Source organism: Moschus berezovskii, chromosome 27 (genome assembly GCF_049115385.1).
Source record: "Moschus berezovskii isolate FMDL1 chromosome 27, NW_MosBer_1.0, whole genome shotgun sequence".
NCBI lineage: Eukaryota > Metazoa > Chordata > Mammalia > Artiodactyla > Moschidae > Moschus > Moschus berezovskii.
In genome coordinates this window covers 3,843,708-3,965,603 of record NC_142486.1, presented here as the reverse complement: position 1 = coordinate 3,965,603, position 121,896 = coordinate 3,843,708, and the positions used below count along the sequence as shown (strand labels likewise).

The 121,896-nt window shown below is 54.8% G+C and overlaps 5 protein-coding genes across 18 annotated transcripts; 4 read left to right on the top strand and 1 right to left on the bottom strand.

Moving 5' to 3' along the window:
- Positions 1-2,461: 2,461 nt before the first annotated feature.
- GRID2IP (Grid2 interacting protein) lies at positions 2,462-39,089 on the bottom strand. 5 transcript variants are annotated; one of them, XM_055410331.2, is made up of 23 exons: positions 38,861-39,088; positions 37,464-37,896; positions 30,144-30,298; positions 22,317-22,565; positions 22,021-22,106; positions 21,101-21,170; positions 20,508-20,602; positions 20,073-20,256; positions 17,283-17,437; positions 15,761-15,904; positions 15,399-15,496; positions 15,109-15,226; positions 14,013-14,371; positions 13,182-13,601; positions 10,966-11,053; positions 10,138-10,215; positions 9,177-9,373; positions 8,724-8,879; positions 8,512-8,598; positions 7,548-7,677; positions 7,335-7,453; positions 6,480-6,644; positions 2,462-6,284 (listed from the first exon to the last, which is right to left on the bottom strand). In XM_055410331.2, exons 1-23 carry the CDS (start codon positions 38,962-38,964, stop codon positions 6,213-6,215), a joined length of 3,762 nt encoding a protein of 1,253 aa, XP_055266306.2. In that variant the 5' UTR covers positions 38,965-39,088; the 3' UTR covers positions 2,462-6,212. The 5 variants fall into 5 exon arrangements, with proteins under 5 accessions (XP_055266306.2, XP_055266307.2, XP_055266304.2 ...); XM_055410332.2 differs by having other exon boundaries at positions 15,761-15,901; XM_055410329.2 differs by having other exon boundaries at positions 13,182-14,371; positions 38,861-39,089.
- Positions 39,090-55,734: 16,645 nt separating this feature from the next.
- ZDHHC4 (zDHHC palmitoyltransferase 4) lies at positions 55,735-64,486 on the top strand. Of its 4 annotated transcripts, none has more exons than XM_055410357.2 (8): positions 55,735-55,821; positions 56,276-56,443; positions 57,041-57,164; positions 58,096-58,169; positions 59,209-59,387; positions 61,183-61,308; positions 62,447-62,691; positions 64,138-64,486. In XM_055410357.2, the coding sequence occupies exons 2-8, from the start codon at positions 56,385-56,387 to the stop codon at positions 64,426-64,428; spliced, it is 1,098 nt and encodes a 365-aa protein (XP_055266332.1). In that variant the 5' UTR covers positions 55,735-55,821; positions 56,276-56,384; the 3' UTR covers positions 64,429-64,486. The 4 variants fall into 4 exon arrangements, with proteins under 4 accessions (XP_055266332.1, XP_055266331.1, XP_055266334.1 ...); XM_055410356.2 differs by having other exon boundaries at positions 55,768-55,821; positions 56,215-56,443; XM_055410359.2 differs by having other exon boundaries at positions 55,771-55,821; positions 56,215-56,469.
- A 1,467-nt stretch (positions 64,487-65,953) lies between these two features.
- Positions 65,954-78,069, top strand: INTS15 (integrator complex subunit 15). The gene is made up of 6 exons (XM_055410355.2): positions 65,954-66,443; positions 66,855-67,076; positions 69,935-70,100; positions 72,781-73,305; positions 74,136-74,175; positions 77,271-78,069. The coding sequence occupies exons 1-6, from the start codon at positions 66,252-66,254 to the stop codon at positions 77,470-77,472; spliced, it is 1,347 nt and encodes a 448-aa protein (XP_055266330.2). The 5' UTR covers positions 65,954-66,251; the 3' UTR covers positions 77,473-78,069.
- Positions 78,070-87,778: 9,709 nt separating this feature from the next.
- ZNF853 (zinc finger protein 853) lies at positions 87,779-93,993 on the top strand. Of its 6 annotated transcripts, none has more exons than XM_088833006.1 (4): positions 87,896-88,028; positions 88,183-88,393; positions 89,149-89,271; positions 91,958-93,993. In XM_088833006.1, the coding sequence occupies exons 2-4, from the start codon at positions 88,381-88,383 to the stop codon at positions 93,853-93,855; spliced, it is 2,034 nt and encodes a 677-aa protein (XP_088689132.1). In that variant the 5' UTR covers positions 87,896-88,028; positions 88,183-88,380; the 3' UTR covers positions 93,856-93,993. The 6 variants fall into 6 exon arrangements, with proteins under 6 accessions (XP_055266323.2, XP_088689132.1, XP_055266321.2 ...); XM_055410346.2 differs by lacking the exon at positions 88,183-88,393 and adding an exon at positions 91,207-91,294 and having other exon boundaries at positions 87,903-88,028; XM_055410344.2 differs by lacking the exon at positions 87,896-88,028 and adding an exon at positions 91,207-91,294 and having other exon boundaries at positions 88,035-88,393; positions 89,154-89,271.
- Positions 93,994-107,521: 13,528 nt separating this feature from the next.
- ZNF316 (zinc finger protein 316) lies at positions 107,522-120,740 on the top strand. Of its 2 annotated transcripts, XM_055410339.2 has the most exons (6): positions 107,522-107,680; positions 111,674-111,992; positions 112,198-112,310; positions 113,316-113,442; positions 113,909-114,022; positions 116,604-120,740. In XM_055410339.2, exons 2-6 carry the CDS (start codon positions 111,701-111,703, stop codon positions 118,928-118,930), a joined length of 2,973 nt encoding a protein of 990 aa, XP_055266314.2. In that variant the 5' UTR covers positions 107,522-107,680; positions 111,674-111,700; the 3' UTR covers positions 118,931-120,740. The 2 variants fall into 2 exon arrangements, with proteins under 2 accessions (XP_055266314.2, XP_055266315.2); XM_055410340.2 differs by lacking the exon at positions 107,522-107,680 and having other exon boundaries at positions 107,846-111,992.
- Positions 120,741-121,896: the final 1,156 nt, after the last annotated feature.

Here is a 121,896-nt window from a genome sequence, read left to right as displayed (position 1 = left end):
TCATGGTGACATCCCAGTCCCCACACCGCTGCCAGCAAACACTGCATGGGTCCTGCCTTTGCTTGTGTGCGTGCTCAGTCGTGTCCAGCTCTGTGACCATTATAGACTGTAGCCCACCAGGCTCCTCCATCCATGGGCTTTTCCAGGCAAGAGTACTGGAGTGGGTTGCCATTTCCTTCTCTGGGGGATCTTCCTGACCCAAGTGTCCTGTGACCAAATGGCCCATAATCTGGGTGACTTTCCTAAAACAAAGGGCATCTTCAAAATGATCAGCACTTTTCCATCCAAAAGCCAGAACTGCCAATTGGCCTCAAACACCTCCCTTGCTAACCTTTACTAATGAATCAAGTCCCTTTTTAGGGAGTACTCCCCTCCACTCCAGGGTAGTCTGAGTCAAGTGACCAAGATGCTTAATTTCAAGGGCTGCGAACTCACAGCTGGGCTCCACCTGGCTCACAGAAATGGTTTCTTCAGCTCATAGCTGATCATCTCCCTTAAAGTTTTGAATTGGTTGCCATCATTTCATTAGGACATTTGAAATAACAATCTGAATTTCATTCTTCCTTTGAGAAAGTCTGAAGACCAGGTAATGCAAGTCCTGCCTTCCCAAACGGAAGTCCACTGGCTGGAGGGGGCGGGCCCCCCCCACCCAATGTGGGCAAACAGCGCACCTGTTCTCTAGCCCTCCCTGCAGTCCCTGCCTGGTCCTCCACGTCAGTCACCTGTCATCTTTGGCCATGCGCTGTTTCCTGGCTCCTTCGCAGGCTGTATTCCTCGTCCAGCCTCTGTGGACCTTCCGTCCGCAAACCTTGGCCTTAGGGCTTTGCATCCATGTGGCCAAAACGTTTCACGGAAAGGAGCCACTAGGTTTTCCTGAACAGCTTGGTCGCCCCCACCTTGATGTTATTTTGATTTAATTTAATGGGCGATTATTGAACCCTTGCTGGAGGCAAAGGCCAGAAGCAGCTGGGCTGATGGGAAGTCAGGTTGACGAATGGGTTATCGGTGAATAGAAATCTGCCCTCTGAAACCTGGGTGTGTGAGAATTTGCCAAGGGAGGGCAAACAGTGCCCGGTGCTGCTTAAATAAAGGTCAGTGAAGATAGGGACAATGGCACTTCCTGTGGTTTCCTGGTCAGGGCAACGGCAGCTGCAGTGGAGGATGTCAGAGAAAGCCAGGCTGCCCGGTGCTGAGTGGTGAGCGGACGGCGAGGATGCAGAGGTGTCGAGTGTAGACAAGATGCTTCAACAGCTCTGCAAGATTTGGTCTAAAGGAGGGAGTGAGGGGACCCGAGCCACTGGGCTCTAGACTCTTCTTTGAGGGCTGCAGGTAGAGGGGTGTTTATTGGCGAGGGGGAAAGAGCCAGTGGAAAGTGCTTTGTGGTCACAGGTGCATTGGAACCCCTGGGCGCCTGGGGAGGCGGGGATATGGCACAAAGAATTAGCGACAGATTGGAGTTGAGAGCAAGGCCTGGACGGTATGGGATGAAGGTGAGGGCAGGGACACAGAAGTGTGCAGACGGGAGAGGAGGGGAGAAAGCCTGCTCGCCCGAATCCTTTCTCTCTGGAGCATCTGCTGAACTCGGATCTCCGTGGCTTCCTTGGAACCAGCACTGTTAGATCCGTGGCACCTGATAAGGAGGTGACACGGGCTGAGCTGTGTCTCCCTCCCCAAATGCCTGTGTGGAAGTCCTAGCCCCCCACGCCTCAGAAGGTGACTGCATTTGGACATAAGTTCTTTAAGGAGGTATTGGGTTGGTCAATAAGTTCATTGGTGTTTTTCCATAATAGTGTACAGAAAAACTTGTATAAACTTTTTGGCCAACCTAATATTTAGGCTTAAAGGAATCATAAGGATGGGACTCCAATTCAGTGGGACTGGTGTCACTATAAGAAGAGACACCGCCAGTGCACAGAGCAAAGGCCACGTGAGGACACTGAGAAGAGGCCACCTACAAGCCAAGGAGAGCGGGCTCGGGAGAAACCCAACCTCCTGAGACACTGATCTTGGACTTCAGCCTCCAGGGCTGGGAGGGAAAAAATGTCTGCAGGAGACACGGGTTCAATCCCTGGATTGGGAAAGTCCCCTGGAGAAGCAAATGACAACCCACTTCAGTATTCTTGGCTGGGAAATCCCATGGATAGAGGAGCCTGGTGGGCTACAGTTCATGGGGTCGCAAAGAGTTGGATGTGACTGAGCATGCACGCATGTATTCATTCAAGCCACTCAGCCTGTGGTATTTTCCTGTGGCAGCCTGAGCAGAGAGGAACAAAATGGGCTGGGAAAAGAGAGAGGGCTGTCTTTCTGTTGAAGTTACCAGCATCAGTGGCCCTTGGAACACTCATAGACGTTTTGAAAAACCCCATTAAGCACAACAAAGAAATTATTTCCATTCAGAGGATGGGCTTGGGATTCAGACAGATTTGGCTTTCCATCCAGCAAGTCATATAACCTTCCCGAGTTTCAGATGTTTTATTTGTAAAAAGAAGATAACAAAACCCACCTCAGAGGGTCACTGGGAGCGTACAGTGGCATATGTAGACTCATGGAGCACACTACCTACTAACCATGAACGGATGTTATGAGAGAAGGTGGTGTGTGATTGGGCCACGCTCTTTTGTAGTATTATTGAGAGGGAAATCCGCTCCTGCCTTTCACACCTCGTCATCCGGTGAGGAAGCGGGGCAGGGAGTGGGGTATGGCACACCAGTTGGCTCACACACAGGGCTTCGTACTGACTCAGGTGAAGAATCACCGTGAAATATGACCCTGGGAAACCAGACTCAGAGAGGCCAACATCTGCACACAGCATTGCACCTGGCACTTGGGAGGCAGTCAGACCGTATTGGCAAATGCATTTGTGAATGAAGAGAATGCACTGAGAAGGTTAAAACCCTGAACATCTGTAACCATCTGTTGATTGGTTCACCCTTTTTGTGTTGCAAGTGACAGAAACCCATTCAAACCAGCCTAAGCCAAAAACCTAAAACACATTTTAAAAAATTTACCAACGGTGGGAGGGGGGCAATTTGTCAGCTTGGAAACTGGAAAGCCAGGATGTCTGCTTCAGGCACAGTTGGATTCAGGGGCAAGGAGATGGCCAGAGTGGTCTTCTTTCCTTCTGCTTTTTACTGGTTTACACCCAGGCAGGTGCCTTCCACGTGGTGGTCCTGGCAGCTCCTTCCAGGATCCCACCCTCTATACACCCAGTGATACATCCAGAAGAAAGGGGCTTCCTTTCCAAACACTTCTAACTTGAGTCTTGAATTGACTCTGAGCTGCCTGGCCAGAGTCCCAAGAATCAGTCTTATCCAGTCAGCAACATTCCAAGGCCTGGGGGCAGAGGAGGGATAATTTCCCAAAGGAGAAATAGGGAGCTTCCCCCAGCAGAAGGGACACTGGCTGCTTGGCAGGCACAGATCACTGATGCCCCCAGACTGAGAGCATCTGGAGAGGGGTCAGGTGACTCAAGGGTGACTAGGTGAGACAGAAGGAAAAGCATGGTGCTTGGAGGACACATGAGGAGGGAGAGCAGAGCTCTGCTGGGTCCAGGGAGGACAGGGACCTCTGAGGATTGCAAGGAGGCTGGGAGTTTCCCCAGGATGCCTGGCCGTGGATGTATACATGGTGACAATGGCTCTGACTCTACCTGACCCTGAGCCCACACCCTCTGCCTTGTGGTTTTACAGCATCTCTCATCAAGAGGGGCTTCCCTTGTGGCTCAGTTGGTAAAGAATCCTCCTGCAATGCGGGAGACCTGGGTTCGATCCCTGGGTTGGGGAGATCCCCTGGAGAAGGGAAAGGCTACCCACTCCAGTATTCTGGCCTGTAGAATTCCATGGATTATATAGTCCATGGGGTCGCAAAGAGTAGGACACAACTGAGCGACTTTCACCCACCCACCCCGTCTCATCAAGAGGGGAGTCTATTTCCCCTCCCCTAGAATCTGGGCTGGGCTCGTCACTTGCTTTGACAATAGAATGTGGCAGAAGGGATGGTGTGACAGTTCTGAGGTTAGGCTTCCAGGGCTTTTCTCTGCTTTTGCTTGTTCTCCTGGGCCCTTGCCTTTACTGTGTGAACTGTCCTGGCTATTTGGCTGGAGGATAAGGGACCACATGAAGCCATCTCAATGGTCCCAGCCAAGGCCCCGGACATGGAAAGAGCCCTGCGTGACTAGCAAAGCTGACCACTGACCCACAGACGACTGCAGACACATGAGTGAGTCCACTGAGCCCAGCTCAGATTAGAACTGCCCGGGTGACCCATGGACTCAAGAGTGGTAGTGGCTGCTGTTTTAAGTCACTGAGTTTTGGAACAGTTTGTTACACAGCATTGTGTGGGAAATCAGTAACAGCTACAAGGCATTATAGGCTTCCCTGGTGGCTCAGACAGTAAAGAACCCACCTGCAATGCAGGAGACCTAGGTTTGATCCCTGGGTCGGGAAGATGCCCTGGAGAAGGGAGTGGCTAACCCACTCCCATATTTTTGCCTGGAAAATTCCATGGACAGAGGAGCCTGGTGGGCTGCAGTTCATGGGCAAAGAGTCAGACATAACTGAGCCACTGAGCATGCACACACAAGGCATTATGGGGAGAAAACCCAGCTAGTGATTGGCTTGTCACGCTGGGTCCCCTGGCATGGGGCTGGATATACCTGGAGAGGTTTCTAGTTTGCAGGAAAAATGCCATACAGGGGGTGGAAGGTAATGCTTGTTCATAGCCGGTGCAGTCTCTAGTCTCTACAGACCTCACACAGGGATTTTAATGGACCTTGCGACGTTTCTCATAGACAAAGGCTTTGGGAACTTGCGAAACTTATCCAGCTTGAGCTGCTGGGGAGAAATGCCCTCCATGAGCCACATCTGGGTACATATCCCCCACCTGAATCACACAGTTTGGTTTAGACATTTCTATATGGTGGCGGTGAGTGGGAAACAAAGAGAGAACACACATGGTCTCAAAGACAGGGCTGGTGGGAGACTGGGAAGAACTGAATGGGTCCCCAACGCTTCCAGGGGCAACACCAGCTACTCAGTCAGGGTGGGAGAAAGAAGAGCCAAAGGATGGGCTCTAAAGCCCGTCCCAGGAAGAACGCCAGGAAGAAAGTCAGGGCAAGAGGTAGCTGGAAGCTGTCGACTCAGGGCTTGTCAACTGGAGAATGGAAAGGATGGAACCGAGAAAGGAAAGCGATGCCCCCAGCACCCGCCCTGCTCCCAGCATCCAGGTAACTCCCCCCTGCGTCCCGAGATACACATGTAAAACAGACTCTGGGACCCCAAATCTGTCCCAGATGGGGTTGCTGACTGAACGTGGCCTGTTCTAGGGAACATCACCACCACCCACCCAGGAGAGAAGCCTGGCAACTGGCCACCAAGTCCTGTTCGTCCATCACCTAAACACCTTTCTGTTCTCTCAGCCCCTACTTAACGTCCCCCTCCTGCTTTCAGACTCCCCACTTCCAACTGACCACTTCTAAACTGGATTTCAGTTTCTCGGTGGGATAAAAACTTCAGTTCTGCAGTCTGCCATAGAGGATCTTCTGAATCCTTGCCTGTATCTCTGCCCAACTGCTCTCCAGCATGCCTGCTTCGGTTCTGGGCTGCAGTGGACTCCAGCTTTCTTTCGGCTTCAAGGCGGAGCCTAGGTGCGCACTCCCCTCCCCCACTCCCGTCCCCAGGTCCCTGCACTTGGGGTTCCCTTTCCAGCCGGCCAGCCTTCTTTCAAGCAGCCCCAGGTGTGGCTTGTTCAAGGGCATCTGCCTCCGCCTCCAAAGTCAGAGGTCTGCGGGCTCTGTGCTCCGTGAGAAAGTCTCCTGGCGCATTCGGAGCAGGCTCAGATGTCCTTGCTCGGGGCCGGGCACGGTCAGCCCAAGTGGCTGCCCTAGTGCGCGGACACCGCCCTCGGTGTCCCCGCCTCCCCGGACCCTGATGTCCTGAGGGCCGAGAGCGGGGCGGGGGCGGGCGGGACGGTGGGGAGGGGAACAAGGAAGCGCGGGAAGTCGGCCCCGCGCCCTCAACTCTTGGCGCCCCGGCTCGGCCCTGAGAAGGGTCTCCACCTTCGCGGGCGGCTGGAGCTGGACGGCTGAGGTAGCTGGAGAAGCGCGGGTGGGCCCCACCCCGCACCCGGACCGCTCGGGGCCAGGCGGGGCGGCGTCCGCGCGACCCTCTCGGGCGCAGCCTCGGGCGTCCGTCTCCGCGCGCGGGCCGCCGCCGTCACCAGGCCAGGGGCGAAACCATCCCCGAGCTGCGCGGGCCGTCGGCTGCCTGCAGGTCGCCGAGCGCTCGCTGGGGACGGAGGAGCACGTGGGCAGGGGCTCGGTCAGCAGTCCCCCGACCCCGCCCACGGCCCGGGCGGCACCTATGGCCCCGCCCAGTGGGGGCGTGTCCTGCACCAGGGCCCCTCTCCCACCCACGGCTTCACACAGGATCCCCCTTCCTTTGACCTCCGGCCCTTTCCCAGGGTCTCCCACCAGGGCTCACCTCGAACTTGCTCATGAACTCCGCGAAGATGCCGAAGAAAGCCTCGGAGGTGGTGGCTTTGGAATCTTCCCCGAAGAAGGCCAGCGCCTTGCCCAGCTCCTCCATGGCCTCTCGCTGCAGCCCGTCCAGCGCCCGCAGCAATGGCTGGGCCGTCTCCAGGAAAGACTGACGGCCTCTGTTAAGGAAACAGCTCCGGGCCCCTGCGGCAGGTACTCCGGCAGTGACCCAAGCCAGCGGCCTTACTGCCCCGGGGCCCTTTGCTCTCCTGGGCACCATGCCCCCATCAGAGGATACTGGCTTGTCCTGACACCCGCCACACCCAGCCCAGCCTCAGGCCGTTCACTTGCTCCCTTCTCTGTGGGGCAGCTCTCTCTGCTCTCCTGGCTCTGCCCAGAGGCTGCTACCACCCTCTCCTCCCCAACCACCCACAGAGACTGGCCCATCACTCTCTAGGCTGTTCCCCCTCTCTGTCCTTTTGTAAAAAAACTCTATAGCATTTGTTACTACATTTCCTCTCCTGACTGCCTTTGACTAGTCAGACATGACAAACCTCTCCTAGTATCTTGTGACCTCAGTCTGGGCTCTGTTCCCCCCGCCCCCCAAGAATAGATGGGGCAAGGGAGTGGCTTTAGGCCAATCATAAGAGCTCCTTCTCAGTTACAAACAGCCTCAGTATAAGCGCTTAGATTCTAAATGACCTAAGATGGACCCTCTTCTAGAACCCCTGCACCCACGGCAGCCTCTGCCCAGACTCTCCACCCGGACATGAGGTCTGCAGTGGTCGCTGGAGGGGTGGCCAGCTCTCCCTGACCCCCACCCCGCCCCTGAGTCCACTGTGACCCTGGGACAGGATACCGCCATGACCACGGGAAACTTGTCCTCGCTGGAGGGGGACATGCTCTGGCACGCGGCCTGGATCTCACTGATGGTGCCATGGAGGTCAGCCAAGTCGCTGGTCAGGGCCCGTTGGTTCACTGTAGGCAAGGCGATAGATCCTCATGGGGGCTGCCCAGGAGGCCAGTCCAGGACAGTGGGGGCTCTGCCTCTCCACCCGCCCACTTGGCTTACCTTTGGCAGCCAGGGGCACGGTGGGCAGGTCCTGAGCAAAGCCCAGGAGTTCCGGGAAGTGCTGGCTCAGCGATTTGGCGAGGATGTGCAAGAAGGTGGACTTCCCGTCCACTGTCTTGGTGGAGTTCAGCTGCAAGTGACCCCAACACTTGTCCTCCTCCAGGACCACGTCTGACTCCTGATCACAGGGGCTCAGCCCTGCTTCGTGGCCTGTGGCATCAGTTCCCCACCCCCAACACTCACCAACTCTGAAGCTTATAAACTGATGGCTAGTAGTCCCTACTCTGAAGCTCTTATCTGCTGGGACGTCATGAGCTTGTCCCCTGGCCCAGATCTTTGAGACCCCCCTGCCAGGAACCAGTCCTTCCCATCCCCAGCTAGGGGAGACACCTAGGTTCTTTTTGGTCCTTGTGAGTTTGTTGTCAGCACATGGAGCCCAACATTTTCTAACCCCAGCGAAAGTGGGGAGCATCACTCACGGTTTTTTCCTTTTGTGGTTTTCTGGAAACATCTGTGGCCCAGCTGAGCCTCAGACACCCTAAACCGTTCATCTCTATAAACGGAGTTGTCCTTCCTTTTTTAAAAAAGCAATCAAAGGTGTTGTGGTGGAAAGTCCCAGACACACAGGGGGAAGGCTGGATATTTGAGTTGTCCTTTTTCTGGTTCTAGATCTTTCTGGGGTAGGATTGGCCTGACGGTGGTTCTGGTGTTGAGGGCACAGAATCCACCAGGTGGGACTCTCCCCTTCCTCCTGGAGCCTTCTCCCCTGTCCCCTCCTCCCCCGTCCCCTCCTCCCCCACCACTCCGTCTCTCCAAGGCCTGGAGAAGCCACCTTGCCTCCCCACCCTTTCAAGCCACAACCTTTGCTTCTGTTACATGCTGGCTTCAGGTGGCCAGCTCTTCCTGCCGGGAAGCCTCAGTGATAAAGCAAACAGATGGACGACTGCCTGACCAGCCCCCTCACCTCCGTCAGGAAGTTGATCTTGAAGCCCGTGGTCTTGTTGGTTTGAGGCTGTCCATCGTTGAGATAGTTGCCCATGGCCAACACAAACTGGGGAGAGAACAAGAGCGCAGGTCCTCCCCCACTCCCTGGCCCCTTTGGGGACGGGCCTCCAGGCTGGAAGCCCCAGGGGCCAGAGAGGCAGGTAGACCCATCTGAGAGGGGGTGGCCCTGACCTCCAGGATCTTGGCCAGCTTCCGGCTGTTCTTGAGCTCGAGGGAGGCCTGGCGCAAGCACTCCAGGCTGCCCCGTATCTCCTCTGTCTTCTCCTGGAGGGTGGCCTGGAAGTGGAGGCTGCGCAGGCGGGTCTTGTATTCAGGAACCGACAGCATCTACCAGAAAGGCACGGCCAGCATTCATCCATGCCACCAGGAGACCCTGCCCCGGGGCAGCCTGGCGGGGGGCGGGGGTCCCCTTAGGAAAATAAGCACGACCTCTAGGGAGGTCATCCCACATCCCCTGGACCCCGAGTGAGACCTGGCCGTTAAAGGTGTAAGACTCAGAGAGGTGTGAGCGTGGGGCCGGGCGGGGAGCGGGACGCACGCACAAAAAGAGAGAGGCGCGATAGAGGAGGCCGAGGCCGCAGGGCGGCCGCCCTTGGTCCCGGGCGGGTGGCCCGGCCGCAGCACCTGCAGGACGAACTGGTCGGGCTCGCTGAGGCGGCCGGGCGCCTCGCGGTAGGCCTGGTAGCGCTGCTCCTCGTCGGCGTCGGGCGCGAAGAGCAGCAGCTGCGCGAGGTGCGCGGGCTCCAAGCGCCGGGGCTCCATGCTCATGAGCACCTGCCTCAGCTCCGCCGGGCTCAGCTTCAGGTGCGCCAGCAGGATGGCTGTGGGCGGGGCCGCGGGTGAGCGGGGCGGGGCCGGGGCTGATGGGCGTGGGCGGGGCGGGACAGGAGCTGGCCCAGAGGACCAGAAGATCTGTCCTGCGACCCTTAAAGGGAAGGGTTCTCCAGAGGACAGACCTAGATTGAGTAGGGCCTGTGGAGCTGCAAGGAGATCCAACCAGTCCAAACTAAAGGAAATCAATCCTGAATATTCACTGGAAGGACTGATGCTGAAGCTGAAACTCCAATACTTTGGCCACCTGATGCGAAGAACTGACTCATTAGAAAAGACCCTGATGCTGAGCAGGATTCAAGGCGGGAGGAGAAGGGGACGACTGAGGATGAGATGGTTGGATGGCATCACCTACTCGATGGACATGAGTTTGAGCAAGCTCTGGGAGGTGGTGATGGACAGGGAGGCCTGGCTTGCTGCAGTCCACAGGGTCACAAAGAGTTGGACACGACTGAGCAACTGAACTGTACTGAACTGTGAATCTGGGGCCAGGGAACTAGAGAGGGTCTTAAAGGGGCGAGCAGAGGATGCAGCTGGAGGCAGGGCCAGAACTGGGAGCAGACCACAGGATGGGGGCGAAGCCAAGGCGGGCACTCGTACCTGGGAGGGAGCGTTCACAGAGCCCGGTGGCAGGTGCTGGGGGCCCCCATGGCCTGTTCTCTACTATACACTGTGGTGAATCCGAGACTCTGTGGCCCCAAGGGGTCGTGGCCTGCCCCCCACCCCCACCCCCTGGGCCTTCGCAGCCCCTCACAGGTGTTGTAGGCCTTCTTGTGGGACAGGATCTCCACCACCTCCTTCTTCCTGAAGGGCTCAGGCCCTGGCACAGGCTCTGGAAGGGAAATTGATGGTTATGGGGGGGAAGGCTAGGCTGAGGCTACTGGGAGAGGGCCCGGGAGGGGTGTGGCCACACCCCACAGTCCTGAGGTCCCCGACCATGGACTTGACTGAATCAGCTCCAGGTGTCCACACTCTCCTCACTCATGGACTCTACAGTCCAGCCTTGCACACCGATGTGTGTGGTGTGTGTATGTCCCTCCCCCGTCCTCTTTCCCCTGGGCCCTTGGGCCTGAGCTGGCCCCATAAGGAGAATCTGCCACCTGGTGACTGTAGATACTGCCTGGAAGGATAACAGTCTCTCTCTTCCATCCCAGGACCACTCTCCACACACACAGTATCCCAACGACAGGGAGACATGCAGAGGCGGGTTAGGGGAGAGAGAGAGGCTGGACAAGGTATCTGTCTACCTGACTTTGAACAAATTACCTGGCCTCTCCGTGCTTCCTCATCAGGAATTTGGGGTGATCACAGCCCCCACCTTACATGATTGTCACAGGATTAATGTAGAAACAAGGGTGTGTGGCATTTGGTAAGCATGCGATACATGCCAGTTATTACCAGCTCCAGTATTGAAGTGGGGAAACTGAGGCTCTGAGACGGTAAATAATTCAGGGACCCAGGAAGTAAAGGGCAGTGTGTTCAGACCTCGGGGACTCTCAGCCCTGGGACCCCCATGGAAAGCAGTGGGTGGGCTGCCGCAGAACCCAGCGTCAGGGCTCCCCTTGCCCCGGGGGCCACTCACTGGCAGCTTTCTGGGTGCCAAAGTGGAGCTCCAGGTCGAGGTATTTAACCATGTCGCTCAGCTTATCGTAGTCGGAGTCCTCCCCGAGCTGTGAGGGAGAGGGAGGTTCAGAGTGAGCGACAGCCCTGGCAGCTGGACTGCGGTCCCCCACCACCCCTCACCCTCTGAGGGCGGCCCTGGGCGCTCCTGGAGGGACAGCCTCCACCAAGCCCTGGCATGAACCCGGGGACGGGACGGGAGGAGACTGCAGGGGACGCCACTGATACATCATCTGAGTTATCATCGGGCGGTGAGCCGGCCCCTCTCGCGGTCAACAACACTCAGACCTGAACACTCTCTGTGCAGAAGCCAGCAAGTTGCATTGGAGCAGGGGGTACAGGGGTTGTAATGGGGCTGGAGCCACCCAAGGAGGCTTAAGAAGGTGGTCAAGGGGTCTGAGTCTGCTCTGAAGTGTCCTTTGCTGGCAGTGAGTTCACCAGAGCTGCCCTGGGTCCCCAAAGCTGCAGGGAAGTGCCAGAGGCTAGGAGCTGGCTGGGTGGCTGTGATGATGATCCGGATGAGAGGTGACAATCTAGAAGGCCCATGGCTTCAGGGGCTTGACCAGATGCCTGACCCGTGTCCCTGTGTCCACTGCAGTAAACCAGTGGAAGCATCACTCTGCAGAGCAAGGCTGCAAGGCCCATCTGAGGCTGGTAGGAGTCTCCGGGGGACCCAGGAGGTCCCTGCTCGTGACTTTGTCCTGCTGACCACTCTTATTAGTAACATGAGAAGGTTCCCTGGAGATGTGGGCTGATGCCAACTTGGCTGGGAAGGCAGGAGATGGAATTGGGACCCAGGAGGTGGCAATGGGAAAGAAGCATGCTCCAAAGGAGAGTGGCTGCAGTAAGGACACGTTACTAGGCGTCCTAGGAAGAGGAGGGGGCTGCACGGAGGATGACGGTGGGAAGGAGTACTGAGACGGGGCGGCCCCCGGAACTGGAGGGCTCCTTGGCCAAATGAGGAGCGTGATGTCCAGGTCAGAGGAGACGGGGGCCGGGTTTTCTCCTCTGAACTGTTGAAGCCCCTCTGGGAGTTCCCTTTGGGGCCTGCCCTTTTACAGTGGGGCTAGGAACCACGTTCTAGGGCAGTGACCCAAAAAACAGGGATGGGGTGAACCTTGCTCATCCGATGGGCTGGTTGGCCTGTGGATAAGGAAATATACCTGCTCTGCCTGATTTCAAAGGGTGGGACAGAGAGCAGGGCATGGGAATCCTGGTGAGACAAAAACTCCAGAGCAAGGCAAGGATGGTTGGTGAAAACTGTCCAGTGAGGAAAGGGATGTCTCATCAGGTAGTGAGCTCCCCATTGGTGAAGGTGATCAAGTAAATATTGGCAGTGCTGTTTGGGAGGAAACTCGAGTATCAGAGTGAAGGGGTGGGGGCTTCCCTGGTGGCTCAGGAGTAAAGAATCCACCTGCCAATGCAGGAGACATGGTTTGATTCCTGATTGGGGAAGACCGCACGTGCTGTACAGCAACGAAGCCCATTCGCCACAACTACTGAGCCTGTGCTCTGGAACCTGGAAGCCACAACTGCTGAGCCCATCTACTGCAACAACCAAAGCCAGGACACCCTGGAGCTTGTGCTCCGCCCCAAGAGAAGCCCCTGAGATGAGAAGCCCATGGACTGCACCTGGAGAGTAGCCCCCGTTCTCTGAAACTAGAGAAAAGCCTGCGCAGCAGTGAAGACCCAGCACAGCCAAAAAGAAATAAACTGCAAAAAGCGAAAGGGGAGAGGCTGCTGCGCGGGGCTTTGGACCTGCTGCCCCTTTCAGAATCCTCTGGTCTCTGCTCCCGTGAACACACTGCGCACGGCAGGTTGTCAAGACAGCTCAAACGTCTTTGACTCTCTAACCCACTGCCCTTCTCTCAGCTCCGAGAGTCTAGGGGACCATTCAAATCTGCAGTGATAGGTTTCAAGGGTGAGAGTGGTGCCTCTTCTGGGTGTCCCCAGCATGTCACTGGCTCAGGAACACTGACTGGCTTCAGCGCCTGTGTTGACCACTGAGGTTGAGCGCGTCCCTGGGCTGAGCTCTCATTTGTCATCTGCCTCAGATGGCGAGGGCCCGGGGATGGTCAGCTGATGTTGGAAGCGCCCCAGAGGTGGACCTTGTCTTCACCGCCGCTGCCCGAACTGCCTCCCCTGGTGCAGCGCGCTCCGGGTCCCCAGGTCACCTACCTGTCCCCAGATGGTGCCTTCTGAGTTCTCCACCTGCTCCCACCGCAGGCGCTTGACGCTCATGTGGCTGGTCTCGCTGCGGCGGTGGCCCAGGCCCCGGGGCAGCATCGGGGGTGCGCAGGGGACGGGCGGGGGCAGGGGCGGCGGGGGCGGCGGGGGGACCGGGTGGCCGAGCTGGGCGAGGGGCTTGGGCAGCGCCGGGGCGGCGCCCCGGGGCCCGTCCGGGGTGCGGGAGCTGCTGGGCTTGGGGTCGTGGAAGGGCAGGGGCGGCGGGGGCGGCGGGCTGAGGGGGGGCGGGGGGATGTGGTCGGAGAGGGAGGAGTAGGTCAGGGAGCTGCCTTCCTCGCTGCTGCTGACGCACTCGCTGGCGCTGCTCCTCTCGTTGGTGATGAAGCTGCCCTGGTCGTCGTGGAAGCTCATCTGGGGAGACAGCCAGGCGAGGGGAGGGCCAGGCGGGGCCCCAGGGGAGACTGGGGCAGCGGCCAAGGGGCCGGAGAACCGGGGAACCGGAAGGCTGGGGGCAGCGGAGGCACAGCCCAGGGGCTGGATGGGGTCATCCGGGGGGTCAGCCTGAGGATGTGGGTGGGACAGCCTGAGCTGGCTAGGGAACCTGAGACCCGGTACATGGGGTGGCCTTGGGTAGGGGGGTGTCAAAGCTTGAGCTAAGGGTGGGATAGCTCCAGCTGGGGAGCAGGGTGTCCTGGGAGACAGGGAGGGGGAGCCTGGGGCACAGCCCTCAGGGTAGCAGGCCTCTGGCAGGACCCCCGGGACCACAGTCCCCTTACAGGCCCCCCACCCGCCTCCCCCCCACACATGTGCCTGTGTGCTCACCTCCTCATAGTCATTCTCGGGGCTCAGGAAATCCTCCACGATGGTGACCCGGGGGCCCAGCTGCTCACTCAGCGCATCCAGGAAGCGGTCGGTGTCCCGGCTTCGCACAGGGCGGGAGAAGGCAAAGAGCTTCCGTCGGCTGGAGGGGCGGCGGCTGGGGTCCGGGCTGGGGGGGCTCTCGGCGCGGATGGGCCCGGGGCCCGGCTGAGGGGAAGGTGCTCGGCTGCTGTCCAGGCTGGCGTAGGGGTGGGACTCGGAGCTGCTGGGGGAGGCCAGGCCCTCTGAGCACAGCGGGTAGTAGCAGGGGGAGGGCAGGAGCTGCTCGCTGGGCCACGAGATGCTGGACCGGGTCCTGGGCCCTGCAGTGGGGGGCGGGCCGTGAGGACCCCTCCTGGGTCAGTGCCTGGGTTCCAGCGCAGGCTAGGGGGAGGGTGCTAGGGCAGGTGGGCTCTGTGCCCCTGGGCACCTTTCTTTCCCTCTCTGGACACAGCACAGGAAGACTCTGGTAATTCTGCCTCTCCAGGTCTTCCCTGAGGGTGATCGGATGCCAGAGTGGACGGAAGGCGTGCTGCTGGGCCCAGGACAGGCAGAACCCTGCTCATCCTGGAGAGGATCCCAGGGTCCCACCCAGAACCCACTGAACACAAGGCGAGGGCAAGGGGTTCTCCAGACCAAAGTCACGGGGTACCTCCCATACCCAACAAGTCTTTGGCTCACAGAAGTATCACCCAGGGGTCCTGCCTTCGGAACTGCAGAGAAACCGTTGTGCGAGCAGCCATCTTTGCAGCTGAGCCATTCACAGAGCAACGCACGCTATCTAGTCTATGCAACAGCCACACGCTCACTGAGGACCCCACCCCTTGGGAGCAGCCCTCCGCTTTTCCAGATCCACAGTAGGGGTGAGGATCAGAGAGGGGACACGGGAGTGGGGCCAGGACAAGGCACATCTTGATGGCCCCTAGCCACGGAGGCTGCCTGGGTTCCCCAGCATTCAGTCCCACGGCCACGGGGGAAAAAGGTGCTCCACGGGGTTACGCCTGGGGGTAGGGGCAACACCCAGTCAGCTGGCCAGGAACCAGGGCTGGAGAGCCCCTACCTGCTGGGCCTGCCATGCTGGATAGCGGCGGGGAGGAACGGGCTCGGGAGCTGGTCCCCATCTTCCCCTTGAAGCTGCTGCTCAGGCGGGACTCGAGCTCTGCATAGACGGCTGACATCTTCCGGGAGAGGCGAGGTGCAGGTGAGTCCAGTCAGCTCTCGCCTCCCCCCACACATGGCCTCAGAGGCAGGCCTGGGTGGTCTGGGAGGCCAGGGTCTGCCCCACCTCCATGGGCCACCCATTCCCAGCTCCCCTTTGACACCAGGAGCAGGGCGGAGAGAAGGTCTCACCATCTTGGGGTTGGGCGTCTCGGGGAGGGATGTGCCGTCGCCCGCCTGGCGCTCGCCTGGGATGGGAGGAAGAGGCATCTCCGGACAGTCGCTGGGACCTGCCGGGGTGGGGGTGGGGTAATCAGGAGGGCCGAGTCCACCACGGGGCGGGGATTCTAGTGACTGCCTCTGAGCTCTAAGGGTTAGACCCCAGCCCAGGCCCTTGAGAAAGAACCATCAGGCCCTATAGACCTGGGGGGAGGAGGCACCCACTCAGCCCATTCGGGGATGTCTTATCTCTCCAAGCCCATTTTTCAGGTGGGAAAACCGAGCCCTGGCCTCACCCTCCCACCCCCTTGCGGCCTGTTGGTCCCGGGCCTCACCACAGCCAAGGCTGGCCTCCAGGCCCTGGGAGCGGAGGCTGCGGCGGCAAATGGACGAGGCCCTCAGGGAGCTCCGTGTCTGGGGCTCGGGTGCCGGCTCAGGCTCCAGCTCCAGCTCCGGCTCCGGCTCGGGCTCAGGCTCTGCTGTGGGATCAACGGGGAGACCGGCTCCTTGTCCTCTCAGCCGGACAAGGAGCCTCTGAACACAGGGAGGGTGAGGGCACCACCTTCCGAGCCCGGCCTGCTTTCATGGGAAGCCCTTCGACGGGAAGCGGGGTGCCCGGCACAGGAGGTGCCCCAGGTAGTGCCAGCCTGAAGATGGAGGCCATGCGGAGGGGGTCACAGCCCCCTACCCAGCAGGTCCTTTCTCACGATGAGAGCCTAGGACCCTGTGACTCCAAGGTCTCCACACCTGACGCCAATGCCCACAGGGGTGACATGGAAGATTCCAGGTCAGGGCAGAAGTGTGGGAGGGACGTCTGCTGCCTAGTCTGCATCACCCACCCCCACTCGTGGGTCCCCAGGACGAGGGTTAATGGGTGCCCAAGGGGAGCTCGTAGGGGATGTGCAGGCGGTCCAGAGCAGGTGCCCAAAGTTTGGCCCTCTTTGGATGCCCGCGGCCTAGGTGCTGAGGTGTGTGGGCAGGTGGACACACAGCAGTGGAATGGCATGGGGGGCCAGAGGCTGCACAGGGACCCACAGGCTCTCGTGTGAGTCTGCGGGCTTCAGAGCCCACCAGGCAGGGTGAGCTGGCCGTGTGCTCAAAATCCAGGTCTGTAAACAGTGTCCACATGGACTCCTTCATCTGTGCCACCCTCCCTGGCGGGCAAAGCACAGCCACTGTGGTCACCCTCACGTGCGGGTGAGAAACCGAGATCCCCGGCCTTAGATGAGGTGTTTGAAATCTAAGGTGGGACTCCCCTGGTGGTCGAGTGGCTAAGACTCTGTGCTCCCAAAGCAGGGGCCCCGGGTTCAATCCCTGGTCAGGGAACGAGATTCCACGTGCTGCAACTAAGAGTCCACGTGCTGCAACCAAAGATCCCACGTGCGGCAGGGAAGACCCGGCACAGCCAAATAAATAAATATTAAAAAAAAAAAAAAGAGTCTAAGGTTACCCTGCTTTAGGGATCTAGCTGGGAAAGTGCATCTGTGGAACCAAGCAAGGGACCAGCCTGGGAGTGTTGGGCATGTATCTACAGTCGAGTCTGACTCTCTGCAACCCTATGGACTATAGCCCATCAGGCTCCTCTGTCCATGGGATTCTCCAGGCAAGGATGCTGGAGTGGGTTGCCATTTCCTACTCCAGGGCATCTTCCCGACTCAGAAATCGAACCTGTGTCTCTTTGTGTTTCCTGCATTGGCAGGTAGATTCTTCACCACTGGGCCACCTGGAAGATGCCAGCTACAGGGCACAGGGGTGCCTCTGCGAGTGGGAGGGGCCAGGCCGGCCGTAAATCCTCCCAGGGGGGAACAAGCATCTGGCTCTTCGCCGGGTGGGCGGGCCAGGGGCGGGGCCGCTCACCGGTCATGGCCGTGTAGCCCAGGAAGCAGGCGATCTTCTCCTGGCAGAGTTCCTGCTCCTCGTAGGTTAGCAGCTGGTAGATGAACTGCCAGAGGACCTGCTTGGCCGGAGTGTCGAGCACCGGGTAGACGTCGACGATGAGGGTGTCGATGTTCCTGGTGGGAGAGCGGGGTGCAGAGCGAGGAGTTCGTGACTCAGGGGCTCACCAGAGCGGCCAGGGTGGGGGGCACTTCCGGTCCTCACGCCCGTCCCCTCCGTCCCCAGAGACGTGGGCTGGAAGGCTGGCTCTGCAGACAGCCTGAGGGACTCAAATCCCAGCTCTGCCACCTGCCAGCCAAGTGATCTCCAATTACTCGTTTATTGGTGTCTCAGTTTCCTCCTCTGTAAAATGGGACACAAAAATAGTAGCCACCGGGAGTGCCCTGGCGGCTCAGGGGTTAGGACTCTAGACTTTTGACTGTTGTGGCCCAGGTTTAATCCCTAGTCCGGGAACTAAGATCCTGTAAGCTGGGTTGCTTGGCTGGGGGGTGGGGGTTGTGGGGCTCGGGGGTCGGGGTGGGGGTTGCGCGGGTGGGGTGGGGAGTGGGGGGAAAGCATCCACCGCACAGAGCTGTTGTAAAGATTGAAATGGATACAATGAGGACTTCCCTGGCAGTCCAGTGATTAAGACTCTACACTGCCAGTGCAGGGGGCACAGGTTCCTCTGGTCAGGGAACTAAACTCCCCCATGCTGCAGAGCCAAAACTTAAAAAAAAAAAAAGTATAGAACATATTTGGAAAACTGACTCAAGGGACTGGCAAATGATGGCCCAAGGCTCCGAATTTGGCCCTCCACCTGTTTTTGTAAAGCAAGATTTACGGGAACATGGCCACCCGACTTGGTGCATTTTGTCTATGACCATTTTCAAGTGACAACAGCAGAGCTGAAGGGTTTCAGCTTTCAGTGGAGACGGCATGGCCTGCAAACCCTAAAATATTTGCTATCGGGCCCTTTCCAGAAACAGTTTGCTGATCCCTGCATTGCATGGAAAAAAATAAAACTGATCCTCACGTAACACCACACAAAAAGATGAACTGTGGGTAGATAAAAGACCAAACTGTGCAAGGCATGATTATAGAACTAACAGAAGATAATGCAGGAGATTTCTTTTGACCAAGGAGCGGGGAAGGACTTCTTGAATAAAAATTCAAAAGCCAAAGCCATAAGGCCCCATATGCGTTGACTGTGATGATACAAAATCAAGAAAACCTGGAGCTGATAATGCTAGATCTAACGGAAGTAACGAGAATAACAAATAGAAGAAGATACTTACAAAGTATCTTCTAAATCAACAAGGAATCGGTATCTGAAACATACAGGGAATTCTGGCCAATTTTAAGTTTTGCCTTTTGGAACTTCCTGTAATTTTTTCCACATATATTTGTTCCATGGTTGGTGAAACCTGGAGATGCAGAACCCACAGATATTGAGGGTCAACTGTGGATGTTATAACTTGGATGAATGCTATTGTTGTTTAGTCGCTAAGTCATGTCTGACTCTTTCGACCCCATGTATCGTAGCCAGGCTCCTCTGTCCATAGGATTTCCTAGGTGAGAATACTGGAGTGGGTTGCCATTTCCTTCTCCAGGGGATCTTCCCAATCCAGGGATCAGAAGTCTGTTAGGTCTCCTGCATTGTAGGCAGATTCTTTACCACTGAGCCACCAGGGAAGCCCACGTGAATGTTGAAAACATGCTAAATGAAAGAAGCCAAACATAAACGTCCACATACTGGGACTTCCCTGGTGGTCCAGTGGTTGAGAATCCGCCTGCTAATGGAGGGGACATGGATTCGATCCCTGGTCCAGGATGAATCCCACATGCTTCGGAGCCCACGAGTCACAGCGACTGAGCCCATGCTCCGCAACCAGAGAAGCCACGGCAACAAGAAGCCCGTGCACCGCAGCTAGAGTAGCCCCCTCTCTCTGCAATCAGAGGAAGACCATGCGCAGCAAACCAGGACCCAGCATGGTCACAAATAAATGAATCAGAATTTTTAAAAGTGGGAAAGTAATTATAAAGAAGTCCACATGTCATATGGTTCCAGCATTTGAAATCTCCACAACAGGGAAACCTACAGAGAAGGAAAGTAGATTGCTGGTGGTTTAGGGTGAAGGGGGCATGGGGGAGGGGGAGGGGGTGGGAACAACTGTGAAAGGGTTGGGACTTCCTTGTGAGGTGATGAAAACATCCTAAAACTGAAATGTGGTGATGCTTACAACACATTTGTGAACATACTAAGAAGCAGTGCGTTGTACACTCAAATACGTGATTGTATGGTGTGTGAATTATATTTCAACAAACATACATTTTTGTTTAAGCCGAAAGAGGGGATGAAGAAGTCATTGGCTTTGCAAGGACCAAGACAATGACCCTCTGGGCTGAGGCGTGTGATGGACGCTCCTGCTGCTGCTGAGCTGCGAAAAGAAAGATGCTACTCCGACCTGAGTAGGGTTGGGCTGGTCGTGAGTGCCCATGGGTGGGTGTTTCGAGGGTCCTGCCAACCACACTGCAGTGGCTCACTGTATGCTTCAATTTACAGAGAGGGCTGGGACCTGGCCAGGTCACGTGTCTAGGAGGTGTCAGAGCTGGGGTTTATTTAGGGCAGCCCAATGCCCCCCCCACTAGGGGGCCCCTTTGAGACGCTCTCAGGAGAAGCTCAGGCAGGTGAGTGGTGGTGAGTCCCAGCAGGATTTGGGGTCCACCCACAGCAGATCCCCCCGCCCACCCCCGCCACCCTGGGGTGACCACCTGTGCTGGAAGAAGCTCTCAAGGGCCCGGCAGACCCCGTAGCGCTCGGGGGGCGTGAGCAGGTGCTCCAGCTGCTGGCTGAAGGTCCTCCCCTGCACTCGGATACTGGACGGGAGGATCTCTGCCACCCACTGCAGGGAGGTGAGCGCCGACGACGGGTTCGGGGAATCCATCGAGTCAGAATCTTCCGGGGGGGTCACAGGAAGGAGAAGCACAAGTGAGCCGGTGTCCCCAGACCAGGCAAGGTTTGCCCTTCAGCTGGGACCAGGGGACCTCCCGAGCTGGGCTGAGTGCTGAGGATGGGGCTGGAGCGGGAGCCCTGAGGAGGGAAGCTGCAGGGGAGAGCAGAGGCCTCGGTAGACTGGGAATCCCACCCCTAGTGACCCAAGTAGGGGCTCCAGCGGCCAAGGTGGCCCAGGGCCATGGGCGTCTCACCGCTGGCGAACGGGACAAGTCCCTCCTCCACCACCAGCGTGGGCATGGCGCCGCTGCCCTGGAGCATGGACACCACCTTGTCGTGGGAGCAGTTCCTGCCAAGCAGAGGTGGGCTCAGAGGGCCAGCCCAGCGTGACCCGAGCACACAGCCAGCCGCCAGACCCCCTCCCCCCCCGCCCCCGTCCTGCTGGTGGAGGCTGCACGGTGAGGCCACAGGTCGGCCGGAAGCCAGGGCCCTGCCTTGCCCATGCATTAACCTCCTCTGCAGGAGAAGCTCCAAGCCCAGGGCCAGCTGGACACTTGTGGGTACAGGAGGCATCATGCCCCCATCCTCCCTGGGTAGGTTCCCCCCACCCAAAGGAATGACACACACGATCTATTTAACTCTTCTCCCCAAGCATGGAGCCTGGGCGTCTCCCGGTTAGAAGGACGATTTGACATCCTGGAGGGTAGGAGGGTAGATTCAAGACTTCCCATAGAAGGGGGCACAACAGGGGACCAACTGGTCAGAAGCCTGTGGCCAGGATGTCCCAAGAGTCAGGAGTCCTGGGGGCTGTTTGCCACTAAGCTTCGTGTCCCCAACAGCCTCTGACCTCATGTCCAGTCCATTGAGGAAAAGGATCCGGTCGCCTGACTTGAGGGAGGCATTGTCAGCTGGGCTCCCTGGAAGCAAGGTGAGAGGGAGGGTCAGCTGAGCAGGGACCGCCCCCTGCCCCGGGTAGCCCCATGTCCTGTTTTACAGGCGAGAGGGCGGGTGGGTGGCAGAGATCAGAGGAGCCTTTCTCACAGATCCATGCACCAGAGATGTGAGATGCAGAAGGGCAGAAGGAACTCAGCATCAGCAGGTGTGCCCATGGGGATGGGTCACTGGAAGCGTCGCGCTCAGGGAGGGACTGAGGGGGTAGGACAGACCCAGTGACCCAGCCCTGAGGGTGGTGACAGGGTGGGAGAGCTTAGAGCAGCGCCCCGAGCCGTTTTCCCCCGAAGAGAGCATCCACAATGGAATGCACTTCCTCCCCAAGAAATCAGTCTTCCCTCCCTCTGCGGACCCCTCACTGGAGGGGTGGCAAGGAGGAATTCCTCCAGATGTCACCATTCCACGAGCAAGAAGGGGCAGGCCAGGGGTGGAAGAGCGGAGTCCCTGGAGTCTGGATACTGGGAAGAGGCCATGGAGCCCTGCGGCCTGCCCAGCAAGGGCCCAGTTCTCAGGGGTCAGTGGGCACAGGGAGGGTTGCCTGTGGCCTGACCTGGGCAGGCGCCAGCTTTGTGCTGGCTGCCACAGGGTCTCAGGCAGGGCCCAAGAAAGGTCTGAATGGAGAACTTGGCTCTAAGGTGACCCTGCACTTGGAGGCGGTTAGCCCAGACTGGGGAAGATGGGTGATCTGGCTCGGCTGCTCTGGGACACTTAGAGGACACAGGCTCCTCAAGGTTGGAACCTGAAGGGGGAGCGGTTGCTGACCATCGCCCTCACAGGCTCCTTTGCCCCATTCTGAACAACCCACCCACCCCTTACCAGGCAGGACAGACTCGATCCAGACAGGTCCATGGCCACGCAGCGTGAAGCCGAAGCTCTTGTTGCCCTTGTAGACTCGGACAGTCCTGGGGAGAAAAAAGGGGTGGGGTGGGGGTCGCTCAGCGTGCCTTTCTCTGGGGAGAGGAGCCCGCGGGGAGCAGGGGATGGCAGGGTCCCGGGTCCCACTCCCCTTAACCTCTCCTGGACCCCAACCCCCAAGTGCCCCGGCGCCCTCGGCCCGGGTCTCCATTCCTGAGCCCACCGACCGAAAGGCGTCCGCAGCCCGTCCCGGGTACCTGCGCGCGCCGCCGGGGCCCGCGCGGCCGCCCAGCAGAGAGGCGGCCTTGCGCGGGGGCGGCTCGTCGGGGCGGCGCGGGGCGGCGCTGGCGCGCGTGGACACCAGGAGGCGCTCGGGCCGCTCCTCGCTGCGGCTCCGGCGCAGCCGCTGCGCGCCCTGCGTCCGCCGCGCGCGGCACAGCTTGCCCAGCAGACCCTGAGACACCACCTCGTCGAAGCGCGCCCGGTGCTTCTTGGGGATGAAGATCCTGCGGGCGAGAACCACAGAATCGGCAAACTTCATGGGCGCCGCGCTGGGCGCGCTCCTCCGCCCAGGAGTGGCCCGGGGCATCAGTGTCCCCCCTCGGGGCCTGGATTTGTGCCCTAGTGGGCCCGGGTCACGCGAGGGCCCGGCGCCCAGCTCGCTCCACTTCGGGAAAGCCTCCTTCCTCAGGTCCCCATTACTCTGGCCTCAGTGCCCTCCAAGCCCTTCCGTGGACCTGTTCCTCCTCTCGCCTTTGTCTACCCATCTCTGGCTTCCCCGGACTCCCTCGTCTCATGCCCTCACACCAGCCAGGCCAAGCCGCAGCCAGGGGTACCCCCCACACCTTCTCCCTGTCTGACTCCAGGAGAAAACTCTGCTGGAGAAAACCGAAGCCACCATCGGCGCTTGGGTCAGACTTCGCCTAGATCCTCACCAGACTCCCAGTCCCACCGCGGGTCTCCTGCCAGTCCCCTCAGCGTGGGTGGGGACCACGGCATCCAGTCCTGCTCCTACCCTTTGACCCAGCCTGTGGCCCCCGCCCCAGCACACTCTGCTCTCCGAGCTGACCTGGAAGTGACGAGAGGCCTCGGGGAGGCTCACACAGTCCCCTGTTGGAGTCCACACCCTGGGACGTTTCCGTGGTGCCCCTGGGTCTCCTCTACAAGGTTGGAAGCTCTCAGAGGACTGGGTCTGTAGCTCGGATGTGAGCCACGGTGACCAGCCAGGGCTGAGCATAGAGTTAGGACTCAGTGATGCAGTAAACAGGGGGGGTCCAGCAGTGGCCCCCCGACACCTCTGAGTAATGGCAGCGGTCAACATCCTGGGGACTCCCTGGCCCCTGGCAGAGGATTCTCAGGCTCAGAGGGGGTCCGTCTCGTTCCAGGGTTACGTGGCTGCCCATGGCTATGGTGGAACCCGGGCTCTGGGCCTCCGTGTTGTCACCAGGCTCCATTGAGGGCCCTTGAAAGTCTGGTTGCCAGTGAGGCCTCCCTGGCTGCGTCCCAAGGCTCCTTTCTCTGTTCTCTGGACCAGGAGCCAGCACCAAGGGCATAGGGGGAGGGGCAGGGAGCAGTGGCCTTGCAGCCAGCAGACATACAATCCCTCTGAGGTCGCCCGGTGGCCCTCACTCAGTTCCCTTGATCTCTGTGGGTAGGTTTAATTAGGCCAGGTGGCTGCCTGGTGGGAGGGAAGGGGTGTGTGTCCTCCGGGAGGAGGGTGCACCCCCCGCCCTGCCCCATGAGCTCTGGTCCAGATCGGGACATTCCAGGCAAGCGGGAGGCAAGAATGATGGCCTGCTTGGCTCTGCCAGTGATTCCCGAAAATCCAGCGCTTCAGCTTCGTTCCCTGGATGGTCCTTCAAGGTCTGCAGAGCCAGACGTCTGCTGGCCTGCATGGTCCCCGCCCACCTCCTGCCCAAGCAAAGCAGAGATGACAGGTGCAAAAGTGTCTGCTTTACCCTTTGGGCTCCAGCCTCAGGCTCTAGGATGTATCAGCCCAACAGCCGCAGCCCCTAGGTCAACCCTCTAGCAGCAGTTAGAAAGGGCCTCCCCCACCCCCACAGTGGGAACCAGGGTGAGTCACCAACTGCCCAGGTGGGAGAAGGCTGGGTGCCCTCTGCCCTCCTTGGTATCCGTGGGGCTGAGATGGGAGCCTAGCCTGCCTGGTGTGCCAGACGCCCTTCCTGGCTGGTGTGGGCCCTCCGTGCGCCTCAGTCTGGCCCATGCACTCCTGTCCTGGGCCTGCTCCGAACTGACGGCCCAGGCAGACCCAGGTGCAGTGAGGCCTCATGGACCGCTGTGGCTGATGGACGGACGGCCCTTTGAACCGACGGCCTGACTACAGCTGTCCCCAGACTCCCAGGCCCCTGCTGTGCCAGCAGGCTTCTCTGTGGCCACGGGGCTCTCTGGGAGGCCATCCAGTGGCCTTGCACTCAGAGTTGCTCTGTTCTCTTAGGGGCCGGGTCCAAACTCAACTCCAGACCCCCACCGGGGGCTCCCACAAGGCTCCCTCTCCATCACTGTCTCTGCCTCACTGTCTGCCTAGCTCCCCGGATCTGTCCAGTCACACGAAGGAAAGAGGACTGTTCAACTCCATCCTCGGTCCCCACCCCGCATCCCGACCCCTAGGGCGGCGGGCCAGTGCCCACCGCGGGGAACCCCCTCTTTAGTACCCTTCGAGTTTATGTCCACCTTCCCAAGCCCCTGCCCCCAGCCAGGCTGGCTCGCTGGGTACGCACCCAGAGCAGGGAAGCCCCTCGGTGCCCGAGCCCCACCCCTTTTCAAGTCAGCCGGAGGCGGGTCCGTCGCACCAGGGCGCGCGGTTCCCGGGGCTCGGTACGCGCGGTTCGGGGAAACTACCGAAAGTGCCGGGAGAAGCCCTGGTCCTTCCCCATCTGGAGCCGGCGACGGCGGCGCGCAGGTGCCGACGGCCCGGGGTCCGGAGCCCGGAGCAGAGCGAGGGCGCGGCGACTCCACGCGCCTCTGCCCGGCGAGCGCGCTCAGCCCCTCCCGAGCAGGCTGGGCCCGCGCCCCGCCCCGCCCCGCCCCCCTCGGGCGGCCCCGCCCCGCCCCGCCCCTCCGGGAACTCTCCCGTCCGCTCCTCGCGAGCTGGGGCCGTTCGGGCCGCCCCTCGGCCTCCTCTGGCCCCGGTCCACGAGCCCTTCCCCAGGCGCCTCGCCTCTGATCCCTCGGGCTGCGGCGCCCCGGAGAGTCCCCAGCACCGGCACCGAGACCGATCCCGACATTTCAGAGGAAGCTCCGATCGCCTTATGTAGAGTCTGGGAAGGCTTTCTGGAGGCGGTGGCCTTTATGCTGGGGCTCAAGGACTCAGCCGGTGTCAGCCAGAGAGACCTTCCCCACTCACCCAGGGGAAGCTCCAAAGAAGAAGAGGCTAGAGAGAGAGGCCTTGAATGCCCTTGTCAAAGCTCAGCCTGCACTCATGAGAACAGAGAGGAGCCCTGGGAGGGTCTAAGGGTTGAAGAGGAGGCGGAGGGACCCTGAAGGTTTTGGTACACCAGGGGTGGGGTGACGCTGGGAGGGGCACAGTGAAGGATGTTAGGATGGGACAAGTGGCCAGTTTCTAAAACACAGGAGACCTGGGGGCAAGTGAGGAGCAGGCAGGCGAGGTGGTGGTGGGGCAATAGGGGGTCTCCCTGAGATGAATGTGCCCACTGGCGAGGAGAGGCGAGGACCAGCAAGGGAGGAGACGGAGCTAAGAAGAAAGGGGCATCAGGTCGCTCTGGGCCTGCCACTCTCTGGTATCTGAGCAGGAGCAGACCCCAGTGACCCCACTGCATGCTCATGAGTCCTGGCTTCGGGTTGAAAGGGCAAGAATCTGAGTTCTGAGGACCAACGGATAGATGCCAGAACCACCCAGAGCATCCTGGGGAGGGGATTCTCAAGGACCACTCCATGGGGTGGGGTGGGGTCATCATGAGGCTCTCTCCCACCAGGAGGTGGCCACCACCCAGACAGGCTGGAAAGGCAGAGGCAGGAAACCCTGGGGACTCAGCCTCCGTCTCAGTCTTGCAGGGAGCACCCTTCGTGGTCCTCCTGTGGGCTCCTGTGGGAGGCCCCTGCAGACTCGATGGTCAGTCTCCCTGCTCCGTCCAGGCTATACTGCCCAGCACACTTCAGCCCCCATGCCTGGCCCCAGTGAGGCCCCCACCCTGGCGTGACCTCATGTGGCTGCACTTCTCCCTGGAGCAGCAGGAAGCCAGAGTCTGTCCTCACTTGGGGTCCCCCCGGGCCTGGCCTCAGCCCTGCTCACAGTGAGCACAGCTCCCTGTATCCACGGGCCAAGCACACTCACCGTCCTGTCATGACAGAGCCCTTCCTGGGGTTGTGCACCAGCTGTGATGGCCCAGCACCTGGAACCAGGCCCTCCCGAGGACCGTGATGACTCCACGTGTCTGTGGGCACTGGAGACGTGACCACGGAGAAGATGCTCCTGCTTGAATCTGGACAGAGCCAGCCATGCACACACTGCTGTGGAGCCACCTCAAAGCTGGCACCTCTGACCCCAAGTAGCACAGGGTGGGCCGGACTGGCCTTTGCTGAAGCCTCTGCCCCAGCAAGAGGGTACTACCAAAGGACAGATCAAACTCGGGCAGGGCTTCTCCATTGGGGGTGACTTTACCCCTCAGATGACATTCGGCACTGTGTGGGGACAGTTTTGGCTGTCACAAAATGACAAGCGGGAGGATGGTGTGCTATGGCATCTGGTGGGAGGAGGCCAGGAATGCTGTAAGCTAAGTGCAGCAGAGCTCCCAACAACAGAGAATCATGTTGCTAGTGCCAGGGTTGAGAGACCTCTCTAGGGAGAAAGAGACCTTTCCTAGGGTAAACCAGTTTAATCGAGCATGTGCTAGATGCCTGGCACTGCTTCTGACACGCTGTCACTGAATTTTCCAAATAACCTTGTGTGATGTTGTCTCTGACACTTGTCATTAAAGCAGAAGACGGTGAAGGAGGTGCTGGAACCCTAAAGCCCAGTTTCTCAATGAATCTCTTTGACGCTTGCAGTTGGCAGAGTCTATTTACATGCTTTCCCACCAAGAACCCTGCTGGGAACACATGGAAATAATCAACCCTGTTTTATGGATAAACTGTTGAGGTTAGTGAATCTGCTCAAGCTCACACTGTCCGTAAGCGGACTGGGGGTTCAAGCGAGGTCTGCCAGGACTCAAAACCCAGCTTCCCCAACCACTTCAGCGACTTCCCTCTCCCCTCCCCTCTATCTGATCCTTCCCTTCTTTGAGTGTTTCCTGAAACACTAGCAGGGCATGAAGCCCACTTCGCTTGCCTGTTCCCTCTCAACCGTGTCACACTTTCCAAACTCCCTGGCCTGTCCTAATTAGAAAGTCATTTTTATCACTTCATCAAACTGGGATCCCTTTGGGGACAGACCCAAATCAGGCTCTGAGCAACAGGAGTAACTGCCGTCGTAAAGAAAGATAAGACCCTCTACTTACATCACTGCCACTGACCCAAATCCCACCCTCGCGGCCACACTAAGATGCAGAGGCCACGTTGGCCAGGATTGATGATTGATGCAAGTTGTGGATGGACATTCTCGCTGTGTGCGCTGTCCTGTAGGGCGGCCACCAGCCAGACGGGCCCACTCCATACCTGCCGTGTGGCTGGTGAGACTGTGAAGCTGAATTTTAAATTGCATCTTACGTTCATTAAGTTTCATTTTAAAGAGTGACATGTGGCTAGTGGCTACTGCTCTGGCTGACCCAGCTTCACGGTCTCACAGCTCCTTCTTTCTCCCCAAGTCCTCTGCTTTGGCCCCTGGACCACCCTCAGAAGCTGCCCGGTGATTTAAGTAGTTTCCGGCCTTGGTCAAGAGTGTACATGCACCGGCACACGGGTCTCTTCATCTACCCTGTGTGTCCCCAGGCGTCCAGGCTGTCGCACTTCACTCCCCTCAGTCGCAGGGTCAGAGCCCTTCCAAAGCGGGGGAGGGGGAACTCACAGCTAGGCACGGTTGGTACTCGAGGTTGGGTCCCACAAGGCAGCACGCTTGCCTTGGCATTCTGGGGCTCCCCTCTCTAGCTGGATGCCTGGCCCTGATGAGCTATCTCCCCTCCTCCGCAGGGCACATGGCTGCACCCCACTGGTCACTCTGCAGCCCTGGGACTGCCGCCTCCTCTGGGCAGCCTGCCCTGACTGCCCTGTGCTGCCTTTCGGCTGGTGCTCAGCTCTCAGAATCACAGGAAACTGTGATTTCCATTCCTCCGTGCCTTCTCAGAGCTCTCTCGGGAAGGGGCTGCATGGGGATCATCACTTCACCCCTAGAACCCAGTCCATCAGCCCTTGGAGCCCGGTGGTGGGGGTGGGGAGTGGGGGATGGGGGCGGAAGCCACGGCTGCCAGGGGACCCCTCTCTCTGCAGAGCCCAGCTGGGCGCCGCCCCCTCCTCCGCTAGCCTCCCCAATTTTCCTGTCGCACTTGACACGCGCTGACAACAGAGGCTGCTGTTTCATCTTCCCCAGCGGTGCCCCGGGGACGCTGCGGGGACGGGGCATCCCCAGGTGTCCAACGTTCCGCTCGCCAGGCTCTCAATCGAGCACGCCCAAGGGGGCGCCTCCTCCGCCCCCCGCTCTTCCTGACCAGCTGCCGGCAGCTCAGGACGAGCCGTGGTCGGGGAAGGCAGGCACGGGGGCTGTCCCAGGAGGCAGACCGGCTGGCCCGGCAGAGGCGGCGAGGGCGGAAGCCCGGGCAGCGCCGAAGGGAGGCCCGATGAGGTGGACCGCGAGGGCCTCCGGCTGTTAAGAGCCGTCAGACACGCGTGCCAACTTCCCCGGGGGCAGCCTGCCGCCCGGCCCCTGGCCCAGCCCTGGTGCGGAGGGGCGGGGCTGCCGGCCCATCACCTCCCCAGGGAGACTTTCAGCCCCAACTCTGCATCTCTGCAAATTTGTTTCTAGATATAACTTTTCTTTTTTTTTCCCTCTCCGGATTTTCCCGGCAAGGGGCAGACCCCTAACTCACCCCAGGCAGCTCATGGTGGCCTCTTTCGGTGGCCTTCTGTGTTCCGCTGCAGAGCGGAGGCGCGGCGCCCAGCTTGGGGAGTGGGGGTGGCCAGCCCGGTCCCTGACATTGGCCAGGCCCAGAGGGAGGGACAGGCTGCGGGGTGAATGGCAGCGAGGGGAGGGGACCGGCTGAGCCCAGGAGGGGGAGGGGCGGGCTGGGGGAGCCGCCCCCTGCCCCGGAGGCAGGATCCGGGCGGGGAACACTCCCCTCAGGCCCAGGGAGGTCTGATCAAAGCCCTGCAGTGCGGGGCAGGATGGGTGTGGAGGTCAGGGGGCTGGGGAGAGTCCCAGGCCATTTCAGGTGTCACAGGACCTACCAGGAGATTTTTTTCCCCCCTGAAGGATGAGTTTAGAGTCCGAAACTGAGCAGAAAGTGCTCAGTCAATTGGCTCATGTTCTTGTGAATGCTGCTCATGTGCTGTGTGACTTTGGGGCAGTCCCTTAACCTCTCTGAGCCACAGTCTGCCTCTGGAACGGGGATAAGTACTGGTGGGATTCAGTGAGAAAGTGTTCTTCTGGGGCCCTGGTGAGGTTCTTGGCACCCGGCTGGCATCATCAAAGGGCAGAGCAAACACATTGTCACTAGGATGCAGGGGTGGGGCTGGGGTACCGGGATCAGGACAGGCCCAGCACAGTCCCATTCCTGCAGGGAACTGTGATGCAGCACAGTTCCTGGCCCTCCAACTGTGCCATTATTCCCTCTCAGTGAAGAGTTAGGGGCATCTTGGTGATAACGTTGGAGGCTTCTGTGGTCTGGGCTTGGGACAGAGCAGGGGCAACAGGAGGTGGATCTTCTCTGTAGCCCATCCCAGCCCAGCAGTTGGCAGCTCTTCCTTCTCACTCAAAGTGACACCCTGGCAGCGGCAGCACCAACAGCTCGCTGCCCTTTCCAGGGTCAGCCTTTGGGGTCACTGACACAAAACCCTAGTTTTGGGGCAATGGGGTGTTTGGGTCCAGCTCAGGGGCTGACCACGCCGCAGCAGCAGCACTGGGGTGGAGGCGGGAGAACGGACACCCCTGACTGCTCATCCCGACCCCGAATGAGTACCTGAGGTTCTCCAGGAGGGGCCCGCGGGCCTCGGGGGGCAGCGCCAGGGTGAGCGCCCTCACCAGCTCGTCCACCCGTTGCTCTGCCGCGAACTGCTTCAGAGCAGTGAACACCTGCTCCTTGGCGGTCGGCTGGTCCCCCAAGATCTCATCCACCTGCAGGGAGGGGTCTGATGAGTGGCCCCGAGGGTCCCAGGGCAGAATGCTGGGGAATCAGTCCCCCCTCTCCCTTCCTCCCTCAGGACAGCGGACGTGGCAATGCTGCCTGGACCCCGCTGCGAGTTCCTTACCCAGACCCCGTCAGACCCCACAGAAGGCCCCACGAGTTGGGGCGGGCCAGCATCTTCATTTCTATCTAAGAGAACTGAGGCCGCTAGAGGTAAGGTGACCTGGCCAAGGCCAGAGGGTCAGGACCCAAACCCAGAGACGGTCCATCTACTGACTATTGTGAGGATCAAAGGAGTCGATCCATGAGCTTAAACATGTGCCAGGCGCTCAGTAATTGCTAGTTACTATTGTTGTAATACTCTGCTCCGTTCCACCGCACTGCGTGCTGGGAGATCACACAGGGAATGCTCTGGCTCTGCGAGAAAGCCCCGGAGCACGCCTCGCTCTGCATGCTGACTCCCTTAATGCTCCCTCCGGACCTGTGTTTTCTTCACCTTTGTGTACGAACCGGCTGATGCGGGACACAGCACATCTGCTCAGAGGATTCCGTATGAGCCCTGGACGTGGGCAGCTCAGTGACAGTGTCCAAAGCCTGAAAATGCACCTGTTGTTTTACCCCACGATCTTGCACCTGGGAACGTACCCTCGACGTGTCCTGACAATCGCACAATGACGTATGAGTGAAGAGGTTCATCCTTGCCTGGTTTATGATACTGAGATGTTGGAAGTAGTATAAACATCTGACATTATGGGCTAAACAACTGTAGCACACTCACTTGGGGGATATTTGTCTTTCCTTGGCTATGCAGCCAAGATGGAAGGAAGTCCCAAATCAGGTGGGAGGCAAGACCCTGGTCCTAATGGTGCAGCCTCGGGCAATTGGAGGCTGTTGCCCAGGGCTTTGGTTCTTGAAGGAATGATGTGGAGATGCGGAAACATGGATCTCATGCTGGGTTGTGACAGAGCCCTGTAGTGCACCCTGAGCAGACTCATCCTGATGCCTGCTTAGGACAGTTGTGTTCTAGGTTGTACATTCTTTCTTGGTTCTAAGCCGAGGAGAAGCAGGTGACAGAGAATGAGATGGTTGGATGGCATCACCAACTTGATGGACAAGAGTCTGAGCAAACTCCAGGAGATAGTGAAGGACAGGGAGTTATGGCGTGCTATAGCTCATGGGGTCGCAAAGAGCTGGACATCACTTAGCAACTGAACAAGAGGAGGCTTCCAGTGCTGACTCTATGAACTGTTCATTCCTTTTCTGCCTAAGTGAGTAGAGTCAACTTCTGTTGTTTCGTAGCCAAGTTCACTCCATACTCTGCAATATTGGGTACCGTTGATTCCAGGGTGAGCACTTTTTTTTTTGCCAAACTGTGGGGCATGTGGGATTTTAATTCCCTGACCAGGGATCAAACTCATACCCTCTGCATTGAAAGGTGGAGTCTTAGCCACTGGACCTCTGGGGGAAGCCCCTGTATTTTAAATTTTAGCATCTCTGAGATCACTTTGTGCCCTGTGGCTAGCTGTCATTCCTGTGCACGTATGAATTTGGCCATGGGCCTCATATTGTTACTTCCACAGAGTTATATACATTGCCGGTACTAAATATGTCCAAATAAGTCTAAAAGCCTTCTATCACCAACTACAAATTAAGTGAAGAGAAGATAAGGAAGCACATGTCATGGGTTAGGTGGCTAGGATTTTTCTTAGTGGTAAATAAAACAAGTGCACCTTGAAATCGACAGTGTCTGAGGTTTGACGCAGCGTGGTACCATTTGGTCAGAGAGAATGATGCTGCAGGTCTTTATTTAAAGACCATGGTATAAGGAGTGATAGCTAACGAGTGCAGGCCTTCTTTCTGGGTAATTATGATTATGCTCAGTTGTGTCCGACTCTTTGCAGCCCCATGGACTGTAGCCTGCCAGGCTCTTCTGCCTCTGGAATTTTCCAGACAAGAATACTGGAGTGGGTGCCATTTCCTACTTCAAGGGATCTTTCCGACGCAGGGATCAAACCCTCATCTGTGTCTCCTTCATTGGCAGGTGGATTCTTTATCACTAGCACCACCTGGGAAGCCCTTCTAGGTATGATGAAAATGTTCTAAAATTGTGGTAATGGTTGCACAGCTCTGTGAATATACTAAAAACCACTGAACACACTTTAAATGAATAAATTGTATGGTATGTGAATATATCTTGATAAAGCTGTTATAAAATAATGGAAAATGTTTGTGAGAGACAGGCAGGGTTTCAAATGGAACACACAGTGTTACATTTTTATCAGAGATAATTATACACATGTCTGCATAGGGAATATGCACTGAAGTGATTTTGATTATTTTTATGTCAATGCTTTCCTCTTTTTTTTTCAATTTGGCCACTTGGCGTATGAGATCTTAGTTCCCTGACCAGTGATCAAACCTGTGCCACCAGTATGGAAGCTTGGAGTCTTAACCACTGGACCACCAGGGAAGTCCCTAGGTTTCCATTTTATTTTTTAGGCAGTGAGCTTATATGACTTATACAGCCAGGAAAAGGCATGCGTGTTATCATTGTGCCCTTTCCCTCTTTATTTTTTAACTGTTGTAAAAATGCACATAACATAAAATTTATGTGCCAGCAAAGGTCCGTCTAGTCATGGCTATGGTTTTTCCAGTGGTCATGTATGGATGTGAGAGTTGGACCATAAAGAAAGGGGAGCACCGAAGAATTGATACTTTTGAACTGTGGTGTTGGAGAAGACTCTTGAGAGTCCCTTGGACTGCAAGCAGATCAAACTACTCCATACTAAAGGAAAATCAGTCCTGAATATTCACTGGAAGGACTGATGCTGAAGCTGAAGCTCCAATACTTTGGCCACCTGATGTGAAGAACTGACTCATTGGAAAAGATCCTGATGCTGGGAAAGATTGAAGGCAGGAGGAGAAGGAGATGACAGAATGAGATGGTTGGATGGCATCACCGACTCGAGGGACATGAGTTTAAGCAGGCTCCGGGAGCTGGTGATGGACAGGGACGCCTGGTGTGCTGCAGTCCATGGGGTCGCAAAGAGTCGGACACAACTGAGCAACTGAACTGAAGATAAAATTTACCACTGCAACCATTTTAATATGTACAGGTCAGTGGCATTAAGTATATTCACCATGTGGTATAACCATTACCACTCTCCAGTTCCAGGACATTCTCATCCTCCCAAATGGAAACCCTGCACCCATTCAGCAGTCACTCCTCATTGCCCACTCCCCCAGCCCCAGGGAAACCACTAATCTATTTTCCAGCTTCTCTGGATTTGCTTATACTGAATATGTCTCATGACTGGAATCTTCTACTATGTGGGCTTTTCTGTCTGGCACTGTTACTTTTTTAAATGGAACAGTTAACCACTGTCTGTCCACACTCCAGCAGATTCCCTGCCTTGTTAGTTGAGAGTCTGGGGTGCCTCTGGGTGTCAACATCCTGAGCTGACCCTGAAGCAGGAGTGGGAGGCTGGGCGGCTGGGTGAGCCCAGGGGATGGCCATGCGTCTCTCTCAGGCCCACATGGGTCCCAACTTCAGCCAGAGCCGGGGCCGTTCATTACCCCTTCCACTCACCTCCAAACATATCAACAAGCCCCGCATCTTTCCCCTCCACCCTCCACTCTCAGACGATGAAGAACCGGCCCCCTTCCTGGGCAAGGCCAACCCACAAGGCCACCGAGTCACCAGAGTCCTCACTCTCTCTTCCTGCGACCTACTTGTCCCTCAGCTCTCAGCTTGAAAGTTCCCTCCTCAGGGAGCTTTACCTGACCACTCTGATCAAGTGGCCCCCAAGACTTTCATCTCCCTGTTTATTTCTTCCCTTCAGTGATCATCTGAAATAGCTAGCTTATTGAATCATCCATCGACTCAACGGACGTGAGTTTGAACAAACTCTGGCAGATGGTGAAGGACAGGGAAGCCTGGCGTGCTTCAGTCCATGGGGTCACAAAGAGTTGGACAAGACTGAGCGACTAAACAACAATAACATTGCTTCGTCCGTGTGCTTATTTTGTTTCCCACCATGGCGTGACGGCAGGCTCCGCTCTTGGCCCTGTGCACGGCTGTCTCCCCACTCCTTGCTGGTCAGAGGGCCGTAAGCAACAACTGCAAAATGCATGGATTTCAGTGACTCTACAGCCTCCTTCCCTTCGGCTCACACAAATTGTTCATTTCTCTCCCCGCCTATAAATAAATCAGTAAACTCCTCCCTTGACTCCACAACCCTCTTCTTTCTGTCCAGAGCTGTCGACCCTGGCCAATTTCATACAACCCGCTGCAATACCCCCCACCCCTTGCCACAAGCGCTCCCTGATGCTGCTGCTCTGGCCGAGGACCCCAGACGACCCTTGATTGTGATCTCCAGCCCACGGTTTGTCCTTGAACTTCAGAATTGTATATACAACTGCTTCCTAAATGGCAGCACGGGTGGATGAGGAAAGGCTTCCCAGATAGGGTGACATCACAGAGGGTGAGCAGGTATTAGCAGGCGGCTTCGAGGGCACCCAGGCCAAGGCCACATTCTATGCATGCCTGAGTCCTAGCAACTGCACCCCAGATCTCCTTCACCAGACGAGATGGCCCGAGACGCAGACCTGACGTCTTACTCCTGTCCGGCCCGAGCACAGGGCCTGGTGCATTCAGGGAGCGTTTACAGAGCTGAACCAAAGAGCTGCAGGCGGCCGGCCGTTCGCAAGGTGCGTGGGGCAGGCTGCAGTACCAGTCACCCCCTCCTCCAGAAGCCACCAGGCCCAGGAAGGTCAGTGGCTTTGAAGCCAAAGCCAGCTGCAGCCTCGATTCAAAGGAGAACATGGCTCTCTGCAAAGATGTTTTATGTAAGAAAGAGGAAAAAATAGCTCCTCCCTCCTGGGGCCCCGCCACAGTGCGGTTTTGGTGTCAGCTATTACCCAGATGCTCTCAACCTACATCGAAGCATGAGGCACCATCACGGGACACTAATGGATTTTCTATTAAATATCAGGCTCTGCGAGGAGGAAAAACTGGGGCAGGGAGAGTGCTGGTGAGAACCCGAGAGCTGATTGTGGGAAGCTGGTGGGGGGACTCCAGGCTGCCCTTGATCTTCCGGAGGTGGTCTTTTCTGGGGATTTGTGGAGCTGCTTGGCAAGCTCTAACCAGAATCCACCACTTCCTGTTCCCCCTTATCAGAAAATGCGCCAAAGCTGACCTGGGCAGCTGGTCAGATTCCTCCCTAGGTCACAACCCTGACTTTGTTTCCTCACCAAGTCCACTCTGCCCATCTGGGGGCTCTGACCACCTCTCTTCTGACTCCCCAGGGATTGGATGGAGTCTGGGGCAGACTTTTGGGTCTACAGCGAGTCATCTGGGATCACAGCAGACTTTACCAGTTGCTATGGTCTAAATGTTTGTGTCCCCCCTCTCCAAAATTTGTGTGTTGAAAATCGAATGCCCCAGGTGATGATGGTATTAGGAGGTTGGGTTGTTGGGAGGTGACTAGGTCATGAGGGTGGAGGTCTCATGAATGGAATTAGTGCCCTTATAAAAGAGCCTCAGGGATTTGCTGGCAGTCTGGTGGTTAAGACCTCAGCTTCTAGTGCAGGGGGTGCAGACTTGATCCCTAGTTGGGGAGGTAAGGATCCCACATGCCTCTTGGCCAAAGAAAACCAAAACATAAAACAGAAACAATACTGTAAATTCAATAAAGACTTAAAAAAAAAAAAGGTCCACATTAAAAAAAACATTTTTTGAAACAAAATGAAAGAGGCCCAAAGAGATCCCTTGCCCTTTTCACCATGCAAGGACAAAACCAGAAGTTTGCAACCCAAAGCAGACCCTCACTCAAGCATGCTGGCACCCTGTTCTCAAATCTCCTGCCTCCAGAGCTGTGAGAGAGAAATTCCTGTTGCTTATAAGCCACCCAGTCTGTGGTAGTTCGGGTATGGCAGCTGGAACAGATTAAGGCACTAGGTCTCACCAATGTTTCTAGGGGATTCCCTCAAAGCTCAGTCGGTAAAGATCTGCCTGCAATGCAGGAGACCTGGGTTCGATCCCTCAGTTGGGAAGATCCCCTGGAGAGGGAAATAGCAATCCACTCCAGTATTCTTGCCTGGAAAATCCCATGGACAGAGGAGCCTGGCGGGTCCATGGGGTTGCAAGAGTCGGACACGACTTAGTGACTGCTGCTGCTGCTGCTAAGTCACTTCAGTCGTGTCCGACTCTGTGTGACCCCATAGACGGCAGCCCACCAGGCTCCCCCGTCCCTGGGATTCTCCAGGCAAGAACACTGGCGTGGGTTGCCATTTCCCTCTCCAATGTGTGAAAGTGAAAAGTGAAAGTGAAGTCGCTCAGTCCTGTTCGACCCTTAGCGACCCCACGGACTGCAGCCCACCAGGCTCCTCCATCCATGGGATTTTTCTAGGCAAGAGTACTGGAGCGGGGTGCCAATGCCTTCTTCGCGACTTAGTGACTAAACCACCGCCATTGTTTCTAGGTCTTCCCGCCTTCCTGGACACACAGGGGACTACATTTCCCAGCATCCTTTGGGATCAGGGGTGTGATTAGTTCTGGCCAATGAATATCCACGGAAAATGCAGGGATTCCCTTCCCGCCTCCGCCCTCCCCCGCTCACCCCCAGAGTCTTAAGAGTTGGTGCACAATCTCCTAGGCTCTCTACTTCTCCGGGGAATCTTGGAGCTTCATATTGAGATGGAGAGAACCTTCTGGGTTCAATGAATCAGTCTGTCTTCTGCATTCTACTAATATTATTGTCTGTATTCTATTCATCTACATTTTGATCAGGCTGGTGGTTAGAAGGGTGTATGCCTATGTAAAGTTCATTAAGCTGTACACTTAATGAATGTGCTTTACTATATATCTTCATTAACTCAATTAAAAAAAGAAAAAGAAAAGCAACTCCCACAAATCAAGCAAACAAAAATTACGAAAATTAAGGACAGGATTGGAAGCTTGAGCATCATTATATTTCTGAAAAATCTTTCGTTAGAAGTTTCCTTAGCTCCACGCTCCCACTCCTGGCCTGAGGAGGGCCTGCCCGACTCCTGACGCTCCGGGTCCACAATGCCCAGCTCCCCAGAACTGCGCCCCTCGCGCCCCACCCCAGACCGCCTGTCCCTTAGGGCCCTGCCCGGCCCTGCGCGCCCTACCTTGCGGCTGAACTCCTGGGCCTTGCGCCTACGCTCTCGGTGCACAGCGTCAGGGCGCTTGCGGCCGGCCAGGCGTAGCAACTCGCGGCCCAGATAGAGGCCGCCGCTTGAGCGCGGGATCCGCAAGGCTGTGGTCAGCAGCTCGCAGCCGGATCCCGCGCCGGGGCAGCCGATAGGACCGGGGAGCACGCCCAGGCTGGGCGGCACGCGCGGGCAGCGCCGGGCCAGGCGCACTAGGCGCTCGCGGCTCAGGCCGCCCACTGCCAGCCCCTCCACCTCCAGGATCTGGTCCCCGGGCCGCAGACCCCCGGCGTGTGCGCTGCTCCCTTCCACCACATCCAGGACATAGCAGGGACCCGAGCCCCCAAGCCGGAAGCCGAAGTCCTCTGGCCATCCCTGGTTGGTGGCCGGCATGGCAGTGGTGGCCGTGCAGCTGGAGAAGGAGAGAGAAGTCACAGGGGATTCCTTGCGGCCTTGCCCGCAGGGCTGCATGCCGCTCAGACTCAACGCATGTGCCAGTCTGAGCCGCTATTCTTCCTCTGCCTCTGTGTGGACCATCAGTTCTTAGGATATCGCCGGAACTCCTGGATCCGGCTGTGCCTGATATTCACCAGTTTCGACAAAAGGACTTCCCCTTGGTAGTTAGGAGTTCACAAACTCCTGCTGACTTCGGGGGTTATTTGCCCTTTGAATTGACCTTCTTGAGGAGCCGTGATACGGCTGCTTTGTTGGGGGAGTCATCCTCTGGGCTCCTGGCTCTAGGACAGGCTCAGGGGAGGGGAGGTGGCTCTATTCTCTGAAAGCAGACGGTGGCGTGGGCTGGAGACACAAATGCATCGGGGGTGGCAAGGGTGACTGTCCTGGATGGAACAGTCTATGTGTGTAGTTTTCCATATGTCTGATGAGAGCAGGGATTCCTTACAGGCATCCATGGATGGCCTCTGAAACTGTAGGTAAGATATGATGTAAAGGCTTAGTTTTCTGGGGAAGAGTCCATAGTTCTAAGGAATTCTAAGCCCTGGCTTAGAAGAAACTCTGGGGGCTGGATTTTGAAGGCCCTGGTTTTGGTCCCCCTCAGCCTTCTGAAGATGTTTAGACAGCCCTCCCACCCACCCTATGGGTGTTGTGCTCCTGTTGGCCTCTCCCAAGACACTCTTGGAGTTGGGGGCAGGGAAGAGGCCCCCAAGAGTATCATGGACTTGGGAGGAAAGGCCTTGAGTGACATCCAGTGGGACCTGTCACCTGCCACCAGAGGGCTTGGTGTGAGAACTCCTCACACTGGGTAGGGTGGGGCTGCCACACCCCGAGGCTGGCAGGCTCACTCCTGAACCCAAGTGGGGGCCCTGGTCCTCCTCTGCCAGGCACTGGTGCTGCCATGGAGCCTCAGGGACACTTACCTTATCACATGGTGGCAGCGAGGGACTCCTGGGTCCACTGGGCCCAGGTCGGGGTGGGGGCATCCCTGGGTCTTGAAGGGGTCTGAGATCAGTTCTTGCTCCATGAGTCAAGCAGTCAGCTCATCCACAACCAAAGACGGGCTGGCTGGAAACTGAATGGGGGCTAGGCACCTGCTCTCGTGTGCACACTGGTTCTGACCAGTGACCTGTGGCAGGGCTGCTGTTCAGAGGCCAGAGCAGGTTGCTCCTAACCTGTTTACACTCAACCTGGGGAGCCACAGAGCCAACGAGGCTGACGGCACTTGAACCCCTTGGGGCTTTTGAAATGTGTCCAGCCCTCCAGTGCATCCTCAGCCCTGCAGGTTGACCTAAGCCCTCTCCCACCCTTGCAGAGCTTGCCTCTTTCCCCTTCACCTGGAAACAGGAATCCAGGCTCCTGACAGGACTTACCAGGGGAGGCATCCCGGGCTACCTGTGCCAGAATCTCGGGTACCACACCCCCCTCCAGGTTTGCTCACCTTCCTCCCTGGTGACGGCAATGGCTGTGGTGACAGAGCATGGCGCTGGCGGGACACCTGGGGACACTTGCTTATTGCCAGTCCTCTGCTGTTCAGGGCCTTGGCATTGGTTACTAATGCATCGGAGGTGACAGCTGGAGTTTCTAAGGCAAAGTGATCCTCCGAGTAATCTGAGAAGGCCCCCGTTACCAGGTGGACCAGCAGCATGGCTGGACAGCTTGGCCAGCACCCAGAGCGGCCTGCTCCTGCTGCACGGTCCTGGGGGGATGCACAGTGGTCCTCAGGCAGGAGCCAAGACTGACTGGATCTGGGCCTGGGGCTGGGTCCACCCCTGAGGCTGCAGAGCTTGGTAGGTGCATCAGGAGGATTCAGTTGGGCTGTTTTGGGGGGTGTGTGTGTGGGGGGTTCACTCAGTCCAGTGATGGCAGAGGGGACCACTGAGACTCACTGAGGCAGGATCTGATCCCCACAGAGGACACCACTGCCTGAGCCCCACAGGCCAGGTTTAGTGGTGGGAGAAGGGGAGATCCAGGCCAGAAAAAGAGCTTGGGATGGGAGAAAAGATGCTGACCTAAGTACTTATGGAAAGGAGCAGAGTCTGTGAAACGAAAGGCGAAAGGAACCATGCATAACACTGCTCTAGTCAGTAAAGTTGTTCCCTACAAGGGCACAGGTTAACAATTCTGAAATCACACTATACATGCGCATTGGCATTGAGCGATTAAGTCAGTAGATCACGGGAGCGGATTTCTCTCCGTTGTAGTGGGAGGTTACGGACGCGCCTACAGCAGACGGGCAGAAACAAGACAGAAACATTTATAGATACGCACATCTATGTAGCTTGGTGGCAGTGGCAGCGATCAGTTGGATCTGACTCTTTGTGACCCCATGGACATCAGCCCACCAGGCTCCTCTGCCCATGGAATTCTCCAGGCAAGAATACTGGAGTGGGCTGCCATTTTCTCCTCCAGGGAATCTTCCCGACCCAGGGTTTGAACCCGGGTCTCCTCCATGGCTGACTGATTCTTTACCACTGAGCCACCTGGGACGCCCACAGAGGTTAGTATCTGCACCTAAGTTTGCTGGCTTTGTCAGTGGAGAGGGCTTAGAAGCAAGGACGTTCCCCCCAGCAATGAGCACATCCAGTGTGAGAGCTTGATTTCTAAGATCCCTGCCCAGAACAAGGAACCCAGGCTCTTTGGAGAAATGGCTGATTCCAGGGCTGGGGTGGGAAATACAGGAGGTAAGCCTGGACCATCTTCTAGTGCCAGAGAGTAAGGAAGTGCTAAACACATGCATGCACATGCAAACACACACACACACACACACACACACCATGGGGTTTGTCAAAGGGACACAGAAACCACAGGAAAGGGCTTCCCGTAGCCAAAACTGGAGCAATCTGAGCAAGAATGTAAATCATATAGACTTGGGTTGTAACCTACACTATAAATATCAACAAGTTTACACTAATATAAATCATTGGTTAAAAAGTGAGGAAAAGAGACAATCAACTGGACAAGCTACTTCTCCGTGAAGAACTCCCACCCTTAAGTGTGGGCTACACTTGATGACTTCTTTCCAAAGAGGACCAATGCAGGGGTGGGAGACAGTACTTTACGGTGGAGAAAACTGACAGACATGACCTCAGTCAGGTGGTCAAGGTCATCACCAGCAGGGGACAATCAGGTTGATAGCAAGGACCCTTTATATGATGTGACAAAAATGGCACTTTGCCTCTGTGGCCTTCCTCTGCAAAACCTGTAACCAGTCTGCCTATGAGAGAAACTTCAGGCAAACCTAAATTGAAGGACGTTCTGAAAATACCTGACTCTTCAAAATGGTCAAGGTCATCAAAAACAAGGAAAGTCTGAGAAGTTGTCACAGATTGGAGACCTGGTGACTAGATGCAGCGTGGGATCTTGGGATGGGGAAGGCACTTTCTGTGAAAAGTAAGGAAATCTGAATTAGCTAATAGTAATGGATCAGCATTAGTTCTTCAGTGGTGACAAACAGACCATAGTAATGTAAGATCACAGCAATAGGGGATGTTGGGTGCAGAGTGAGAGGGACTCCACACTGTATTCCAGCTTTTCTGCAAACCTAAAACTGTTGTAGAATCCAAAGTTGATTTTTGAATCCTTTTCTCAGGATGTGGGGGATGGGGATCAGGTAGATTAGAAGGTATCCTTAATAGGTCGCCATGATTGAGCTGGATGTTCTCCAGAGTTTGCTTTAACCAAAGGTGCTCCAAGTTACTGTGTGTGTGTGTGAGATGGATGTGCTCCAGTGTGTGTGCTCTAGTCTCATGTACATTATAAACTCTGCTAGGATGATAACAGTATATCCTCATTGGAAAAAACAACCACCACCCATGAGTGAACAAGAGTGTCCGCAGCCTGGCGGAAGAGTGACTGGTGCTGTGACTAAACTCATCTTCAAGCACAGCTCTGAACGCCTGTTAGGCTGCAAACCTGTTGTGCTGCATGGTAACTGGACATAAATCAAGGCAGTCACATGGCTGATTTACTTGGGCTGTGCTTTTGTCCTCTTGATTAACAACCTGGTGTTTCTCTACGTGGTAAAAGAATGGATTCCCTGACACCACTGATGGGAACGTAAAATGGTGCGACCATTATGGGATACTGTTTGACAGTTTCATGAAAAGCTTAACGTACGAAACACTTTTCAAATGACACCCGTCCCACTCTTCGGTACATATTTTTACCCAAGAGATATGGGTTCAGTGGACATGAATCCACTGACAGATGAATACATAAAGAAGATGTGGTACTACTCAGCCACAAAAAATCATGAAATAACGCCATATGCACCAACATGGATGGACGTAGAGATTATCATACTAAGCGAAGTAAATCAGAAAGAGAAAGGCAACTATCATATGGTATCGCTCATATGTGATCTAAGCATATCAAAATATGAATCTAAAATATGATACAAATGAACTCGCCTAAGAAATAGGAACAGACTCACAGACATAGAGGACAGACTGGTTGCCAACAGGGAGGTGGGGGTAGGGGTAGGGATGGATTGGGGGATTCGGATTAGCTGATGCAAACTATTATATATAGAATGGATAAACAACCAGGTCCTACCGTGTATAGCACAGGGCACTATATTCAATATCCTGTGATAAACCATAATGGAAAAGAATATGGAGAAGAATCTGTGTATGTGTAACTGAACCCCTATGCTGTATAGCAGAAATTAACACAACGTTGTCAACTATACGTCAATAAAATTAAAAAAAAAAGACCTGGACATGAATGTTTGTAACAGCACAATGCACAGAAGCCAAAAACTGGAAACAATCTAAATATCCATCTCCTGGAGAACGGAGAGACAGATTGTGGTCTGTCTATACTGTGCAATGGAATGCTGCCCACCCCCGCATACTGCCCCCTTTGGAAGGATGTCACTTCAAGGTGGGGAGTCATACTCTACATAAATTATTTGGGGTTCTTCTGTACGGGAGGCATACTTCTTCTCCTCTCTCGGCTTATTCAATCGCTTGTATCAGTATGGACTCGTGGGTATTTTATTTTATACTTTGTTTCATAACCCAGCACTACACTGTTTCTTTTATGGCTCAGATTGTGTGTGTGTGTTACAGTCTTATTTGGCACTACAACAAGGGCCAGGCTCTGCCTGCCCCTGGAGTCAGCTGTTTCTCCCAGGAGCTCTGGTTTCTCTTAGAGAATGAAGTTAGAAAGCGAGACCTGGATGTGCTCGTTGCTGCTGGGGTGTCCTTGCTTCCAGGCCCTTTCAGCTGACAGAGCACCGCACGCACCTTCTCATACAGTCGCCACCATTTCCCAATTTAGTTAGACCAGCATGTCTCCCCTTCATCCCTTTCACTGAGGTTATTTCATACATTTGTAATACAGTTTGATTTTGGTGGGTCACATTCGGTATTTCATCTTGGGATGCCCTAAGTTACTGAATGAAAAAAAAATTTTTTTTTTTTGGTTACACTCTGCAGCATGCAGGATCTTAATTCCCTGACCAGGGATCTAACCCGTGCCCCCTGCATTGGGAGTGCTGAGTCTTAACCACCGGGCCACCAGGGAAGTCCCCTAAAAGCTTTTTAAAGTTTGCATACATTAAGGTTCACTCTTTGGGCTAGAACTTTCCATGGATTTTGACACATGCGTAATGTCACGTGTCCACCATGAGGAGTCTCATTGTCTTAAAACATCTCTTGTCTGTCATCAATCTTTCTGCTCCCTCAGTCCTTGGGTAACCATCAATCTTTTTACCATCTTTTTCAGATTGTCATATGGGTCGGACGCGACTGAGCGACTTCACTTTCACTTTTCACTTTCATACATTGGAGAGGGAAGTGGCAACCCACTCCAGTGTTCTTGCCTGGAGAATCCCAGGGACGGGGGAGCCTGGTGGGCTTCCGTCTATGGGGTCACACAGAGTCGGACACGACTGAAGTGACTTAGCAGCAGCAGCAGCAGCATATAAATGGAATCAAACAGCTTTTTTTTTTCATTTAGTAATGTATATTTAAGATTCATCCATCTTTCTGTGTCTTGATAGCTCATTCCTTTATATTTTTGTACATTATTCCATTTTATGGATGGACCACCATCCATTCACCTACGAAGGACATCTTGGTTGCTCCTAGGTGATTATTAATAAATCTACTATAAACATTCACATATAGGTTTTTGTGTAGACATAAATCAGGTGGGTAAATATCTAGAAGTTATTGTACATATATATATTTTTTCATGTGCTTTTTGCCACCTGTGTATATTCTGTGGTGAGGTGCCTGTCCATATATTTTGTTTGCTTAAAAAAACTTTTTGTAACTGTTGAGTTTTAAGAGTTTTTTCACTGTGTATTTTGAACACAGGTCTTTAATCTGATACGTGATTTAAAATATTTTCTCCAGTGGGTAATTTGCATTTTCATTCTCTTAACAGTGTTATTCCCAGAGCAAAGTTTTAAATCTGAATAAAATCCAGTTTGTTAAAATTTTGGGGTGGGGGGAATTATGCTTTTGGTGTTGCATCTAGAAACCCATCCCCAAACCCAAGGTTGTGTAGATTTTCTCCTAATTTTTTCTTCTAGCAAATTTTGGAAACATCCAGCCCAATCCCAGTTCCCTGTTATGAGTACATTGTGGGCCTTCCCTGGTGGTCCAGTGGTTAAGACTCCGCCTTGCAATGCAAAGGACACGGGTTCCATCCCTGGTCTAGGAAGATCCCACATGCCTCAGAGAAACTAAGCCGGTGGGCCACAACTACTGAACCCAAGCTCTGGAGCCCTGGAGCTGCAACTACTGAACCCACATGCCATGAGTACTGAAAGCCCCACATCCTAGAGCCTGTGCTTCACAGCAACAGAAGCCATGGCCATAAGAGGCCTGCACGAGATAGCTAGAGAGTAGCCCCTGCTCGCCACAACTCAAAACAGCCCGCAGCAACGAAGACCCAGCCAGCCAGTAAATAAATAATTTTTTTAAAAAGGGTATGTTGTAGTTGATCAGACTTCCCCTATAAGAAGAGGTTTTTATCAAACATGACTGCAAACCCCACAAAATGAATCCAGTTGGTTATGGGCTGAATTTCGTCCCCTCAAGTTCATACGTTGAATTCCTAACTCTTGTACCTCAAAATGTGTCTGTGTTTGCTGATAAGGTCTTAAAAGGGATGGTTAAATTAAAATGAGGCTGTTAGAGTGGTCCCTAACCCAATCTAACTGGTGTCTCTACAGGAAGAGGACATCTGGACACAGAGAGACGACCAGGAACTCATGTGCATGGACGAAAGTCCATGGGAGGACACAGCGTCAAGGACAGAGGCTTTCAGGAGTAACCAACTCTGCCGACACCTTGGCCTCAGACCTGCCAGCCTTCAAAACCGTGTGAAAACAAATGTCTATTGTTTAAGCCACCCAGTCTGTGGTATTTTTTATGGCAGCCCTAACAAAATTACTCATTGCCATAGTAAAATTTCATCAGAATGCTTTAAGAGGCTCTTCATTCAGGATGTGTTAGGAGTTGGGGAAGTGCCCTTGGCCAAGGAGAGCAAATGTGGGGAGGCAGCAATTGATTGGGAAGACCCAGACATCAGTTTAAAATTGGCTGCTGTCTTCCTCTCTCCAGGCCAAGTCTATCCCGACATCCGGCCACGCAGGACTGAGGAGACTGAGCCCAACTGGGCAATTAATATCTTGCAATCACATCATGTACTCCCACCCAAAGGCCTCTGAGTGTATCTGCACTTGCGGTAGGACCCTGGGTAACAAAGGCAGGGGAGCAGGTGACAGCCTGCTGGGGGATGGAGGGGTTGGTCCAGATGATTGTCCATCCCCGTGACACGAGAGCTGAAGTTGACCAACGTCATGATGGAATTTTGAGGGCAGGCTTGATGACTAGCATGGGGTCATCAACTTGGCTAGTGTATTAATCAGGGTGATGGGTGCTGGCTGTGGTGCCAAACAACCTGCAGTTTCAGTGGCTTAACATAATAAAGTTTTATTTATTGCCTACATTACAGTTCAGCGTGGGTTGAGTGGATTTCCTGGGCCGGGGGTAGGGGCTACCTCCAGGAAAAGATGCCGGGTTCTAGATCCTTCTGTCTTGTGATGCTAACATCTTAAACATGTGGTCACTTCTGTAAAAGCCATTATATCAATAGAAGGGGAAGAGACTGCCAGAGGATTGTGCAGGAATGTTTTAAGGGCATGGTCTAGAAGCGACCTGCATTTCTTCCGTGGGTTTTTCAAAGCCCAGGACAAACTTCAAAGGAGTCTGGGAGATGTCACTGTCCCCATGCCCAGGCAGAGGAAGCTGTGGGGTGAGCAAAGGGCATTGTCCCTACCACAGAAAAGGACACTCATTTTCCTACCCAGTTTGCAAATGCTGGGGTGCTGGGGAAGACGGTGGGGTGGGGACCCGGTCTCCAGAGAGTCAGGAATGCTGGCTGCCACAGCTGTTTCAAAACAAGTTCAGAGGAGGAGAGTTGGCTTAGCGGCAAACAGGGCAAAAGCTGGGGGCTGACTTGCCCATGGATCTGGGGTGAATTAAGGATGAGGCTTGTTGGGATCACTCTTTGGAGAGAAGTGCAGTGTGATGAGAAGCATTTGGGACTGTAAATCCCACGGCCATGTCATAGGAAGGAGTAGCGGTACATCAGTGGAGAACAAAGTATTAGCTGTCACATCCAGATCCAGGCAGACTTGACTCTCTGCTCAGCCCCTGGCACAAGCCTTGGCCTGACATTGCGTGCAGAGCTGGTCTGTGAGCCAAGTGCTGGCGGGAGTCTCTCCCAATGTCCCTGCTTCCACCAGAGAAGCGAGGTCAGCCCACTGGTACACCTCACCTTTCTCGAGTTCCTTTCCCCTTGGTCTTGCTTCCCCTCTACTCAGTTGAAAGTTATTTTATCTTTTGTTCGTGGAGATAAAACACCTCCAGCCCTGACAGGAATAAGACCACACCCATCCTTAAAGAAACGTGGTAGAGATTTGGAGAAGTAGCCCTTCCCATCTCTTGTACCTGCTGATCTTCCCCTAATTGTCAAGGTAGCTTTAGGAACTTGGGGTGTGTGTGAGGGGGCCGGGAGGGGGAGATTTAGCCTTAAAAGAGCACTTTTTGGTCTTTCAGCCTGCTAAGTAGACTTTAGTGTATCTGTTGAAAAAACTAAGGTCTGAAACACCAACTATTTGTGTCTGTGTGCGTGTGTACGTCAAGTTGAGGATTAGGGAATGAAAAAAAAAATTGCAAAAGTTTATGGTTTAAACCATAAATCATAGAGTGGGACTGCCTGAACTGGGACTAAGAGCCTCTTTCACACCCCAAAGAAGTAAGAGTTTGAGCAGCAGGTGAGGAGCGAGGCTCAGGTGGAGCAGACTCATCCCCTCACCCCCTCCCCAACTCAGAACCTGGGCCACAGCAGCAAGGCTCAGTCCAGTTATGGCGAAACAAAGGAGGCTGCCTTTGGCACCTTGGACTCTGGGCCAGCTTGAACTCCTCTGAGCTGCACACACACCTCTCTCGGCACCCTTCACCGCTCCTGGGAGCACCATCAGAGGACGGTCAGGGTGCTGCACAACCTGTGTCGGGTGTGTGACAGACAACAGACTGTGTATCCCAGGGGCCTCTCCCTCTGGTCCCCGGACTTCAGGCTAGTGTTCGGAACCACTTCGGAATGCCAGGCTCTGGGTGCCCCTCCTCCAGACTGCAGAGTTTGTAAACTGCTAATCCTGCAGATTCTGGAGCTCCGTCCATAGCAAGAGGAGTTGCGTGGTGGCTCGGGGACCAAAGGAGCCTATGGAGCCTGGTGCCAGGATGGGGGGTCCTTGCTTCCCAGACGCCCATTCCAGGCCCCTCCCACCCGCCTCCTGGAGACGTGAGGTAACGTTTCCGCCTGCCTGTTCCCCGTGGCAGCCCTCTATGTTGACCATCCTAACGTGGCTGTCTTTCCCGGCCCCTTTCCTGCTGCCCCCGTGATGCTGGAGAGCCCCTGCCTCTTCTCTCTTTACCCCTCTTGCTCTTCCTAAGAAATCGCATCTGTCCTGGGCGACCTTGCAGGGCTGTGAGGCTGCAGCTTTGTGGCTAGAATTTCCTCCTTCTTCCTTTGAATACTCGTTTTCTTGAACTTACACCAGGAGACGGCTTGCCAGGAAGGAATTTTATTAATAGATTTGCCTTTGAGTCTGGGAGATGAAGGGCGTCCACTGCGAGCTCCTGCTCTGCTCCAGGCATCTCCTGCTCTCACAGTGCAACTTCATTCATCCTGGGCTCACTCTTTTTTTAACTTTTAATTTCATTTTGAAGTATAGTTGATTAACAATGTTGTGTTGGTTTCAGGTGTACAGCAAAGTCATTCAGTTATACGTATATCTATTCTTCTTCAAATGCTTCATCCTGGGCTCATTCTTAATTGGTGGGATATTTTTAACACGTTGCTCTTTTCATTCCAGATATGACACCTTATTAGGTACCCATGTATTGAGTGTCTCTCCAGCACCCATGTCCCTTTCTAGAACTTTCTAGTATTATCCAGGTCTCCATCTGGAGTCTTCCTCTCCCCTGAGCAGCCAGCCCCTATGATTTGGGAGAAACTGATCCTCCCTGCAGCCTCAGTGGTGGTGGGGGGGTGGTGCTTGTTCAACTCACTAAAAGCCAAAGTCCATTTTCCCAGCCTCCAAACTAGGTGCAGGAGTTAGCCTCTGCCTCAAGCCAACCAGGGTGAACCTTCAGTTCAGTTCAGTTCAGTCGCTCAGTCGTGTCCGACTCTCCGCGACCCCATGAATCACAGCATGCCAGGCCTCCCTGTCCATCACCGACTCCCGGAGTTCACTCAAACTCATGTCCATCGAGTTGGTGATGCCATCCAGCCATCTCATTCTCTGTTGTCCCCTTCTCCTCCTGCCCTCAATCACAGGAGGAAAGCTGGTCTGAGGATGAAGCTGATACTCAGCTGACAGAGTGAGGGACAAAAAGGACCTCTGTCCTTGATGATGCCATTGAGTTGCTGGTTCAGACCATTCCTGAAGCCTGTTCTGTCTCTGGATATTCCAGTGGCAGAGGTCAAGTCTCCTTTGCTTGCTGAATTCCATTTCAGTTGGGCTTACTATTGCTTGCAACATAAGGAACTCTAACACCCCAAAACGTTTCAGAGGTCAGAAATACTTCCCACTTTGTTCTCCTGTATTGACCACATTCACTAACTTTGAGGACTGCGTCTATATGAGTGGCCAATGTTGACTGAATGTACTTCATGTGCATTATCTCATTTAACCCTTAAAACAACCTTTGGAGTCTCTTATCCTTACTTGAACTGATGAGGAAACAGGCTCAGAGAGGTTAAATAAAAACCACACAGCTAGAAGAGACTGGAACCCAACGAGCCAGATTCCTGAGCTCGTCATCTTCTTCTTTTTTTAAAAAAAGATTTATTTATTTGGTTACCCCCAGCCTTAGTTGCAGTACATGTAATCTTTAGTTGCAGCATGTGAACTCTTAGTTGCGGCATGCAGGATTCCTGACCAGGGATCGAACCTAGGCCCACAGCATTGGCAGGTGGATTCTTAACCACCGGACCACCAGGGACATCTGATAACTTTTAGGGATAGGTATAGATACACTCTCATTTGAGAGATACCACAACTATGGTGAACTGCAGGATTGGTAACCAGAGTAACAGAGCATTTCGGGCGAGGGGAGCTGAAGAGGGCACCGGATCAAAACCATTCAGAACCAATCAGGAATGGAGGTTCTGCCCTGACAACCCTTTTGACCCTGGAGCTGAACTCACTCACTTTAAGAGGCAGCAATCAAGGTATCCAAGGCCAACTGGAAAGTGTAAGTTGGCCAAACCTACGTTAACTTCCAGCTGGTTAACAGTGACATGGTATGGCCCAACCTACTGGGCAGAAGAATTTTTGTTCTGGTTGCTATCCAGGATATAGATTTTCCTTTGGATAGAATTCATCCTTATTCTTTCATTTGTTCAACACATTTTTAGTTGAGAATCTATTATGAACAAGGCAGGGCTTCCCAGGCGGCACTAGTGGTAAAGAACCCACCTGCCAATGCAGGAAACACAAGAGACATGGGTTCAGTCACTGGGTCAGGAAGATCCCCCAGAGAAGGAAATGGCAGCCCACTCCAGTATTCTTGCCTGGGAAATCCCATGGACAGAGGAGCCTGGCGGGCAGAGTTCAGCCCTGGCTGAGCAGCTGAGTGCACAGACACTCACGTGCATGAGGCACTCAGATAGTTGCTACTGGTGCAATAGGAAGCAAACGCAGGACCAGTGCTGGCCCTCCAGCAAAAGTACTGTCATTGTGTTCTTTTAAACTGTTTCCTTTATTCTACCATTGTGAAATTCTTCCTGACCAATAAATCACTGCTTGCAAACAAGACCATGTGCTATATTTGCCTCTGAAAGGCAAATATGAAGTCCTGTACCTCATTTCCAACACTGCTTCAGTCATTCCCCTGGGGATAAGAGATGGTGGTATACAAGGCAGTTGAGTCTGTCAACCGATCTCGTAGCAGGTAAAAAGTGACACCACAGGTCCAGTTTCAGGGGCTGACAGGAGGGCTTCGGGATGCTCCAAGAGGGATTCTCTGCTACAGGCTTTATAGGTGATACACTCCTTCCTATAGACTTGAATTAAATTTTTGGTTTCAGGCAGTGTTTTCATATGCTATTTATAAACTCGTGTCAAGGTTCATGCTCGAAGATTTTGAAGAAGAGAGGGAAAAAATAAAATGCCAGTAACACATGAGTTTCAGAAACAAACTGATCACTGAGATATACGTCCTGAGAAAATAATTCAACTGAAAAAAAAAAGCCTATGCATATGAATACCTGTAAATCTCTATAATACTAAAAAGTAGGAAATGGTACAAAAGTCCAATGATAAGGTTAGATTAAGTTCACTATGTCATATTCTTGAACAAAAATTAAAACTATCTAGGTAGAGGAAAAGCATAAAGAATCAACCTGCCAATGGAGGAGATGTAAGAGACCTGGGTTCAATTCTTGGGTCGGGAAGATCCCCTGGAGGAGGGCATGGTGACCCTCTCCAGTATTCTTGCCTGGAGAATCCCATGGACAGAGGAGCCTGGTGGGCTACAGTCCATGGGGCTGCAGAGAGTCAGACACAACTGAAGCGACTTAGCATGCACTCATGCAAGGGAAAGGAGGCACCTTTGAACAGGAATCCTAGCTTCATTCTAATTGGTTTTGAAAAATTACTGTGATAAGGAAAATAGGATTATCCTGATTGGCTGAGACCAATAAAGATCCACTCCTATTCTCCAAAGATACATAGATGGCAAAGAGGTGCATGAAAAGATGCTCAATATCACTAATTATTAGAGAAATGCAGATCAAAACTACAATGAGATATCACCTCACCCTGGTCAGAATGGCCACCATCAAAAAATCTACAAACAATAAATGCTGGAGCGGGTGTGGAGAAAAAGGAACACTCTTACACGTGGGTGAGAATGTAAATTGGAGCTGCCACTATGGGGAACAGGATGGAGGTTCCACAGAAACTAAAACTGAGCTGCCATGTGATCCAGAAATTCCACGCCTGGGCATATATCCAGAGAAAACCACAGTTTGAAAGGATACATGCAACCCAAAGTTCACTGTGGCACATTGTCTACAACAGAAAAGACACGGAAGCAACCTAAATGTCTAGTGATGCTCAGCATCACTGGAAACCAGCCAGTTGTAATTAAGACAGCCCAGCACAGCAATCAAGCACACTGATTCTTTAGCCCAATGGCCTGGGCTTGAATCATGGCTCTCATACATTTTAACTCTATGGCCTGATAGGAAATTGTTTAACTTCTCTGGGCCTCCATTTCCTCATCTATAAAAGTGATATAATAATAATAATAATACTTAATTCATAGTAAGTATGAGAGCTTGTGGCTTGGAAGAAAAGCTATGACGAACCGAGACAGCATATTAAAAAGCAGAGACATTACTTTGCCAACAAAGGTCTGTCTAGTCAAGGCTATGGTTTTTCCAGTAGTCATGTATGGATGTGAGAGTTGGACTGTGAAGAAAGCTGATTGCCAAAGAATTGATGCTTTTGAACTATGGTGTTGGAGAAGACTCTTGAGAGTCCCGTGGACTGCAAGGAGATCCATCCAGTCCATCCTAAAGGAGATCAGTCCTGGGTGTTCATTGGAAGGACTGATGCTAAAGCTGAAACTCCAATACTTTGGCCACCTGATGTGAAGAGCTGACTCACTGGAAAAGACCCTGATGCTGGGAAAGATTGAAGGGAGGAGGAGAAGGGGACGACAGAGGATGAGATGGTTGGATGGCATCACCGACTCAATGGACATGAGTTCAAGCAAGCTCCAGGAGCTGGTGAAGGACTCCTGGGGTGATGGACTCCTGAACTTCCACAGGAAAGCCAGGCATGCTGCAGTCCATGGGGGTTGCAAAGAGTCGGGACACAACTGAGCAACTGAACTGAACTGATCTCATAGAGTTACTATAAAAATTAAATGATAAATATTTAAAAACTTTACTTAGAACAGCACCTAAAACATAGTAAGCGCTACATAAGTGTGTGGTCAACAAATAAATAAAATGCCATTTAACTCATCAGAATGTATATATTAAAGGAGCTGATCTGGGAATTCCCTGGTGGTCCACTGCTATGGCCTGGGTTAAGGGTTCAATTCCTGGTTGCGGAACTAAGATTCCACAAGCATTGTGGTGTGGCCAAACCAACAAACAAAAAGGACCTGATCTCTCAAATGCTTGCAAGCGTTTGGAGAAACATGCTCTTTCAGACACTTGAAGTGGAAGAGCAATTTAATACTATTTATTAAAACTAAAAATGCATGGGGTTGCAAAGAGTCAGACACAACTTAGTAATGGAACAATAATACCAACGACAACGATGTCTATATATCCTGGGGCCCAGGAATTCTACTTCCTGTAGCTGTCCTAGAAAAATATACCTACTTGTGTGTAATGAACTTCGTGAAGGTATTTTCACTGCAACACAGTTTGCAATAGCAAAACTTGAAACTGACCTAAATGTTTAATAATAGGACCGTTACATTTAAGGTTGCAAATTGGTGGCCCTTAGGCTAAATTTGTCCTGCAGGTATGTTGTGCTTAGCCTGGATACTGTTCCACAATCTTGAATTAGTTGCCAATATTAAAAAATTAGATTTATGTCATAAAGATCCGGGTTTTCAAATATTCTTAAAACACTGGCATTCAAGTTAACAATCCTTTGGTCTGTGTAAATAGCTACTTCTGTTTAGAACAAAACACACCTGCTCCACTTTGTCACCTTGTTGAATTGTTACTTGCATATCCCCTGTAGGCAACAGAGTTTGAGACTTTGGCAGATGAGTTATGGCTCTGCCAAATAATGAATTGTACATGTGAGGTAAATACAATATAGCAGATGATTATGTAGTGGTGTGAAGGATCACCACGACATACTCCGGGGTTAAAAAAAAAAGAGCAAGCAAGAGGTAGAACCATTATGGATACAATAATGCTATTTTGGTAAACAAAAAATTATGTATTTGTATGTACACGCTACAATGTAAACTATGAAGTTCAGGGATTTTTCCATTTTATTGCTATGTTCCCAGTGCCTAAAACAGTCCCTGGCATATACTGGGTTCTTAATACACAGCTTTAAATTTTTATTTTGGCCGCACCGGGTCTTCGTTGCAGCACGCAGGCTTTCTCCATTTGTGGTGCACGGGCCTTCTCTTATTGCAAATGGAGCACAGGCTCAGTTGACCCGTAGCATGTTGGATCTTAGTTCCCCTACTAGGGACTGAACCCACATCCTCTGCGTTGGAAGGTGGATTCTCAACCGTTGAACCACCAGGGATGTCCCTCAATTTGTTGTTGTTTAGTTGCTAAGTCATGTCTGACTTTTTGAGACCTGCTAGGACTGTAGCCTGCCAGGCTCTTCCCTCAATGGGAATTCCCAGGCAAGAATACTGGAGTGGGTTGCCATTTCCTTCTCCAGGGGATCTTCCCGACCCAGGAATAGAACTCAGGTCTCTTGTCTCCTGCTTGGCAGGCAGATTCTTTACCACTGAACCACCTGGGTTTCCCAGTCCCTCAATACATTATTTGTTTAATAAGTATATTGAATTGACTCACTGGAAAAGACTCTGATGCTGGGAAAGGTTCGGGGCGGGAGGAGAAGGGGATGACAGAGAATGAGATGGCTGGATGACATCACCGACTCTGTGGACATGAGTTTGAGTGAACTCCGGGAGTTGGTGATGGACAGGGAGGCCTGGCGTGCTGTGATTCATGGGGTCGAGGAGAGTCGGACACGACTGAGTGACTGAACTCAACTGAAGTATATAGAAGAGGGCATCAGAGGATGAAATGGCCAGATGGCGTCACTGATGCAATGGGCATGAACTTGGGCAAACTTCAAGAGATGGTGAGGGACAGAGAGGCCTGGCATGCTGCAGTCTATAGGGCTGCAAAAAGTCAGACATGACTAGGCAACTGAACAACAACAACGCATAAATGTATAAAGAGTTGTGGAAGATACACACTAAATAAATGATTAATTCTGTCAAAGTACTGAGATTTGGAAGGGGTGGTGGTCAAGGGAGGTTTTCGTTCCGTATAGTTTGACTCTTTTATAAGGAGAACACAATATAGTATTACTTGCACAAATTTAAAAAAAGTAAAGAAAAGCAGTCCAGCACAAAATACCCTAGTAATCAAATCAAGATTTAAAGTGAGGCCCAACTGAAAGCATCTAAAGAAAAACGAATGGGGTTAAAAATAAAACTCGGCGCTTATGAGTGAAGAAAACTAATTAAAATACTTAACTACCAGCTCAAAATTAACCAGCAGGGTGATGAGTCCGCTGAAAACACTGATGAAATCCAGCCACTCCGCATACTTGATGAGGCTCCATCCATAACCACAGTCCTCCCTGGTGCTATCATATTTTCTGATTTTGGGGTTTTGCTTCTCATTTCTGTGTCCTCAAGTTCATGAATGCCTTTCACATAATGTATCAGAAAGTGACCAGCTTGGGAAGTTTTTTAAAAAGGAAAAAAAAAAAAAGAAGAAGAATTAATAAATAAGCTGGGGGTAGGTAGCAAAGACAGGCAAAGAGAAGCGCTTTAATGTCAATGTTTGGAGATCACAGACATTTCCCCTCAAAGGGAGGATAGGCCTGCCTCATGTTTTCAGAGGCATCCAGAATAGACCGGTCTCAGCGGATTCTGAGGTGTCAGGGCAAAGGAACACCCCACGGGGGCCGAGTTCTCAATGCTATGTTTGGAAGCCGCTTTTCTCTCTTCAGGTTCAACTATCATTAAACAACTTTCCTTATCCTCCACGTTTGGAGTCAAACAATCCTCAACCACCCAGGGGCAGGATGTTCAGAGCTGTTCCGAGACAGCAGGAGCAAAGCCACTGGAAAGGTTCAGACGGGTCCAAACAGTGCAACCGGCAGAAAGCAAAGCAAACTCTGTTAATCACGAAGACAGTGTACGAGTGCTAAGGTGTGCCTGCCCTGAGCCGCCCCGGCCCCCGCACGGCTGGAAGCCCGGCCCTGACTGGGCTCTACTCAGGACGGCGGGCAGCTAGGTCTGCTTCATAACAGCGGCGTCCGCACCCGCACCAGACCTGGGACACTCTTTTGTAAGACTTTTGGCAACGGCTCTCCAAAGCTGGACCTCCAGCGGTCCGTCTGGAAATACCTAATCCGGACACCAGAGACACCGCAGAGAGAGCGGAACACCACACACAGCCCCTCCCCTGCTGCCTTCCGCAAGCACTTCCGCCGGAAGTCGAGCGGGCCAACAATTGCGTCGCATGTTGACGTCACGTGTCCGCCGGAAGTCTGGGGACGCGCCCTGCAGGCGCGGGTAAGGGCGCAGCTGGTTGTTGGCAGATCCCGGCGGTAAGTCAGCCTCCGCTGGGGTGTTAGGTACCCCGGCTGGCACAGGGCCGTACGTCTCCCTGTCTGATCAGTCCTTTCCCGTTGTGTGTGGGCTGCCCGGCGCCCAGACACCCTCCGTGTCCTCTCCGATTTTTCTAACCCCGCCCCCCAGCCCTGCTTTGGCTCCCGGGGAAATGGCCGGAGCTGCTGGGATCTTCCGACGGAGTGTAGCCTCGGGAATGCCCTTCTGTTGGGTCCCCAGCGTGGGCTTCTTAAGTATAGGGATAAACACCGAGATCCAAGTCTCTTGGGTTATTTCTTCCCGATGAGCTTTTTTGCCCTCTCGAAATCTTAAAATTCCCATTCACCCTGCGGGGGCACAACATCCTCTGACTTTCACATTCTTTTCCACAGTAGAGTCCGCCCCCTCCTCCTCGTCTGTCATATCGTGTGTGTTGAATTGGTGTCTCTGCAGCCAGATCCAGCCTCCTCGGGGAACCATGTCTCCTGTAGCTTTGGGTGCCACTCATTGCGCCAGGCGCAGGCCGCTGCGCAAGAGGAGATGCCATTTGAGTTCTCCGTGAATGTTCGGAGGAGGAACGCCAGAGCTGTCGGCTGAAAGCTATCCAGACAAAAGAAATATGTAGGCTGGGGACCCCGAATCACCTCGTGAGAATTACTGCTCTTTATTTCTTCTGTCTTATCTCGTGGAGAGTTTCCAGTTTGGTTATCTCAGTTGGAAGTTCTGCCCAGAATCAGATCTGCCAAGGCCCAGAGTAACCGTTTCCAGTTTCTTAAAACAGGCCCGTGTGTTGACCCTGGTCCCCCAGGGTGGTCCCTGGTTGTCGGGGTCACTGACCTGGAGGGCTGCTTCATAAGACGCCATTACTGATCCTGGACCCTGACCGTCTCTGCTGGACCCTCTTTCCTGTAGTACTGTCAGCAGAGTCTCTTGGGTACATTTCATATCAGCGTGCTCTCTGAGGGAAGACTGGTGCTTTCTGCACGTTCTTCCCCACTGATTCTGGGATTTACAGGCAGAAAATGCCACAAGGCAGACCACAGTGGTTTGATTAGGAAACTCTTGAAGGGTGACCAGGTGAGTAGCCCCAGTGAGAGGCAGTTCATGCTTGAAGGCTGAATAATTCTGTTCGAGGAGCCACTTAGGGAATCAGTGTCTGAAAACATGCGTTGGAATGTATTCCTCAGTAGTAGTCACACTCTTTCTGTTCTTTTGTAGCCCCAGGATGGACTTTCTGGTTCTCTTCTTACTCTACCTGGCTTTGGTGCTGCTTGGTTTTGTGATGATCTGCATAGGCTCGAAAACCCATTACTTGCAAGGCCTGATCAGCAGAGGAGCACAGGTAACCATGATGCTTGGAGGCCACTTGAATACCACCAGTCTAAAAGGCCTGGGCTTCTCAGGTGGCGCTAGTGGTAAAGAATCCGCCTGCCCATGCAGGAGACAAAAGAGACGCATCAGGAAGATCCCTTGGAGGAGGGCATGGCAACCCATTCCAGTATTCTTGCCTGGGAAATCCCATGGACAGAGGGGCCTGATGGGCTGCAGTTCATGTGGTCACCAAGAGTTGAACACAACTGAGCACGCACACACACACACACACACACGAAAGGCTCACCAGTTTTCCATCAGAACAAAAAAGTGATGCCATTTTTATTTGTTTGTTCACTTGGTCTTCACTTTTGGCAGTTGTGGTATATTCCAAAGCTATCATTCACAAGACCGGCTGTTTTTCTCTGGATTTGATGCCTGTAATTGGGCATGAATGTAAGAAGTGTATGCCTGGAGGGCCCTAATGGGTGAAACTGGGGCTTGTGTCAACAGAAAGCTGAACATCAGGCTGCCCACACTCCTCCAGGGATCCGAGTGAGCAGAATTCGGGTGAAACGCCTTGGGAGGGAGTTGGCTGGGAGGGACCTGGGCTAACGCCCAGTGGACTCTGGGACTTAAGACTGAACGTAGGGCAGGGAAAGGTTTTGTTAGCAGTTCACATTAGCATCACCTGATCCAGCCCCTCAGCTCACCTCCCTTTGCCTGAAGGCCCTCAGTTGGTTCCTTGTGTGAGGTCAGGGTAGAAACAGAGGAGTGGGCATCAAAGGAAGGCCTGCTGCAGGAAGCCCTCCTCTGTTCTCACTGAAATCAGTTCTCTGCTCATAAGCAGAAACACGCCTTAATATTACCAATATTGCCGGCTGAAAGTGAAGCATCTAATTTGTTTAGGAGTTGGCGGTGGGTAACGAGAAATGAAACTGAACCTTTTGCTTTTGTTTTAGATATTCTCATATGTAATTCCAGAGTGTCTTCAGAGAGCCATGCTAAGAGTGCTTCATTACCTCTTCCATACAAGGTATTTCTATTTCAGAGTTTTAAGTATTAGTAGTATCTTCTTTTCTGTTTAGCTTGTTAGCTGTTGCTGTCCTCTGGCTTCAGGAGGTTCCTTGTTCGTTTCCAGCGTGTTAAGGGGCACGATGCTAGAGGGATCAAGAGTCCTGGGTTCAGACCCTCTACTCATGGATAATCTGCCTTATCTTTGGGGTTTCAGCATACCTAATTTTAAATGGAAATATTTAAAGAATGAGAAAATATTGACATGCATTTCTATAAAAAGAAATGTATCTAATACTGAGACCTCAATTCCCAACAAAGATGATGATGATAATTGATAACATTTATTGAATACTTACTGTGTGGTAGGCAGTAGGTGCAAGGTTTCACATGATTACTATTATCTCAAGCCCAAAAGAAGTGGTGTCCCTTGGTTCACTTTCCATAGCATCAGTTCAGTTCAATTGCTTAGTTGTGTCCGACTCTTTGTGACCCCATGGACTGCAGCATGCCAGGCTTCCCTGTCACTAACTCCTGGAGCTTGCTCAAACTCATGTCCATCGAGTCGGTGATGCCATCCAACCATCTCATCCTCTATCATCCCCTTCTTCTCCTGCCTTCAGTCTTTCCCAGCATCAGGGTCTTTTCCAGTGAATCAGTTCTTTGCATCATGTGGTCAAAGTATTGGAGTTTCAGCTTCAGCAGCAGTCCTTCCAATGAATATTCAGGACTAATTTCCTTTAGGATGGACTGGTTGGATCTCCTTGCAGTCCAAGGGACTCTCAAGAGTCTTCTCCAACACCACAGTTCAAAAGCATCAATTCTTCGGCACTCAGCTTTCTTCATAGTCCAACTCTCACATCCATATATGACCATTGGAAAAACTATAGCTTTGACTAGATGGACCTTTGTTGGCAAAGTAATGTCTCTGCTTTTTAATATGCTGTCTAGGTTGGTCATAACTTTTCTTCCAAGGAGTATGTGTATTTTAATTCCTTAGCATGGTACAAGTTTTTCACAGAGAAGCCCCTGTGAACAAATTGTCTACCTGTTTCTTTCAGAAACTACACCTTCGTTATCCTGCATCTCATCTTGCAAGGGATGGTTTATACCGAATACACCTGGGAAATATTCGGCCTCTGTCAGCAGCTAGAGTTCTCTTTGTATTACCTTTTTCTGCCTTATCTGCTGCTGATTGTAAACCTGGTTTTTTTCGCCCTAAGTTGTGTAACCAACCCTGGTAAGTTGAGGCTGTTAGTATAGAAACTGGTGACAGCTCAACTGTCAGACTCATTGACAGTGTTACAAACAAGCAGTGATCCCTCTAAGGGCTTTGCAGAAGATTTGATATGTAAGGTGTGCGTGAACTCTCAGGTGGTTTGTTTTAAGTTTTATTCATTTATTTACGGCAGTGCGGAGTCTTTGGCGCTCCTCGGGCTTTTCCCTCGTTGTGACGAGTGCGGACTCCCCTTCCTCGAGGTTCACGGGCTTCTCTTGTTGCTGAGCACAGGCTCTGGGGCCCGTGGGCGCCAGTGGTTGTGGCTCCCGGGCTCTAGAGCACAGCCTCTGTGGCTGTGGTGCACGGGCTTCGCTGCCTTTGAGGCATGTGGGATCTTCCCGGACCAGGGATCGAACCCATGTCTCCTGCACTGGCAGGCATGTTCTTTACTCAGTTTCCGTTTTGAGTGTTTTCTGATTTTATTTTTTTCCTTCTTCACGCACACAGGTGTGTTTTATTTTCTTTTTTTTTTTAAACTTTATTTTTTGCTTCTTTGCCTCACAGATTATTTAAAACTATTTAAAAATTGCCATACACTTTTATTTTTTGATACTTTCACTTAACTGTATTATGTACAGAGCTTTCAGTCTGTGTGATACATTTTCTTTTAAAATGGTACTGATATTTGCATTATGCCCAGGTATGTGGTCAGTTTCTATAAATCATCCATGTGTTCTTAAAGAGTATATATCATCTATTTCTTAGATACAGGCAACTGTATAAGTCCATTAGATGAAGATGTTAAATATATTGAGATCTTTTATAGTCATACTAAGTTTTTTTGATTGATTACTGAGAGTATATGATCTCATTCTAATGGTAGGTTTGACAGATTGTTTCCTTCACATATTTTGAAGCTGTTAAATATTTATGTGTGTATAGTAGTTATATATACTCAGGAGTATTGAAGTTTGGAATTAGAATTACCTCTGGATTCTTTTTTCTAAATACAATGAGCCTCAACACATGTACACCTGGGGCGGATTCGTGTCAATGTATGGCAGAACCAACCAATATAATCTTGTAACGAAATTAGCCTCCAATAAAAAAAATAAATAATAATTAAAAAAAATAAATATAATGAGCCTCTCTGTTACTAGAAATGCACTGTTCTCAAGGCTCCTCTGTCTGATATTATCACACTGTTTTTTTGCTGGATACTTGCTGGGTATTTTTTCCCCATTCTTTTATTTTAACCTCTCTTTATGAAAGACTAAATGTGCACTAACTAACGAATAGATGAACAAACGAGGTATACCTCTTCAGTGGGATGTTACCCAGCCATAAGGAGGAATAAGGACTTATACAAGCTGTGACATGGAAAAACCTTGAAAACATTATGCTCAATGAAAGAAGCCAGGTAAAAAAGACCACATTTTGTACGATTCCATTTGTAGGAAGTGTTTTAAAAGGCACATCCATAGAGACAGAAAGTAGATTGGTGGTTGCCAGGGGCTGTGGGACTAGAGAGACGTGAAGAGTGACTGTTAAAGGATTTCTTGTTGGGGTGATGCAAATGTTCTGAAGCTGATTGTGATGGTTGTACAACTCTGTAACTGTAAAAACCATTGAATGACACACTATAAACAAGTCAGTTGGTTTTATGAACTATATCTCAATAGAGCTGTTAATTAAAAAAATAAATTATCTGGAATGCTAAACATAGCAATTTTAGTTGTATTTTGCCAGGACAGATTGCTTGAACACCCAGTCGAGTGTATAGCTCAAAACTGACACTTGAACTTTCTTTTTTCAGGTACCATAACAAAAGCAAACGAATTACTGTTCCTTCAAGTTTATGAATTCGATGAAGTGATGTTCCCAAAGAACGTGAGGTGCCCTACTTGTGATTTAAGGAAACCAGCGCGGTCCAAGCACTGCAGTAAGTCTGCCCCTGGCCCCTCCGGCTCCGTCCTCACCCAGCAAACAAGTGGGTTCTGTTTCTTAGAGAATGTTACATAACGTCTAGAAGCGGCCACTGCCAGTAGGGACCTGATCATGGTTTCTTTAACATATCTGTGGGTATGTACCTTGTGTTCTCGTGAGCAGCCTTCAGCTCTGGGTCCAACAGCCTGTCCTTGGTGGCTGAACTTGGTGCCCAAGAGATACTTCTGTGGGATGTTGCATTTGCTGACTTCAGTCCTGGCAGAGCCTACTCTCTTAGGGCATGCCTGAGATACCGGATTACTGCTGTCCAATAGAAGTGTCCTGTGAGCTGCGTAAGGCATTTTAAATTTTCCAGTGGCCGCATTGCAAAAGTAAACAAGAAATAGACAAAATTAATATTATACGTTTCATTTAACCTAACATACCTAAAACACCATCTTAACGTGTAATCAATATAAAAAATAGAAATATCACTCATGGATTGTTTATATTCTCTTTTCATACCAATTCCTCGAAATTCAGTGTGTTTTTTACATCACCGGTACATCTCAGTCAGTAAACACCAGTTTTTTATTGGACATTCTTGATGTGTATTTAGAGTTCATAAAATTTATAATTGGAAGAACTGATTCATATACTCAGGCTCTTCTAGACATTGGTAATAGTTTTTCAGTGACTGAGTCAGTACCAAAGCGTCCTTTTCCTTTAATATCCACATCTCCATTGACATGATGGTTCATCTTTATCCAAAAAATTGATTTGACTTTAAAGTGGAAGCATCAGTTTTAAAATTACATTTAAGTAAAGTTCACTAAGTATTGTGTCACCTCAGTGTTAACTCACATTGAACTCAAAGGAGCATTGCATAAATTGGCAAACAAGTGTGACTTTATCGATGTCAACGAAGTACTCCTTCAGGTTTTTCTTGTAGCCATGTTTCAAGGCCTCAGTCCCCACATGTGGCTACTGTATTGGCCCCTGTATTTACACCGCGGTTCTGAAAACGTGTTGGCAGCAGCTGCCGTTTCCCCCAGCCTTCAGTGCTCGTGTCCGTGTGTCGAGTTCTCGGGAGGCGTGCCCGGTGTCGTTACCAAGGATCAACGCGGGGTTGTGGCTCCCCTGTTGCTGTGCAGGTGTGTGTAACCGGTGTGTGCACCGGTTTGACCATCACTGTGTGTGGGTGAACAACTGCATCGGGGCCTGGAACACCCGGTACTTCCTCTCCTACCTCTGGACGCTGACGGCCTCGGCCGCCACCATGGCCGTGGTGAGCACCGTGTTCCTGGTCCGGCTGGTGGTGATGTCGGACGTGTACCTGCAGACCTACGTCGATGACCTCGGCCACTTGCAGGTTGTTGACACTGTCTTTCTTGTTCAGGTAACTACTGTTCAGGTAACTGCTTTGCAGGCTGTTTGCAGAACAGCCACTGCAGTCCCTCGGTAACCCCTGACCCCCACAGCCTCTTCCCCACATCCCTAATGCCCGGCTACCACCCATCCGTCCTCTCTATCGTTATGTTATTTTGTGACTCTTACCTCCATGGAAGCCTGCAGTAGCAGTTTGGGGTTGGTTTTTTCCACTCAGCAGTTTCTTTGAGACCCATCCAGGCGGTCCCGTCTGTCAGTACTTCCTTCTTTCTTACTGTCACACCATATTCCATTGTGTGGATGGGTCAGTTGGTTTAATCAGTTACCCTTTGAGGGACATTGGGGTAATTTCCAGTTTTGGACTATTACAGATGAGGCTGCTATGAAAGTCCATTTATAAGCTGCTATGTGAAACTAGGTCTTCAGTGTGATTGTGGATTGTATGATAAGTCCATTTTAGAGTGCGTGTGTGTGTGTATGTGTGTGGATTATTCCCTCTAATTTATCTATTTGATGCTAGAATAACACATTTTAACTGTATGAGGTGACTAATGTGTTAACTAACTTTATTGTGATCATTTCACCGTATAATATAGATAATCATTATGTTGTATGTTATATTGTCCACCTTAAACTTTCACAATGTTATTTGTCAGTTATATCTCTATAAAGCTGGGAATGAAAAGAAAATTTGAAATATCTTGGACAAAAATAAATTATAAACTGGAAATTATTCCTCTCCCAACAGTTTCACTCTCCAGAGTTTGTTTGTTGTTTATGTCAGGCTTTGTTTCCCCGTATCTGTTTTATATGGCCATGCACCTTCACAGAGTTAGCTTTGTTTTTACACAAATAGGATTCCATGGTGACTTTTGCATCTTGTCTTTCTCATTGGCAATATATTACCAACATCTTTTCCAAATTAATGCACAGACATTGACCTCACTTTAATGGCTCCTTATTGTTCCATAGCGTAACTATCCCAGAGTTTTGTTCTACCTCCTGGATGGACATTTAACCTGTTTCTTTTGGGAAGAGAGGCTGATGCTACAGTGAATACCCTTGTACATGTATTTCTGTGGTCATATTGTTTTCAGAGAGAGACTGATCTCTTCTGACTGTCTGGACTTTATGTTAATGTATGAACTAAGATCTGCATTTATTTTTATTTTCTGCACAGCCACCTGGCAGAGCACCATTTCCCGAGTGTCCTTCCCCTTTTCCCTCAATGTATGCATTGTGCTTATCCCGTGTGAAGTTCTTATACACACCAGGATTTCCTCCTGGGCTGTTTGTCCATGCCATTTGTGTTTCTGCTTGTCTTCAGTGGGTCAGAGATGGGGGAGCCAGGGAGGCAGCTCTGCCATGTGTCTGGACAAGACCCTGGCTGGTGGAGGTGACCCTGACTTATGTCACAGCCTGGCTGTCTAACATGCTGTTTCTTCTTTGTCCCCAGTACCTATTCCTGACCTTCCCAAGGATCGTCTTCCTGGTGGGCTTTGTCGTGGTGCTGAGCTTCCTCCTGGGGGGCTACCTGTGCTTCTGTCTGTACCTGGCCGCCACCAACCAGACCACTAACGAGTGGTACAAAGGCGACCGAGCCTGGTGCCAGCACTGTCCCCACATGGCCAGGCCCCCAGCAGCGGAGCCCCAGGCCTACCGGAACATCCACTCCCATGGGCTTTGGAGCAACCTTCGCGAGATCTTTCTACCTGCTACTGCACGTTATGAGAGAAAGAAGAAATAGGGATGGGAAGAGTGTTACTGCCTTTTAAATATAGTATACATTTATTTATACATATGGATACGTTCTAAGCATTGGTTTATTTGTTTTTCCGGTTTCTGCTGTGTTTATGAGTTGGCTTGCTGGGTGTCTAATCCTTGCCAGGTACCCTAATAAATCCTCCGTTCACTCAGCTGGCTGAACAAAGCATCTCTGAAGTCCTGGTGCTAAGGGACTCAAAGGTGACTTCTCAGAGGTTCCTCTTGACCTTAGTCTCCCACTGGGCTCCTAGATGGGAGGGGCCATTCATGGCTGTGTCCACCGATGTGCAGGAGGGTCTCTGTGATTTGGAGTTGTCCCTGGATGCACCCTCTTTGATGTCCTTTCCATCTTTCCCAGGGAAAGACCTTGGCTTTTTTTTTATGTCCTGACTCACACCCAGCATCCTCACCTTGACCCACCTGCAGGCCAGGATGTGCCTTTTACAGGAAGCACATCCCTGTGGCCTCTTGCCTGCCCTCAACTGGCCTCTTGTGGCCACACTCAAGTCATTTCTGCCCTATTTTTTTTTTTTTTCAGGCAAGGTTTTATTGGGGCTCTTGTTGCAGCAAGGGGGAACGAGAACAAACAACAAGTTCCTCTGCTTTCCTGCTTGCTGGGCAGGGAGTTTGTCCCTTTCAATGGGTGAGGGTAGTGGTATGTCCAGGGCTTGGGCCAGTGGGGTGGCTTAGGTGGTTGCCCACCCCTTAGGTGGTGTTGTGTGCAGGGGGCATGGGCAGTACCCTGCTTTTGTTCTGACTCTTAAGAAGTGGCAGTTTGGTTTTTTGGTCTCTTTGTATCTTTTGTCCAAAATTTGCCCTAACTGTGCATACACATAGTTATTTTTAGTCCCTTACAGTTTCTTTGTATTTTGTTGTTGGAAGAGAGGCTTAGGTACTAGCATTGCAGCACTGTGCAGCAGAGGGTCTTTTCTGCCCTATTTTTAAAACCCCGAACTAAGCCCCAGTTAATCCATTGCAGAAAGATGAACGCAGGGAGATTCACAGAAAGTGCTGAGGGCTTTTAGATTTTCAGATCTTAGTCTTAAGGAGCAGGATACCGGTTCTCTGTGGCCCTCCCAGGCAGGCCGGGCCACTCCAGAGGGCATTGGGGATTAGGGACTCCGGGGTAGGAAGGTATCATTCCGTGTCACTGCGGTCCCGTGAGTTAAAGACTAGATTCAATCTTAGTGAATGAATGGCTGAGGCCTGAGCCAGGGCCCTGCACCATCACCCTGTCCTTGGAAAAGCTCGGTGAAATCAGACGCGCAGGCTTTGAACGCCGCGCGGAGAAAGCAAGGGGAGATCGGGGAGGGTCCCGGGCGTGGGTTGCGGGCGCCACCCCTCGGCAGGGCGGGGCCAGGGTGGGCGGGGCCGCCGCTTCCGTTCCCGCGGGCCGGGCCGCCAGGGGGCGCGCTCCCCGAGGGCGGGCCCTCGCCGCCACCGCCCGCGCTTGGCCCCTGCGGGCCGCCGTCGCCGCGCCCCGCCTCCGCTGCAGCGCGGCCCCGCGGCGTCTGGTTCCCAGGGCTGTCGGTGGCGCCGTCGACGCGCAGCTGGGGCGCCCGCCGGCGGCCGGCGGGGGCAGCGATGGCCCCCTGAGCGGGCCCGAGCGGGCCCGAGCGGGCGGCGGCGGCGGCGGGCGGCGGCGGCGGCGGGCGGGCGAGCGCCGCGGCGCAGTCCCGGAGGCGGCGGGCGGAGGCCGGGCCGCGGCCTCTTTGTCTCGGCGGCGGCGGCGGCGGGCGCGTCCGCGGGGGCCCCGGGGCGGAAGTCCGTCGGCGCTCCCGGCGCCCCGGCCGCCGCGGCCGCACCATGAGCGACATCCGCCACTCGCTGCTGCGCCGCGACGCGCTGAGCGCCGCCAAGGAGGTGCTGTACCACCTGGACATCTACTTCAGCAGCCAGCTGCAGAGCGCGCCGCTGCCCATCGTGGACAAGGGCCCCGTGGAGCTGCTCGAGGAGTTCGTGTTCCAGGTGCCCAAGGAGCGCGGCGCGCAGCCCAAGGTGCGCAGGGCGGCCCGCAGGCCCCCCGCCCCGATCCGTGAACCCTGGTTCCCTTCTTCCCGGTGACAAGCGTCCGCCGCACCGCGAGCTCCCTTCGGAGCAGCGGCTCCGTCCTAGCCCTTGGCCTGGCTCTTTCAGCAGCGGCCAAATTGCCCGTTTTGCGGGGCGTAAGACCCCCGCGTCTCCAAGGTTTTGTTAAAGGAAGAGACCGTAGGTCACCCTGAATCTCCCAGGGTGATGCATAATGACGCAGAGGGACATTTCCCTACATTTAACAGTCGAGTTCTACTCCGTGGGACCCGGCCTTTAGGGAGGTGAAAAGTTCCCTGGGGGAAAATAGTGTGTTTTCTTACCGTGTGAATTAATTAATACGCTTCATTTCTCCCCGCTTCTCTCGGATGTGTTTTACAGAGATTGAATTCACTGCAGGAGCTCCAACTTCTTGAAATCATGTGCAATTATTTCCAGGAGCAAACCAAGGACTCTGTTCGGCAGATTATTTTTTCATCCCTTTTCAGTCCCCAAGGGAACAAAGCGGATGACAGCCGGATGAGCTTGTTGGGAAAACTTGTCTCTATGGCAGTGGCTGTGTGTCGAATCCCAGTGTTGGAGTGTGCAGCGTCCTGGCTCCAGGTACTTCACTTGCAAGTCTCTGAAGATGATTAGTGACAGGAATTTGAATTTAGCTTGGGCATCTCTCATAGCTCAGTTGGTAAAGAATCCGCCTGCAATGCAGGAGACCCTGGTTCGATTCCTGGGTCGGGAAGATCGCCTGGAGAAGGCAATGGCACCCTACTCCAGTACTCTTGCCTGGAAAATCCCATGGACGGAGGAGCCTGGTAGGCTGCAGTCCATGGGGTCGAGAAGAGTCGGACACGACTGAGCTCCTTCACTTTCACTTTTCACTTTCATGCATTGGAGAAGGAAATGGCAACCTACTCCAGTGTTCTTGCCTGGAGAATCCCAGGGATGGGGGAGCCTGGTGGGCTTCCGTCTATGGGGTCGCACAGAGTCGGACACGACTGAAGCGACTTAGCAGCAGCAGCAGCATACAGTCCACGGGGGGTGCAAAGAGTTAGACACGACTGAGCGATTTTCACTTTCACTTTGGTTTCTGGAGAGTTTTTTCCCCTATGTTAAAGAATCCACAGAAAACAACAAAATTCTGTACAGCAATTATTCTTCAGTAAATAAATTAGAAAAAGAATCCACCTGCCAGTACAGGAGATGCAGGAGACACATTTGATCCCTGGGTGGGGAATAACCCCTGGAGAAGGAAGTGGCAACCCATTCCAGACTTCTTGTTTTTTGTAGTTAGATCGGTAAGCCTATGAGTTGTTCCAGAGTGCCGCTTTTAAATTGATTGCTCTTCTAATGGATATGGACATAGAAGCCTTCTAGAGTATTTTTAAATATCTAAGGGAAATAAGGTAAACCCACCTGCAGATGTAGGAGACATAAGAGACATGGGTTCGATCCCTGGGTCAGGAAGATCCCTAGAAGGAGGAAATGGCAACCCACTGCAGTATTCTTGCCTGGACAATCCAATGGACAGAGGAACCTGGCAGGCTACAGTCCATGGAGCCACAAAGAGTCGGACGTGACTGAAGCCAACTTTGCACACACGCATAGTAGATTGTGTGTTAGGTAGTTTTTTGGAAGATCTAGTTTGTTTTGCTTTTTTGTTACTCAGAGTTGTTGAAAAATTCCTAATCCATTTAGAGTAATTATTAACTCAAAATTTTTATTAACGTGGTCCTCAGCTAAGTTAACAGAATTTACCACGTTTCCGTTTTTCAAACTTGCTTCATTCCCAACGACTTGACGACATTAGTGTTTTTAAACAATTTATCTCAATGTCTTTTCCTGTGATCTTATTAGTCTTTAACATTTGGCTAGTAAAAATACATATTGTTCTTTGTAGCACACAGGTGAATCTTAGTGAAATGTACCTTGACTGTCACTATTCTGATTTCTGGGGCCCCTGAACTCACCTTTCGTGTTGTCTTTAACCTCACGATAACCTCGATCCCTTGGCAACCTAGCTTAAGTCAAGTTTGGTGCCTTGAATTCTTCCTGTGATTTTCCATTTATCTCTTGTGGTGCTGTTGTACTGGCATTCTGGCAAAGTGAAAGCAGATGTTAATAGCGGGAAAGGGTCTTGCGGCTTGGGTCAGGGTTTGACACCCAGTGGCATGGGCTGCAGCTTCCTCTGAGGAAAGGTGTAGAGATGGCTGGCTTAGCGCCTGAATAATAGCCTAGCCTGACACCCTGTTGACACCCTGACACCCAGGCCCTGTTTCAGCCCTGGAACTATAGTATCCTGCTGCTGCTGCTGCTAAGTCACTACAGTCGTGTCCGACTCTGTGAGACCCCATAGACGGCAGCCCACCAGGCTTCCCCGTCCCTGGGATTCTCCAGGCAAGAACACTGGAGTGGGTTGGTCTTGCCTTCTCCAGTGCATGAAAAGTGAAAGTAAAGTCTCTCAGTTGTGCCCGACCCTCAGCAACCCCATGGACTGCAGCCTTCCAGGTTCCAACGTCCATGGGATTTTCCAGGCAAGAGTACTGGAGTGGGTTGCCATTGCTTTCTCTGATAGCATCCTGAGCAGCTGCTGAATGTGGCTACAGGTTGGCATCTGACCAGGAGGGAAGAAAGATTGGAGGGTGGTAATGTCGGAACCTGTACTAGGAGAAGATTGTAAGAAAAACTGAGAGAGTGCTGCTGTAAGTCACATGACAGTTCACAGACTCCTGTTGCTGCTGCTAAGTCACTTCAGTCGTGTCCGACACTGTGCGACCCCATAGATGGCAGCCCACCAGGCTCCACCATCCCTGGGATTCTCCAGGCAAGAACACTGGAGTGGGTTGCCATTTCCTTCTCCAATGGGTGAAAGTGAAAAGTGAAAGTGAAGTCGTTCAGTCTTGTCCGACTTGTAGCGACCCCATGGACTGTAGCCCACCAGGCTCCTCTGTCCATGGGATTTTCTAGGCAAGAATACTGGAGTGGCTTGCCATTGCCTTCTCCGTCACAGACTCCTAAAGCACGTCAAAGTGATACCAACGGTTAATTTTTACCTTTAGAGTCTTACCTGTAGGGTTACAAAAACTATCATTTCCCCACTTGAAGTCAAGTATGATTTTTCCTAAGTAGACTTCAAAACAGGGGTCAGCAGGCCTTTCAGGTAAAAGGCAAGACAGTAAACTTCCTAGGCTTTGCGGGTTCTGTGATCTCTGTCACCCCTACTCAGCTCTGCCCTTGTAGCACAGGAGCAGGGCTGTGTTTCAATAAAACTTTATTTACAGAAGCAGGTGGCAGGAAGGATTTGGTCTGCGGGCTTTCAATTGCCAGTCCCTGCTTCCGAGTAAGCTGGTCACATCCTCTTCCCTTCCTGGGAGGGGTCCTGCTGGTTCTGATCTTCACTGTATGTTTATGGTTGCGTCTCCTGGCTTGCCACACCTGTAGTTACATGGACTGTGGCTTCTTTCCAGCGGACGCCTGTGGTCTATTGTGTGCGGTTAGCCCGGGCCCTCGTGGATGACTACTGCTGTCTGGTGCCAGGATCCGTTCAGACGCTGAAGCAGATATTCAGTGCCAGCCCTCGCTTCTGCTGCCAGTTCATCACCTCTGTCACCGCACTGTACGACTTGTCATCAGGTAAACTTTAAACAGGTTGTTGCACTCAAAACAGCTTCAGCTGATTGCCAGTAGTACGTACACTGACCACCCAGCCAGCAAATGCTTTGTCTTTTTATTTTTCTCTCTGCAATGTGTATTTTATGTTGGGCTAAAATCTAAAGGCACGGGCTACTTAGATCTCTGGGATTTCCTAATGGGGAACTCTCCTTGGTGAATCCCATCTGGCTGACTCTGAACAGTCCAAGTGGCAGACAGCCCAGCAAGCTAGGGTCTGGTGTCTGGGATGGGTGGCTGGACTTGGGAGCACCCTGCCATGGCAGGGCACCTTTCCCGACCCTCTCCACAGAGGCATCCCAAGAGCGCGTAACAGCTGGGAACAGTGTTCAGGTTCTTTGTCTTCTCATAGGAGAGATTTAGTTGAAGCCAGTTCACAGCATCGCAGTTGCCTTTTCGTCAGTTACTCCAGGGCAACAAGAACAGAAATTGGTTTTAACATTGGATTAATAAATGGATTAATATGTGGAGAAGGAAAAAGTGTTCATAGAATACCACTCATGTGCTCGAATGGACATGAGACGTAATTTTCTCTTAGGTCAGCTTGCCAGTGTGATAAGTCAGTGATGTCTGTTTTCTTTTTTAAACCACTGCCAAGGTGTGATTGGCATACAGGAAGCTCTCTGTGTTTGTCTGTGGGTAATGTGATGAGTTTGGAGCCCTGGAAATCACTGGCCGCAGGGTGGTGGCCCAGAGGGCGGGCGTGGAGTCCACCAGCAGCACAGCGGTTGCCGAAGCCAGCGCTTGGGTAATGGGCATCCCTTCCTGGGGCATCTGCACCTCCAAAACCCCAAAATGGAAGGAGCTCACCCAACCAAACAGAACACCCTCCTGCCCGATGGGTGCAGAGAACTCGGGTCTCCCCAAAGCAAGATGGTGGAGATGGATTCCTCAGGTACACACACTTTGTACCCAGAGCACATGTGTACACAGCACATGTACACACACTGCCTTTAGGCTCTGGAGATGCCTCAGCTGAGACGTGTGCAGGGCTGGGGAGGGGCTGGGTTGCTGGAAAAGTGGGTCTGAGACTTGGCATTTCCCAGACAGACACGTCTTGGGAAGTCAAGGGGACAGACTCAGAGTCACCAGTGTTTACCTTGCCAAGTCGCTGCCTCCTGATACCATCATTTCATAGCAACAGGGAACAGGTGGTTCATTCACAAAACAGCAGATAATCTTAGGGGAAAGGCCAGTGGCCCCTGTGAAAGAGCATCTAGCGACCTGACACCGACTTGGGGCTCACTCCCCACAACTCTCCACTCTCACACATGGCCCTGGACCACAGCAGCCTGGCAGGGACTCCGACAGCCTTAGCTTTGTCATGAGCTGTAGGCTGCACAGCCCCAGGGACAGGAGGCTGGGGGCCTGTGTACACAGACAGCCCAGGGGCAGTGTGTGGTCATCCCAGGATAGGCAGTGTTGCCTCACGGTTAAAAGCCCCCTGGGGTCAGGTCTGGGCCCACCATGTACTTTTTTTTTTCGTTGGCCACGCGATGTAGCATGTGGAATCTTCCCTGACCAGAGATTCAATCCGGGCCCCCTGCACCGGGAGGGAGGCGTCTTAATCCCTGGATTGCCGGAGAAGTCGCCCCACCGTGTACTTTTAATGAGTCTGGAGGAAATGACTTAATATCTCGGTGTCTCAGCTTCCATATCCTTTATATAACAGATGAGTTGTCTGAGGGTTGAGTTAATCCGTGTGAAGGAGACTGGTGCCTGACACGTTGTTAACTCAGAATGAGTGTCAGCATTTGTCGTTACACTTCTCTGTTTTGCCGTGGAATGTCTCAGGGATCAGGGATCAGAGGAGGCCAGGCTTAGCTTAGACAGGGGCTGGCTTGACCCATAGCAGCTGACAGATCACTCTCTGGACTCCGAGCTGCTCCCCGAAGGCCACCATAGCGGTCACCGAACCTGTGCGGTGACCGAGGTGATGAACCGGCGGCAGAAGCGAGGGCTGGCACTCAGTGTCTGCTCCAGCGTCTGAACGGATCCTGGCAGCAGGCAGCAGGAGTCGTGCACGAGGGTCCGGGCTAACTGCACATGATAGGCCACAGGGGACACCAGACAGGGACCAAACCTGCTCCCAGGGGAGGGAGGAAGTGCGGCAGCGGTTTTAGAGATAGCTTGCTGTTGTTCTGTCCCTCAGTCTGTCTGACTCTTTGTGACCCCGTGGACTGAAGCACGCCAGGCTTCCCTGTCCTTCACCATCTCACAGTTTGCTCAAACTCATGTCCATTGAGTCAGTGATGCCATTCAACCATCCCATTCTCTGTTGGGCCCATCTCCTCCTGCCTTCAATCTTTCCCAGCATCAGGGTCTTTTCCAATGGAATAAAAATCTCCTAGATATAGAGAGTGGATTTTTATTTAAATTGACACATGGAATCTTCAAGACATAATGGAATTTTAGCTTAACACGTTTCTTGAGCCCTGCCGTGGCCGGGATGGGGGTCCCAGGACACTGAGTCAGGTGAGAACCAGCCCTCAGGAGGGGTTCCAGGAGAGGAGTCAGAGGTACCCTGTCTCCAGGAGAGGACAGAGGCGCAGGGTATCGGGTGGTGAGTCCTGTGAGCTGGGAGGTCTGTCTTCCCGTCTCCTCCTGTCGCCGAGGACCCTTCTGAATGAACGCATCTTTGCAGACGATCTCATCCCCCCGTTGGACCTGCTTGAGATGATCGTCAACTGGATCTTGGAGGACCCCAGGTTGATCCTCATCACCTTCCTGAATACTCCAATTGCCGCCAACCTCCCGATAGGATTTTTAGAGCTCACGCCCCTCACCGGATTGATCCGCTGGTGCGTGAAGGCCCCCCTGGCTCACAAAAGGAAGAAGAAGACCCCCTTAGCCAATGGCCAGGTCACCACCAAAGTCCCGAAGGACTCGGGCGGAGCGGAGCGGGACTCGCGCCTCCTGTACTCCAAGCTGCACCTGAGCGTGCTGCAGGTGCTCGTGATGTTGCAGGCGCACCTGACCGAGAAGAACCTGTACGGCCGCCTGGGGCTCGTCCTCTTTGACCACATGGTCCCGCTGGTGGACGAGGTGAACAGGTTGGCGGATGAACTGAACCCCCTCAACGCCTCCCAGGAGATCGAGCTCGCCTTGGACCGGCTCGCACAGGCTCTGCAGGTGGCCATGGCCTCCGGGGCCCTGCTGTGCACGAGAGGTGGGTGATGGCCCGGCTGGGCCCTCCTGGGGTGGGGGCGCCACCCGCTCTGGGGAAGGAAATAGGGGTTTCCCCCCCAAAAAAAACCTTAAGAATTAAAAAAACAAAACAGAAAATAGGGGCTCCTGGACAAGGACTTCTTTCCTCCGGTTTTAAAACGTCTTGCCTCTTGGTGACCGCAGGGAGGAGGGCAGAAGTCCCAGGGCGCCTCCAGGTAGAATCCCGCAGCGAGACATCCGGGTGTCTCCTGGCTGTTTTGCCCAGACCGGGGGCTCCTGCAGGGCATGGGTAATAACAGCTTCGTGTCCTTCCTCCAAGGGAATCTTTTCTTTTCGTGCAGTTCTTTTCTGTCGTGGCATAATTTATATACACTGAAATGCTCCATCAACCGCAGGAAGCATTCCCGTCACGTGTTCAGAGGGCTCCTCAGTCCCCTGTTCAGTGCTGGAACTCGTCTGGGGGCGTGACCTGGTGTTGATGACACGCCCGCCTTTGCTCTCTGACCACTGGCTCCCAGCCCTGGACGGCAGCCCGGCGGGGGTCCCAGTGACCCGCGTCCCTCCTATCTCCCTCTTCGCCTTGATCTGCTGTCTCTGGGTCCTTCCAGCCATCTGATGGGTTCTCCGCAGAGCCGCCCCCTTCCCAAGTGATGTGTTCTCTTGGGGGCCTGGTGTGTTAAAGCAAATACGGAAGGAAAACGGGAATCCAGTTTCTGAGCAGTGAGGAGAATGAGGCTCTGTGACTGTCCTGCCAGCGGCCGTGAGCGGCCGCGAGCTTCTCCGTTTGTCGATTCCCAGCTGCTCCTTAACTCTCCGTCCCTTTAATTTCAGACGACCTGAGGACCCTGTGCTCCAGGCTGCCTCATAATAAGTAAGTGCCCTCCCCAGACTTCTGGCTGGGCTGGCGTGGGGGTAGAGGCAGGGGTGGGGGGTGTGCAGGGCGGGGCGGACCCCTTGTCCTGGCTTCCTTGGGTAGAGCTGGCCTGCAGGGTCTCGGGCTTCTGTGTGTAAGGGACCTCCCCCACCAGGACCTGACGATCAGTGGGGGGACGGGTAGATGTGATAGCGTAACCCACAGGAGAGGACGCCCCAGCAGAGCGTCCATTGGAAGGGTGAGGAAAGCGGCCCTCTTGCTGGGCGTCAGTGAAGAAGCTGGAGTGTCCTTTGTTGTTATTTAGTCGCTAAGTCTTGTCCAACTCTCTGCGACCCCATGGACTGTAGCCCGCCAGGCTCCTCTGTCCATTGAACTCTCCAGGCAAGAACGGTGGAGTGGGCAGCCATTTCCTTCTCCAGGGGATCTTCCCGGCCCATGGCTGGAACCTGCATCTCCTGCTAGTCTCCTGCCACAGGCAGATGCTTTCTCGTTTGAGCCACCAGGGAAGCCCCTGGGTGTCCTTCGTTGCTAACAAAGTCAGCGTGGGTGTGTTTCGCGGTGCTCTTGTGTCACCACTGGTGACATTATAGTGGCACAGCCTTTAGGGGGCAGGACAGGGGCGCGGCCTTGGGGCGCAGCGTGTGGGTTAGGCCAGTGCCTTGACATTGGGTGGCACAGACCAGGTTCCGAGTGTGGTTCTGCCTGTGGTTTGTAGTGACACTGGGCCGCCTTGTCACCTCAGTTCTGGCCTCCCCCCGCTGCCGGTTGTAAAGCGGGGGCAGTGATTTGTGTGCCTCCAGGGTCATGGTGAGGTTCAAACGAGCAGGCGTTTGCAGAGCTCCTTGCCCTCGGTGCGCGGCAGTCTCCCCCGCAGTGGTGGTTCTTGCCCTGATTTGGGGGAAAGCCGTGGTAAAAGTGGCGAGGAGCAGGAACCGTGTGGTCACACAGCTGCTGGTAAGAATTCCAGCCTTGTCACTTCCTACCTGTAGGACCTCAGGCATGTTCTCGCTCCCTCCATTTTCTCTGTAAAAGGCACCTGCCTCGGGCCCCCCGCCTCCCGTGCCCTGCTCCCGGTCGTGGGATTTTGTGACGATTAATTGAGTGAAAACACAGGAAGCAGGTAGCACAGCACTCGATGGGCAGGAGGCACTAAGAAGTGTTCGCTGCCGTCCCGTCTCCCGTCACCTTGTAACTCAGGTATTTCTCTGAGTCAGGTTAACTTCCTTGAATCTAAGAAGCAGAGAACTGTGTGCACAAAGCTGTTTCATGCAAAGGCAGTATTACTGGTAGCAGAAAAGCTGGAAGCAACCTGGCCCTCCCATCCATAGGGACACGTAGTAAATTGGTGCTGTTCCATCAGAAGCGTGGAACACTGATCAGTTCGGTTGCTCAGTCATGTCCGACACTTTTTGTCCCCATGGACTGCAGCTCCCACTCCGCTGTCCATCACCAACTCCCGGAGCTTGCGCGAACTAATACCCTTCAAGGCGGTGATGCCATCCAACATCTCATCCTCTGTCGTCCCCTTCTCTTCCTGCCTTCAGTCTTTCCCAGCATCAGGGTCTCTTCCAATGAGTCAGTTCTTCGCATCAGGTGGCCAAAATATTGTGCGTCTTTACTAAAAACAATAAATGTATGTAGTTGAATGCAGCATGCAGGTAGGCGGGTTTACAAGAATGAGAATGGCCAAGTTAAGTTAGTTGGATGATTAATTTTCTTCTTTCCGAGGGTTTTTCAGCACAGAGGAATGTTCCTTCCCCTTGGTTTTTAACATGGATGGTGGGGCTCCAGGGCCGTTGTTGGCAGGCAGTGAGGGCACAGGTGAGCATGCCTGGCTGCCCCACCGCACAGTGTGTGCGCCCAGCCGCCCAGAGTCCGACCCATCAGCCCTGCTGGGGCCCGGGAAGGCAGGCAGGTGTGACCGGTTGAGCGCAGGCTGAACTTGAGGCCAAAGGATGGGCCGGGGTTATTCCCCAGGCTGCTGGCAAGAGGGGCCGGGGGGCTCCGGGTGGGCATCTGGGGGGTGAAACAGAGAGGGTGAAATGCAGTGGTTCCTGGGGGAATGAAGTGGCCCCACTGGAGATACTCCAGCAGCGGAGCAGGGTCGCTTGAGGGGACGGCGCGGCCCTGGGGGACAGGGAAGCTAGGGGGCATGGAGGGGGCCTGGCAGGCAGGATTCCCTGGCTGGGTGAGACAGTGGAGATCCTGGGTGAGGCTGGGAGAGCAGAGGTCAGGGGAGCGGGGCTGGGGAGGAAGCCTGTGTCCCTTAGGAGGGGATTGGTTTTAGGTTGAGTCCCTGTGGCCTAGCTAGTGGTGGTGAGGAGGTTAAGAGGCCCTGCTGATTGTGCTGGGAGGAGAGGGTGGGTCAAACAGGACAAGAGGAAAGACAGGAAACTCTCCCGGGGGGTCCAGAAGGGGCCAGCAGTGGAGGTGACATTGAATTCAGGAGGGAGGAGGACTTCCTGGAGGCAGAGGCTGTGGACGTCCTGAACCGCAGAGAGGAAAGTGCAGACCTGGGAGGGAGGGAGTTGGGGAGGGGAGGACTAAGCCTCCCAGGGGTGGGAGTGGGACGGGAGGGGGCCCTGAGAATCGTTGAGGACTGGGTCCAGGCCTGGGCCACCTCTGAGGATGCTGGTTGTCAGGGTCACGTCCAAGACCAGCTGCCTTGTGGCTGTGCTTGGCGTTCAGCTGGGACTCAGCTGTTCAGAATGCCTTGGAGAAGCGTGGCCCTCGTCCTTTTTGCTGCGGCTCCTCCGTCACAACAACCCCCCTGGGTATGGACGGCTGAGGCCGAAACAGACACTGATCCGCGGTCGTCCCCAAACCACAGACGCCGAGGCCGTGTCTGGAGCGCCGGTGGACCACAGGGCCCTTGCTCCCCGGCATTGTGGGCAGGGTCCTGGCGTTTCCCACCGTGGCCTCTCCCTCTCCGGGTGCCTCCAGGTCACCCCCCTCTGTCCTCCTGGGCACACAGCCTTCCTCACCCAGAGGCCTGGTGCCTTCAGGTGCCTGCCGCCTCCCCACAGTGGCTCTCAGCAGGCGGGCAGCGCAGTCGGAGCCGGCGCACCCTAACCCTCTCCTTGTCTCCACAGCCTGCTCCAGCTGGTGATCTCAGGGCCCGTGCAGCAGTCGCCCCACACAGCGCTCCCCCCTGGCTTCTACCCCCACATCCACACGCCCCCGCTGGGCTACGGGGCTGTGCCAGCCCACCCGGCTGCCCACCCCGCCCTGCCCACACACCCCGGGCACACCTTCATCTCAGGCATGACCTTCCCATTCAGGCCCATCCACTAGCCCGGCTCCGTGAACTGCCGAGTTGGCACCGTGCCTTCCGCGCCTGGTTTGGAGGAAGCCTTCCTGGGAGAGGGCAGTGAGAGGAGAGGAGGCCGAGGGGGCAGCCAGGCGACCCTGCCTCACCACAGGACCCAATCGGTGCCAAAGTTTGGTGACATCGACATCTAGGCGCCTCCTCCCTGTCAACATCTGTAAAAGTCCAGATGCGACCAACGAAAGGAAAATCGTCCAGCCCTCTGCGGAGCCATGTGGGCACCTTTAGAAGCTGCCAGGACCGTGAGCCTGTGGTCCGGCGTGTCATTGCAGACACGCACCCTGAACCTGTGCCAAGGGGTGTGGATGGGGGACCAGCGTCGCCGAGTCCACCTGCCTGGCTTTCCTCCCCGGGAGTGGGCTGCATCCCACCAAGAGCAGGCCACGCCCACGGCTCAGGGAGCAGGGCTGAACCACTGGCATCCGAGCTTGCACCCAGCACTTGGTGCAGGTCAGGGAATCCTGTGAGCGTGGCCCCTGGCACCGAGGAGAGGAACTTCTCTCTTTTATTGGGTTCCCTAAAGTTTCTTTTCATACGTTCAAATAAATTTTTTCTAAACCGTTTCATAGACCATTATGGAATGTGTTTTAAAACGTACAAGCTGGGCCCTTTGGAAGTGTCCTCCCCAGTCTGCCGAGATCCTGGTCAGAAGACTGGATACGATTCTAGCTGCTCCTGTTGCCAGAAGCACCCCAGACGCTCCCCACCCTGTGCAGAGCGCCGGATGTCTGTCTGCTTCAGTCACAAGTCCTTTCTGCCCTCAGGGACAAAACTCAGGCCTCACTTACTTTGGGGAGGAGGGATAGAGACTCAGTAACCCCATCGCTGGGCCCCCTTAGGCTGAAGGTGAGACTTGAGGCGGTTACAGCGAACAGTGAGTGCTGAGGACTAAGCAACTCGTAGGGATGAAATTCAACCTTGTGGTGGTTTACCCTGCTACTTCCAGCTGCAGACCAGACCCTGGAAGGCCAGACGAGACCAGGTTGTCCGTGTGTGTGTGGGGGGGTGCATAAGGAGTTTGAGACGTCCCTCAGGATAACAGCTGCAACGTAGGGCCAGCCTTGGTCGCAAGTCCACGATGTGGGTGACCATGACCCCAAGTGCTGTCTCAGGGACGTGAGCTCTAGGCCCTCGTGGGCCCCAGAAGTGCTCAGCCAGGCTCCCACCACCCTAGCCATATGTAGGAGCCGGTTTGCAAGCAAAGCCTAGCAGGACCCTGCTTTTAAGTTGCTTTTGAGAGCCATGAACTAGAGAAGGAGATATCCTTTCCTTTGATTTCATTATCCTCCTGTTTTCTGTTTATGGACAACTCTGATGCTGAAGCAGGAGCCAAAGTCAAGTGTCTGCTTCCATCTCTCTGGGTGGGACACAGCCATGGGACTGAGATTAGCACTCGCTGGTTCTTGGTGTCAACTCTGGTACCAAGTGTTTCTGAAAAGTACGCAAAAGGGGCTCTCCTGTTGCTTCCTGATTAGAGGGCCTTTGAACCTGGGTGTGTCCCAGAAGGTGGGCGTCACCATTTATCCCCAGGGCTACCTAGTCTCGGCTCCACTCAGACTTCAGGTGATTTTGCAAAAAAAGAAAAAATGTAGGAAACAAAGCTGCCAGAGCCACAGGCTTCGCCTGTGGTGTTTTTAGCAGTACGTGGGCAATTGAAAATGATGGACCGCCTGTTAAGTAATTACGTGCCAGGTACTTGCACCATTTTTTTCTTTTTTACAATGGTGTTTTACATCCATTAAAAATTGATGCATACGAAAATATTTGGCAACAGGGTAATTAGCTACACAGAATGTATAAGAAATTACCCATCGATCCAAAGACATTCCGATTTTTAAACTGAGTGAAGGAAATGAACAGAAAATTCATAGAAAAGAGGGGCTTCCCTGGCGGTCCAGGGGTTAAGATGCCACGCCTCCACTGGTTTGATCCCTGCGTCAGTTCAAAGATCTGCCACAGCCAAGTGAGTAAATAAAGCCTAATAAATACGTGTATTTTTTAAGTGATATGCACTAAGCCAAAAACCGTGGAAACCTGTGGGGAAGACCATGGACATGGGCTGACAGCCAAAGGAGGCCTCTCCTTGTCTACACCGTTTTAAAGTTTCAATTTCTATTTTTTAACTCAATTTTAAAAGATACTCTGAGTCGTAAGGAAGGACACGACTGAATCAGTCCCTGACTCCTGTAAGTAAAAGAAGCCTGGGTCTGGCATACGTACCAGCCGATAACTGCACGCACTGTATGTTTTTATAAGGATGGTGTATTCACATGTTACTTGTCTAATTACAAGTACATTTTTGAAGTGCATTTGAGAACTTCTATTTCTGGTAGTGATGGGTTAGATTTTTCAGCCAACCCTTCTGCTTTAATTAAAAACACTGGATAACATACAACGACCTACTGACAAACCAGCAGGTTATAAAAGAACATCCAGCTCAGGGGCTTCCCTGGTGGCTCAGTGGTAGAGAATCCACCTGCCAATGCAGGAGACACGGGTTCGATCCCTGGTCCAGGGGGACCCCACCTGCCGAGGAGCAACTAAGCCCGTGCGTCACAGCTATTAAGCCCGTGTTCCAGAGTCCAGGCACTGCAACTGCCGAAGCCCTGGCACCTAGAGCCCGTGCTCCACAAGAGAAGCCAGCGCAATGCGAAGCCTGCGTGCTGAAACTAGGGCGTAGCCCCCACTCACCGCAAGGAGTGAAAGTCCGCGTGCAGCTACAAAGACTCAGCACAGCCAAAGACGGGTATTTTTTTTTAAAAAGGACATCCAGGTCAGATGGTAAGTGAAAGCAGGTAAGGTGCACAAAGGCACTTGTGCCCCCGAGGGCCTCAAGGATGAAGGGTTCAAAGTGGGGATCTACTAGGATACCCACTCTCCGTTTTTCTGGAACCCCTGGGATATACCTTGAAGAAGAACAGAAGATGGGAAGGTTGCCCTTGTGCTGAGCGGAGCCTGGGAAAAGCCAAAGGGAAGTCTGGTTCCTAAGAAGTGAGGGGCGGGGGCAAGTCCTCACCCCGGTTGACAGCACTGGTTACCCCAGGACACTGCCTGCCGTGACCTCAGTCCTTAGGGGTTCCTGGACTTGCAGTCCTCCCCGGTGCCCGCGAGGAGCAAACACACATTCTCTGGAGGAAAGTCACTCATCCTGGGCTCAACCCACCAATGACTGTCCAAGGAGACCGACTGATGTCTAGTGAGAAATGAACAAGGCGCCAAGAGTGGGGACCAGCAGATGCAACTGACAGAAACAGGTTCAAAAGGTCTTCCAGTGTCACAGTTGTCAAGAGCTGGATTAAAACAGTCATGGTTAATAGCATAGAAGACAACTGGGAAACTACATGGGGAAATTACTATGTAATTGTGAATTACCGGAGAAGGCAATGGCACCCCACTCCAGTACTCTTCCCTAGAAAATCCCATGGACGGAGGAGCCTAGTGGGCTGCAGTCCATGGGGTCGCTAAGAGTTGGACACGACTGAGTGACTTCACTTTCACTTTTCACTTTCATGCATTGGAGAAGGAAAAGGCAACCCACTCCAGTGTTCTTGCCTGGAGAATCCCAGGGCCGGGGGAGCCTGGTGGGCTGCCATCTATGGGGTCACACAGAGTCGGACACAACTGAAGCGACTTAGCAGCAGCAGCAACAGTGTGAATTACCTAGAAGACGGGAAAAAAAGAAAGGTAGAACTTCTAGAAATGAAAAGTAGGGACTTCAGACTCCACACTCCCAGTGCAGGAGACCCAGGTTCAATCCCTGGTCAGGGAACTAGATCCCGCATGCCACACTAACAGTTCCCATCTATGGCAGCTAGAAGATCCTGCAGGCCACAGTGAAGATCCGAAAGCTGTAACAAGACCCGGCATAGCCAAGTTAATTAATTTTAGAAAAATGAAAAGTATAATAGCTACTGAGTTCAGTGGAGCTGAATGCAAAATGGTACAACCACTTTGGAAAGCAATCTGGTGATACTTAACAAAATTACATACGTGTTCGCCTTTTGACCCAGGAACCTCCTTCTCGATCCAATGGCAAAAATAGGGAAAAATACGCATGCAAGGCTTTTCACTGCAGCACGATGTGTAACAGCAAAAGATGAAAAACTTGCCACAAGTCTATTAACATGATTTTTTAGCTACAGGGAAGAGTATTATGGTACTGTTTCTTTAGTTTTGTTTTTAACATCTCCTAGGGGGTGGCTGCTAGGATTTATTAAGTTAAATGAAAGAAGCAAGGTCCAGAAAAGTGTGTATCACACGCTTCCTTTTGCAAAAGGAAGGGGGTGGGGAACATGTAAATTGAAATGAAGGAACGATAAAGGAAAAACCAGTAATAATATTGGCTGTGGGGAAGGGGGAGGGGCAGGGTGAAGTGGCAGGAGTGAACCGAAACTGCTGAATGTACCTTGTTTTCTTTGATTTGGGGCCGTGTAAATCATTAACTTCATTAAGTCAGGGAAGAAACAAAGCAAACTGAAGCAGGTGAGACTGATTTCTAACTGAATTGCTTGTATCACCACACAGACATTTTCCAGTTTCTTTAAAATACTGTATTTTAGGGACTTCCCCGGCAGTCCAGTGGTTAAGACTCTGGGCTTCCACTGCATGGGGCACAGGATCAATCCCTGGTCAGGGAACTAAGATCCTCCATGCCTCACAGGATGGCCTAAAAGTTAAAAAAAAAAAAAAAACAGATAAATTACAGTATTCCAATTATAACTGAACTGATGCCTTCTTCAGGGCTTCCCAGGTAGTGCTAGTAGTAAAGAATTTGCCTCCCAATACAGGAGACATAAGAGACGATCAAACACAGGGTTCGATCCCTGGGTTAGGGTTCAATCCCCTGGAGGAGGAAATGGCATCCCACTCCAGTATTCTTGCCTGGAGAATCCCATGGGCAGAAGAACCTGACGGGCTACAGTCCACGGGGTCACAAAGAGTCGGACACGACCAAGTGTCTGAGCATATGCCTCCTTCAACTTATGAAATCCTGTTCAATCCCATTTAATTTTGTTAATGCAAATTAAAGCAGTGAGGTAATTTTTGCCCATTATGTTGTCAGCTGTTAAAAAAAAAAATGTGTGGCAAGCAAGCATCTGGTCTGGTTTTTGTTCATAAGTCGTGTCTGACTCACTGTGACCCCAGGGACCGTAGCCTGCCAGGTTCTTCTGTCCATGGAGTTTTCTAGGCAAGAATTCTGGAGTGGGTTGCCATTTCCTTCTCTAGGGGATCTTCCTGACCCAGGGATCAAACCCACATTTCCTGCATTGGCAAGCAGATTCTTTACCACTAGCCCAGGGAAGCTGGAGCTAGCGTATGTGGCAGAATTATTAGCCATTGCTTTCCAGTATTCTTTACTGGAGAATCCCATGGACAGAAGAGCCTGGTGGGTTACAGTCCATGGGGTCACAAAGAGTCAGACATGACTGATAACACCAGTCATCTGGGCTTCTCAGGTGGTGCTAACGGTAAAAGAATCTGCCTGTCAGTGCAGGAGACGAAAGAGACGAGGCTTCGATTCCTGGGTCAGGAAGATCCCCTGGGGTAGGAAACGGCAACCCACTCCAGTATTTTTGCCTGGAAAATTCCATGGGTAGAAGAGCCTGGGGGGCTACAGTCCATGGGATAGCAAAGAGTCAGACGTGACTGAACGACTGAACACAATCAATCGTCTGCCTCCTTCTTGATAAAGGACCTCTTTGGGGGCAAATGTTTGACAGGCAGCCCTGTCAGGGAAGCTGGGCTCCTCCTTCGGAGTGGATTGTGTGTGCGTGTGTGCTAAGTCCCTTGAATGGTTAGCACTCCGTGCTTTCACAGCTGTGGGCTCAGGTTCAGTTCCAGGTCAGGTGGAAAAAAAAAGAGCAAGTTGTGGCAAGTCAATGTGTATATTAGGATCTTGACTGTGTAAACACATCGTGAATAAGTACCAATACGTTCTAGTTATGATGGATCTGTTTTTTCAGTCCATCCACAATTCAGGCCCCCTTTCCTGCTGGTGATAGCGTCCTGACTTCACCCCTGAGGCTCTGGATCCATCCTTGACCCAGGCCTGGCCCAGCTGAGCCCTGCTGCCCCCATGGTGGTTGCCTGAAGGTGAACCCATGAACCAATGAACCCTAATGAGACCCAACTCTAAAATCTGAGCCAGAACTAACATAAATCTGGGGCCAGTAAATCAAAGGCAGGGAGAGTTCATCTTGAAAGCAAGGGGGATTGAATGACCACACACATGACCAAACAGTCCAGGGTCAGCCAGCATCCTAGGAAAACCTCCAACAGAAGAAATGAAATAGACACGTTAGAAAAAAATGAAAAAACTGGGGCAAACAAAGATGACAGAGGGAGCAGGAGCAAACTTCACTGTCCTCAGAGAGATGAGAGCAAGCACTGGAATCGTGAAATAAGAACAGCACGTGCAAGAGAAGCAACCATTTGAGAATAAGAAAGCTCTGGGAAACGGAAGACAGGATACCAGAGATAAAAGCGTTCAACAGGAAGCTTAGAAGAAAACGGAGGGAAAAGCCTCCAGAAAGTGTACGGAGAGGTTAAGAGATGAAAAATGGAAGAGAAGTTCAAATGACTTGAGAGGAGGGGAACAGAGGGGCCAATATCTGAAAAGATCAAAATTCCAGAAAAGGAGAAAAGAAGACGAAGGGGAACGTGATCAAAGAAATTACTCAAATTCACTTCTCGGAACAGATAAATATGAGTCTCCAGATTGAAGTGGTTGCCTGAGTGTCCACGAGGGAATTTCAGAATACAGTTTTGTTTTTTTTTTAATATTTACAAGCTTCCAGAGAGAAAAACTGGAGGAAGCTATGGCAACCCACTCCAGTATTCTTGCCAGGAAAATCCCACAGACAGAGGAGCCTGGCAGTCTAAAGTCTATGCAGTCACAAAGGGTCAGACACAACCAAGTGACTGAGCACACAGCACAGAGAGAAGATACATCAGTCACGTGCAGACTGGGTATCAGGATGGCCCTGCACATCCACAGTAGCGATACCCGAAGCCAAAAAGCATTGAAGGGGGCAGTGACTTCCCCAGTGGTCCAGCAGTTGACTCTGCTCCCAGTGCAGGGGGCCCAGGTTCCATCCCTGATCAGGGAACTAGATCCTGCATGCTGCAACTAAGTCCAGCGCACACTGCCCTGACCTCATATGCTGGCCTCATGGATAGGTTCCCAGGCCACCTGCACTTCTGACCAGCTGGCTACAAAATCAGGATTCCTGTGACCCACTCGGGTTCGTTAATGCGTTAGATCAACTCACAGAATTCAGGAAAGCACTTATACTGATGACTGTCTGAGTGCGTGTCTGTGTGTTCAGTGGCGTCAGACTCTTTGTGACCCCATAGACTGCAGCACGCCAGACTCCTCTGTTCATGGGATTTCCCAGGCAAGAATACTGGAGTGGGCAGCCATTCCCTATTCAGGAGATCTTCTTGACCCAGGGATCGAACCTGGTTCTCCAGCATTGCAGGCGGATTCTTTACCGTCTGAGCCACCAGAGTTTGAAGCTCTCACCCAGAAAACAGGATAAAGACCAGACAAATGATCAGACAACAGGAGGCTGGGAGGGAAAGTATGCGTGTCTCTGTGTGGTTTAAACAGTTTTAGTCTCCTCCTTCCAGACTGGGATGTCAATAGATATGATCTAAACTGGAAAAAGCAAGTGAGAGCATTAGAAGCACATTATTTAGAAATATGGCAAGAGAGATCTGAGGAAGTGGGAGTGGACTCACAAGTGAGGAGAAACTTTTCTTGTTGCTGCAGATTTTTTACAACTATTTGACTTACTCAACTTGGTATACGTGTTACCTTGATTTCAAAAAAAAGAAAGACCTGGCAGTCCAGTGGTTAGGACTCCATGCTTCTAACTTCAGGGGGCCTGGGTTCAATCCTTGATCGGGGAGCAAGGATCCTGCATGTTGCTGCATGGTGCAGCAAAAAAAAAAAAAAAAAGAAAATTAAAAAAAGATTAAAGGGAAGAAGGAAACGGTAACCCACTCCAGTATTCTTGCCTGGAGAATCCCATGGACGGAGAAGCCTGGTAGGCTACAGTCCACGGGGTCGCATAGAGTCGGACACGACTGAGCGACGGAACGGAACGGAAAGGGAAGAAGAGGAAGAAAGCAAAAGAGAGGGTGGAGGCTTTGGTCAAGCCAGTGCTCAGGTGTGGACCAGAGAAACACTCTCGGGGAGAGCTGACCCGGGAAGACACCTGATTGCAGGTTTGCACGACGTAAAGGTGAACAATGAGCCTGGTGAAGGAAGAGAGCCTGCAAAGGAAGCAGGTGGGGAAGAAGGGGGAACCAAGAGTGCTCTCCCAGGAAAGCTGCCTAGAGGTGGAATGAGCTGAGAGATTCAGTGGAGGTCCCTGGTGACATCAGGCAGAGCTGTCTGGGTGGAGTGACGAGGCAGAGGCCAGGCTGCAGAGGGGGAAGGAGGGCCAGGCCGATGGGGTATGGACAGAACTATCATGGGGCATCTTTCCAGCAAGTTTGGCACCAAGGGCAGGAGAGCGAGGTGGGGGTGGGGGTGCATGTTTTTAAGATGAGAGCCGTGGGAATGAGCAAGTGATGTCGGAAAGAAGCCAGCAGAGGAGGGAGGTTAAAAATTTGGGTCGGGGGGGGAGTGGATCCTCTGGGCATGAGGTCTCCCGGGAGGCAGGAGGAGGCAGAAACAGCTCCGCTCTCTACTCCCCCAGGCAGGGGAAGAGGCACGCCTGCCCCGGGCAGGAGGGAGCCAGTTCATTCATCCCCAGACACCCGGCTAGTGGGTTGCAGTCCCACTGCCCAGATGGAAGGCCATAATTCGCCTCCTAACACGGCTGGACGGAGAAGACAATGGCACCCCACTCCAGTACTCTTGCCTGGAAAATCCCATGGGCAGAGGAGTCTGGTGGGCTGCAGTCCATGGGGTCGCTAAGAGTCGGACACGACTGAGCGCCTTCACTTTCACTTTTCACTTTCATGCATTGGAGAAGGAAATGGCAACCCACTCCAGTGTTCTTGCCTGGAGAATCCCAGGGACGGGGGAGCCTGGTGGGCTTCCATCTATGGGGTCGCACAGAGTCGGACACGACTGAAGCGACTTAGCATAGCATAACAACACGGCTGGAAGAGCCCCCCTTGGGGACCCAGATTTTTCCGCCTCCAAAGATGGGCTCTCGCTGCGCTTGTTTCTCTACAGAGGCAGATGCGGTCCCTGCCCTCCGGAGCACCTCGTCTGGGATGAAGCTGCCAGACAGAGTGCAGGTGGTTCAGGCAAGGGGGAGAGGGAAAGCCCCAATCTCCACTCCCAAAGGGCCTGGAAGAATCCAAAATCGGAACAAGGGGGCCACAGGTGTGTCAGCTATGTGAGCGTGGAGACAGTAAAGGGGGAGGGGGCTGTGACCACAGGAGGACCCCTGTCCCCCCTCCAGTGTGGCACCACCGTGCTCCCCACAGGAGCAGCTCTCTGCAGCCAGTGCTTTGGGTTTTCGGAGAACTGGAGCATCCTGATTTCAGCGTCAGCCCATCCCCAGATGAGAGAGAACAGAGGAGCAAAGGGGCGGGATATGGAGACAGAGGGACCCCTCCTGACCCGCAGGAACCGGCTGGGCACAACCAGGGAGGCCCGCTGCCCTGAGTGGCTGAGGAGGGGGCTGGGGAGGGCGGAGGGTGGGAGCGGCGAGGGGGCCTGGCCTCCGGGCGGTGCGCATCGCGCAGGGGCGCAGAGAGAGCCAAGCTTAGCGCTCCGGTTGGCCAGCGTGGCCCCTACGGCCCTATCTGGTCCTTTGGGGTTCACGCCCACCTGACTGCCGGGCACAACTCCCCGCGCCCCCAGGCCCGTCCCCCGCCACTCCAGGATCCAGGACATGGGTCCAGGGGGACGAAGGAGAGGCCTTTCTAGGGTGTGCGCAGCAGCCCGGGATGGGGCTTCGTGGACCGAGCGTCACCTAACTGAGTGCGACTTGAACCCCGGTCGTCCCGGGGTGTGCCTGCCCTTCAGCGGGCTGCCGAGCCCGGCTGGGAGCCTCCCCCGCACTCGCGCGGCCACAGTCGCCAACCCGGGCGCGCGGGCGCGCACACCCGGGGATGCTGCGGGGCGCGCTGCTCCCGGCCCCGGGCGCCCCCGGCTCGCGCCCCCCGCGCGGGGTGAGTGGCCGGGCCGGGAAGGGTTAAGCCCACCGAGCTCGCGGCGGCCTAGAGCGGCGGCGGCGGCGGGGGCCGGGGCGCGGGGGACAGGATGCGGATGCCGGGGGGACTTCCTGTGCCGGCCCCCGCCGCCCCCGCCGCCGCCCCCGGCCCGGCCGCTGCCGGCTCGGACGCTCGGGCGGCCGGTCGCACGCTCTGGCGGGCGGGCGAGCGCACGGGGACCCCAGCCCGGCCGCGGCGCCCGGCCCCCGCACGCCTTCCGCGCGGCCCGGCCCGGCCCAGGCCGTCCGCCCGCCGGCTCCCGGCACCTGTGGCCGCGGGCAGATCCCCGGCCGGCTCCGCGCTGCCCCGGGCTGGAACGACACCGGTCCACCGCCCACAGGTCCGCCCCCGGTCCGCCCTCGGCGCCCGCGATGGTCCCGCCCTGAGCCCCGCACTGGTTCGGGGTTCTGTCTCCCGCCACCGTCCCCTGCCCCGGGGGGCCCACACCAACTTCTGCTCTTGAACTCCGCTCTGCCCACCTTCTGTTGGCCCAGGGCGACCTCGGCAACCCTGACAGCGACAGACCCTCCCGCCCGAGTGACCAGAAAGGCCCCCCGGGTGGCCCAGCGCCTCCCCGGCTCTTTCTGGATGAGGGCGCCTGGCGAAGGAGCTGGCTGAACCCTCTGGCCTTCACCTTCCATTCTCTGCTGACCACACCTCCCCTAGCGCCCAGGCTGCCCGCAGAGCAGGCGATGCTTGTGCCAGGTGAGGCCCAGGCGTGTAGGTCAGCAGGGTGAATCAGGGACGCTTTTCTTAAGAGGGTTGGGCTGGATTCTTCGAAGCTAGAGGGACCTGGAGCCATCCTGGAGGGTACCGCCACAGGGGTCCCTCGGGGGGACGCTGGAGAGAGGCGGGGAGCCCTGCGGACCTCAGGATCGCTGGGGCACAGGGCCAGTCCAGCGGCCCTCCTGTTGCGGGGCTTGTAGTGCTCCAGGAACCTGGCTTCCTGGGAACTGAGGTGGCACCTGGACGGACTCACATGGCCCGGAACTGGCGGTCTGCTGGTGACCTGGGAAGACTGGGCGAATTCCCAGAGCAGCTTGGGAGGCAAGAGACCAGGGAATTGGATAGACTTGTCCGTGCTTTGAGGGGTCCAGGGGAGTGTGAGATGGAGATGAACAAACAAGCCTTTTTTCCTGTAAACTTCCCCAAACGTCCTTTCTGGGAGTGCACCTAGCCATCATCTCTCATCATCGGTGATGAGCAGCTGCAAGGGCTGCCCCAGGCAGGAGGCTGAACGTGGGCCCTGCACGAAGTCAGGAGAGTCAGGACTCCCTGTGCATGGGATCCGGTCCTGGGAGCAGGGCCTCCAGCCACCCTTGCTCATCCCTTTCCCGGCCGTGGACCACACCGTCCTCCTTTCCGGCGGGGGTGAGCTGCCAACCTGCGGGCAGCAAGGCATCAGGGCCCCTGGCCCAGGGCTCCCCGCCGGTCTGAACGGCTTCCTTCCTTCCCCTCAGCACAGCCAGCTCCCCAGGATCTCGGTCTGACCGCCAGGATGAAGGTGAGGCGGGCAACCAAGACCTCCGTGCGGAAGCCTCGCCGTCTTAAAGATGGGGGCCTGGGACTCGACACCCCCTCAGGTAAGGGGCTAAGCGGGGGGCACCTCTGACCTCCTGAACCAGGAGATGGTCCTCAGGTCCCTGGCAAGGATCCTTTGACCAAGCCCCAGGCCTGCTGAGAGGGAGCTCTGAAGGTTGGCAAGCAGCCTGCTGTCTGGGGTGTGGCGGGCAGGCTGCAACCCCTCACGTCAGCAGGGTCACCTCGGGGTTTTCTGAGGCCTCCGTCGGGCTGCGGTGTTGCTGGTGAGGGCTGCCTGGCGGTGCGCACACTTAGCTCCCGTCCCCCACCTGGATGCGTGCTGACTGGGAACCGCCTCCGGTTCCCCAGGGCTCACACAACCTGTTTCCTCCCTCTCTCATCCCTGATTCTGGACTCAAGGTCCCAGATTGAATTCAGGGGCTGAGGGGCACCCTTGTCACACCTGGTCATGTGGCTTTTCTTTTCTCTGGCCTCTGGTTTGTCTGCTTTTCCTTGACTTCTGCCTGCTTCCATCCATCTTTCTCTCCTTTTTCCCAGAGGCAAATGTGGCCTCGCAGAACGTTCCAAGACCTGCCCCGCCCCCTACTCTTGGCAAATCTTCCAAGGCAGTCGTGCTCACGGGAGCCACCTCCCCACTCTGTGCTTTGAGAGCACTGAGTGAGGGGCTGGGCGGGGTTGAACAGATCATGAGAAGGACCAAAAGAACTGGAGGCGTTGGATGGGAATGTGTGGGCTCAACTAGGACCCTTGACCTTCCACCACACATACCCATCCCCCCACCCCCACCACCAGCTTCCCCATGTGGCTTGTGAGATAGGAGTTCCCCGACCAGGGATTGAACCCACACCCTCTACAGTAAGAGCTCAGAGTCCTAATCACCACCAGGGAATTCCCAGGACTGTTGGCTTAAATACTCAACTGACAAAAATCTCGCGAGAGCAAACACATCAGATGACACTTGGGTATACATTTACCAGAATATCGTTGTTAACAGCGTGCAAATGCCATGAGAAGCAGGGAGTGGTCGTTTGGCCAAGCACTGTCCTAGAAATGAGAGGACCTACCCAGAGGGGTGATGAGTCCCAGCTGCCCCCAGACGTGGTAGGAGAAGGGAGTGCCCATGTGAACTTGGATTTGCCAGGACAACAGGTTGTCTGTGATGGTCTGTCTTCCCTCACTTCCCACATATTCCCACTTGGTGTGAGTGTGTAAGGAAAATGCACTCACTGATCCATTAGCCTAAGTGAAGGGTCTTGGGAATAGATTTTCTAAGAGGGAATTATTTACATGTAGATATCCCTTGATTTTATGAAATCAGTATATTCCTGGAAAATCAGCCAGAAAGCAAAATGGGGTCAACCAAACCTCTACTTCCCATTCCAAAGTTGAAAATATGATGCTCAGGGAAAAACAGATGTTGAATCAGACTTGGGAACGGAGAAGGCCTCTTTGGGCTTTCTGAGAGCACAGTGTGCTCAGAGCGAGAAACTGTGTGTGGATTTTGTGGCATGTAGCAGCGAGGTGAGTCCTGTATAGCGGAGCTTACTGTCCGTTGCGCACCGTGCTGGGGCTGTGCGTTTATCCCCTCTAATTTTCCACAATTTCCCCAAAAGGGGTTTAGCTCCTTTAAGCAGATGGGGAACCTCAGGTTCCCAGGGGTTAAGTAACTGGCCAGTTGCCATGTAAACTTGGGGTTGTGAGTTGTTCCTTTCCATCCGAGAATTAACAGTCTAAAGCACTTCCAGCCTCGGACTTCCCTGAGGTCTAGCGGTTGAGACTCCGCATTTCTAATGCAGGGGACTCGGGTTCCACTCCTGGTTGGGGAACTAAGATCCTACATGCTGAGTGGTGCAGCCAGAAAACAAACAAGCAGACCACTTTCAGTCTAAAGACTATTTCAAATGGAGCTAGTTGTATCCTTGGTATTAATATTTCCAAACTGCTTGCTAATTTTCAAACTAATTCCTAACCCACAGGGAGAGGGATTTTTCAAGCACCTACTAGGGGTGATGCCGGGGCCCTTCCTGCTTCACTCATTAAGCTGGCAGTGTGGGGATGACAAAGGTACGTTCCAGACCAGGAGGGCCCTGAACCTGCAGGAGGTTAGCCAGTTGCTACCTGGTAGAATTACTGGGCACCTCCCACCTGGAAACCTTGTGTTCTCTGACTTTGGTGATTTTTAGAAACTGCCGTGGAAACACTTCCAGGCAGCCTGACAGAAATTCTTTATTATATATAGAGAGGGTGAGTTTCATTTGTTTCAAGTGTGACCTCTGACTGAGGTCAGAGTTCAGCATGGGCTTGTGACTTAGCCATGGGAATGGCAGGTTCACAGATTCCTCTCAGATGGTGGTTAGGCCCAAAGGACTTTTCAGGGAGTGGTGTTGGGGAGCCCAGGGACCCAGGGTGGTGTCACTGCCGAGGTCTAAGCATCGAGCCTGTGTGGAAAAAGGCCCCGAGGAGAGGTTGGGGTCCAGAGTGATGTGTCCAGCTAGCTGTCCCTTGGATACATTTCTAAGCCAACTCCACACCGCTGGGCATTTCCCTTTCTATCATGCTGCCATTGTCACACGGTCCCGTGTTTTGGGGGTCCCTGCTGAGGGCTCAGGAGCGTATTGTAGTGACTATACATGCATGGGGCAGGGTAAGGAAGGACATCATGGGAGTCTAAACCAGAGAGCTGACTCCAGATCTTTCTCACCTGGCTTCCTGCCATTCCCACTCCAGGTGGCAGCGGTGGGAGTGAGAGTCAGGAGGGAGAAAATGCTCAGGAGAGGAGCAGCAGCCCACCACGGCCAGCAATGTCAGCTCCCAAGCGGGCCAGTGAAGTTGCTGAGGAGACCATGTCAGGACGGCAGAAGCTGCAAGCCCAACAGTTAAAACAGCAGCTAGAGCAGCAGCCACAGAACCAAGGGTCAGGACCTCAGCCAGAGTCGCAGCAGCAGCAAGATGGGCAAGAGCCACTGCCCCAACTGCAGCCAGAATTGCAGGAAGAACCCCAGTCTGCGCAACAGGGGCCGCTGAAACCGCGGCTGCGGCTGATGCCACGGCAGAAACAGTCACGGGAGCAGCACAGGCAGGTGCGACGGCGGTCACGGCTGCGGCAGGAACGGTTCCAGCGGCAGGAACTGCAGGAAAAGCCCCCGTGTGTGCAGTGTGAGCAGCAGAAGCAGCTGCAGAGGCAGGAACAATCAGAGGAGGGGCAACTGCAAGAACAGCAGCTGCCACAGCTGCAGCAGGAGCTGCAACAGGACTTACAGCAGGGATGGCCACAGCTGCCGCAAGCAGTGCAGCAGCCACAGCAGCTACAACAGCAGGAGCCGTTACAACCACAGCAGGAGCAGCTACAATCACAGCAGGAGTCATTGCAACCACAGCAAGAACAGTTGCAGCTGCTGCAGCAGCAGCAAGAACAGTTCCAGCACCAAGAACAGTTGCAGCAACAGCTGTTGCAGCAGCAAGAGTTGCAGCAGCAGCAACAGCAGGAACAGTTACAACCACATCAGGAGCAGTTACAGTTGCAGCAGCAGCTGCAGAAGCAGCAGGAACAGTTGCAGATGCTGCAGCAGCAGCAAGAACAGCTGGAGTTGTTGCTGCAACAGCAGCTGCAGTTGCAACAGCAGCTGCAGCCCCGGTCCCTGGGGCCAGAGGAGGAGGAGGAGGTGGAGCTGGAGCTCATGCCGGTGGACATGGAGTCCGATCAGGAGCTGGAGCGGCAGCGGCAGGAGCTGGAACGGCAGCAGGAGCAGCGGCAGCTGCAGCTCCAACTGCAGGAGCAGTTGCAGCAGCTGGAGAAGCAGCTGGAGCAGCAGCTGGCGCAGCCCCCGGAGGTGCAGCTGGAGCTGACACCGGTGGAGCCTGGGGTCCACCCGCCTGAGCTGCAGCTGGAACTGACCCCCGTGCCGCCCGAGCTGCAGCTGGAGCTGGTGCCGGCCGCCGCGGGGGCGCCCGCCGCGGTGGTGGTGGCGCCCCCGGGCTACGTGGTGCTGCAGGAGCTGATGGTGCTGCCGGCGGCCGTGTCGGCGCCCTCGATTGTGGCCGTCCCGGGCCCGCCGGTCGGCGCGGCCCTGACGCCGGCCCGGCCGGCGCGGCGGCGGCGGCGCGCCCGGGACCGGCCGACCATCTGCGGGGAGTGCGGCAAGGGCTTCAGCCGCAGCACGGACCTGGTGCGGCACCAAGCCACGCACACGGGCGAGCGGCCGCATCGCTGCGGCGAGTGCGGCAAGAGCTTCTCGCAGCACTCGAACCTGGTGACGCACCAGCGCATCCACACGGGCGAGAAGCCCTACGCCTGCCCGTACTGCGCCAAGCGCTTCAGCGAGAGCTCGGCGCTCGTGCAGCACCAGCGCACGCACACGGGCGAGCGGCCCTACGCCTGCGGCGACTGCGGCAAGCGCTTCAGCGTCTCGTCCAACCTGCTGCGCCACCGCCGCACGCACTCGGGCGAGCGGCCCTACGCCTGCGAGGACTGCGGCGAGCGCTTCCGCCACAAGGTGCAGATCCGCCGCCACGAGCGCCAGCTGCACGGCGCCGGCCGCTCCCGGGGCCTCGGCCTGCTCCGCGGCGCGCGCGCGGCCGCCGGGGGCACCCCGCGCGCCGAGCCGGCGGCGGGCAAGGCGCCCTGACCCGGGGTCGGGGCTGGGGACGCGGGCGCCAAGGTCGGGGAGGGCGCCGCTTCCCCCGCACCCGGGAAGCACCGCGCGCGCTTGGAAGTCTTGACCACGTGCCGCAACGTCTGGAATATCGCTGGGACATCGCTGGCATCCTTCTTCCGGGCCAGCTGAGTGACGGACCGATCCACCCTCGGCAGCACTCCACGGGAGGAAATCGACGAGGCTAAAGCGGCACGGAGGTGGCACATTACTGCCCACAGCACATGGTTCAGGGTCGTCTTCAGGTACCAATGGGTGAGAAGTTGGCCAGTTTCTCCTCTGGGGAAATTGGACTTGACTGGAGTTGACAGCCACGGGGGAAAACTCCCAACGGCAGGTCGAGACGGTGGGTGACATTCGGCAGAGCTCCAACACTAACCAGGGAAGCCGACATATGTGGTATAACACATGTAAAAGGGCCCTGGTGAAAATTATTTCATGGGGGAAGAGGAAATTTATCTGCACTACGTAGAAAACTGATCAAGGCATTCAATTGTCCTTTTCGGCTTTTGCCTTGAAAATACTTCCGCGAATGAAAGTTCATCAGGGTGGATGAAATCCTGATGTAAATATTTTGTGTTCATGAACACAGAGTCCCAGCGTCCACTGGGTCAATGTGCAAAGGCCAGGAAGTCCACTCTGGGTGAAGGTGAAACCTTCCCTCCAGGGCCACACCCAAACAAGCCTCCGAGGCAGGCGCTGGGGTATTCCCTGGCTCACAGTCGGTCTTTAAATCGTCTTGAGTAGAAACCGGGGGGCGGAAGCAGAGGGCATCCTGTAAGTGCTGTCCAAGGTCCTAAGGGGTGATGCCTCCATCGCTCCCAAAGATCTCCCTGTAGCCCCCGCCTGCCTTGCCTTCTCAGAAGCCAGTGCACCCACTGCGGCTTGGGGGCTGGGACCTTGAGATGCAGGGGCAGGTTCTCCCAGGCCAGGCTGCGCAGAGGTCCGGCCCGAGTAGACCCTGCCTCATCACTGGGGGTCAGAAGGAGAATGCTGGGGATAAGGACAGGAGGCAACAGAAATGCTCTTTATGGCGACTTTGTAAACGTCTGGGGGTCAGTCGGAGCAGCAGCGATCTCGATGTCTTGTGGGAGGGCAGGATGATGTGGGGGCACCTGATACCTCTGGTCCTTCTGGCCCTTCCTGCTCCTGACTCCCACACGTGGCTCCTTAGACGCTGCCTGACTCCCTTCCCTGCTTCTCCTTTACTGACACAGCCTGCTCCGTTTTACCAACATGTTGGTAAGTGGGAAAATAAACAAAAATGAGGAAACACCTTGTCCTGTCTTTGCGCTTTCACCTCTGGATTTTACAGGGCTTCATTTCTCTGTCACATTTTGCCCGTTGCTCTAGAAGCAGACAACTTCGTATTCAGACCCATGCACAGCTCCGCACCCCAGACCCTTCCTTCTAGCCTGAGATTCTTGGCCAGGGATGGGCTTATTCAGTAAAACTCTCCTGGGAGGGACGGGGACCAGAAAGTGGATGCTGGAGGAAGCCGGTTTTGGGCGTCTTCTCTGGACAAGTTTTGAAGCTTGAGATGCGGGGACTGCTGTGACAGTAGCGAGTGTGCTGGGTCACCTGGAAGGGTGTCGAGGGGACTGAGGCCCCTCCCAGCCCTGAGAGTCCCTGGCTCTAAGACTCAACAGTCAAATGCTCTCAGATGCCTTTTTACCATCTTTGTCTCCCCTTGTCATCCAGCTTTTCTTTCAGCCGTCCCGCCCTCAGCTCTTCGTTGCTGGGTGACCCTGGGGGCTGCTGAAAGCTCTTGACCCACGTGTGCAGAGAGATGGATGAGAGACAGGTGTGGGAGGACGCTGTAAGCCAAGCTCCTCCTCTTCCAGCCAGCACCGCTTGGAGGCACGGATCATGTCTGTGGGATCCCATCTGAGCCTCTCTGCAGCGTTTGCCTTGAGGCTCACCCTTACTCTGCTTCCCTTCCTTGCCAGTCTTGTTTCCTTTACTCAGACACCCGCTGGGAGCAGGGCCTTAATAAGTCACTCACGCCTAAGTCCTTGTGTCAGGGTCTGCTTGTCAGGAGCCCACCTAAGACTGATGGTGCTGACAGTGGTCTTAGGAAGTGGAGTCCAAGGTGGGGACCGTGGGCTTGGACCACTCTCCCATCACAGCAACAGGCTCTCCCTGTCGTGACTCCCGGCTGCTATCACAGGACAGGCCAGGATACCAGGTGAGAGGGGCTGCCCAGCTCATGTGGCATCCTGAGGACTTGGGAGTTGCGAGAGAATGGTTATTCTAGGGGCTGTGGGATTGGTTGGTTTTGCTGAGCACCACTGAAGCCATGATGCAGGTGAAAGAGGGGCTCAGGATCACAGTAATCAGCTGAAAGCCCAGAGGGACAATCAGGAGGCCTCCGTGCCGCAAAGAAACTCAGTTCCTCCTGCTGAGGACCGACTACCAAAGACCAGGAATGGGGCCTGAGGCAAGAGGAATGAAACTTCTGGATAGGATTGGGGATGTCCCTGAGCACACAATCCCCCCAACTCTATGGGCCTGTGAAAGTGGCCCGATTTCCCTGGCTAAAAACACCAGCTGTGGGGACTTGCCTGGTGGTCCAGTGGTTAAGAATCCACCTGGCAATGCGGGGTATGCAGGTTTGATCCCTGGTCAGGTAATTTAAGATCCCCTATGAGGAACGCTGGGCTGGAAGAAGCACAAGCTGGAATCAAGATTGCCGGGAGAAATATCAATAACCTCAGATATGCAGATGACACCACCCTTATGGCAGAAAGTGAAGAGGAACTAAAAGGCCTCTTGATGAAAGTGAAAGAGGAGAGTGAAAAGGTTGGCTTGAAGCTCAACATTCAGAAAACAAAGATCATGGCATCTGGTCCCATCACTTCATGGGAAATAGATGGGGAAACAGTGGAAACAGTGTCAGACTTTAATTTTTGGGCTCCACAATCACTGCAGATGCTGATTGCAGCCATGAAATTAAAAGACGCTTACTCCTTGGAAGGAAAGTTATGACCAACCTAGATAGCATATTATAAAGCAGAGACATTACTTTGCCAACAAAGGTCCATCTAGTCAAGGCTATGGTTTTTCCCGTGGTCATGTATGGATGTGAGAGTTGGACTGTGAAGAAAGCTGATCACCGAAGAATTGATGCTTTTGAACTGTGGTGCTGGAGAAGACTCTTGAGAGTCCCTTGTACTGCAAGGAGATCCAACCAGTCCATTCTAAAGGAGATCAATCCTGGGTGTTCATTGGAAGGACTGATGCTAAAGCTAAAACTCCAATACTTTGGCCACCTCATGCGACAAGTTGACTCACTGGAAAAGACTCTGATGCTGGGAGGGATTGGGGGCGGGAGGAGAAGGGGACAACAGAGAGTGAGATGGCTGGATGGCATCACCGACTCGATGGACATGAGTTTGAGTGAACTCCGGGAGTTGGTAATGGACAGGGAGGCCTGGCGTGCTGTGATTCATGGGGTTGCAAAGAGTTGGATATGACTGAGCGAGTGAATTGAACTGAACTGAACTGATGCCATGGAGCAATTAAGCCTGCATGCTGCAATTCCTGAAGCCTGTGTGCCACAACTAGAGAGTCTGGAAGCTGCCATGAAAGATCCTGCATGATGCTGCAACAAAGGCCTGCTGCAGCAAAGAAAGAAACTGTAGTTTAAAAGCATCAGCTGTGCCTCTTACCTTGTCCAGAGACGGTTGAGGCAGATGTTTTTCAAGACACTACTTGCCCTCCTGTAATGAGGTCCTAGGCCCAGCATGGCTTGGCTGGGGCAGTGCTGGCTCTGCCAAGAGTGGGGAGGGGTTATTTGCCAAAGGAGCTGCAAGTCCTGGCTAATACCTCCCGGCAGGAACCAGGGAAGTACACTCAGGAGTGGATCTAGAAGGTGAGGGGCTGGGAGTGGGTGGCATTTTAGGCTGGAGATTAAGACATGCTTCTGGGGCTTCCCTGGTGTCTCAGTGGTAAAGAATCCGCCTACCAATGCAGGGATACGGGTTTGATCCCTGGGTCGGGAAGATCCAATATGCTGCAGATCTACTAATTACATGCGCCACAGTTATTGAACCTGTGATCCAGAGCCTGGGAGCCACAACTACTGAGGCTCGAGGACCCTAGAGCCCTTGCTCCCCAACAAGAGGAGCCGCCGCATGAGAAGCCCAAGCACTGCAGCTGGAGTAGCCCCCACTCAGCACAACTAGAGAAAAGCCTGTGCAGCAACAAAGACTCAGCACAGCCAAAAATAAATGAAATAAAAAGACATGCTTCTGTGTCCTCTTGGGCCTGAGAAGGAGCCCCAGGAAATTTGCCTTGCAGTCCTTACCTCCTCCTTCTGACTTGGTGACAAACTTCCAGAGGTGACGCAGGTGTATGCAGGACCAATACCACATGTATGGTACCTTGGAACAAATTTTAAAATGTGTCACTGTTCCCAGTGGAGATAGCCCACTCCAGGGCCACGGCTTTGTAGCGGGGAGGCAGGTTCCCTCAGAGCCTTGGCCCTGGCGAGGGCTCCACCCCATCTCCTCCTGGCATTTTCAGCCACCAAATCGAGTGGTTCTTTGTCCTGAGTCAGCCTTTACCAGGTTCTGTCCTGAGCCCTAACCCTCAGTCACGGGGGAGCTCTGCTTTTCTGGATTTATATCACACCTTGTCTGTTCTGTGCTGGCAGCCACCAGTTAGATGTGACTAATTCATGTGTGTTGAGAGATATCAAGGGAAAATTAAAGACAAAAACATTAAGGAGTTTGACTTGGGGAATTTTGTAACGGAGTTCAGACCTTACAAGCCTGGCTCATCAAGTGAAAAAAAAATACAGTGGGAAAAATTAACCACCCCCCAAATTACTGAGAGTATAATTAGTCTCAACTTTTCATATAATGATCACATCTGCAAGGGTTTGAAAAAGGTAGGGAGAAGATTGTTTCTATGAGGGGGCTGGGAAAGGGCTCAAGGTTTTACCTACTTTGGGCACTTGTGTGAGACAGAGGAGCTAAGTATGAAGTCCTTTCTGTCTCTTTGGGATGTGTTAGTCACATTAATGGCAGTAGGGAGGGCTGTCATTTTTCTTTCTTATCAGGTAAATATCTCTGGACTGACCCTGGGCTGTACTTATGCCATATCAGGGACTGGCTGGCTAAGCCCAGAAGTCTCTGGTAAAACGAAGACTCTCCAGGGTTTTAAAGTCAAATCTATAAAACAGAAAAGAGTTCAACCCTTAGTGCCGTCTTTGCTTCCTTTGAGTCAGCTTGGCATCTTTTAGAAACTAGCGATGGTCCTCTTGTGAGGACTTGGGAATTGGAATTCTGGCTGCCAGTTACTATGTGACAGCTTCACTTGCCAGTAACAAGGAAGCAAGAGTATCCATTGTTCCTGGTTGTTGTATGTCAAACAGGTAAAATAATACATGCAAACAAACCTAACATACAGTAGACACTTGGAATATATGTGTTGCATCTAAAGCAAGAAACCAACACATACTCTTTCCTCTGGTTGGATTTTCTATGAGATGAGGCTTTCTACTATCCCAAGGTTTAAAAGTTTAGACATTGTAGAAATGAGGACTTTGTGAGGCCCCCAGATGGTAGAAGGGCATAGTGATGCCCTTAGGATTCTCCCTTGTAGGTTGAGTTTGGTAGGGTTCCAGGTGACTCTATCCAAGGCGGTGATATCAACCACCACGCAGGTATCTACCCAAAACTCTGAACCTGAGGACTCATTAGTCTCCTAGACTTGGACGTTCCGAAGATCTAAGGCTCAGTAAGTCCACGTGGAGCCCACCCCTGATTTCCCCCTTCGGTTTTGGCAGTACCATTCAAATTCTCCTGGAAAAGAAGTAACTTAATTTAGTTTATATGTTTGACTGCACTGTGTGGTATACAGAGATCTTAGTTCCCCAACCAGGGATTGAACCCATGCCCCCCGCGTTGGAAGCCTAGGGTCCTCACCACTGGTGTGTGTGTATGCTTAGTCGCTCAGTCATGTTCAAGTCTTTGCGACCCCATTCACTGTAGCCCAACCATACTCCTCTGTCTATGGGATTCTCCAGGCAAGAATACTGGAGTGGGTTGCCATTCCTTTCTCCAGGGTATCTTCCCGACCCAAGGATCGAACCCAGATCTCCTGCAACGCAGGCAGATTTCTTTACCACTGAACCACCCACCGGGGAAGCCCCCTAACCACTGGACCACCAGGGAATCCCCAAGGAGTAACTTTTAAACACATCAAAATTAGATTTAAGAAATCAAATTGTTTCCAATAAACAAATCTTATACTTTTGCTTTAATAAAATTTCCACTCTTGGATGTCTGTAAACAGCTTGGGGGATGCATATGAAAATGCATGCATTAAATAGAGTTCACGGCGGGAGTGGGGGTATCATCTGCCTAGTTCTTGCCTTGCCCTCCACGGGGCATGCTGGTGTTGAGGAGGCTGTCAGCCATCCAGTGCCTGTCATGGAGTTCATTCTGGGTGTCAGCCTTCCTGTGGTTCACCAGCAGGGACACGGGCTTGTGGGAGTTACGAGACATTTGGGTGCGTTTGGAATTCGTGAAATCCAGGATGGCTCTGTCTGAGCATATGGGCTTTGAGTCGGCCCCACCTCTGCACAGACTCATCCCCAGGTGCACACTGCCTTCAGGGGCTGGTTCTGCAGCTGGGCAGAGCTCACTCACACTAGGCTCCTAGGCCTTGCTTAGCTGACACCTCCTGCAGGACGCCCCCCTGGATTCCTTCTGGGTTCTCATGCTGTGGGCTGGCAAAGCATCTGACACTGAGGAGTGCTGACCAATGTCTCCGCCCAGCCTCCACACACCCCTGCTGGAGGGAGAGGACAGTAGTGCCACCGTCAGAGAGAACCAGAGCCGGACAGTGATCAAAGCAGTAAAAAGAAACTGTACGCAAGACCTAAGGCAATAGGAGAAAAGCGGGCTCAGAACGGAAGCGGACTCAATCCTGAACACCGCAAGGACAAGCGGAGATTCACAGCCAAGGTGCAAGGTAGCAGGAAGCTGCTGGATGGAAAATTACTAAGAGGAAAGGAACATCAGGGGCGGGGTGGGGGGAGTTCTGGTTAAACAGACCTGACAGGATTCTTGCTGAAGGCAGGCCAGGGTGTTCAGACATCACCTAGGGAATGGTGGGGGTGAGGACTCTGATCAGATATGACGGTGATCTGATACCCAGGGTGAGGATTCCGGCGAAACCGACTTGACAGGATTTCTGCTAAAACTGGGCAACGCAGAGACAGACACGGGAGCCCCAAGGTGGATGAGGATCAGACTAAAAGTTTGGTGGAGGAGGGAGTCTTTTGCACACGTGGCTTGTGCCTCCTCTGTCTGCAGTCCACGCTCCACCCCTGCCTGTTCCTCTCTGCCTGGACTTGAACCTCTGCCCCTGATTGGTGGACATTTTTGTCATTTCTGTCTGCACCCAGGCTGGTGGGGAGCTGTTTGCTCTTTCTTTCTGCCCTCTGCCCTGTCCCCAGGCCCAGCATAACCACGCTTGCCCTGCACTGCTGGGTGAGGGGCTAGAATGGACTTGATGCCCAGGCAGGTGCAGGCATCTGACAGGGGGCTGGGGCAGGGAGTGGCTCCCTCTGCAAGGACGATGGGCAGGCTCCATCACAGCAGTGTCACAATCACAGAAGCAAGAGATGTTCCCAAAGTGATCAGGTTCCCTCTGTCGGCCATTCCCATTTCCATAGCTTAACTCTCATCTTGTGCTGGAGACTGAATGTTTGGGTCTGCCCCTTACCCCCGACTCGAATTCACATGTTGAAGCCTAACCCCTGCTGTAATATATGCCATCACTTTGGAGGAGGGGGACTGTGGGATGTGATTAGGTCATGAGGGTGCAGTCCTCATGAAGGCTATTAGTGCCCTTATAAAGGGGCCTCCAGAGAGATCACTCACCCTTCCCCCAACGTGAGGACTCAGCGAGGGGGCCCCAGCTCTGAACCAGGAAGAAGGTTGTCACTGGACGCTGAATCTGTCAACACTTTGACCTTGGACTTCCCAACCTCCAGACCTGGGAGAAATAAATGTTTCAGCTCCTCCATCTACGGTGACTTTGTTATAGCAGCCCAAATGGATTAAGATATTTTGTCACCTTGAAGCCCTGCCACTTTCCACCTGAGTCACTTCAACAGCCTTTGGACAGCACCCAGTCACCCACCTGGACCCCTGCCATTCCCACCCCCGCCATCCATCTTAACAAGTATGACCCACCTCTGCCTGATGCTTTTGTGGGCTTCCAGCTGCAATGGGACCCTGCCCCCTCCCTAGACCTGCCCCAAGTCCACCCACCCATCCCCCCGTCAACAGGTCTTGCTCAGGCCCGATCTCCCCTGTCCCCACTGCATCCCAGTCTCTGGCCATCTTTCAGGCTGGGCTGAAATGCCATCTATCCCCTGAAGGCATGGGGACCTCCTCACCACGTCCCCATATAGCTCTCACAGTTAGGACTCCAGGACTTGCCGTCTTCTGGGCTGGGAGGCCCTTCATCCCTCATTGCTGTGTTCCCCCTCCCCAGACCTGCAGGCGCAGGAGGAGTTCACGCTGAGGCAGCCCTTCCCCTGCTGCTTCCCCTCTGCCCAGCCCACCTCCACCAGTCTTACACCCTTTTAAAAATGTTTATTTGGCTGCACTGGGTACTGGGTCTTAGATGTGGCACCGGGGATATTTGACCTTTGTTGCAGCTTGTGGGGTCTAGTTCCCTGATCAGGGATGGAACCTGGGCCCCTAGCATGGGGAGCGTGGAGTCTTAGCCACTGGATCACCGAGGAAGTCTCTCCACCAGCCCCCTTTCAGCACTCCCAAGAGAAAGACCTCCAGCTCGAGGTTAGTGCTGGCTGGGCGAAGGGGCAGCGTCCAGTTTGGGCCTCTTTCTCATTCTTGCTGCTTCCTGCTCTCTCGGGCCGCACAGGCCCTGGCAGGCCCCGTCCGCCTCTCTCTCCTCCCTCTTTCTGGCTCAGAAGCAGCACGCTGGAGGGCGGACCAGCCCCAGTGCAGGCCCACTCACCCTCCTTTGCTCCGCAGATGGCCTTGTGTTGGCAGAGGTCTCGAGTGGGACTGGGCCCCCTTCCTTGGATGGTCCTTGTGTTTCTGGTTCATCAGCCACCCCTCAAAGAACCAGGCGACTGGCAGCACTGGGTACATCTAGATTTTCTCATGTCCCCAGACAGCATCAAACTCCTTGTTCATCTCCAGTCATCCACAGCATGGAATACCAATGCGTCATTTCCATTTATAATTGTGATCCCGGGGCTCTCTGTCAGGTAGGAGTGTAATGCTGAGTTTTGAGAGCCCCCAGTGGTAAAGAAGGTGAAAGTGAAAGTTGATCAGTCATGTCTGCCTCTTTGCGAGCCCATGGATGATACAGTCCATGGAATTCTCCAGGCCAGAATCCTGGAGTGGGTCGCCTTTCCCTGTTCCAGGAGATATTCCCAACTCAGGGACTGAACCCAGGTCTTCTGCATTGCAGGCAGATTCTTCACCAGCTGAGCCACCAGGGAAGCCCAAGAATACTGGAGTGGGTAGCCTATCCTTTCTCCAGCAGATCTTCCCAACCCAGGAACCGAACCAGGGTCTCCTGCATTGCAGGCTGATTCTTTACCAACTGAGCTATCCGGGAAGCCCCAGATGGTAAAGAATCTGTCTACAATGCAGGAGACAAGGCTTTGATCCCTGAGTCAGGAAGATCCCCTGGAGAAGACAATGGCTACCCACTCCAGTATTCTTGCCTGGAGAATTCCAAGGACAGAGGAGCCTGGCAGGCTACAGTCCATGGGATTAAAAAGAGTTGGACACAACTGAACAACTAATACTTTCAATGTAAATTCAGATCATCCTAAAGCCGAGTCTTCCTGTGGCTGGGGCTGGCACCTTAGCTGAGTCTAGACTCACCAGTTTGGTCACCAGGTTCTCCTGGGAACACAGTGACTCCCACTGGCCTTCTGGATTTTTTAATTGCTGGTCTCACCCCTGCTAGCCTCCCTCCCCCATCAGTTTTTGCACCTCGACCTGCAGCCCTTTTGCCCCCAGAAGGTTCTCACATGCTTCGACAAGATCCTTAGGGCTTGGTGAACCACGGGGCCATCTCCCCAACTCCCCACCACTGGAGTGAGCCCGGGGTCCCACGTTCATCCATGCACGATGCGTACGGGCCGAGTGTAAATGTGTGGACATACACCCAGATCAAAATCTCCCGTTGACAATGAGGGAAAAGCAGGGGTCGGGCGGCTGGCCTCAGAGGGTGCAAAGGATGCTGTTGAGAACCCACAGGAAGAGGTGGCCAGAGAGGTCAGTGGCCAGGACTGGTGAGTCCATGGAACCCAAGCACAGGGCCGCATGATGTTTCGAGGAATATCACTGCAAGATGGAGGAAACGGGGGAGGGGAGGAGGTGCGTCCAGGCTGGAAGCTGGGTCTCTGGTTCCCCAGCACCCCGTGAAGACAGGCCTGCCTGGCAGGGGTCCTACCCCAGGGTCTGTGCCCACAGGCACCTTTGGGCAGCCAGCTGTGACCCTTGGCAGCTCGGGACTTAGGTCCTTGGAAGAGTCAAGGCCAGGTGACTTCAGATCATGTGAGGCCCAAGCGTGGTCCATTTGGGACAGCCCTGAGTAGGCACAAAGGTGATGCCAGGCCTGCGGGGCAGGGAGGGGGTCACCTGCAGAGGCTCAGCCAGCCTGAGGCTGTTGGTGAGGCCCATACATCCAATCCAGGTCCAGTGGAGCGTAGGAACGGAGTTGGGTTGGATCACAAGAGTGGGGAATTGTATTTGATTCCAAAACAAACACAGACACTAAGGAGCCTGTCAAGCGGCTTAGGTTTTACTCTTACAGAAGAGTGGGCGGGCGCCCTGAGCACACCTGGCTCCTGCAGTCTCCGCAGGCGGGAGGCAGAGGAGGACTGGAAGCCGCACTGCGACCTGTGACACGCTGAGCACGGCGGGCTCCGTGACCTCCATGTGGACCGTCATTCAGTGTCCTGCACGGGACGAGCTTTGGGGACTCTGCCCTGTTACAGGGCAGGAGGAAGGAGAGGCTCCAGGGGTGGGGACGTGGGGAGGAGACCCTCAGGGAGGGGAGGAAACCTCAGGGCCTAGGGTGGCAGCCTCTGCTTGGCCTCGAGAGGCTGGTGGTCAGCTGAAGGAGGAGACTCGGGTAGGGACTGGGCAGGGGGATGCCACTCAGTGGGCAGAGTTGGTGGACCCCACAGCTGGGAACATCTGCAGAAATCAGGGAAGAAATCGGGTCTTAGGGGAGGGGTCAGATGGGAACAGGCCAAGAGGACATCTGAGCAGACGCTGGGGTGCTGTGGTGTCCCTGCCTGACAGGGTGGAGGGTTCGAAGACAGGGATGAGCTGTCAGTTCTCTGTTTCACCTGCCCCTCTCCCCGATTAGAGCTTCCGAGTCTGTTAAGAACCCTGGTTAAAAATTTGCCTGCAATGCAGTAGGCCCAGGTTGGATTCCTGGGTTGGGAAGAGCCCCTGGTGGAGGAAATGGCAACCCACTCCAGAATTCTTGCCTGGCAAATCCCATGGACAGAGGACCCCGGCGGCCTGTAGTCCATAGGGTCACAAGTGTCAGACATGACTTAGCAAATAAATTACCACCACCTCCTCCCCCATTTGTTTCCTATCTGGTTCTCGGGCCTGACTCTGACTGCATCCCCTGCCCCCCACATGAGGAGTGGACTTGACCAGTGGGCAGCACTGAGGGTGGGAAGGAGAGGACAGGGCTGGGGCAGGGGGGTGGGGGGGCAGTCGCACCCCTCCCCCACAACCCTAGCTCCCACCCAGTGACACCACCTCCCGCCTCCAGCTCCCTGCAGGCCCCACAGCCTCCTTCTCCGCCGGCCCCTTCAGGTCCAGGTGCCAGTCTCCGGTGACTCCATTCCCATTGCTCCCCTTTTCCTGGCTCTGCCGCTCTCCTGAGTTATCTCCCCTTCAGAGCTTCTCAATGGGACCACCTGGGGTGAAGGTGGGTAGGAAGGGGGTCCTGGAGGCCAAAGCACAGAGGCCCACAGGACCAGACGGGGAGTGCCATGGACAAGTGGGCCTGCAGAAAGGTGGGCGGGATGGTGGGCATGGAGCACCTCAAAGCCCAATCTCATCCACAGGGGCTGGTCACTGCTCAGGTCCCGGAGCAGGACCCTGCAAACCACAGGTGTGACACTGGCAGAACTTCTGATTTTTTTGCCATCTTTTAATAAGACCTTCAATTTTTAGTTTTTAAAGATTTTTTTCTTTTGATGTGGACCATGTTTAAAGTCTTTATTGAATTTGTTACAGTATTGCTTCCATTTTATGTTCTGGCTTTTTGGGATCGAGATGTATGGGATCTTACTTTCTTGACCAGGGATCAAACCCCTCACCCTCTGTATTGGAAGGCAAAGTCCTAACCACTGGACTGCCAGGGAAACTATATATATATATATGCTTTATTGAGCTATAACTGACATATAACATTGTATTCGTTTTAGGTGTCCAGTGTAAAGATTTGATGTGTACTGTGAAATGACTGCCACAGTAAGTTTAGTTAACCCTCATCACCACACACAGCTACATTTCCCCCCGTTTGGCATGGAAATCCCTATGCAGACAGGTCTGAGTCCTCCATGGTCTGAGTAGACCCACAGCTAGACGTGGAGGGTCTGGAGGGGAGATGCTGTCACTTCAAGCAGGTGTGAACCCTCTGAGAGCCCAGTCAGGCTGTGATGTTGACGGCCTATCTTAAGGGGTGGGGGGGGGGGCATTAGTGAAAACAGAAGAAAAATGGTACCAGCGCGATGACAGCTGGGCAAGGCCCAGGGCCCAACCTCCGTGGGTGCAAGATGTCACCATAAGACGGCAGCTGCGGCCCTGGGCGGGCAGATACAGGTAAGTTTTGGGGAGGGCTGTGGGCCTCCCCTGAGTCTCCCACCTCACCTTCTCACACTTCCTGGGCGGCCGCTTCCCCCTCCCGCCTCCCTCTACTGGGGGAACACGTCCCTTCCTAGAAGCAGGCCCTCTTCCTGGTCACTTGGAAAGCTTCCAATCTGAGGCTTATTGCATTCATCCAGCGACCCCGGCCCAATGGCTGGCCCCGTCGGTCCGCGTCCTCCTCCATGCTGGGAACACCCCCCAACCCCCACCTTCTACCCAGCGTGGGCCCCGCACGAGCCGTGGGCGTCCGGGCCACCTGCTCTTGTCCCGCTGGCCCCTGCCCGGCAGGGATCGGCCCTGCCCCGTCCGGATCTGAGGGCACGTGGGCCTGCACGACGCCTCCCCGAGGCCACTCATAGGGGTCACCGCCTCCCTGCACCATCGCGGGGCCTGGCTCCCCCAGCCGGCTCCGGCGCTCAGCAGAGCTCCTGGAATCGCGGTTGAATGGAGGCTGCGCCGGTTCTGGGGAGCGGCGGTCCGGCCCGGGAGCCCGCGGGCGCCTCAGGGTCAGGGCGGGGTGGGGGGTCCCCCGAGGTGGGGTTGGGTCCTGGGAAGGCGCGGGGGCGGGACGCCGCGGTCCCCAAGGCCGGGGTCCCGGTGCACACGAGCGCGCGGACCCAGGGCCGAGGGCGCCCTCGAGCGAGGGGCGCGTCCTCTCCCCCCACGCACGACCCTTTGAGGCCGCGCTGGACCCCGCGTGACCGGAAGTGCCCCCCCGTGGGCACTGGCGGGGCGGAGCCCGGCGGCGGCACTTCCGGTGCCCACGCGCCGCCGCCGCGCAGCTCCGGGGCCGTCACTTTGTGTAGCGCGGGGCGCGCAGGCCCCGGCCCGGCCCCGGTGTCCGGCGGCGGCTCGGCGGCTGGCGCGCGCGGTGGGCGGGCGGCGCGGTGAGTGCGCGGCGGGGCCGGCGGGCGGCGCGCGCGGGCGGCAGGTGCGGGCGGGCCGGGCGCGGGCGTGGGGTCGGGGTCGCGCCGCCCCTCGACGCCGGCGCGCGAGGCCGCGGGGAGATCGCGGCGCGCGGCGGGGCGGACCCGGCCTGGACCTGGGGTGGGGGGGCCCGGAGCGGCGCGCTGGCCCGGCCTTGGGCGGCCGCGCCCACGCTCAGTGCAGCCGGTGGACCCTCTCCCCGGCCTGCGCGATGGGGGCGGGCTGCGCCCCCCGGGGTCGGTCCGGGTGGGCAGTGCGGAGTAGGCGGGCAGCGGAGGACACGCGCGCGCGACTCCTGGGAGGTGCCCTCCACGGCCTAGGCCGGAGGGGCGGGGGTTGGGCCGCGGCCGCCCCCGGGACACACCCATCCAGGAGGGGCTGTCACGGCCTGGCCCCTACTTCCGCGGGAGGCGGGGTCCTGATCAGCCCCCTGGAGGGGTAGAGATGGCTGGGCTCGGCGCCCCTCGCGAGCCTGCTTAGTGACCTTGGGGGCCTTGTCTGAATCTTCCCTCTGCAAATGGAGACTCCAGTGGGCAGCTTGGCCGAGTCTTTTACCGCCAGGAGGCAGGTTGCGGAGCTCACTCCTGGGATCGGATGGGGTCCTTCCTGGGGTCGGATGGGGCTGGGTCCTGTCTGGGTTGCCCCGTGTGGTCGCAGAGATGGGAGAGGGGCTGGCCTTTGGAGGAGGACCCAGTTGACAGAGGAGAGGGGAGGTATGCAGGGTCAGGCCCTGCTGTGCCTGTGCCGGGAGGCGTTGGTGCTGGGTTTGGTTCAACGAGTGTCGGCAGGTCTGGGGAGCTGGCTGCCAGGTGAGGGGCTGCCTTTGGGCAGCGGGCATGGCCCCGCGGATTCACCTGCACCAGGGGTACACCAGGAGAGCAGAGGGGCCCAAATTGTGGACGAGTAGTGAGGATCCTGGTAGTCAAGGAAGAAGATGGAAGCCTGGAAGGCCTTGAATAACGGGTGTGGCCAGTGAGGCCACCAGAGAGTAGGAAGGGGCCCAGCTGCCCCTGTGCCCACCCGTTCCTCCTGCTGCTCCCTGTAGGTCCCCTGGATGTGGGATCTCAGTGGAGAGTTGCTGAAAGTTTCCCAAGTTTGCCACTCGCTATCAGCGGGGCAGGCATCTTGTCCCCCCCCAACCCTGTTCTAAATTCTGCAGCATGGTACCCTAGGGTGCAGCCCCACCCCACACCCCAGGCAATAATGGTCTGGGATGACCTGCGGGGTTATGTTGATCAGGTTGCTTACCTGGCTTACCTGAGCAGGATGCCAGGAGGTGAGTGTCTGGTGGTCTTTCAGGCTGGAAAGAGAAGAGAGGAGAGTGTGCAGCACATACCTGGCCTGGGGAGGCAGAAGGAACCTGGCACCCAAGTTACTTACTTACTTTTTCAGAACCGTTCTGTTCCAGATGCTGGGTCAGGATGGAGAGGTGTCTGGCTGGGCCGTTGGCAGGGTGACTGCCCGTCTCCATGGCAGCCGGGTCTTTCCCTCCCTGGTCACCAGCAGGTGCACCTCTTAGGAGAAGAGCGCTCAGGGCCTGACCTTCTTAGATGCGCCACCAGTGGGTTCCAGGGTGAAGAACCCTCAACAGCAGTTAGTCTGTTCCAGAACGTGATACTGGGGCCAGAGTACTGAGTCTTGAAAAGCTTATGTTCATTGCATTGACCGCAGACTTTAGAATCGTTCCTTTGGTAAATATCTGAGTGCTCACTCTGTGTCTGGCACAGAAGAGATTTGAGAGAGGAGCAGAGGGAACATCTGCCTGCCTGGAGTTGACTGAGTACTCAGGGAGACAAGCAATAAGCAGACAATTCGATAAGTGTATTAAAATGTAGGTGCTGAGAGCGCAGAGTCCTGGGAACTGTGCGTGTCATAGGAGCCTAGGGGGACTGGCTCCAAAGGCCCAGTGAAGAGGGAAGGAGAGTGCCAGGGAGCAAGAGCAGCATATGCAAAGGTCCCGAGGTGGAAGGAGCATGGGATCACTTTATTCCAAAGCTACGAGTCCTCAGGTGCAGGCCCGGCCTGGGGGCACCTGCTGTGGGAGAGAGCTAAGCAGGAGGGGCTCTGCTGGGCTTGGCATGGCATCTGGGCTCAGCCTGAATTTGCAGCCTGAGGCCTGGATGAGAAGAGCCTCCCTCTGGGCCTGAGGTGGGTGGCAGTTGGGAAACCTCTGCCGAGTGTTTCTGACACCCTGAGTGCTGGGTAGCGCTTCATCGTCCTGCAGGTGGCCAAGGTGACACGTGGTACATGTGTTTCTACAGCTCGGGCACCTTCACGTGGCCAGAGAGCCACGGAGACTGAGGACACAGGCTCTGGGAGTGACTGGGGTGGAGGGTGGCCCTCCTGGGTGTAGTTCCCACGACCGGCACCTCTGGTCCAGTGATACGGGATCTAGAACGGGGTCAGCGTGAGAGTCAGGACAGAGGTGGCTTCTGGGTGCCCATGTGCCCCTGGACTTGGGTCCTGGTCTCTAGGAGGAGCTGTGCGAATGCCCAGAGTTCCCTCCCAATTACAGTGTGGATTTTAAAGTGGCAGCTCAGAGCACTTGAGAAAAATGAGTGCACGCTGCCTTATTAACAGAGACGTGATGAGTTGTGGTAAGAGCTAATCAGTGAGCACTTCTCCTAGGAGGTGCCCAGTGGTTTGGACTGTTCTCATGACTGGGGGGCACCTTTCTGTGGGGGCCCTGTCCTGGTTTAGGGGTTCTGAGGTGGATGCCGTGTGCTGGTAGAGCTGGCTGAGCTGGGGTGGGCCCTGGTGTCCCCTGATCCTCTAGGGTTCCCACTCTCTGCCCAGGATCCTGGGGTCGCTGTGTTTGTAGTAGGCTTGGCTCACTTTGGAAGTGACCCCATTCAGGTCTTGAGAGACTGATGAGCCAGGCTGGCTGATGGCCCTTAGCCTCTGCGCTTTGCACTCAAAGCCCGTGCCTCTCTGTCTTGTCCTCGGCGCTCCATTGGGCTTGGTGAAGGATGCGCAGGTGGGAGAGAGGAGTGGCCCCAGGGCTCTCGGCATCCCGTCAGTTTTGGGTCCACAGCCCCAGGCTCTGTGCCGCAGGCCGTGTGACCGTGTCCCCCCCACCCCCGAGTGCCTGGCTAAGCTGTCTATGACAGCCACGTGAGTTTCAGGTGCTGTGAGTCACCGGAGCTTTGATGACTTGACACTTAGGGTTCTCAGATCCCTAAATGTGAACAGGGTCACCAGGCATTTTATTTCACCTTTGCTGGTCCAGTGATGAACCAGATCTCCATGACCTGCTGAGTTTTTTCCAGGTGCCCTGGACTGCACGAGGGTCGAGGGCTGCTCCTCGTATGCCATATGCCTGCTCCCGAAGGGGCCTGACCTGCTGGCTTGGCAGAGCAGGTGCTCCCAGCAGGGTGGTCTCACCTTCCCTGCCCGGGGCCCTGGTCTGCACGCTCAGACCTTGGTTCCCATACTCCCTGCTGCCACGTGTGTGTGTCCAGAGCTGGAGCATCTCCTCCACTCGTATATCGGGTGGGCTGTTCCTCACAGGCTGTGTGCACCCCTTTCACATAATCTTAGCCAAAAGGCCGAGAAGTGATTGCGTGCACCCCTATCAGCTAAACACAGGCTGGACCACCCTCCGGCATGTTGCCTGGACTTTATGCTTCCACATTGTTGTGGATAAAAAATGCAGAATTAAACCCCAGTTTACTCCAAGAAAGCACGGTGGTTCACGGCAGGCCTGTCCTGCTCCCAGGAAAGAGCCGCAGCCAAGTAACGGGGGTCACAGTGAGGGGCTCTTTGGCAGCATTTCTGGGGACAGAATCTAGGTTGTGCCCCCTGAGATCATGTAAAGCGCTGCTGTCCTGGTGCCCAGTGCCTGTTACCGCACCTCAGGGCAGAGCAGCCCCGCCTCCCCAGGAGGGCTGCAGGGCCCCAGAGCAGACGCGCGGGGGTGGCGCGTCACTGTCAGCGTCGCCTCTGTGTTTCAGGCCGAGCTGAGGCTCCTGGCAGAGGCGATGGCAGCCCCGCGCACGACTCCAGATTCGCCCGCCGCCCAGCTGGAGAGGCTGGACGGATCAGAGTGTGGTCCTGACCAGGAGGAAGAAGAGGAGGAAGGGAAGGGGGAGGAGGTGGAGGCGCTGGAAGAGCGGCTGGTGGAGGAGGTGGTGGTGGTGGACGTGGATGTGGATGTGGATGTGGACAGCACGGTGGAGGAGGTGCCGGCAGAAGAGCGGAGTCCAGCGTCGGGAACCAAGGAGCACCCCCGCGGCGGCAGGGACACCGAGTCACAGGGCCTTCAGGAAAAGGGTAAGAGAAAGGAGCTGACCCCTGGGGAGGAAGTTTTGGGAGATCCCAGGGGAGCTCTTGGACAGGGCGGAGCTGGGGCTGCGGGGTCAGCGCCCTGCATTTGAAAAGGGGGCGTGGCCAGGAGCTGCCCATCCTGGTAGCTGGATGGACGCCCCCCGCCTGGGTCCCAGGCTAAAGCCCAGCCCTCAAGAGCCTCTCCGCTCAGCCCTGCAGGCCTCCCGGGCTCCAGCCACGCCGAGGGATGAGGACCTGGAGGCGGAGGGGGACGAAGAGGAGGAGGAGGAGGACGAGGACGACTCCCTGACATCCGGGTCTCAGGTGAGCTGCCCCCTGCTGTGGAGCTCAGTTAACCAGGCAGGGGTTCCCGGGGTAGGGGTGGGGGGCGGCGCGGCGCGGCCGCGGGATCCGCACCTGCTGTTGCAGAAACCCCCTGCTGGCAGGGTAGCGGCTCTGTGGGTCCCAGGCCGAGCCCCAGCTGTGAGCCGGGTCAGAACCGTGGGAAGCAGTTGGCCGTCTCTAGTCCGGAGCCCTGGAGAAGGCAACGGCACCCCACTCCAGTACTCTTGCCTGGAAAATCCCATGGATGGAGGAGCCTGGTAGGCTGCAGTCCATGGGGTTGCTAAGAGTCGGACATGACTGAGCAACTTAACTTTCACTTTTTCACTTTCATGCATTGGAGAAGGAAATGGCACCCCACTCCAGTGTTCTTGCCTGGAGAATCCCAGGGACGGGGGAGCCTGGTGGGCTGCCATCTATGGGGTCACACAGAGTTGGACACGACTGAAGCGACTCAGCAGCAGCAGCAGCCCGAAGCCCAGGGCTTATGGCTCTGCCATCCTGGGCCTGACCCCTCCCAGGCCACTGTCCCGACTGGGCGCCCCTGCCCACACTCGGTTGGTGCCAGTTGTCCACCCCGGCCTGAGCTCTCACACCGCTGATGTGACCTCTGGCTTGAGGCAGACAGTGACGCGGGAGGGGTGAGGTGGCCACGCAGCACAGTCGAGGGGTCCTGGGCGTCGTGGTCCTGGGAATCCGGCGTGAGACCCCATGCCGCCCCGCCTGAGCTGAGCCATCTCGCTCTGTGAGCCTGAGGTCCTTATCGTTGAGTGAGACCGGCCTGTGCGAGGCCTGGGAGCTCCCAGTTCCATCGGGCATCTGTAGGCTCTCCAGTGATGGGGTGCTGGGCTGTGTCCCCGTGAGCCCCACATTGCATGGCGAGCCCAGTTCCCACCGAAGTGATCTCCTGTCCTGTCTTTGTGGGGGTGCGCCCCTGCCTCTCACCCAGGTCAGGAAGGGCAGTGGCCAGGGCACTTTGTTTCCCAGGGGCTGGTTACCTTTGAAGACGTGGCTGTGTACTTCTCCCTGGAGGAGTGGGAAAGGCTGGACGCAGACCAGAGGGAGCTCTACAAGGAAGTCATGCGGGAAAACTATGGGATCCTGGTGTCCTTGGGTGAGCAGAGCCCTCCATCCGCAGGAGGCGTCCTAGCCTGATGGTTGCCTGGGGCTTAGCTGTTTGTGGAGCCCGAGGATCCTGGAGAAGGGGGTGCTGGTGCCAGCTCACCTCCCAGGGAAGCCCTGGGGACCAGCCTGGCTTCCGGCCAGGGTGTGTTGCTGGGGACTCACTGTGGCCCGGCAGCGCCGTGACCCAGGTTCCATATCCTGGGGAGCAGCTGGCTCAGTGCTGGTCTCTGTGCTTCCCTTAGAGGCCTCGAGGGGCAAGGAGTCCGGAGGCAGAGGAGAGGAGTGGGGCCCCCTGCGGAGGGCGGTGTGTGCAAGGGGCTTGGCAGGGGAGCTGGGGGTGTGGGAGTCCAGTGAGGAGGTGGGGAGGCAGATTCTGGAAGGGATGGGACAGGAGCAGTGGAGGCAGGGCTGTGCGAGTCCAGCCCTGCAGCTGCTGCCTGTTCTCTTCGGGCCAGGATACCCAGTCCCCAAGCCGGATCTGATCTTCCGGCTGGAGCAAGGAGAGGAGCCGTGGGTCCCGGACAGCCCTCGTCCCGAGGAGGGAGACATCGTCACTGGCGTCTACACAGGTGAGCATGACACGGAGTCTCACGGGGTTTCTGGCAGACTTCAGTCTGCACCTTTGCTGCAGCCCCAGAGAGGGGCCCTGTGCTGCTGGTCTGCACTGTTGAGGGGCTCCGTGGGGACTGCATGGCGCTGGGGGCTCATCCCTGCCTTTGAGGGTTGGCTCCTCCTGGTTCCAGTCTGCAGAGGTCCAAGGGCTGGGGAGTCTGTAGCAAACCTCCAGGCTCCTATTACAAGTTTTTAAAAATAATGCTCTCTCTTCCCCTGCCCTCTGGTGGGTTTTGTGTGCCTGAGGGTCAGCTCTCGTGGCTTCTTCACCCGTTCGGCCATCTCCTCTCGCTGGGAGGCCCAGGACCGGGGGCCAGCGTTCCAGAGGGCAGTGTTCAGGGGGGTGGATTTCTCCTGAGACCCTGGACCCAGCTCTGTTTCTCAAACTTTCTGGGCCTCATTTTTTAGTCATGTGGAAAATAAAGAGTTTGAAGGAAACCTGTAGCTTCCTGCCCCAGGGCTGTTGGACTGTTGGCTCTATGGCGGTGCCCTGCGGGGTCTGTGAGCTGTTCGGGGAGGTCGGGAGGTCCAGTGGAGGCCTGGGCACAGTGCATGTGTTTGGCTTTAGTCTCGAGTGATGCTTGCCTCGTGCGGGCTCCGGACGCTCATGTACCTGGAGCAGCACGTAGATGTTTTAAACAAAATACAGGAAGTCACAAACAGCGCTGTGCCTACATGTGTACTCTTCAGAGTGTTTCCTCTGATACTGTTTATTCTCTTAACAGCTCTGTGAAATAGCAGGGGAGGGACGATTGGTCTCACTTGACAGTGGAGGAAATCAACTTTTAAAGTAGTGATTCAGTCACTTGCCCATGGTGGGCTTAGGCCTCAGGCCTTACGTTCCACTGTGTTGTGGGCCGGCCTTCCTGCCCTGGGTCCCCGAGTTCTCTGGGTCCCTGTGGGAATGTCTCCTGGCCTTCAGAATTGGGGGGTGGGCCTTTGGCTGGTAAGAAATGCTGCTGTTGTCTCCAGGCTGAGACTGGGATGTAAGTGATGTTTCTCAGAGGGTCTTAGTGGGAGGTGTGCCCCGTTTCTGGGGTCCAGCTCTGAAATGCCACCTGGGGATAGAGAGACTGCAGGTCTTCTTTGGCTGGTCTCTGAACACATGGTTGGGTGTGTCCTCCTCCACGTGTCTCGGGGGGAAGTATGGGCGGGCTGTCAGGCTTGGAGCATGGCCCTGGCGAGGTAGTCCTCACCTGGCGTCAGAGTCCTCAGGAGTGGAAGTGTCAGGGAGACGAGGTGCCAGCCTCCCTTCCCCAGGTTGCACTTGTCCACTCCCCGCCGTGGGTTCCAGAAGAGGCAGGCCTGTGGAAAAAGGCCCTCAGCCCTTTGTCAGAGCAGCTCTTCCACTGCAGCTCCAGCCTCACCTAAGTAGACCTGAAGGGCCCTCACTCGGATCCCAAACAGGCTTGCATCTGGGAACTGGGGGAGCCCTGTCCCCACCGCGACCTGGAGTGATCCTTCCAGGAGCTGGAATTCGGAGGTGGACTGCGTGGTGCGTGGCCGTGGCGGACAGATGCAGGCAGAGTGCACCCGAGGAAAGTGGCTCATGGGTGCTCTGAGTACCAGGGGTGCTGCGGGCCAGGTTCCTCGTGTGATAGCGGCTGCTCTGTAAATACCAGATCCCTCCTGGGTGTATCATGACGGCAGGCGTATCACCCCATTTATAAACCAATTCTGTGTCCACACGCCTCACTGAAGGTGAGATCAGGAAACTGCTTGGTGCAGGAGGGACGGGATTGCAGGGTCCTGGGGCGGGTCCTCGGCCTCCTATGATGGGAAGATGTTCGTAGCTCACCCAGTGTTAGTTTGGGACTGTCCCTCAAGTGCACGACGGATCAGAAAGCAAGCCAGCAGGCTTCAGGGAGGCGGGTCTCTGTCCCCACAGTAGCTGGGTAGTTCGGGTGAGTGCAGAGAGCTGAGGCCTCCAGGTCCCTGTAGGTCCTTGGCTCAGGGCAGCCTTTCTTGGTTCTGCTCTGGGGGTGGGAGCCTGAGGCTGGGGGAGAGGGACCCAGAGCTGGAGGGACGCTGAGCAAAGCTTAGGTGCTCACAAAGTCAAGTCCTCCGTGACTGGGCTGTGCTGGGGCTGGGGTCTTGGTTGCCTTGGGCCAATCAGGCCAGGAGTTGGGCTTCTCCAGGAGACAGGGAGCTTTGGGAAAAACAGAGCAGACATCTCAATCTATTCTTCTGGCCCATGGTCTCACAGGAGCCCACAGGCAACATCACCCACTTTGTAGGTGTCCTGTTCTTCAGCGAGGTGGCAAGCCCTGGAGGGAGCTGGAGATGTGGCAAAGAGATTAGTTGAGGCCATGTGAGGCAAGTTCGAGAAGGGAAGGAACACCAGCCTTCCTAGGAGGGATGGAGAAATCTCCTGTCTGCAGAGTTCCTCCTACCTGGGGTAGGGATGGAGGCATCCTGAATTCCGCCCGGTGCTCCAGGAGCCTGGGGTCCCGCAGAAACTGCTCCTTGCAGGAGCCGGGAAGGGGCTGCTGGCACGGTGTCTTCTCACCTCTCCCGTGGTCTTCTCGTCACCTTCAGGGGCCTGGTACTGGACCGACGACATTGAGGACCACGAGGAGGATGACGACGAAGACTTCCTGGCAGAGGTGGCCGAGGAGGAGAACGAGCCCCCGGGGCTGTGGTCGGCGGCCTACGGAGTGGGCGACGTGCCTGGGACCTGGGGCCCTGATGACTCGGATTCTGCGCAGACTCCGGAGGGTTGGGGTCTGGACCCCGGCGGGCTCGGGGTCCTGGCCCCGGGGTCTGAGGCGAAGCCCTTTCTGCCAGGCCGGGAGCCGGGTTCGAGTCTCCTGGCGCCCTGGGCGTTCCCAGCCGCGGTGGCCGCACCAGCCGGGCGCCCGGAGACGACGTGTGACGTGTGCGGCAAGGTGTTCCCGCACCGGTCCCGGCTGGCCAAGCACCAGCGCTACCACGCGGCGGTCAAGCCCTTCGGCTGCGATGAGTGCGGCAAGGGCTTCGTCTACCGCTCGCACCTGGCCATCCACCAGCGCACGCACACCGGCGAGAAGCCCTTCCCGTGCCCGGACTGCGGCAAGCGCTTCGTGTACAAGTCGCACCTGGTCACACACCGTCGCATCCACACGGGCGAGCGGCCCTACCGCTGCGCCTTCTGCGGCGCGGGCTTCGGGCGCCGCTCCTACCTGGTCACGCACCAGCGCACGCACACGGGCGAGCGGCCCTACCCCTGCCCGCACTGCGGCCGCAGCTTCAGCCAGAGCTCGGCGCTCGCCCGGCACCAGGCGGTGCACACGGCCGACCGGCCCCACTGCTGCCCCGACTGCGGCCAGGCCTTCCGCCTGCGCGCCGACTTCCAGCGCCATCGACGGGGCGGCGGCTGCGCGGAGCCAGGCGGTGAGGGCCCTCGGCGGGAGCCCTGCAACGAGATGGGGCCCGCGGCGGGGCCTGAGGAGGCCGCAGCGGGGCCCGAGGGGCCGGAGGGGCCCGAGATCGATGAGGCGGACGGAGAGACTGAGGGAGAGGCCGAGGTGAGAGAGGCGGCGGTGGAGGCGCCCACCCCGCGGAGCAAGGACGACCCCGAAGCGGACAGGCGGTTTCTGGGGCTGGGCAACGGCCTGGGGGAGGGCGAAGGCCCTTCCTCGCACCCGCTCGGCTTCCACTTTCCCATGCACCCCAAGTCTTGGCTCCACCCGGATGGCTTTCCGATCCTGGGCCTCCCGGACTTCGGGGAGCGGCTGCCGGCCGACGGGCGTCCCCTGCCCGGACCCCTGGGGGGCCGGCTCTCTCTGGTGGAGGGCGCCGGGCTGGCCTGCGACCCTTTCGGCGGCGGGGCCGGGCCTGGAGGCGCCAGCGGCCTGCGCGCGTTCGGGCCTGCCGTCGGGGGGCTGCTGGCGGAGCCGGCGCCCGCCGCGCTGGCCGAGGAGGAGAGCCCGTGGATCTGCTCCGACTGCGGCAAGACGTTCGGGCGCCGCGCGGCGCTGGCCAAGCACCAGCGCTACCACGCGGGCGAGCGGCCGCACCGCTGCGCCGACTGCGGCAAGAGCTTCGTGTACGGTTCGCACCTGGCGCGCCACCGCCGCACGCACACCGGCGAGCGGCCCTTCCCGTGCCCGGAGTGCGGGGCGCGCTTCGCCCGCGGCTCGCACCTGGCGGCGCACGTGCGCGGCCACACCGGGGAGAAGCCCTTCGTCTGCGGCGTGTGCGGCGCGGGCTTCAGCCGGCGCGCGCACCTGACGGCGCACGGGCGCGCGCACACGGGCGAGCGGCCTTACGCGTGCGGCGAGTGCGGCCGCCGCTTCGGGCAGAGCGCGGCGCTGACGCGGCACCAGTGGGCGCACGCCGAGGAGAAGCCGCACCGCTGCCCCGACTGCGGCAAGGGCTTCGGCCACAGCTCGGACTTCAAGCGGCACCGGCGCACGCACACGGGCGAGAAGCCCTTCCGCTGCACCGACTGCGGCCGCGGCTTCGCGCAGCGCTCCAACCTGGCCAAGCACCGGCGCGGCCACACGGGCGAGCGGCCCTTCCCGTGCCCCGAGTGCGGCAAGCGCTTCTCGCAGCGCTCGGTGCTCGTGACGCACCAGCGCACGCACACGGGCGAGCGGCCCTACGCCTGCGCTAACTGCGGCCGCCGCTTCTCGCAGAGCTCGCACCTGCTCACCCACATGAAGACGCACCGCGGCGCGGCGGGCGCGCCGGGCCAGGCCCCGGCGCCGCCCGCGCCCAAGGCCGAGGCGCCCTCCAAGGGGCCGCCGAGCGCGGGCTCAGGGACCGGGCCCGGGGAGCACGGCAGCACGCTGCTGGAGTTCGCGGGCGGAACGAGCTTCGGCTCCGAGCCGACGGCCGCCTTCGCGGGGCCTTCGGGCGCCTACGAGGAAACCATCCTGTGAGGGCCTGTGACGGAGGCGCAGGCCGCTAGGCCGCCGGCCCTTTGCTCCTCTGGCCTCGGGGGGTGCCGAGGGCCCCAGCCCTGGTGCGGTGCCTTACCCTCAGCCCCGGTGCAGCGGCCTCAGGCTTCCCTCCTGCTCGGCCCTAGAGAATCGGCCGCTGAGCTCGCACGGCCGTGCGGGGGGCGCGGGGGGCGCGGCGAGCCGCGCGCGGAGCCGATGGGGCAGGGGCGGCCAGCCCGACGGGAGACTGCGACTTCCCTGGATCGATGCGGTGAGGCCACGCGGTGGGGACGGCAGGCGATGTTATTTATTTTACCTGGGTTCGATTTGGGTGGCCCAGGGGAGAGGTGGCATGTGAGAGAGTAACGGGGGTTTAACGTAAAGGCGAGGGAGGGGAAGGCCTTGCGTCAAGGGAGGGTGGGGTGGTCGAGGGGTTTGGCTGACGACTTCTTCCCATTCCTCAGCGGGAGACTTCAGGGACCTCCTGGCCCTTCAGAGTATGTCCAGGAAGCGTTAAGGACTGTGCGTGGCGAGGGGAGACCTCGTGGATTTTCGGAGGACGGTGTTCCTCCCCAATCGGGGCGGGAGAAGCAGAATGCACCTGGGAAAGCTTTTATTCTGTGACCGCCGATATTTATTTCCACTGCTTGTATGGCCCGAAGAATCTGGAAGGAGGAGAAAAAAGCCAGAAACCAAACCGTGGCCCCGTGCAGGGTGGGGTAGGATGGGATAGCAGGTGTCCACAGGGTCCCCGGGGACCCTGAAGCCTTACTCTCCAGGGTCCTCACTCTGCTCACCCCACTTGAGCGCCGAGATCCAGCCTGGAGGCGTGGGGTTTAGTCTTAACTCCCCCTTGGAATCCTTTGGTGCCCTTACCCCGGGGCAGCTGGAGGCACACACTCAGAGATTCCCCCACAGCGCTGCCTTCGGCTCCCCGGCTCCTCTGCCCGCACAGGGGGACATACAGGGCCCTGCTCTTCTGAGCACGTGGCTCACTTAGATCCAATAACCCAGTGCAAAGTGACAGACGTTGGTAGCAAGGTCGTTTCTTAACATCCCATGATTAGGGCTATGACCACCCGGACCCCCCACCCCCAGGCTCCTTTCACTCTGCTTCTGTCATCCTTCTACACTAGAAGCCAGCAGTGTTTCTGTTTAGATTCCCATTCCACAGAGTGGGTGGTGAGCCGTCCACCTTGGGGGGTTCCGACCTGAGTGACTGACCAGGTATCCAACTATGCAAGGCCTGCAGCCAGCACCCACCTTCCAGGCCAGGCTGTTTGAAGCCACCAGGTCACCTGCAAGATACCTGCCCCACCCCCCTTGATATTTTTTTGGGCCAATGTGAGTGGGGCCAGAAAACTGAGATTTTGAAGCAACCTTATTCCCTTCTAGACCTAGTTCCTTCTGTGTTAGTGTAGATGTGGCCTTGGGGCCTGAGAGCCGGAAGCCAGGCTGCTGGAGGCTGGGTGATAGGCACCGGAGTCGGTGGGCGGAGGAGGGCCTGGATGGCCTGATGGTGGTGGTGAGAATTAGCCTGGCTGATGGGGGTGGGGGGGTGGGGAGGAGGACAGGGATTCCCAGGGAGGCACCAGCGGTGCTGGCTGGTGCCCTCTGTCCCTGGCCTGGCTCTCCCGCTGTGGGAAGGCGCCTCAGGAAGGGTCCAGGGCAAGGTGGGCCAGCCCCGTGTGGCAGGGGTCCGGTCCATGCCCATCCCGCCTGGCCCAGCCCTTGAGCACAGACCTGCAGCCCCGCCCCGCAGCTGTCGGCAGGAGGAAAGACCTAGCTTTAATAAAGAGTGGACAAACGAGCCTTGTGCCTGGACTCCGTGGTGTTGTCCCTTCTCCAGCCCCTCAGGGAGGCCCTGCAGGGCTTCAGGCCCACCTTGTTTCTGCAGACGATCTTAGGAGTGTCTCTTTTCAGAACCTAGAATTGGCCTGTGAGGAGTCAGCCCAAGAGAGCTTCGACCCCTGCCGCCCGTGTCCACCAGGCCTTTGCGGGAGTCCCCAGCGGGCCCACACACTGCCACCTACTCTTGTAACACGCACACCTATGTTGGGATATAGCCTCGTTCAGGGTTATGTTGGCCAGGCCCCGTTCCTGGTAGTCCAGACCTCTCTCCTGAGGCCCCAGCACCACAGAGGTTTATCCAGGCTCACCTGCTCTGTGCCAGGACAGAGCGCACCTCCCTGCACCTCAGACGCCTCCCTTTGAGCTGATTCGTTGGTTTCTCACCACACGGCGTCCCCGCAACCAGACCTGACCCTCCCATCCTTTCCCCAAAGGAATTGAAAAATATGAACTGTGAAGTCAGTTCTCTTTTCAAATGTTTTTTGGAAGCCTCAGAACAGAACCCAGTATTTCAGCAGCAGATGGACGTTAAGACCTAGTGTAAAATGGACAGCCTTGAGGGTCTTAAAGTCTCTTTGGAAAAGTGAAGTTATTCCCTGATAGAGCGTACAGTTGTCTAGCCAGATACTTTATTTTAAGGGGGGAAATAAGGCAATCCTGATGGTTATAGGAAAGAAAAGGTAGACCGCCTCCCTGGTTTTGAGAGGATTTCCAAATTTCTGGAGTCCTGATTCATCCCACAAATGTCAGTCTAGCATCTCGCATCATGGCCAAGGAGGATGGGAAGCCCCCAGGGCCCCATGAGACATGGTCCGTGAAGGTGGCGCTTTGAGAATTGTGAGGTCCTGAGCACCCTCTGGTCTCCACTTAACCTTTATTGCTTGAATCTTCCCATCCTCCTCCCTTTTTCCTGACACCCTTCCACGTAATCCCTTCAAACATTTCCTTCTTTTTTTTTTTCTTTTCCTAATTGGCTACAAATGGAATAAAAATATTTTGAAGTTTTGGATTATATTTATTAAATAAAGCTTTATGATACTTGTTCATTATTTAATTTTTCCCCCTGATTTCAAAACCCATGCTAGTTGTAAATTTCCAACAGTACAAAAATAAGT

What these genes read in the sequence shown, in the direction of transcription:
- ZNF316 (XM_055410339.2), top strand. Translation starts at nt 111,701, where the DNA reads ATGGCAGCCCCGCGCACGACTCCAGATTCGCCCGCCGCCCAGCTGGAG. An exon ending in ACAGGGCCTTCAGGAAAAGG is followed by an intron (nt 111,993 to 112,197) that starts GTAAGAGAAAGG and finishes CTCTCCGCTCAG; the next exon opens with CCCTGCAGGCCTCCCGGGCT. An exon ending in CCCTGACATCCGGGTCTCAG is followed by an intron (nt 112,311 to 113,315) that starts GTGAGCTGCCCC and finishes TTTGTTTCCCAG; the next exon opens with GGGCTGGTTACCTTTGAAGA.
- GRID2IP (XM_055410329.2), bottom strand. Translation starts at nt 38,964, where the DNA reads ATGGAGCAAGAACTGATCTCAGACCCCTTCAAGACCCAGGGATGCCCC. An exon ending in AGATCAACTTCCTGACGGAG is followed by an intron (nt 7,678 to 8,511) that starts GTGAGGGGGCTG and finishes GGTCACTTGCAG; the next exon opens with CTGAACTCCACCAAGACAGT. An exon ending in AGTTCATGAGCAAGTTCGAG is followed by an intron (nt 6,285 to 6,479) that starts GTGAGCCCTGGT and finishes CTCCGTCCCCAG; the next exon opens with CGAGCGCTCGGCGACCTGCA.
- INTS15 (XM_055410355.2), top strand. Translation starts at nt 66,252, where the DNA reads ATGAGCGACATCCGCCACTCGCTGCTGCGCCGCGACGCGCTGAGCGCC. An exon ending in AGCGCGGCGCGCAGCCCAAG is followed by an intron (nt 66,444 to 66,854) that starts GTGCGCAGGGCG and finishes TGTGTTTTACAG; the next exon opens with AGATTGAATTCACTGCAGGA. An exon ending in TCCAGGCTGCCTCATAATAA is followed by an intron (nt 74,176 to 77,270) that starts GTAAGTGCCCTC and finishes TTGTCTCCACAG; the next exon opens with CCTGCTCCAGCTGGTGATCT.
- ZNF853 (XM_088833006.1), top strand. An exon ending in GGGACTCGACACCCCCTCAG is followed by an intron (nt 89,272 to 91,957) that starts GTAAGGGGCTAA and finishes TTCCCACTCCAG; the next exon opens with GTGGCAGCGGTGGGAGTGAG.
- ZDHHC4 (XM_055410357.2), top strand. Translation starts at nt 56,385, where the DNA reads ATGTTCGGAGGAGGAACGCCAGAGCTGTCGGCTGAAAGCTATCCAGAC. An exon ending in CATTACCTCTTCCATACAAG is followed by an intron (nt 58,170 to 59,208) that starts GTATTTCTATTT and finishes TGTTTCTTTCAG; the next exon opens with AAACTACACCTTCGTTATCC. An exon ending in AAGTTGTGTAACCAACCCTG is followed by an intron (nt 59,388 to 61,182) that starts GTAAGTTGAGGC and finishes TTCTTTTTTCAG; the next exon opens with GTACCATAACAAAAGCAAAC.